Source organism: Gopherus evgoodei, chromosome 7 (genome assembly GCF_007399415.2).
Source record: "Gopherus evgoodei ecotype Sinaloan lineage chromosome 7, rGopEvg1_v1.p, whole genome shotgun sequence".
NCBI classification, from domain to species: Eukaryota; Metazoa; Chordata; order Testudines; family Testudinidae; genus Gopherus; species Gopherus evgoodei.
Genome location: NC_044328.1, coordinates 80,225,962 through 80,367,225, shown reverse-complemented (window position 1 = coordinate 80,367,225; position 141,264 = coordinate 80,225,962). Strand labels below are relative to the sequence as shown.

Genomic DNA, 141,264 nt, shown 5'->3' with positions numbered 1-141,264 from the left:
CGTCCGCAGCCACGCCTGCGGCAGCTCCACCAAAACCGCCTGTTGCCCTCCCAGCAACCGGCAGAGCGCCCCCTGTGGCGTGCCGCCCCAAGCATGCGCTTGGCGCGCTGTGGCCTAGAGCCAGCCCTGGTAATTACCTCTTACCCAAGGCTGGCTCCAGGGTTTTTTCCGCCTCAAGCAGAAGAAAAAAAAAAGCCACAATCACGATCTGCAGCTCTACTGCCGCCGCTTCAGTCTTTGGTGGCAATTTGGCAGCTGGTCCTTCGCTCCGAGAGGGAGTGAGGGACACGCCGCTGAATTGCCACCGAAGACCCAGACATGCCGCCCCTCACCGTTGGCTGCCCCAAGCAGCTGCTTGCTGGGCTGGTGCCTGGAGCCGGCCCTGCTCTCACCACAAACAGTGGCAATTTAACAGCCTGTCCATTGAGCTCCACCTTAACGTCAGTAGTGCCCAACATGGGCACAGCTTCTCCCGTATGTCTTCAGCACTGTTTTGTTTCTTTAAGCGGAAGATGCTGTAGCTTTTCTTTTTACACAGTCTTTGAGACCAGTGAAATGGCTGCACCAGTGTCCAGTTCCATGCTTATAGGTTTGCAGTCCAACAACAGGGTTACCCAGGATTCATGTGAGCCCACTGCCAAAGACAAAACGTGAGTGGCTCTTCTCCTTGTGATGAGGTATCTCCTTGGTCATCCTGGGTCTGCTCTAGGGTATGCAGATTTCCCTTTTTGGTCAGCCAGACCATAGACCTCTTTTTCTTTTGTTTACAGGCACACTCAATGTGTCCCTTTTTGCCACAGTGTTGACATACCAGGTCCTTACACCAGCATTCTGATGCATAGTGACCTGGCTTACCACAGCGATAACATTCCTGACTCCCCACAGTTTTGTGAGTAAGTTCTTGTGACACCTTATGAACCTAGGGCATGCACCGATGGATTGCGTCTCGTTTGTAGCCAGTTCCATGGAGATTGCAAAATCAATGGCCTTCTGTAAGGTAAGCTGAGCCTCTGTCAACAGGCGCTTCCATATAGCTTCACTGTGCAGGCCACACACTAACCTGTCACATAGGGCATCATTTAATATCTCCTTAAATTCACATTGTTCTGCAAGCTTTCTCAAAGTTGCTACAAATTGTACAAATGTTTCATCTTCTTTCTGGTCTCTTTTGTGGAACCGATATCTTTCAGCAATTACCAGTGGTTTTGGAGAAGAATGGGACCCCAGGATTTCCACAGTGTCACTGTAAGATTTAGTCTCTGGCTTAACAGGGTGTAATAAGCTGCATAGCAGGGAGTGGGTCTTAGGCCAGGCCTACACAACTCGTAAAGCAGCGAGGGCCATATTACTCCAAAGAAAAGAGCTGAGGGCCGAAACCCCCGTCCCCACCAACCCCCTGCTCAGCCCTCCCCCAACACGTCCCCCGCCCCAGCGCCGCCTGGCCCTGTGGAACCCCCACCCCCCAAAGTATAAAGCCTCGCCGCCACTGCCTGCCCGCCCGCTCGGCTCATCATCCCCACCATGAAATAAGGGGAGGGGAAAAGGGGGACAGTTGGAAGGGATTTTCTGGGGCTGTGAACTAAGGGGAGGGGAAAGGAGAGGGTGTGAAGGGATTGGATGTGGCTATCCAACACAACACAGGGGTTGCAGGGAGCCCGGGGGACGGGTGGGGGCTGTGTGATAGGGGCCAGGGAGGGGGAAGGTCCCTGGACCTGGGAAGGGGGCAGCAGTCGGGGCAGGGCAGGTGCAACACACATACAGAGACACACATGTCTCCCCCGGGGATTTCCTGGCTGCCCACAGACAGTTCAGGCCCCCCACCCCTTTCCATCACTATGGAGGCCGCCGTAGGATCAACCGTGAGAGAACCAGAATGTCATTCCCACATGGAATTTCCAAAAGGAGTTTGTTCCAGATCTTTCAGCCTGTAGCCTGGGGAGCTGAGTGGGCCAGCCGTCCACCAATGCAGGAAGCCAGCCAAAACTGGCTACAGATCTTCCACAGGAGTTAGGAACCTGACAGGCTACCCTGGAGCTGGTTTTCTGATGGAAAAGCCATTCTGGGAATTTTAAATGGAGTCTTCTAAAAAAATGGAGAGCCCTGTGAGTGACTTTTGTTTTGTGTCATGAAAGACGTTAACACTGAATTCTTCTGCAGAGGCTACACTGGGAGAGTTTCATCCCAGGATCATGGGCTGTTTTTTTGCTCTGCAGAGCTGTTTGTTCGATAGGGCTGACGGTATTACTAGCTCGCGAGTCTAGTGGTTTGGGGTGGAGTTTTGTACATGTCTTATGGAAATATGATGAAAGGCATGCTGCCAACTCATGAATTTTCTCTAATTCAGAACGGCCACCTTCTCCCATTCCTGGGTGTAAGCGTGCAGACTCACTCCTGCGGTGCCTCCTGCTGGTTTCTCAGGGAATTAGCTCAATTTCCAGCCTGGAGTTCCCTCTGCAGGCCGGTGATCCACTACTGCCTGCCACTTGGCCCCCGTGTCCCTCCCTGGACTCCGATGCCCTGTTTACCTGGGGTGCTGCCCCCTGGCAGTAACCTCTTTCTCTCAGGGTCTCCCCTCCCCAGGAAACCCTCACCCACTATCCCCACCTCGCTTCATTATAAGGCTACTGCCAGTCATCATCTAGCCCCCACGCCCTGGGGCAGACTGCAGTATCAGCCTACTCATCACTGGCAAGGTTGGGTTTGGACCTGCTGCCTTTACCTACCCTGGGCTGCCTTCTGCAACCCTCAGTACCCATTGGCCTTGTGCTAGGCCGCAGCCTGGGGCTTTCCAGACTGGAGCTCCCCACTCCTCTGCTTTTCCCCAACCCTGCTCCACTCAGGTACCCTGCCTCTCACTCCCTGCAGCCAGACCCTTCTCCCTCTACAGGCAGAGGGAGACTGTTGAGCTCCTGGCTCCCAGCCTTTTTATACAGGCCAGCAGTGGCCTGATTGGAGTGTGGCCCAGCTGTGGCTGCTTCCTCAGTCAGCCCAGCTTTTAGAGCTGCAGCCCTCTCCAGGGTTGCTTTCCAGCCCTCCCAGGCAGGAGTGGGTGTCCACCCTGCTACACTGGCAGCAGGGCTAAAAGGGCCATCTACGCGACCAGGGAGAGGAGGTTGGCCGATGGAGACTCCGGTGACTGTGGGGCTTGTTTCCGATCCATGGTCCGTTCACGCATTCGGGCGGAGTTCCTCTGGGCGGCGTCCACTGGCTCCCTTGACGCCTTCGAGGAGCAGTGGGCGCTGTCCGGGGTTCTCTGCTCGGTGTCCCTGTCAGGTTCCCTTCTTATGACCCTTTGACCTCACTCCTGTCCCTGTTCTTTTATTAGTTGTCCCCTGAACTCAGTGGGTTCTGTGCCCCTGTGGTTCCTCTCCTTAGGCTGGGGGAGGATCCTTTAGTAGTGGGTGGGTTTGGCCCGCCCACTTCCCAGACACCCAATAGATACACTGGCAGCAGGGCTGGCTTTAGGCCAGTTCCACCAGTTCCCCTGAATTGGGCCCCGTGCACAGTGAGAATCTCTTCCCTGGCAAGAGGCACCTTTTTAATTTTTACTCACCTGGCAGCACTCCAGGTCCTTGGCGGCACTTCGATGGTGGGTCCTTCAGTGCCGCCGAAGACCTGGAGCGAGTGAAGGACCCGCCGAAGTGCCACCAAAGACTCGGAGCACCGCCCGGTGAGTACAAGCCCCATGTGTTTTTTTACGTGTGGGTTTTGTTGTTTTTTTTTGGTCATCCCTGCCGGAGGCCCATCGAAACTGTTCAAATTGGGCCCTGCCCTTCCTAAAGCTGACCCTGACTGACAGTGGGGCTGCCAGTTCCCTATAGGCTCAGAAAGCTGCCGTGAATAAAGCTGGCTGCTCCTTCCCACTTTTTTCAGTGAGATGGCTCAGGGGGGTGGATGGGCCAAAGGACTGTGAGGAGCAGCAGGGACGCTGTGAAAGGAGGATGGGGAGTGTGATGGAGAGCAAGCATGGGAGGGGCAGGAGGCAGATTTAGGGAGGCATGGGGGCAGGAGGCAGGCTGGGGGGGTGCAGAGGGCAGTGAGGTGGAAGATGGAGAGGATAGCCTGGCAGCTCCCCCAAACCGGGGGGTGAGGGGAGTCCCTTCCCAGCAGCCAAGGGAAGGCAATATCAATGTTGCCAACACTTATGAACTGATCGGGAGTCACAGGGTTTGACATCTACAGGGAGTCCGTGGCAGCAGGAGGCAGTAGAGGGGGTAATCGGGGAAGAGCTGCTGCTGGACCCACCAGCAATGCTTCCCGCTGCCTCATCACTTCTCTTTGCCTCGGGATCCAGGTAGGAGAGAAGCCTTGGGGGGCAGCAAGGCCCGGAAGGGGGAGTCAAGACAGTAATTGGCAGGGGATGGCAGCTCCCCATCTCAGCGGTGCGGAGAGGGTAAGTGGGGGCTCCCTCTGAGCAGCCAGGGGAGTGGTGTATTTCAGTGTGTTCTGGCGGTTGCCTTGTCAACCTGAAAGGATCACACATGCAGAGCCACAGGAGTAGAGGGGAGTTAGAAAGGCAAAAGACAGGCTGGGAGCCATGGCCTGGGGATGTTTCTGAAGTCTCATGCTCTGGGGAGCCAACCGCATAGTATGTGGGGGTTCAACTCATCAGTTTGGCTCTCCTGAGGTTGGCCATACTGGATAAGGAGGTAGGATGAATAATAATAGTCAGAGAATTCTACAAAAATCTGCCCACTTTCAGAACAGCTGCGGTCTCCCACTGTTCTCCGGGGGACACAGGCTGCCCATGTCTCCATTCACCTAGTCCTCACAGTACTTTTCTCTTCCTCAGCATAGGAGGTCCACCCTTTCCCTGAAGGCAGCTTGGTTTCCCTCATGGTAAGAGGGATAGGCGATGGTGGCTGTTTTGAATAAAGGCAGCTAAGCTGAGGGAACCCTGTGGCCTCAGTCCTCTTTGAAGCCCTGGGAGAAAGTGGCCAATTCTCCATGGTGTTTTCTGAAGATTTTATGTGCTGAGTTCTGCTGATAGATGAACCATCAGTTACGAAAAATGATGGCCAAACATGAGCATATTTAATCTAAAAAAAAAACTTATTGCACCATGAGGGAAAACAAACTTGAGGCTCACATGTTGCATTGCTTTTGTAGGCCGCACTTGGCATGTTACCCAACTTTTTATGTGAAAATGGCTTGTCGGGTTTTCGTGGAGGCGCGGGAAACCCTATCCAATGAGAGAGACTTTCACTGCTAGCAACTTTACAGGCTACTTCAGGGTGATTCAGTGGCCTGGGACCCAGGAGGCCTGGGACCAATGTTTGGCTCTGCCACTGCTTTGCTGGTTGATCTTGGGCCAATTATGTCCCTCCCTGTGCCTCAGTTTCCCCTTTAATAAAATGGGGATAATGGTACGGACCTCGTTTGTAAAGCACTTTGAGATCTATTGATGAAAAGCACTAGGCAAGAGCGAAATATCGATATTGTTTGGTTGGCTAAGCCACTCTTTCTCTTTTCTGTGCTCTCTCCATTTCAAATACACATGCCTAATGCAGGGAGAGATGAAGCAGTGCCAGTGCAAAGGGCAGGCTGGGCAGAGGAGCCAGCATACGGGCTAGTGTCACAGGACTCCAGTGTGGTTTGAGTGGTGATTAGGCACTCATGTGGCACAGAGGTGAATTCAACCCAAACCCAGGACAACAAATAACAAGGGGACCAATGAGTTGGCCTCAGGCCCTAGAAAGAGAAAACTAAATGGCCTCCATTAAACAGGACTGTGGAAGAGAGGAAACCCTGTTGGGACTAGAGCAGCTTTCGTGAAGCCTTTCCAGGAGCTTTGTGCACCCCAGCTGAGCCCGGAGAATTAGGCGGCAAATGCTAATATGACCAAAGTCTCAGCTCTGCTCAAGGTCTAGGCAAGGAGGCTGAGCTTTTTTGACTTTATCTCTCAAAGCATGTTACAAAGAAGGTCAGCATTATCTCCTTTTACAGATGGGGAAACTGAGGCAGGGAGGTCACCCAGCAGCAGAACCAGGAATAGAGCCTGCCTCTTCTGAGCCCTGCTACAGCGCTCAATCCAGTACACCACCCTGCTCCTAACAGAGCTCAAGCCTCGTCTCTAGCCATTTCAGTACATCTTTGTTTTCTTGGTGTCAAGCAATCAGTAGCAGTGGTGGGTTGGTGCTAGTGAGAGGCCTAAGAACAAGGGGGGCAGGGGTGGGCAGGGACAGGACACCCATCTCTTTGGCCTCCTCTGTGCTCCTCCATCGCTCCCCAGCCAGTGAGTGGCTGGGATGGATGCTGCTTAAGCTAGTGGGGTGAGGAGCTCTTCCTGATGAGCGCCAAGCCCTTGGGAGTGTGGGTGAGGAAGGGGGGCTCAAGGCTCCACTCTGATTCCTCCTGGCCACATGCTCCCACTGGCCTGGTGAGGCGCTGGCATCCAGCTGGCTCAGGAGTCTGATCGGGATTGGGGCCAGCCGTGGGGAAGTGACTGAATGAGCCATGCTTGACTAACTCCCACTGCTAGTTTCCCACCCGACTCCCACCCCCTTTCATTATGTTACTGCTCTGGGGATCTCTAGAGCCATTGCATCCCCTCATTCAGACCAACCGGCCCCATTGAGAGGGATGGGTCTTGTTCTCTGTGATCGCTCTTCCCCACTCGGCTCCTCCAACCAGTCCTCCTGGCCCAAAGCAGCCAGTAGCACTCCAAGGATCGTCTCAATGCTTCTGCTCCTCATGCCTCCATTGAAAGGTTGTCAGGGCTGCTCAGAGGATGTGCCCTTTCCCTTGTCACCCTCCCCAGGACCTGCCCCCATCTACCACTGTCCCTTTTGTGGCATGGCTCCCACAACAGAAGAGAACTGCAGGCTCTTCCTGTGGCTGAGTAACCTGGATGTGATCTCAGCCTGGATGTAGAAGAGGTACCTCCTGTAGATGTGTCCCACCTGCTATGGATAGGTGGCACAGAGATGATTTTTACACTTCTGCTCCATGTGCTACCGGAGACATGCCCAGCTGTTTCCTCCCCCTGGTGAGCTCCAGGCCATGATCAAAGAGAACTGAACTACTTACCCTCTGGCCCATTCCTCATTGCTGCTGCCACCCCACCCAGACATTCCTGGATAGGTTTCCCCCCTCACCACTGCTCTGATGCGATGCCCACTGTGTCATGGTGCTTCCGTCTGCCCACGCTGGGGAGCAGCAAGACGACCGAGCGAGAGCAGCGGGACATGGAGGGCTGACAGTCTCCTTTGTATGCAGGTCCCTGCCAGCCTCTGAGGAATGGCTGCTGACATTCACAAGAAGAAAGGCTGGGAAGTCCCCAACGGGTCCTTGGTGCCAGCAGATGGGCAACCCACGGAGAGGTCGGAGAGCCCCACCCCAGGGCTGGCTCAGGGCATGGAACCAGGTAGGGGCAGGGGATTATTGCATTCATAAGAGGGGCTATACTCACTCCAGCTGTGTGATTGTTCTGCTGGCCCTGTGAGGGAGGCCGAAAACAACTTCCCCTTCCACTTCCCGGGCTAGCTTGGGAAGGAGAGTGGGAGAAGCAGGCCACCCTAGCTGAGGTACCGCGACTGGGACGATGGACAGGCGCATAGGCCAACCAGCAGGAATGATGTGAGTGAGGGCCCATCTCTGGGCTGATCACATTGTTATCCCCATGGATTAAGCTGTCCCATGCCTAGGTGCGGAAACTAGGGGTGTGGGGGGATGCCTGGTGCCCTGGGCCAGGGCCCCAGCTGCCGGCCCTGCATGTGGGCTCTGGCGGCTAGCCCTGCTCCCAGGGCTCTGCTCCCTCTGGCCCTGTATGTGAGCTCCCAGCCCTGCACCCGGGGCTCCACTGCCAGCCCCGCCCCTGCCTCTAGCTGTGTCACCAGGCTTGGCCACTTTCCCCTCTCCAGGTGTAATCCCTCCCCCTCCCTCCTGGAGACACGGCCCCCTGCTTCTGGCCCCAGCTCTGGCAGGGGGGACACTGGTCCCATGGTGGCAGAACTAGCACTGGGAATGACCCTGGAGCCAGCAAGGGGAAGAGTCTCCATCCTTGCTCTGAAGCTGCTATGGAATTAGTACAGATGTCATAACTGAGATGCTTTCTCCACCCGGGAGCAGATCAGGAGAAGGGGCCTGACTCCATAACTGGGAAGATCTCTCATTTTGACTGGTGCCCCAAGGTCATGCCTACAACAAAAATGGCCATCTGACCTTCTGACCCTGTCCAGTCCCACATAGTGAATTCCTTCATGAGATAAACGGGTTGAAATAACGGGTTGGCTGGTGTAATGATGCAGCCTTTAGGGGGCATAACTGAGAGTATCAATTCAGGACAAATTGCTTAGAGCAGGGCAGTTACAGCCCAAAGCTGGAATTCCTTTTCTATTAAGGCACGCCAAACCAGCCAAACACAGGGGACTTTGGTTTTACCCCACTGGCTAACCATAAGTCATATAAGCAATTCCCTTAGATACTCCAGTTCCCTTGTATCACCATCAGTGCCACTTGTTATTGGGATGAATGGTTATGAAAACCAATACCCCAGTAAAAGAAAAAAAGTTCTCCTGATCCCAAAGGACCAAGCCCCAGACCAATATACAAATCAGATCTTACCCACAAATCACGCTGTTGCCAATCCTTTACAATCTAAAATCTAAAGGTTTATTCATAAAAAGAAAGAAATATAGACGAGAGCTAAAATTGGGTTAAATGGAATCAATTACATACAGTAATGGCAAAGTTCTTGGTTCAGGCTTGTAGCAGTGATGGAACAAACTTCAGGTTCAAAATCAAGTCTCTGGAGTACATCCACAGCTTGGATGGGTCATTCAGTCCTTTGTTCAGAGCTTCAGTTTGTAGCAAAGTTCCTCTGGAGGTAAGAAGCAGGATTGAAGGCAAAATTGAGAGGTTTCCAGGGCCTTTTATATTTTCTCTCTTGTGGGCGGAAACCCCTTTGTTCTCCTGTGCAAAATCACAGCCACAAGATGGAATTTGTAGCCACCTGGGCACATCACATGTCCATGACTGAGCAGCAAAGAGTCGATCCAGACTAACTACCGCTCTGATACTATGTCCATGAATGATTTCTCAGCTTTTTTGCAAGCCAATGCCATTGTTTACATGTTAGTTTGAACATTCCTAGGAAAGCTCAGATGTGGATTGGCATCTCTCAAAGTTCATTGACAGTTAAGTGTTTCTTGATTGAGAGTAGTCCTTTCTCAAGAAGCTGACCAAATGCTTCACTGAGGCTACTTAGAATCAAACACATTGAGATACAAATACATATCCAGTATTCATAACTTCAGATACAAAAATGATACACACATACAGACAGCGTAATCGTAACCAGCAAACTACAACCTTTCCATAGGCACCTCATTTGACAACCTTTGTACAATATTTACTGCAAATATGTAACAGTGGTTGCAACAATGATCTATATGGTTACAATTTGAGTCAATAACGTCACAGCTGGGTGATGGAATGGGGACAGGTGTCAGAAGTCAAGGCTGCCATGTTTGCTGTGGGATGGTGAGGGGGGAAGCCATCCACCCCAGGGATTTATAGGCGAGACAGCATCTCACAAGCCCTCTATAGTTAATGAGAAACAACTGTGCCATTATTATGCAGATCAGATGCCCCAGCCAATCAAGCAGGGAATTGCGGACGAGGACAATGAGCGTAGGGTGATAGGAATGTGGCCATGAGAACATGGTGCTAACAGGCCTGTGAAGGGCATGGGACCTGCAATGACCCCAGTGGCCAGGATTCTGGGTTGGTGTCTCACCACCATGGGCACACTGGGATGGAGCCAGAGATGGCAGCTTTCCTCATGGAGTGACCTGCTGGAGGGGGTGGGGCTGGGGCAATTATAGAATCATAGAAGATTAATGTTGGAAGAGACCTCAGGAGGTCATCTATTCTAACTCCCTGCGCAAAGCAGGACCAACCCCAACTAATCATCCCAGCCAGGGCTTTGTCAAGGCAGGCCTTAAAAACCTCTAAGGAAGGAGATTCCACCACCTCCCTAAGTAACCCTTCCAGTGCTTCACCACCCTCCTAGTGAAATAGTGTTTTCCTTGTATCCAACCTAGACCTCCCCGCTACAACTTGAGACCATTGCTCCTTGTTCTGTCATCTGCCAACACTGAGAACAGCTGAGCTCTATCCTCTCTGTAACCCCCTGTAGTGTGGCTCGGCCGTGGTTTGTCCCTCAGTGGGGCTGTGGGGTATCCCACCGCCTCTCTCTAGTTCGCCGGCCGGTGGCTCTGCTGTTGTGGGGAACAACTCACCCTCAGTTAGGGGGGCTCAGGCCTAGGTCAGGGTGGGGCAACAACACCGAGTCAGATGCTCAGGCCCTCAGGCAGGCTGAGCAGTACTCATAGGCTTCAGCCTCCTCAGGCCAGGGGAAGGGGGAGTCTGCCACCCTGGAGTAGGGTGGCAGGGGGGACGCAGGGCCTCCCACACCACTGCGTCCCAGCCCAGGGCCCTAGCAGTGGCAGAGACTTGCTGCTGTCAGTGGGGATCCTGGCCACAACACACTGACATTGACTCTGGCAGTGTTGCAGCCAGACTGGGGTCAGCTGCCCCCGAGCTACTTCCACACTCCCCCTCATAGAGTACCTGAGTCGTCGTAGCATCACTGGTGGTCTCAAACACCATCGGTTCCTCTGGGTAAGTAGCCGATGATAGGCTCAGCAGCTCCTCGGGGTAGCTGGCGCAGGGCGGTCCCGGCCAGTCCTCGGGTAGCTGGCGCGGGCGGTCCCGGCCAGTCCTCCTCGGGGTAGCTGGCGCGGGGGCGGTCCCGGCCAGTCCTCCTCGGGGTAGCTGGCGCGGGGCAGGCTTGGCTGGCCAGGTGTGAGCTCCGGCTGGCAGCAGCCGCAGACGTCTGGCCCTTGCGGTGGCTGGGTGTAAACGGGCAGACTCACCCCTGCGACACCCCCTGCTGGTGTCTTTGGGGAATTAGCTCGGTTTCCAGCCCAGAGCTCCCTCTGCAGGCCAGTGATTCGCCTGTCCTCTGGCCCCGTGTCCCTCCCTGGACCCGGTGCCATTTTGCATGGAGTGCTGCCCCCAAGCAGTCACCCCTTTCTCTGAGGGTTTCCTCTTCCCAGGGGACTCCCAACTTCTATCCCACTTTGCCTCAGTAGATGGCTACTGCCCAGTCTCCATCTAGCCCCTGTTCACTGGAGCAGACTGCAGTATCAGCCACTCATCATAGGCAATGGGGTTTGGACTGGCTGCCTTTACCCACCCTCCGGCTGCCCCTCTGCAAGCCCAGTACCTAGGAGGCCTAGAACTAGGCCCTACAGCCTGGGGAGTTACTGGCCTAGGGCTTTCCTGCTCCTAAGGCCTTTCCCCAGCCCTACCTTCCTCTAGGTCCCCTGGGTGAGTTCCCAAGCAGCCAGGCCTATCTCCCTCTCCAGTTGGAGAGAGACTGTTTTCTTCTGGCTTCCCTGGCTCTCCTATAAGGCCCTGTTGCTCTGTTTGGGGCATGGCCCCAGCTGCAGCCACTTCCCCAATCAAAGCAGCCTAAAGGCTGCTTTCCCCAGCTACAACCCCCTTTCAGGACTGTTTTTAACCCCTTCTGGGCAGGAGCAGGGGTCCACCCTGCTACACTAGGCCTTGACTGAGCTTTGCAGGCGAGCTTTTATACTTCCGGATCTGCGCAGTGACCTCTGAGGGGCGGGCGCAGGACCCAGCAGCTCCGCCCACGGTGTTGGTAGGGGAGGTTCATCCCGCAGCGGGGCTGTGGGGTATCCCACCGCCTTGCTACACTCCCCTTCAGGTATTTGAAGGCCACTGTCAAGTCCCCCCTCACTCTTCTCTTCTGCAGACTAAACCAGCCCAGTTCCTTCAGCCTCTCCTCGTAAGTCATGTGCCCCAGCCCCCTCATCATTTTCATTGCCCTCCACTAGGCTTCCTCCAATTTGTCCACATCCTTTCTGAAGTGGGGGGCCCAAAACTGGATGCAGTACTCCAGATGTGCCCTCACCAGTGCCGAATAGAGGGGAATAATCACTTCCCGTGATCTGCTGATAGTGCTTCTACCAATGCAGCCCAATATGCCATTAGCCTTCTCGGCAACAAGGGCAACACTATTGACCCATATCCAGCTTCTCGTCTACTGTAGTCCCCAGGTCCTTTTCTGCAGAACTGCCGCTTAGCCAGTTGGTCCCCAGCCTCTAACAGTGCATGGATTCTTCCGTCCTAAGTGCAGGACTCTGCATTTGTCCTTGTTGAACCTCATCAGATTTCTTTTGGCTAATCCTCCAATTTGTCTAGGTCACCTCTGGAACCTATCCCTACCCTCCAGTTTATCTACCTCTCCCCCCATCTTAGTATTATCTGGGAACTTGCTGAGGGTGCAGCTGATCCCATCATCCAGATCATTAATGAAGATGTTGAACAAAACTGGCCCCAGAACCGACCACTGGGCACTCTGCTTGATACTGGCTGCCAACTAGACATCGAGCTATTGATCACTACCCATTGAGCCCGACGATCTAGCCAGCGTTTTGTCCACCTTATAGTCCATTCATCCAATCCATACTTCTTTAACTTGCTGGCAAGAATACTATGGGAGACCGTATAAAAATCTTTGCTAAAGTTAAGCTTTTCCCTTATCCGCATAGCCAATTATCTCATCGTAGAAGGCAATCAGGTTGGTCAGGCATAACTTGCCCTTGGTGAATCCATGTTGACTGTTCCTGATGCCCCGAGGTTCCACTGGGGGAGCAGGCCCCCGGGGGAGCTCTATGCCGGCTGGGGATGTCTGACCCTTCATCTGGGATCTTGGAAGTGCAGTTCCAGTGGCAACGCATTGCCAGCCCTTCTAACGCACCCACCCCACTGCTAGCCCAGGAAAAATCCTGACAGAGGGGCCTTGGGCAAAGGGTAACGTAGGCTCAGGCTGCAGGGAGTTGGCTGGACTGGTTGCCAAGTGTGGGGTGAGGAACAATCTGTGCCCCCTCCACCCACCTGGGGATTTAGATAGCAGGGTTTGCAGAGGGCACTCCCTGGTGAGGACTGGTGCCATGGAGTCTGGGCGTGATCTACGGGAAAAACCCAAGTTACTGACCTGGTGCAGCACTGGCCCTTTAAATGTGTGAGTCACAGTGACACGAGAGCTGTCGTGCACTCCCTGCATCAGAGTCATGTGCCCTGGGAGGGGACCCCACTAGGAGCATGCCATCTGGGCCCTTGGTGGCTGGTTTACTCTTCTCAGTCACCCCCTGCCCCTCGCTCCCTGCAGGGGTGGGGCAAGGCTCCCTCCACCAACCCCCAGCACTGGGGCTGGCTCAGCGGGCAAAGGCTGCAGGGATAGCGGCCGGGGGTTCCCTTGCCCTGTGCCCAGTCCCCTGTATTATGCTTTGGGCAGCATCTCTAAACCACAGGTCTGCATGGCCTTGGCAGGGTGCCTGCCTCCCCAGCCTAGACTAAAGTCCCCTCACAGCTCTGGAGCAGAGATGAGAGAGGCCATAAAACAAGGCGCCTGCCCCAGCCTTGTGCTGGGATGGGAGGGAAAGGAGGTGGAGGTCATGCTGTCTGGAGAGGCTCAGGACCCTGAGTGGTAACCTGAAGACAGACAGTCACAAATAGGGCAGAGACCCCAAGCTGGTAGTCTGGTCTATAATCAGATTTCACCAAGCCAGTAACAAATATGAACTCCTGGATCGCTGTCACAGTCTCACCATGGAGTCACAGTCAGGTCCCCAATTTATCCTGCCACCCAGACAAATTGGATTAGTGATAAATGGTCATTTTTGACATCAAAAATTGCACTGCACATTCAGGTTGCTTCCAGTCCCATGAGACCACTCACTTACCCAGATTGTTAGAGTTAGAAGGGACCTCAACAGATCATCTAGTCTAATCCCTGCTCAAAGCAGGACCAATCCCCAAATGGCTCCTCTCAAGGATTGAGCTCACAACCCTGGTTAGCAGGCCAATGCTCAAACCACTGAGCTAGCTCTCCCCCTTGATCAGTTGGCCCTCTAGATCTTACTCCAAAGACCACGTCTGTTGGCCAGTCTGTAATAAGCTATCTAAAGGGTTATTAACTAGGAAAAAGGTATAAGGTAGTTATTTACAGGCTAAAGCAAGTGAACATATCCACCCCAATGAGTTACCCTCTAATCCTAAGAGTGAACGAGTTGTAGTGATCTGTCAATTCAAAGCCTCCTTCAGGGCAGACTCAGGAGGCACCCCCTGAGGATCTCTGGCTTCAGGTTAGGCCATGTCTACACTAGCGAGCTTACAGCAGCACGGCTGTCCCAATGCAGCTGCACCTTTGTACGAGTGTTCATGTAGCTGCTTTATGCTGGTGGGAGAGAGCTCTCCCGTCGACATCATAAAACCACCTCCACAAGTAGTGATAGCTGTGTCAGCAGGAGAAGCTCTCCCACTAGCACAGTGCTGACCACAATGGCACTTCTGTAACATCATTCAGGGTGTGTTTTGTTCACACCCTTGAGTGCCATAAGTTATACCTACAAAAGTGGTCACGTAGATATGGCCTTAGAGTCTCTGGCCCTGCAGAGTTCAAACAGCCAAAAAGATGGAAAACTTTCCTTTGACTTGGTTTTATTTTCTTCGTTCAGTTTCCAAGTCCACAGGACGAGCTTCCTTGCAGATAGTATTTCCAAGGTGCGAATAGGACCATTAATTAATCCTTTGTATTGCAATGTTTCTGGATGACCCATCTGATTTTTTAATTCTTCTGGAAGGGTGGGGGGACAATTCCTATGCCTGGGTTCACAAATTCAGAGCAAACATTTTCAAAGTTATAAAACAAAGTTACCTCTCTTCTTATAGCCTGGGATACAGACATTGCAATTGAGATTTAATGCAGGCAGCAATTTACAAGCATTTCATAGAGTCTAAACACCCAATGTCTTATAAGAATGTAACACCTCTTTTGAGGAAAACTACCATACACGTGAAGTGTCTGGTCTCCAGCTATGAGTTTGTCAGTTCTTAGCTAATGCCTGCAGCCCAGGAAAAAGCTGGTATCTCGCCTGCGAGCATCACCAGGGGTGCAGGGGTTTTCTGTGTGCAGCTGAGATGGCACAACTCCAGTAGGGCACAGATAGGTCTGGCAATGCCATTCTGTGACACCATTCAGAGGGCAGCTAGGCTGTACGGTCAGCCATATTGGTTTCTCTTTGCAGGTGTCTGGACAGCCTGCCGGCCATGAGAGACTGAGCCAGCCGGGACCCTGGGTACATGCATCGGAGGTGCTGGCTTTGCTTTAGGAGTGGACCTGCTCTGCTACAGAGATGAGGCTCTAACACAGGGTGGGGTTCGGAGTCTTGGGGTATTGGCCTCTCTCTAGCGGTGAGAATGGGGACACATGAGCCCGACTTTGTTATTGGTCCTGCAGGGGTCAAGTGGGGTTCCCCTTCATCTGTGGTGTCTCCCAGGGTCTGGCTCATTTCTCCCCACCATCCAGTCAGCTGTCCTAGCTTGTCTTGGAGCAATCATCTTGGCACTGGAGAGGAGAGGCTAAAGCTCTCCGGTGTCTTGGTTTCCAGGGGCAGGCCAGGAGGGGGCGATGTTTGTTCACACCCGGTCCTACGAGGACCTGATGAGCCCTGAGGATGGAGATGTTGTGTCCAGGAGCCCTGAGGAAGGGCGAGGGGACCAGGGAGACCAGACCAGCATGGAACAGATCAGCAAGGACTTCAGTGAGCTCAGCACACAGCTGACGGGCATGGCGTTAGACCTGGAGGAGGAGATGAGACCGAGTCAGGAGGACAAGATGGATCTCTCGCTGCAGACTGCCCGGAGAGACTCAGCTCGGTCGGAGAAAGAGGACGAGGACGTGACCATGGAGGCCTGGCGCATGCATCAGAAGCATGTGTTCGTGCTGAGCGAGGCGGGCAAGCCAGTGTATTCCCGCTACGGCTCAGAGGAGGCACTGTCTAGCACCATGGGAGTGATGATGGCCCTGGTGTCCTTCCTGGAGGCAGAGAAGAATGCCATCAGGTCTATCCATGCAGGTACCATCGCAGGCAGGGGCCAGTTGGGGACATGCTGCCTCGGGGGGTATTAGCTGGACCTTAGATGTGATGCTCCGCTGTTGACCGCTGTGCAGAGCGGCCGGAGCAACCGGCTTGGACAGGAGCTCACTGCTGTCCTAGGAGCAAGGGCAGGTTCTGGGCCCGGCCTCCAGCTGCACACACAGCTGCCTGATTTGCAAAGTGCAGTTACCACAGCCGCATGGCGAATCCGGCCATCTGCTGCTGGTGAGTGCTTTGAATGTGCAGGCAAATTGGGGGCACTGTGAGATGTTACAGAGGGAGGCAGAGGAGGAGACCAGGGGCCTGTGTGTTGGTGTCTCCCTGGAAAGGGCATACGAAAGCCTGTGGCTCTGACACAGTGCAAGGGACGCACTGAGTTTCCTTCCCTTGCTAGGTCCCTGGCTAGGAGCACTGGGTTGCTGGAGGAGCTTACCCTCAGCGTCCACCTCACTGCAAGGAGAGCCATCCTTGCTTCTCAGGCCTGACTTGACACAGAAAATGTAGGTTGATTAGCAGCATAGGGACGGTAGCTAGGTCTTCCACTGGCCTAGGTGTGTCGACACCAGGGTTTAGGTCGTCATAGCTATGGCACTTCCCGTAACTACAACGACCTAAACGCTGGTGTAGTGCAGCTAGGCCAACAGAGATCTACACACCATCACTCAGGGAGGTGGTCTTCCTACACTGATCAGTTCATGTAGGCTGTGTCTGTGGTACAGGGTTGCGCTGGCATAGTAGTGCCTATAGCATAGACGTGGCCTCATTCGCTGACCCTCTGGAGCCACGAGAGCTACCTGGTATTTCCCAGCAGTGTGCTGCCCTGGGCTAACATGTCCCTTTCTCTCCCTCCCGTGCTGGGCAGATGGCTACAAAGTGGTCTTTGTGCGCCGGAGCCCCCTGGTGCTTGTGGCCATGGCTCGGACGCGGCAGTCGGAGCAGGAGATCACTCATGAGCTCCTCTACATCTACTACCAGATCCTCAGTCTGCTCACCTGGACCCAACTCAACCACATCTTCCAACAGAAGCAGAACTATGACCTACGCAGGCTGCTAGCGGGCTCCGAGCGCATCACCGACAACTTGCTGGACCTGATGGCTCGGGACCCCAGCTTCCTGATGGGTGCCGCGCGCTGCCTGCCAATGACAGCGGGGCTCAGGGACACCGTGAGCACCTGCCTCCAGCAGGCCAAGGCCAAAAGCCTAGTGTTCTCCATCCTGCTGTCCAGGAACCAGCTGGTGTCTCTGGTGAGGAAAAAGGACCAGTTCCTGCATCCCATTGACCTGCATTTACTCTTCAACCTCATTAGCTCCTCCTCCTCCTTCCGTGAGGGTGAGGCCTGGACTCCTATCTGCCTGCCCAAGTTCAACTCCAGCGGCTTCTTCCATGCCCACATCTCATACCTGGAGCAGGACATGGACCTGTGCCTGCTCCTGGTCTCCACCAACCGTGAGGACTTCTTCACTGTCTCCGACTGCAAGCGCCGGTTCCAGGAGCGCCTGCGGAAGCGTGGCGTGTCCCATGCACTGCAGGAGGCCCTGCGCACCCCCTTCTACAGCGTCTCCCAAGTGGGGATCCCGGACCTCAGACACTTCATCTACAAATCCAAGAGCTCAGGTCTCTTCACCAGGTGAGAGTTGAGGTGGGTTTGGTATCCATCACTCGACGCGGAGTCAATGGGAGCGTGCATGGCTGGGATGAGTCCCTGGAGCTGCTCTATGCCATCAGAGCCCATGGGTAGCTCCCAGCTGTGGCCATGACAGTCAGTGCCAGCCAGAGCTGCTTCCCTGCCTGCCAGATCCTGGGCTGCCACAAGGCTGGTGCCAGGGACTGATGGTGCCTGGGTCAGCCTGTGAGTCTCACGGTGCCCCAGAGCCACCACTTGTGCTTACAGCTGGCATTGCATTAGAGCCACACATGGCACCTTGTGCACCACAGTGCAGGTCAGAGACACACGAAGCCCTGGGGTATGTTACTGGGGGTCAGGGTGGGTCTCTCCCAGGTGTGCCCTGAGCAGCTGGCTGTGGGCGGCTCTCAGTGCAGAGGGGATCTTTGCAGGCCCGGCACAGGGCTGCAGGGTGGCAGCTCTAAGGGGGTGCCCTGCAGCCAGAGTCAGGGAGCTCACGAAGCAGCTTCCCCACCCTGACAGTGATTGGTGCTCGGGAGAAGACACCCGCCGCACTGGCCTGAATGCCTCATGTTCCCAGTGCTGCTCCTGACAGTGCAGCTTCCCGCTGCTGGCCAAGATAGGCCAGGCTCCAGGCAGCTGGTGCCAGATGGGTCTAGACCTTGTCTGCACACTAGTGCTCCCAACACTGCTCTGGCTCGGGGAGTTGTATCACTGGTGGCATGATGGGAGGGGGAACATCCAGCCAGGTTGCGGTGTGTGCCTCCAACTGCAGCCGGCTTCCTAATGAATTGCTCTGGAGGGCTCACTTACCCCCATCCCCCATATGCCCAGAGTGCTCTTTGGACAGCAGCCTGGACTGTCCCCCACTGCGGGTGGCACTGATTTGCAGGGACCCCTGTGGTTGGTCTAGGAACAGCTGCCAGGATTCCAGGGCAATGCCATCCAGAAGGTCCTCTTGTGCATGGCTTGAAGACTGGTGTGGGCTGGGGGACGTAGAGAGGCCTCCATGGCAAATCCTGGCAAAAAGCAAATGCCGGGGTCTCCACTGGTCTAGCAAGGCCTGTGTGTTCATTTGCATATTACATTACCCAGACCTCTTTGCACCAGAGACAGAGAGCAGTGAAGGACCTGCTCCTCCTCACCTTGCAGGCTACCTGCTCTTCACAGCGCCCAGTGCTGGGTCCTTCATTGGGTCCAAGAGTTTCCTTGAGAGGAGTTGGCAGTGACAGGCAGGTGCCAGCAAGTGTGCAATTTCCATCAGAGTCACCTGCAATGAGTTGGCAGACATGGGTGAGTGCTCCATCACCCTGCAAGGTGTGCAGGTTAGCTGCACATGTTGCCCACTGGGTTCAGTAGCTTTGTGTGACCCACTGCAGCTGTTCTGGGACAAGGAGTTCTGTTGCTGTGTTGCTTACCCTGGTCAGGTTAATGTTCTGGGGGGTTAATCAAAGGGCAATTTGTTTTTTTCCAGCCCTGAGATTGAGGCTCCTATGTCCAGTGAGGAGGAGAAGCAGAGACTGTTGGAACTATACCAGTACCTACACAGCCGTGCCCACAACTCCTCCCGCCCCCTGAAAAACATCTACTTCACAGGACCCAGTGAAAATCTTCTGGCTTGGGTAAGAACCACTCATCCTTCCATCAGCTACTCCACATTTAGAAAGTGTGGACCAGCCAAGACTCTGTCATTTGAGCTAAAGGATTAGTGCTGGCAGCAGTAGTAGACTTTTCTCCTCTTATTATGACCAGCCACCAGAGGGGGCAAAGACCCACATGCCATATTGGGGGTAACAAGCTGAGATAGGAGAGCTAGAGTACACTGAAGTGGTCTGGCTAGCGTGTATGTTCCACTGGTCTCTGCATGAAATTTCCTCTGCATGGAACCTGGATACCAACCCAGAGTCAGATGAGTGCCTGGGAAATACATGGGAGAGAGAGAAAATAAGAACTGCTCAGTGTGTGTCATAAACCCTATACTATTGCTGCTCAGGGGAATCTCCTTTAGTTCAAGTGGCAGAGTCCTGGGCTTTTGGCGTAGGCAGGCCAATCTGAGTTCCAGCCCTGCCTCCACCATGGTGTTCCAAATGGCCATGGTTTTGCAGCACAGTGACAACCATTATGTGTAACCAGGGGTTTCATAGATGATTCCATCTAGTCTGCCTCCCTCTGTAGAGACTGCCCCCACAATTATTGCTGTTTGAACTAGGGCAGATATTATAGAAAAACATCCCATCTGGATTTAAAAATGGTCAGTGATGGAGAGCCCACCACAACCCTGGGTAAGTTGTTCCCATGGTTAATGCCCCTCACCGTTAAAAATGTACACCTTATTTCCAGTCTAGTTTTGCCTACCTTCAGCTTCCACCCATTGGGCTGTGTTAGACTTTCTGGCCTGAAGAGCCCATTGTTAAATATGACCTTAAAGTCTATGAGTCTATAAAATATCTGTTCCCCTTGTAGATACTTACAGACTGTGATTCTAGTCACCTCTTCACCTTCTTGTTGTTACGCTAAATTGATTGAGCTCCTTGCATGCCTCATTATAAGGCAGGTTCTCCAATCCTTTAATCAGCCTCGTGGCTCTTCTCTAAACCTGCTCCAATTTGTCAACATCCTTCTTTGCTGCCATACTCTTGCTGCTCCTCTGAGAGGCCATCTCTAGTGTGCATCCTCACACAACAGATGTGAGATCTTTAGGTTGTAGCACAATGATGCTGGACCCCGTTGTGATACAATGTGAAGACACAGCTAGCGTTGTTCTAGTGTTGTTCTGCCAGCTGGGGGTTGCCCCATGCTCTGGCTTTTATGGGAGAGTCCTAGCTTTATTGGAGTTCTTGATGTGCCAGCATGTACCCATTGCAGCATGCAATGCTCCATGTTGAGCTGAGATAGTTTCCAGTATGCAGTGCAGCAAGGCCTTTCCCCAGGCCTCATCTCCATGTTAGAGATGAGGGCTGCTGCATTCTAGGAAAAGTAGCTGCTAGTCTAGGACATGAGTGGGCATAATTTGGGCATCTCCCTGGAATGGAAAGGTTAAATCCATTGTTTTGTACAAATCCAGGGAGCTCCCGGGAGGAGGGGATGGCCCTTACAGGTTTCAAACTTTCATAAGCAGAATGGACAATGTTAATTACTGAAATGTGCCAACCACCTTTGCTCCCCAGTTAGGAGGTGGAAAACCCTGTCCGCTTGCAGTCTCTAATGTATGTGTCTTCATAACCCCCCCATGCAGCAGTGCTGCCCTCCCCATTGCTCAGATGGGGAAATTGAGGCCAGAGAGACTACATGATCTGGGCCAAGATCTGTAACAGGGCAAGGAATTGAACCCCCACCTCCTAGGTTAGTGACTTCATTATTGGGCCATCCTCCTAGACCCCTCCTGGCATCTGGAGGCAGGCTCTGTGTCCAGGCACTGACTGGGATTGGCTCCCATCTCTCCCCCAGGTGACCAGTGCCTTTGAGCTCTACGTGTGCTACAGCCCCCTGGGGACCAAGGCAGCCGCTGTCAGCGCTGTCAACAAGCTGATGAAGTGGATCCGCAGGGAAGAGGACCGACTTTTCATCCTGACACCGCAGACCTACTGATGGGTGCTGTGCCATGCCAGCCATGCCCAGAAGATTCCCGGCTCTGATCAGAACACCCCCTGGGGCAGGTCCCTCCCTCCCAGTGTGCGTGGGTGATGGTGGGAAAGGGGCACCCTTTGGAAGCAGAGTCCTCTGCCCCCCAACGCAGGGAAAGCACATTAATAGGGCTGTTAAATAGCAGATTTTAGAGACCCTAAAGCTTCCCAAGTTGCCTGGCACTGTGACCAGGACTCAGTGGAGACCCCTGCTACTGAGGGGCCGCCCCACCTAGACACGCATTCCCCACTACAGCCTCCAGCCAGTGCTTCTACCTCACCTGCCACTTCTCAGCCTCCCCACACCATCCTGCTTCCCTACCCTGTTGGGACACTCTTCATTCCTGGGGTATATCTCTCAGTCTAGGGGAGTAGGGGAATCCCCCTGTTGCTAGCTGCCTCCATGGTGGGGCAGGGGAGGGGTAGGTGCTCAGTCTGCACTGGGCTCCTAGGACCCCTGGTTCCTCCTGTAGCACCGCCCCTCTTTTCTCCATCACTAGACTATTCCCAGAGCGCTGAGGTGGCATCTCCACCACCCCAGACCCACTCCGCTATCCCTGGCCTCCAGGTCTCTGAGCCAGGGGTCACTGCCTGTGCACCGCAGAACCTGCTGGCTCCACCTCTGCCCCAGTTATCTGCCAGGCTCAGGCATTCTGCCTGGGTCCCCAAGGGACAGGTTCTCAGGAGTGTTGGTGGGCAGGACACACAGGGCAACCTGCCATGAGCAGGAAGGGCTGTACTGCCCAGCGGCTTGGCCACTTGGTGTCATCCCTCTCCCTGCTGTCTTCCAGCTTTCCCCTGCTCCTGGCATCTTGATGCCAGCATCTCCCAGCCAGGCCCTTCACAGACCTGTTGGAGGCCTGGGGGGCAGGGAGCACCCAGACAGGAAGAACAGGCCCTTTGGGCTCCAAAGTGAGGAGGCCCTCACGTCGCCTTGTGTTGGCCTAGTCATTCTGGGGAAGGCAGGGTGGCTGGGTCCCCAACCCCAGAAGGATTCGCCCTCAGGTCTCCATTAGTCAGTGCCGACCTCTCCCACCCCCAGGTATTCCCTGGATCTCGCCCAAGCCCGGATCACAGGCAGTTTGCCTGTCCCTGCGGCTGGGTTTTCAGAGTCAGCTCGGCAGCTGATCTGTGTTCATGGCCATGGCACCGGATCCTGGGATGGGGCTGGAGGAGGAAATCAACACCACTGAATAAAGGCTGCAGAGAAATGATGGTGGTTTTATTGCGGGGGATGGCCACGTGGTGGCAGCAGAGGATGAGAGTGGGAAAGGGCTGGGTCCAGGGTCTGAGGTTAAAGCCAGTTTCCATTGTGAACCGCACCGGGACCCCTGTTAACTGTCTCTGAAAAGCCAAACGATCTTCGTTGTAGCCCAAACTGTTTCTGTTGCAGCCTGAACATGCTTGGCACAACTGGATGTCCTACTGTCCTTGCAGTGCTTTACAATGATTATCAGTTGTTCCTATTTTCAGGAATTTGCAATACTACAGCCCAGAACAAATGTCCCATGCGGGGTTAATAAAGTAGGTGCTATGGCCCGGCAGGGGCAAGGGCCGCCAGCAGCCCTGCAATGTGCCACTGACTCAAGCAGACTTTGGAATTGGACTGGGATGGTGCCAGTGGTAGGCCCAGGTCGAGCCAGCACCACGTGCTTGTCCGTGGCCACACCTGCTCCTGGGCCCTGCCCCAGCACAGATAAGGGAAATAATCTATAGCGGTATGAGGCACCTTGATCCTATCCCCTCAGTGTAGCTGCAGTGGTAAGATCTCACTCCCCTGAACTGCCAGTCAGCCTGGGCCCAGAGGAGAGGATACAGCAGCCCTGGCTGTCCTGTCGGCCTGCTGGGAGGGAGATGTGTCCCTGGGAAACAGGGAGTGTGACTAGCAGGTGGCAGTCACTGACCTGTCCCAAGAGACCACAGAAAATCGGGCCCCCAGCTCCAAGGGTGGAGAAGGATTTGTCTGGGACTTGGAGGATTTTTTCTTCCCTTGCTCACTGCGGGCTCATGAGTGTGAAAGGCACCTAGGGCACACAGGGAGCTCTCCATAAACAGGGCTGGGGAGTGGGAAGATGGTTGGAGCAGCCAGTGCCTGCTGCCCAGTGGGAAATCTGGACTCCCAGGATCTGCACAGTGCAGCTATAAACCACATCCTCCCTGGCAGATTTCACAACCTTGCCAGTTATTGCCTCATCTGCCCTGAACCTTGGCCTACAGAGCTCAGCAGCCAGGGATCCCATTCCATGCAAACCTAGGTGCCCTTCGCCACTACCAGTGTGGTGAGTCTCCAGGGCGTTGAGTTTTGGGGTGTCAGTGACCTAGTTTGAGAAGGGCAGCCTTCCCTCTGCCTTTCAAGGCTCTGTTGCTATCTTGGGTACCTGGCCCCCATGCCCAGCATATCTGAACCCCTCAATCCAGAAGAGACTGATCCTCACGTCCCGCCCTCCCATGCACAAGAGCTGTACTAGGGTAGGTTCACCCATAGAGAACTTCCTGGGCTGTCACAGGCTTCCAGTGTGACCCTGGGCAAGTCACTTAGCCTTGGTGCAGTGGGGATGCTAGTCCTGCACTGCCTCACGGCGGTGCAAGGGAAATGCACAATTAAGCCATGTGTTGAGAGCCACTGATGCCCTCTATAAGGTGTAATTATTGTTCTACAGATGGGAACAGAGGCACAGCGACAGACCAAAGCTCACACAGGGAGCGAACCAAAGCTGGGAACTGAATCCTGGTCATCTGGCTCTCAGGATAGGGGCAGCCTTCCACTCCATGCTCAGCCTCCACAGTCCAATTCCTGAACCTCCAGTACCTTCCCCTTCCTTCCACTGTACATGATGCACTACCAGGCCCAGTCCGGCATGGTGACACTCATTCGGGAAGCAGTCTCACTGGAGCGTAGGGCGAGGGCTGCTCCCATGTGTGTGGGTCTGCAGGGCTGTGCCCTTTGGGGAGAAGGGTAGCGGCTCTCAAATGCCGACAGTGTTATTGCTCCAGTGCGTCAATGCACACAGCGTTTTGCAGGCAAATCCCAAGAGCGGTGGTGTCTGCTGAGAGGGGATGAAGCCAACAGGGGATGAAGGAGGCCAGCAGGAGTGGACCACTGGCAGCGAGAAGGGCAGTGTGAGGATGAGGCTACGGATGGGATTCATTGTCCTGAGTCAGAGAGGCTGGTCTTGCAGGATGAACCCTGGGGAAGAAGACTCAGTGACGCAACCCAGAGCAGACGAAGGGCTCGGAAAGTTGGATCGAGCTAGTGCAACGTGCGTGCTGGGGGTTATGCCAGGGCAGCACCAGGCAGAGCCTTCAGGAAGAGGATGAGGCAGGTGGGCTCGCCGTGGGCAGAGGCTGGAGGCCGGTGGGTGGATCTGAGCAGGGAGCAGACAGGACCCCCATGGCGGGCCAAGGGAGGAGAGTTTGGCTGCAGTGGGCAGAATGGGCTGGACAGGAAAGGGGAGGAAGAGAAGGCTGTAGCCCTCAGGTGAGGCACAAGGCACCCAGGGCAGGAGAGAGCTGATCCCAAGGAGATGGGGAAGAACAATGGGGTTTTGCAGCAGCTGGCACAGGCTTGGAGAACGGAGGGTGAGGGGCCCCAGTTTTGCAGCATTTAACCTAGGGAAGCTGTGAGACCTCCCTGAGGAAATAACAGGGGTGCGGGGAGGGGAGCCCTGGCAGATGCAGATCTGAGTCTTGGGCACCAAGGAGGCAGCAGTACACTGGGGGCAGGCACACTTGTCTGGGGTGGGGACAGGTTTAGAATGGGAGCAAGTGTCAGCAGCTCCTGGGGAAGGAGGGGTCCACTGGAGAGGGTCCAAGAGATACAGGGAGGATGGGAAGTAGGAGAGGGCAGAAGCCTGGGAGGAGGGGGCAGGAGAAGGGAATCTTGAGTGGGGAGGGATAATCCCAAAGCCCAGGACAGAAGAAGGATGAAGGGCAAGCAGGTGGCAAGGAGACCCCTCGCTCAGCGAGGAGGGCTAGTTACTCTGGGGAGGGCTGGCTCTGCAGGTGGGCCCCAGCGGTGGTAGAGACTTGTGGGGGTAGCTAGCACATGCCAACACTTGGGGATGGCAGTGGGGTGGCAGCTGGCTCTTCTCCAGAGCGGAGGGAGAGAAGGCAGGATCAGCAACTCAGTTTCCTGGCAGGTGCCAGCCTGCATGCAGGGCACTTGGCAGACCCCATGGGTGAGCTAGCGCCACTGACACCAGCCAGGCCTGGCTGCCTGCACGCTCACCAGCCTATCCTGGTATGGGCCGCAGGTACTTCCAGCTCCCCTGCTGGGCCTGGCACAGTGGAAGGCAGGACCCCCTCCGCGGGTGTCAGAAAGCCCTGCTTGGAGCAAAGGGGCCAGAGCAGCTGGTTGCAAGGGCTGCCACCCAGAGGCAGGGCTGCCCAGAGGATTCAGGGAGCTTGGGGCAAAGCAATTTCGGGGGCTGCTTCCATAAAAAAAATTGCAATACTATATTCTCATGGGGGCGCCTGCGGGGCCCGGCGCAAATTGCCCCACTTGCTTCCCTCCCTCCCCCCCGCCCCCAGAGGTGGCCCTGGGAAAAATAATCCTTCCGCATCTCGGCACAAACCCAGTTTTAAGAAAACATCTTTACAAGGTATCACTGGTTCTCAGCATCAGCTAGTGCTAAAAGGCACTAAAGCTCATTAAAAGGGTTGGACAAATATTTTCCGTCAAAACTTTTTTTGGATCGAAAACTAGGAGTTTTTAAAAAGCAGAAAAAAATCACGGACAATGTCTGCTTTCCTTCAAAATTTGTTGTGGTTTTTTAATTGAAAAACTGAAATTAGTCTGCCAAAACCTGAATATGGTTTGGGGTTTCAGAAGTGTGTGGCCAAATATTTGCTGCTTGCTGTGTTTGATTGTTTAAAGAAACAATAAAAAAATTCTGCTTAAAAAAAATCCAAAACTTTTGAACCACCTTAGCTTGTGACCAAACGCCTGAGCCCATCCAGTCAGAGATTTTTCCAGGTTTCTGATACTCTGCTGGCTTCTTTGACTCATATCTGTCTCCATAGCTTTGGGTTCATTTAGGTTAGAACATAAGAACAGCCATACTGGGTCAGACCAAAGGTCCATCCAGCCCAGTATCCTGTCTACGTACAATGGTCAATGACAAGTGCCCCAGAGGGAGTGAACCTAATAGGTAATGATCAAGTGATCTCTCTCCTGTCATCCATCTCCACTCTCTGAATAACAGAGGCTAGGGACACCATTCCTTACTCATCCTGGCTAATAGCCATTAATGGACTTAACCTCCATCTGTTTCCTAGAGACTGGCTCCATGGGGTCCCTCACAAACTGGAGACGGTTATGGTGCGTTTGTCTTTAGTATAGCTTATGTACGTACTCCACTAACTGAGCATTTGAGCTTGTTCCAGAATCTGGGATGAGCCTGTGTTGTGAAAACTCAAATGCTCAAAATAGCACATGCATGTGAATGGACACAGGGTGCTAAAATTAAATTAACCCAGTGGTTCTCAAACTGGGGGTCGGGACCCCTCAGGGGGTCACAAAGTTATTACTGGGGATCGCAAGCTGTCAGCCTCCACCTCAAATCCCGCTTTGCCTCCAGCATTTATAATAGTGTTAAATATATAAAAAAGTGTTTTCAATTTGTAAGGAGGGGAGGGTTTGCACTCAGAGGTTTGCTATGTGGAAGGGGTCACCAGTATAAAAGTATGAGAACCACTGAATTAACCCCTCTGGAGCCTCAGGGAATGCAGGGGAGGGGGAGTCTCCCTTGGTAGGGTTGGGAAGAATATTGCTCTTCTCATGTGATCCCTCCCCCCAGTGGCTAATTTTAAATGAAGCTGCCCTCTCCTGACATGAATCTCCCTATAGCACTGAAATTGAATGTAGACTATAATTTGGCATTTGATAAATGAAAGGGATGGTAACCCTAATGGAAAAGCTAACAGCTTGGCTCTTCTGCAAGCCTCAAACTGCTGAATGAGCTTTAGGGTAGGGAAGGCTGTGCCTCCCAAACAGCCTGGCCCTGCCAGCCTATCCGACCCCTGCCCACTTCCTGCCCCCCAACTACCTGCCCCCCTCAGAATCCCAACCCATCCTGCTCCTTGTCCCCTCACCATCCCCCAGAGACTCCCATCTCCACCCCTCACCACCACCCCGGGACCCCACTCCTGCTCCCTGTCCCCTGACTGCCCCGACCCCTATCCACCCCCACCTCCTCGCTGAGTCCTGACAGACCCCGGAACGCCTACAATCCAACCTCCCATTCCCTGTCCCGTGACTGCCCCCCCACATCTACCCCCTAAATGTCCCTGGGACTCCCTGCCCCTTAGCCAACCCCCCAGGTCTCGGCCCCTTACCCCTGGCTCCCCCCTCACCTGGAGCCTCAGCGCACCCAGGAGCTTCACTTGACAGCTGCAGCGTGGTTCCAGCGGGGCCTGAGCTCCGCCCTGCTCAGAGCCGTGTGGTAAGGGGGCAGGGCTGCGAGCTCCAGGCCGTTCTGGGATGCTCCTGGATGCGCTGAGGCTCCAGGTGAGGGACAGAGGCTGGGTCGGGGCGGGAGCCTCATTCGTTCTCTTGGGGGCCCCACTTGCCCCCCCCCTCTGGGCGGCTGCCCAGAGGCAGGAATTCCAGTGACCAGCTGTCACCAGCTCGAGGTGTGGTCCGGGGTGGGTCACTGCTGCCCTTGCCAGGACCTCTTAGTTTGCCCCAGCAGGGCAATTGTTTGACTCTGACTGAGTCCAGAAGTACGCCTCAGTCTCTGAGCTGTGCCCAGGGAGGCAGCCTGGAGCAGGGGTGCTGTCCCTCCGCTGTTCCAGGCCTTTCTCCCTCTCTCTCCACTGCTCTCTCCCATTTGTTAGCAGGCCTTGGTTCCTTCACTGGGTGCAGCTGGATGCCCTAGGGCAACTTTCTAGTTGCACAAAACCAAATACAGTAGCCCTACCCCTTCCCAAGGCCCTGCCCCTATCCTGCACTTTCCCTGAGGCCCCACCCCTACTCACTACATTCCCCCTCCCTCAATGGCTCGCTCTCCCCCACCCTCACTCACTTTCACTGGGCTGGGGTAGAGGGTTGGGGTGCAGGAGGGGGTGAGGGCTCTAACTGGGGTGTGGGCTCCAGGGTGGGGCCAGAAATGTAGGGTTGTCAAGGCTGATTCCCCACTCTGGCATTTTGAGTGTAGAAGTGGGGGCCCGCATGGATTCTTACAATTAATACTGGCCACTCCACGCTTGTATTAAACTCCCAAGGTTACAGCTTTTCTCTGACCTTGGATGGGTAGATGCTGCCACCACCCAAGTGCAAAAACTCCTTTGAGAATCCAGGAAGGTGCACTTGGTCCTTCCTGGGCGGTACCCTCAAGCCCTTTCACCCCCCCCACTCTGGGGAAGAGCTGAGAAAGAAAAACAAAGGAAATCAGTTGTTGCCACCATCTAATTAAACAATGTGCACAAACCTCTTAGGACACAAAAATCCAATCCTGTTCTTAAAAAAGGCAAATTTTATTAAAAACAAAAAGAAAGAAAATACATCTGGAAACTCAGGCTACTGCTAAATTTAAAAAGAGCAAATACAAGGATTAGGTATCAACAATAGTTTCTTGAGGTTACATGCAGAACAAAAGCATTTGGAGTTAGCACAGAGAAGTCCACAAGCCATAAAGAAATAAAAAAGAGATAAATCTAATTGCATCTTCCTACCATTCCCTGATCTACTTACATATCTGGGGTTTAAAATGAGTAGTTTCTAGGTATGACCTGATGATTATTCATACCTGGCCCAAAGCTTTTTACAGCATTGCTGTTCTGTTCCCTCTCTCCAAAGAACAACAAAAGGGGAGTCTCATTTCCATTTTAAAAAGTTCTAGCTTTGCCATTGGCTCTTTTGGCCAGGTGCTCACTCACTACCTTTTATCTATGCATCACAATGACTTTTAACCTTTACACGTGTAAGCAGAGTCAGGATGAGCCCTACCCTGACATCTGGTGGTGAATTATGGGGAGTGTGGAAAGGAGTTTTAAGTATTTGCATTGGCACACCCACCCCATCTAGCATAGCGCATGGCAGCCTGGGATGGTTATTTTAACAGCTCTGGGATCCCCAATTTCTTTGTTACTGGGGCAAGAGGAATTAAGTGTTGTCACCCAATTATGTGAATGAGGAACTACGAGACTGCTTTATGACAGAGATGTCTCAATATAAATTAAGTGACAAGGGACATGGGTTCCAAAACCCAGTAATTGAGAGAGGTTGGGGACTGGTGTGTGTACCTGATGGTATGGACCCCTTTTGAGAGCCTGAAACACCAATTGTATAGCCTCCTCTCTCCACTGTTAAAGAGTAGAGCTAATTTTGATTCTATTAGGAGTCCATCTAAAGGCTGCTGAGCTGAATTCATGTTAGGCCAATACTGCACCAGCACTGGGGCTCCCCTACTATGAGCTGAAATCCCTAAGAGTTGAAATCACTAAAGAGCTGGAATTACTGAGCTCAGAGCATGGAGTGCTGTGCTAACTAGTGGGGGAGCCTGAAGACCTATTGCTAAGTGGCTGGCAGAGCGGAGCAGTTTGCAGCATGTTGGAGCAGCTCATGGAACAGTGAGTGGAGTGGAGTGGTTTGTGGGGATGGCTGGAGGAGAGGCACGGCTGGTGAAGTGGAGCTGGTCATGGTGAAGGCTGCAGCAGAATCCACGGAGAGGTGGAGCAGTTGGCCTTGGCCCATGTAAGGTGCCCTTACCACTCTGTGTGGGCCCTCCCCCCATTTCCACCCGGGCTGAGGGGGGTAAAACTCTGCAGATAAACTTTTGAACTCTGGGGTAGCACTGACCAGAGACTTTTGGGTTGTTGGACTTTGGGGTGATTGGACTTAAGACCCTAACTGGGAAGGATATTGCCAAACGTACTTGGAGGTGGGTTTTTTGCTTATGGTTTGTGTTATAATCCTGTTTGTGGTGTTTCTCCAATGCGATGCCGCATTGTTTCCCTCCTTTATTAAAAGGATTTTGCTACAGTCAGACTCCGTGCTTGCGAGAGGGGAAGTATTGCCTCCTAGAGGCGCCCGGGGTGGTGGTATGTAAGTGTCCCAGGTCACTGGGTCAGGGCTCGAGCCGGTTATGCATTGTGTTATTGAAACGGAACCCCTGGATACTGAACCCGGCCATTGTTGCTGCCAACTCAGAGGGGCAGAAGGGTTACACAGATAAATCAAGTAGAGAATAGCTACTAAGAGGGATTTTATAGCTAATTGGCTGTCGGGTCCATAAAAGGGAGCTACCTTGCTGGCTGCTTCTGGGGTGCAGCACGGTGCCAGCCAGGACAGGGAGGAACTAGTCTGTCTTAGCGCTGCAGCACCACCAACTTGACTTTTAATGGCCTGGTCAGTGGTGCTGACCGGAGCCATCAGGGTCCCTTTTTGACCGGGTGTTCCAGAATACCTGGTCACCCTCAGGTGCCTGCCAGCTGAGTGTGGGTGGGATGCTTATTGGCAGACAGGAGGGACTCCCTTCCCTCCTGCCCAAGATCAGTATGTGTCTGTAGACTCCATTACATCTCCTCCCCTGCTAGAGACCAGGACCCAGCCTTGATTGTTATAGGCTACTTCTGTAGATGGAAAATCTGTGTTATGATGCAAACCTCCTGCCTGGTGTTGTATCCAGAAGGCATATGGGTATAGCAACACGTACCATCTCATGATCCTTGGTTTGACTCATCCATCACATTTAGTCAGCACAGAGGCGGGCGTGTGATCGGTAACTAGCATGAGCTTGTTTCCTAGGAGATAGTATCACAGGCTCTCTCTTGCCCATTTGGCAGCCAAGCACTCCTGCTTTATCACTGAGTATGCTTTCTCACAGGGAAGAGTTTCTGGTTGATATAGACTATCGGGTGTTCCTCTTCATCTGAAATGATGGCCCCAGCCCTGATTCTGCTGCTTCTGTTTGTACTATGAATTCCTTTTTTGAAGTCCAGGCAATACAGCACTCATAGAATATCAGGGTTGGAAGGGACCTGAGGAAGTCACCAAGTCCAACTCCTGCTTAAAGCAGGACCAATCCCCAGACGATTTTTACCCCAGTTCCCTAAATGGTCCCCTCAAGGACTGAAACTCACACCCTGGGTTTAGCAGACCAATGCTCAAACCACTGAGCTATCCCTCCCCTCCTGCTGGTCAAGAGCATCTCGTAGGCCTGTGAGGCATGAACCTTGTTGACTAAGGATCGAACATGTCCTCCACTGACTCTATGTCCCCTGGTAACGGGCCTCTTCCTTCCTATTGCCATTTTGTGGAATTAAGACGTTACCCTGACTTTTATTAGTGATCGGAGGATAGCGGCAACTTTAACTTTAACTGATAAACTCAACATTAACAAGTCACCTGGACCCGATGGCATTCACCCAAGAGTTCTGAAAGAACTCAAATGTGAAGTTGCGAAACTATTAACTAAGGTTTGTAACCTGTCCTTTAAATCAGCTTCGGTACCCAATGACTGGAAGTTAACTAACGTAACGCCAATATTTAAAAAGGGCTCTAGAGGTGATCCCAGCAATTACAGACCAGTAAGTCTAATGTCGGTACCGGGCAAATTAGTCGAAACAATAGTTAAGAATAAAATTGTCAGACACATAGAAAAACATAAACTGTTGAGCAATAGTCAACATGGTTTCTGTAAAGGGAAATCGTGTCTTACTAATCTATTAGAGTTCTTTGAAGGGGTCAACAAATGTGGACAAGGGGGATCCAGTGGATATAGTGTACTTAGATTTCCAGAAAGCCTCTGACAAGGTCCCTCACCAAAGGCTCTTACATAAATTAAGCAGTCATGGGATAAAAGGGAAGGTCCTTTTATGGATTAAGAATTGGTTAGAAGACAGGGAACAAAGGGTAGGAATTAATGGTAAATTCTCATAATGGAGACGGGTAACTAGTGGTGTTCCCCAAGGGTCAGTCCTAGGACCAATCCTATTCAATTTATTCATAAATGATCTGGAGAAAGGGGTAAACAGTGAGGTGGCAAAGTTTGCAGATGATACTAAACTACTCAAGATAGTTAAGACCAAAGCAGATTGTGAAGAACTTCAAAAAGATTTCACAAAACCAAGTGATTGGGCAACAAAATGGCAAATGAAATTTAATGTGGCTAAATGTAAAGTAATGCACATTGGAAAAAATAACCCCAACTATACATACAATATGATGGGGGCTAATTTAGCTACAACAAGTCAGGAAAAAGATCTTGGAGTCATTGTGGACAGTTCTCTGAAGATGTCCACGCAGTGTGCAGAGGCGGTCAAAAAAGCAAACAGGATGTTAGTAATCATTAAAAAGGGGATAGAGAATATGACTGAGAATATATTATTGCCCTTATATAAATCCATGGTACACCCACATCTTGAATACTGTGTACAGATGTGGTCTCCTCACCTCAAAAAAGATTTTCTAGCACTAGAAACAGTTCAGAAAAAAGCAACTAAAATCATTAGGGGTTTGGAGAGGGTCCCATATGAGGAAAGATTAAAGAGGCTAGGCCTCTTCAGCTTGGAAAAGAGGAGACTAAGGGGGGATATGACAGAGGTATATAAAATCATGAGCGATGTTGAGAAAGTGGATAAGGAAAAGTTATTTACTTATTCCCATAATACAAGAACTAGGGGTCACCAAATGAAATTAATGGGCAGCAGGTTTAAAACAAATGAAAGGAAGTTCTTCTTCATGCAGCGGACAGTCAACCTGTGGAACTCCTTACCTGAGGAGGTTGTGAAAGCTAGAACTAAGGCAGTGTTTAAAAGAGAACTGGATAAATTCATGGTGGTTAAGTCCGTAAATGGCTATTAGCCAGGATGGGTAAAGAATGGTGTCCATAGCCTCTGTTCATCAGAGGATGGAGATGGATGGCAGGAGAGAGATCACTTGATCATTGCCTGTTAGGTTCACTCCCTCTGGGGCACCTGGCATTGACCACTGTCGGTAGACAGATACTGAGCTAGATGGACCTTTGGTCTGACCCGGTACGGCCATTCTTATGTTCTTATGTTCTTAACTAGATGGGAGTCCCAATCCTTACTACAGATCACTACGCTGTCTAAGTATGTCACCGCATATTGACTGTGCTGTTGGAGTATTTGGTCCATCAAATGCTGAAATGTGGCTGCTGTCTTGTGTAACCCAAAAGGCATGGTCCTAAAATGGAACAGGCCGAGTGGCGTAGAGATCTTTGGACATCCAGCGTTAAGGGAATCTGCCTATACTCTTTAGTTAAATCCAAAGTGGTGATGTATTTGGCTTCTCCCAGTCACTCTAAGAGTTCATCCACTCATGGCATGAGGTAGGCATCGAATTTGGAAATCACATTTGCTTTCCTGAAGTCTATGCAGAAATGTAGTGAGCCATCTGGCTTTGAGACCAGCATGATGGGGCTCCTCCACTCACTCTGGGCCTCTTCTATCAACATGGTCCTGATCTCTCTCTTGGCAGCCCCCCTCAACTTGTTGGGGATTGGTAGGAGCCCTTCCCATTTTACTTTATCAGATTCTGTACTAATGTGATGTTGTGCTAGGAACATCTTCCCAGGTAGATATGAGAATATCCATGGGAAAGTTGCCACTAGCTGGAACCCCTGCTCCTTTTGCTCCTGGCTGGCTCAAGTTCTGTCTGAAGGTACGAAGCCTTTATTTAGGCAGTCATCACCTTGGAGTCCTAGTTCCAGTTTCTCCAGAAACAGTGTGACAAAAAGGTTTTCCCTGGCCTTTCCAGGGCTTTGGTAAGTTTACATGATATACCTGCTGTTCCTTTCTCTTCCCTGGCTGTCTAATCACGTAGTCTACAGTCCGCATTTTCTTTGATACCTCGTAAGGGTCCTGCCATTTGGCCATTAACTTTGCCTCAGAGCTTGGAAGAAGCAACAGGACTCATTTGAAGGACGTGCATGGCCTCCAGCCTTTCAAGTAACTTTAAACCACACTGTGCTATGTTCTCAGCTCTTGGTTATTGGCCTTCCCAGATGCCCTGTACCAGGTTGAGTATGCCCCTTGACTGTCATCCAAATAGCAACATGAATGGCAAAAACCTTGTTGAAGCTTGGTGCACCTCTCTACTGGGAGTAGTTGGTCCCAGTGTCAGGGATCCTGGGCAATGAACTTCTTGAGCATCCCCTTGAGTGTCTGATTGACCCTTTCCCCAAGGCCATCTGTCGGGGTGGTCGTAGGTGGATGTGCATCAGGGTTTGATTTATAATAGTTCCCATACCTCTCCCATCAGGTGGGATGTGAAATTTGTCCCCTGGTCCACCAGTACTTCTTTGGGAAACCCAACCTCGCAAGGACTTTCAGTAGCTCCTTGGCTATCATCTTAGCATTCATAGACTATAGTGGTATAGCTTCTGGGTGTCTGGTGACATAATCCTCAATGACAAGTATATGCTGATGTCCCGTGGTGTTCTTCTCTAGGGGACCTATAAAGTCAATCCCTATCCTTTCCATGGGGGCATCCACCAAGGGGAGAGGCAATAGTGGGGCTTGTGGGCTTTCCTTAGGGGCCGTCAATTGACATTTGGAACATGAAGTGCAGAAATCCTTAACCTCCTTAAAGATTCCTGGCCAAAAGTATTGGGCCAGGATTCTCAGTTATGTCTTGTCTTTCCCCAGTTGTACTGCACATGGTGTTGTGTGGGCCAAATGCACTAACCCACAGCGGTATATGTGTCGAACTAGCAGTTGCGTCCTTATCTCTTGTATCTGTTTGTCTTGGTCAACATGATATAACCAGTCTGCCCTCAGGGCAAAATGTGGGTACTGCTGGGCCTTTAGGGGATCCACATCTTCATCATCTATCATGACTACTTGTTCGAAGGCTCAACTCAAGGTCTCATCATTTCTTTGTTGCATGTGGAAATCAGAGAACCTGGTTAGATTCTCCAGGTCAAGTTGCAGAGGGAGTGGTGTATCGGGGCTCATGGATGTTTCTTCTCCGGGCTCATCTGCCTCACAGGCATCAGTTCCAGCATTTGTGGCCTCCATTATGCCTATGGAAGGGACTGCCTCTGTCACTTCCCTTTGCTCTCTCCTCACTATCCATTTCTGAGATTTTCTTTCCTTGAGTCAGGAGGTCAGGATCCTTAAAAGGGAACAAAACACACACACCCCAGCATCTCCTCTGGGGTGTCTTCTTTGGGTCCTGGTGCTAGCGGAAGCTTCTGTAAGAGCTCGGAGAACTACAGGCAGTCCCAGCCTAATATCTCAGGGTAGCAGAGGTCTGTTGACACACATTCTCTCCTCTGTCCTTGGTGCCCATCAATGGTTAGTCTTATTGTCGTGATGAAGTATATCTCCATGGATACATCTGATTGGGATTTTCCCCTTCTTGAGTTTCCTTGCCACCTTGTCTATTTGTCTGATCACACATCGAGTCTATGAGGGCCTGTGTCTTTTCACCCTCCACTTAAACTGGGATTGTGAGTTTCCTCGGGCTTTTTCTTCATGCCCTATTCTCTCTGATCCAGACCAGTCCAAAGTTGTACTCCATGTAGATGCAGTTGCAGAATCTGTGCTCCTATTGTCTGCAGGAGTAACAGATCATTATGCCTGTCCCTTGTCTTCTGGTAGCTGTGTTGCCTTCTTGCTGAGTTGCAGCGAGCCCCTGTTCCTGTGTAGATATGGGATGAGGAGTTGGTAGGGGAGTTAAGGGCATGGGCCTACTGTTGTGGGGAAATCTGACCCATGGACCTTGAAGTATTTTCCTGCCCCTTAAGCTGCCAGTCAGTTGGATAGCAGTCTGAGTCTTCCTGGAGTTCACCCAAGAAGGACCACCACTTTTGGGTCCCTGGCTCATTTCCTTCCCTAGTATATTGGGAGCCATAGAATCATAGAATATCAGGGTTGGAAGGACCTCAGGAGGCCGTCTAGGTCCAATCCCCAACTAAATCATCCCAGTTAGGGCTTCATCAAGCCTGACCTTAAAAACCTCTAAGGAAGGAGATTCCACCACCTCCCAAGGTAACCCATTCCAGTGCTTCACCACCATCCTAGTGAAAAAGTTTTTCCTAATATCCAACCTAAGATATCCCTCCAAGAGGGAGGATGCCTCAGCTAGGATTAGCTGCAGGTGTCTGCAAACCCAGTCATGACCAGCGGAAGAATCTGTATGAACTGTTCTAGGACTATGAGCTTGGCAACTTGGGGCCCCATTCGAGATTCTGGTTTTAACCATCGCCAGTAGCCATATCCATATCCATATGGCTGCCTTCACTTGCTCGTAGTCTTGGGCTTGCCGTGTCATCCTGACCTCGATACGCTGCCTGGGCTTCCTCCATGAGGAGTGGGGTGAGTCAGACTGCTCACTGTGCTCTGGGCTAGGTTGGAGTCATGGCTACCCTTTCAAAAGTTATCAGGAATGCTCTGGGATCATCATCCGCTGTTATCGTGGGGAGCGCCGGGACTGGAGTGATCCCCTGTATTGGGGGGTATGTGTTTCCCACAGAAGTGGGATGCTGGGGGGTAGCAGCTGCTACTAGCGGCCACCCATTGTAACAGCTGTTGCTGGTGAGCTGCCATCTGTTCCGTCAGCTGTTGTTGGGTTGTGGAGTCTGCCAGCCATTGAAGGAGATGAGTCACCTCCATAGTTCTCATGTGTAGGTAGAAGGGGGGAAAAAGAAGAGGAAGTTCTGTTTTGTTTTGGCTTCCCATCTCTGCAGGGAGGGGGCCTCTGCACACAGACCCCACTTCTGTCACCGACTCCAAGTAGCAGCTGCCTTCACCAGGACCCTCATTAGTTTGCCCCTGGTCAGGGCAGTTCTTTGACTCTTCACTTTCCTGAGTCCAGAAGTGTGCTTCAGTCTCTGAGTTTTGCTCAGGAAGGCAGCCTGGAGCAGGGGTGCTGCCCTTCCGCTGTTCCATGTCTTTCTGCCTCCCCTCCCCTCTCCGCACTCTCCGCTTTGTAGCAGGCTTTGTTTCCTTCAATGCACACAGCTGGGTGCCTGCCTCCATGACTGGCAGCTCTGGCAGCTGTGCATGGGTGTGGCTGGGCTGCTTGCCCGCAGAAAGGAGAGACTCCCCTCCCCCTTCAGCCGAAGCTCAGTATGTGTTCTGTAGACCCCATTATATGGCCACTGAAAGTCATTTCGCGAATGGCAGGGGGCAAAAAACCTCCACCTGCCCCTAGCCACAGACATTCAGATCCAACCATCAGATCAGGTCCTTGCTGCTTCCCCAGCCTGGCTGGACTGGTGCTGGACACTGGGCCCAGTTCTGGGGGCCTCATTTGAAAACAGATGTTGAAAAATTGCAGACATGGGAGTCATGACAATGACTTAAAGGCTGGAGAACGTGCCTGAGAGACTTTGAGAACTCGACTCAACCACAGCACGTAAGTGTCTCCCCAGGGAGCATATCCCAGGTACTGAACTCACTGAGAAAGGCAGAACCAGAACCACTGGCTGGAGTCACAGCCAGACACATTCACATTAGAAATACGGGAGGGACACGCTTTCAACAAAAAGTGCTGCACAAACTCTCCCAGGAAGTGCTGGACTCTCTGTTCATTGGGGTCTGCAGATCCAGCCAGGCTGCCTTGCTGAGGGATGCATTAGCCAAACACAAGTCACTGGGCTTAATGCAGGGGTAGCTGCGTGGCATTCTCTGGCTTGTACTATCCAGCAGCTTGGGCTAGATAGGCTAGTGGTTACCTCTGGCCTTATGTTGTATGAACATGGCTGCCCAGGACTTCACAGCCCTCTGTCACTGGCGTGGAAAGAGATTCTCCAGCAGTTGCAATGATACTAAGTGTCATGGTATATTTCCCCAATCTGAACCTTAGAGTCCAAAAGTTGGGGTACCAGCATGAATTCCTCTAAGCTTAATTACCAGCTTAGATCTGATAAGCTGCCACCAATCAGGAATTCCAGTGCCTGATACACTCTGGTCCCCCTAAAACCTTCCCTGGGGACCCCCAAGACCCAGACCCCCTGGATCTGAACACAAGGAAAGTAAACCCCTTTCCTCACCGTTGCCTTTCCCAGCCTTCCCCTCCCTGGGTTACCCTGAAAGATTACTGTGATTCAAACTCCTTGAATCACATCCCAGAGAAATTAGGTCTCCTGGAGAGATAGACAGATTCACGCTCCGTGAATCTAAAACAAAGGGATTCCACCCTTCCCCTCCCTTCTCCTTCCCTGTTAAATACAGACTCAATTCCCTTGAGCTTCAACAAGGGGGGAAAATCAGACAGATCTTAAAAGCAAAACTTTTAATAAAAAGAAAGAAAAAAGTAAAAGGTGTCTCTGTACTTTAGATGGTAAAAGTACAGGGTCTGTAAGCTTATAGAAACTGGAGAAAAAGCCTCCTCCAACAGAAATACAATTTAAAATACTTTCAGCCAAATACACATTAAAACTCTACCAGCCAGATACACATTTAATTTTTACCAGCCAGATACACATTTGCAAATAAAGAAAAAACAATCAAAAAGACTAAACAGCCTTTCTACCTTTGTACTTACTAAATTTGAACAGGAGATTAGAGAGCCTGTAGGTACGTGTGGTTACTCTCAGAACCCAGAGAGAACAAAGCCAAAGCCAAAAGCACAAACAAAGGCTTCCCTCCACCGAGATTTGAAAGTATCTTGTCTCCTGATTGGTCCCCTGGTCAGGTGTTTGGTTCCTTGTTTGTTAACCCTTTACAGGTAAAAGAGATATTAACCCTTAACTATCTGTTTATGACACTAGGGCTCGGGGGAAATGTGAAAGGCACAAATGGGAAGTCTGCACAGGGCTTAAAAAAGGTCTGTAAAAAGAACTGGGGTCAGGAGAGGCTTCCTGCTGCTCACAGGGGGCAGAGCAGGCCCAGTGCACCAGTGGCTAGCTAAGTACCACCTAGGAGGGGTCACAGGGGGCATGTGGGTCCATAAGTCAGAGAAGTAGGGAGGTGTAATAACCTAGTCCCAGATTTGGACCTTAGCGTCCAAAATATGGGGGTTAGCATGAAAACCTCCAAGCTTAGCTACCAGCTTGGACCTGGTACTTGCTGCCACCACCAAAAAAATTAGAGTGTTTTGGGGCACTCTGGTCCCCCTGAAAAACCTTCCCTGGGGACCCCAAGACCCAAATCCCTTGAGTCTCACAACAAAGGGAAATAATCCTTTTTCCCTTCCCCCCTCCAGGTGCTCCTGGAGAGATACACAGACACAAGCTCTGTGAATCCAAACAGAGTGACTCCCCCTCTCTGTTCCCAGTCCTGGAACAAAAAGTACTTTCCTCTTCACCCAGAGGGAATGCAAAATCAGGCTAGCCAATTCAACACACACAGATCTCCCCTGATTTCTTCCTCCCACCAATTCCCTGGTGAGTACAGACTCAATTTCCCTGAAGTAAAGAAAAACTCCAACAGGTCTTAAAAGAAAGCTTTATATAAAAAGAAAGAAAAAATACATACAAATGTTCTCTCTGTATTAAGGTGACACAACACAGGGTCGATTGCTTAAAAGAATATTGAATAAACAGCCTTATTCAAAAAGAATACAAATCAAAGCACTCCAGCACTTATATTCATGCAAATACCAAAGAAAAGAAACCATATAACTTACTATCTGATCTCTTTGTCCTTACACTTAGAAACAGAAGACTAGAAAGTAGAAACTACTTCTCCAAAGCTCAGAGAAAGCAGGCAGCCAGAAAACAAAGACCTCAGACACAAACTTCCCTCCACCCAAAGTTGAAAAAATCCGGTTTCCTGATTGGTCCTCTGGTCAGGTGCTTCAGGTGAAAGAGACATTAACCCTTAGCTATCTGTTTATGACAGGAGGAAAACAGGAAGTGTCAGTGGGGGGCCTTGAGGAAGGTGCCCAGGATGCCCAGGGCTGGGGAAGGCAGGTGAACGTAAGTGCAGGAAGGGAGCCTGTCTCTAGGGAAAGCACTGGGAGTTACCACTTGGTAACGGGGGGCTGTATTGGGCTTTTATTGACTGATGAGCCTGCTGCCAGGAAGGGGAGCCCTGGAAGCTCCAGCTGTGAACATTCTATTGCTGGGACCCTTTTTGAGTATGCATGCCTTAAGGCCTGGGTAGGTGCCCAACTCCCATTGGCTCCTTCTGGGACTTAGGGGCCTAGCTCAACTTTGTGCCTCTGCAAACCTCGCCCTGTATCCTGTGTGGGCTGCAGTTGCTGGAGAACAGCATGCTTCAGCAGTGCTCGCATTGCCTCCAGCTGGGCCAGCAGCTTGCAGCAGGCATGCCCCCATGTACCATCCTGCGCTACTAAAGCCTGTGCAAGGAGAAACTCCATCTGCTGGGTGTGCCATGCACTGAGGCCTTCCTGCTGCTGTGCATAGACTGTCCCCAAGTAACAGTATTACAAGTCAATGCAGCGGATCCTCTTAATTAACAGGAAGTCACGGTGGCTGCTATGATTGCACCATAGGGTTAAATGACCTGCTGTTGTTGGAGGTGGGGCAGAGTCCGGTATGTTACTGGAAAAAGCTGATGGCTTTGAGAGCCGGTGCTCCTTGTGAGGCCTGTATTCAATATATTTGAGGCTTCACTTCCTCTTGGCAAACCATCTGCAAACAGAGCCCCAGCTCTGGGGATGTCTTCCTTCTCATCATGCTCTCTTCAGAATTGATCAGGCTTGGTGACCAGTCATGTACATCAAGGATTGGGGAAAAATGGGAATGGGGGAGTGGAAGGAAAAAATAGGTTTGGGGAGATTTCCTTCCCCTCTCCCTTGTTTGTTTAATTCCTTTGCTCTGAAATATTTCTGTGAGCTCAACACTGGTGTGAAAGACAGAAATTTCAGTCGGTGGAGGAAAACTTCAAACTCTTCTAAAATGTTAAGAGACGTAATGGGAATACCTAGGGTTTTGTGCTATGTGTCACCGTGAAAATTAGAACCCAGTCAACTCCGTCCATTTGAATTCAGGCTGTCATCTCCATGCCTGTATGTGTGTGCACTCTGATTCAGGATTAAGAAGGTTCTGTTTCTACTGACATTAAACTGATTAAAAACTGGCTCCCATTATATTGAAAGAGGACATTTTAATCTGAAGGACGGCCCCCTCATAAACAGGCATTGAAATAATGAAAAGCAGGAATTCACACTGGAGGAGTTCTTTGGATTTATTCCAGTTTGCAAGTAGCCGAGCCCAAAGTTACGGAACTGGCCTGGCACCACGAGCAGAGAGGAAGTGGGTAGGAGCTCTGATGATTAGAAAAGAGTGTGAACATTGGGTAGAGTGTCCCCAGTCAGATCCTTCTGGAAGCCTGGTCTGGCCTCAGCACTCCTGGAAGAGAGCAATAACTGCATTTTAACCCACGTGTCTTATCTCTGTATGTAAAGCAGTGTCACTAACTTTTGTGATTTCATCACAAGGCTCATGATATTTGGTGTTTTGGAAAGCACCAGCTACTGGAGTCCGGTGATTGTGGAAGAATCGCAGTTTGCGTTTAAAAATATCCTGCAAGTTTCTGGCCTTTGTGGGTGTGAAGAAAAGCTGGAAAATGTAAGCCAAGGTTCAAAACCCAGAAGGCAATACACAGAGCCCCAATTAATTGATGGTTTATAAAATCTCATTAATTTTAAGCCAGTCTCAGGGCTGAGAACAGCTGGATGTCTGATTTGTGAGTACTCAGGGTCGGCAGTGCTATTAAAGCAATGCCGCCAACTGGATTTTTTTTTTTTTGCTAAACTTTTAAATTTTTTACAATTCAGCATCTCCTAGACCACTCCTGGAAGAGCATGTGTGTGAGTCCCTGGGGTCCCTGCGGCTGTTTTGGGCAGTTCGGGAAAAAAACCACACCCATCCTCTTCAGATGTGCCCTTCCTTCCATTCACTGTGCAACTCTCTGTCTGCTGCTTTCGGTTCTGCTCTAGCTGGTAACACACTTTGGGTGGGCTGGGGGAGCAGGGTTTGTGTCATCATCAGCAGCACAATGTAACTGACAAAGTGCCCTCAAATGCACAAAGGAAAGTCTCTAACTCTCTACCTCTCAGCTCTAGCAATCCTAGGGGGGACTTGTTACAATCATTGGTACAAAAATTTTCAGATAGAAATGCAATTTCAAAGACAAATCACGTAAAATGTTTAACTCATCCATGCTAGGTGTTGGCAAACTCACTAGTTTTGCTAACTATTCCTCACAGACAAGGATGTATAATACCACACTGTTATGGCTGCCAGTTACTGCCTCCCCTCACCCCTCCACCCTACAGCATACCCACAATTGCTCAAGCTACAACACTAAGGGCTTGGCTACACTTGCAAATTACAGTGCATTAAAGGAGCCCCGGGCACACTAGCTCACTACCCGTCCACACTGGCAAGGCACGTATTGCGCTCTGACTCCATGGCTAGAGCGCTCCTGGTACTCCACCTTGGCAAGTAGAATAATGTTTGATGCGCCCCAGCTGGAGCGCCCCAGCAGCAGCGTGAATGAGGTGTAGCATTACTGCTCTCTGATCAGCCTCTGGAAACATCCCATAATCCCCTTAAGTCAAGGGGCCATTCTTGTCATTGTTTTGGATATGCCCTTTGAAAGCTCCATTTGACAGCTGGCTGCTTATCTGCTCTGAGACAAAGCAACTATTACTGTGGAATGGTGTGTGTGAGAGAGGCAGGGGAGCGGGAGGTCTGGTGCTCTCTGAACTTACAAGACAGCATGCTGACATGCTCTCAGCCTGCCAAAACCCACTCTCTCTCCCCCCACATACACACAACACACTCCCTGTCACACTCTACCCCCCCCATTTGAAAAGCACGTTGCAGCCACTTGTATGCTGGGATAGCTACCACAGGGCACTGCTCTCTGTGGCCATTGCAAGAGTTGCTAATGTGGCCACGCCAGTGCACTGGCAGCTGTCACTGTGGACAGACTACAGCACTTTCCCTACCAGTGGTTTCCCCAGGAATTGAAATTAGGGGAGGTATTTGAATTTACGGGGGGGGGGGGTGTCAGGGCCAATGAGGGGTGAGACTGTGAGGGTGTAGGTGGGCTGAATGGCACAATAGTAAAAACTGAAAAATGTTTCATGACCGTTTTATTAGATTTAACTCATTTTTTAAAATCAGATAAATTAAAGTTGGCTACTTAAGCCTTCTATGAAGACTGCGTCTACATCCTTCATGGTTTCTTGTTATAATTTTGCAGAACTCTGTTAATGAATTTCTTGAATGCAGTGCGTTCATCTTCGGTGGATTCTCGTGTGTCTGGTGCTTCCATTCCTTCAAATGATATGCTCATTAGTTCATTCACATGATCAGGCAGAAGGCTATTTCTTTCAGAACACAAAATTCCATTCAGTGATGAAAAAGAACACTCAGCTGTAGCTGTTGTGACTGGGAGTAGCAAGAAATGAATTCCTACTTCTTTCAGCCCAGGAAACAGAACACAAAGATCGGGTCGAACCACTAGTGATGATAAAAAAGAAGTTGAAGTCAAATCTTCATTCATTCGTCGTATGATATTCCACTCTGTGTTCAAATTCTCTATTCTGTCCTGATCACATGGCAGCCCCATTGCTGGTAGTGCCTCACTCCACTCATCTGTTGGTGTTTTATAGGACAGGCATCTGTAAAAGCTACGTAGAGGTTGAGTAGAATCTAGAAGTCACTGTTGTAGATTTTTAAGAATCAAGTCTGTGTACTTTTTCAGTTGTCTTAACAAAGACTTCTTGTCTTCTTCACTTAAAGATTCAATATAAATGCCTTCATTAGTCAACTTCTGGACTGAAGTCTTTGCTTCTTCCAGTACTTTTTCAATGGATAGGTCTCTGATTGATCCAAATGTAGCTTCTATTGCTGACAAAGATCTACTACTGTTGTAGCAGATGTCTGGATGGCATTGTTTAGTGACCCAAGTGGTTTCAACAATAGACTTACAAGAGAGAGAATGGCAATAGTCTTCTCTGAACATAGTAGCAAAAGTAATCCACCAGCCTCACTACTTAGATCCATCCCATCTTGGTAAATACTTTCCAAAGCCAGTAATAATGGCTGAAGTAATTTTAAGACAACAGCCAAGGATTGCTCATGAGAAAGCCAACGGGTTTTCCCAGGTTGGACTAATTTGAACTTCAGTCCCGGTGTATCTTCTATATTTTCCGAGATATTCAGTCTTTTTGGACTCTTTGTGAAAAAAGAATATGATGAAGACATTAAATTTATAGCTTTTTTTAATGTCTTTTGAAGATTCTGCAATTTGTACTAGTGCTAGTTGAAGTAGATGGCCTCTGCAGTGTGTATAGGAGAGATTAGGGTTACACTTTTCTCTAAGCAAAGCTTGTACTCCACCATGTCTTCCAGAGAAGTTTACAGCTCCATCAAGAGCACAAGCAGCCATCTGTTTGGGGTCCAACTGACAAGCATTTAACTCTTCTAAGATGTGGGTTGTCACAGATGCAGCCGATGCGTCTTCTATAATTTAAACATCTAGAAATGCATTTACTGGCCTACCCCTGACATCAAGATAACTCACACAGTAACTTAATACTTGATGTCCATTTGCATCGGTGCATTCATCAGCCATGTATGCAAATTTTTTGAATGTGGTGAGAGAGTTCTTCACTTTTTCAACTGTTGAGTCTTTCACTGTTGCACCGCATGCTTCTAGCCAGTCAGTTGAGTTTCTTGCAGAAAGATAGTGAGCATTTTCTGATCTTGTTTGGAACCAGTGTTCCACTTCAGGATGAACAAGTGACGATACACTTAACATTGGCCTCCAGTTTGTAGTGTGTGGTATCTCTTGCTTAAATAGAAAGTAGGATGTCACAGCCATGTTTGTTTGCATGAACTATGTTGTGTCTCCAGCATTCCTAACAGCCTCATTAAGTACTTCTAAAATTGGCTTTGAAAGTGGGCTTATAAGGCTTTCTGCATGTTGATGCATGCCAGAGGCCTGGTGTTTTGCAGACTTTTCACGTAGTTTGTCAGCATTGTCTTTGCTGATCGGTTTGACAAACCAAGATCCTCCACTTTTACCAATTATAGCATTGGGAAGCTTTCCTTCTTTGTAAGCTTTTTTGCAAGAGGTGCACCAGTAGCCATCTTTTGTAACTTCAATAAATGGGAACACTTTGACCAACAAACATCAGGAACTGCCTTTAGGTTTTGGAGACATTGTTTCTTCAGTAGGTAGCTGTATTTGTGTTTCGGGCTGGTCAGATGTAGATATACCACTTGAACCTTCAGATATGTTGATATATTCTTGGTTCTTGATGTATTCTTCACCCTTGGTTAGTTTTTGAGGCTTTTGAGTGGAAAAATTGTTGCATTGTTTTTTGTCTTTTCATTTTCACGTTGACCTGCAACATATAAAAGAGATATGAATAAAGTAAATGTTTTGTTAGGATAATGCAAATTTAACATAAGGAAAATGCAAGTTACACCAAAACACATAACAGATCTAGATTTCTAAAAAAAAATAATTAAATAAAAGCATGCTTAGTTTAAATTGACTTTTGAAAAGTAAGCCATCATGGGATAGGAGGGCAGTCCTCTCATGGATCAGTAACTTGTTAAAAGATGGGAAACAAAGGGTAGGAATAAATTATCAGTTTTCAGAATGGAGAGAGATAAATAGTGGTATCCTTGAGGGGTAACTACTGGGACCAGTATTGTTCAACATATTCATCTGGAAAAAAGGGTAAACAGTGAGGTGGCAAAATTTGCAGATGATACAAAACTATTCAAGATAGTTAAGTCCCAGGCAGACTGCGAAGAGTTACAAAGGGATCTCACAAAACTGGATGACTGGGCAACAAAATGGCAAATGAAATTCAATGTTGATAAGTGCAAAGTAATGCACATTGGGAAACAATCTCAACTTCCAGACAAAATTGTGGCATCTGAATTAGCTGTTACCACTCAAGAGAGAGATCTTGGAGTCATTGTGGATAGTTCTCTGAAAACATCCACTCAATGTGCAGCAGCAATCACAAAAGCAAACAGAATGTTGGGAATCATTAAGAAAGGGATAGATAATAAGACAGAAAATATCATATTGCCTCTATATAAATCTATGGTAAGTGCACACCTTGAATAGTGTGTGCAGATCTGATCACTCATACTAAAAAATTTATATTGGAATTGGAAAAGGTACACAGATGGGCAACTAAAATGATCAGGGGTATGAAACAGGAGAGATTAAAATGACTGGGAATTTTCAGCTTAGAAAAGAGATGACTAAGGGGGATACGATAGAGGTCTATAAAATCTTGACTGGTGTGAAGAAAGTGAATAAGGAAATGTTATTTAATCCTTCACATAACACAAGAACTAGGAGTCACCCAATGAAATTAATAGGCAGCAGGTTTAAAAAAACAAAAAGAAGTACTTCTTCACACAATATAAAGTCAAGCCAGGGAACTCTTTGCCAGGGGATAGTGTGAAGACCAAAACTATAACAGGATTAAAAAAAGAACTAGATAAATTCCTGGAGAATAGGTCCCTCAGTAGCTATTAGCCAGGATGGGGAGGGATGCAATACCATGCTCTGAGTGTCCCTAGCCTGTTTGCCAGAAGCTGGGAATGGGCAACAGGGGATGGTCACTTGATGATTACTTGTTCTGTTCATTCCCTCTGAAGCACCTGGCCTTGACCACTGTTGTAAGACAGGGTACTGGGCTATATGGACCATTGATCTGACCCAGTATGACCGTTCTTACGTAAAAATTAATTATAATAATAAAAATGTTTAGTACAGAAACTCTTCAACATAATGACCTCTCAAGATAGCAACAATATGAGATAACAACCTCGGCAAATAATGCATTTTAAAAACCTTGGCCTACTAGGAAACATATTTAAATAAGTTTCCTTTACTAGTCACAAATCTAGCATTCTGGAGCAAAGTGACTAAAATATAGTCCAACAAACAAATGTTTATTTAACATGCCCCTCACTTTTCCCTCCACCGCACTCCACTCACCAGTGTTGTCCTTGGTCAGTGGAAAGTAGACTCAGAGTTCAGAGGCGCTTTCACATGAGTACACCTTCCAGGTGGGGGACAAGAAGGCACCTTGCTTGTTCCTCCAGCTGCTCACTGTTCGATCTGGCCATGGCTGTTCGTTGTGCCACCGTTCACTCCACCACTCTGTTGCCAATGGCCCTGCACAGTCACCTTCTGCTGCCACCTGCCACTGTGATCTCTGCGAGTTGGTCTCTTGAGGTTCCACCAGCTCTCAGTGATTTCAGCTGAGCTCTCAGTGGGGGAACCTCGCTGCTAGTGCAGTCTGGGCTGTCTCTTAGGGTACGTCTACACTACAGAGTAATTTCGAATTAACATAAACCAGTTTTATAAAACAGATATTATAAAGTCGACTGCGTGCGGTCACACTAGGTACATTAATTCGGCGGTGTGTGTCCATGGTCCAAGGCTAGCATCGATTTCCGGAGTGTTGCACTGTGGGTAGCTGTTCCATAGCTATCACATTGTTCCCGCAGTCTCCTCTGCCCCTTGGAATTCTGGGTTGAGATCCCAGTGCCTGATGGGGCAAAAATCATTGTCGCGGGTGGTTCTGGGTACAGCCTCACCCCTCCCTTCCTGAAAGCAGCAGACAACCATTTCGCGCCTTTTTTCCTGGGTGAACTGAAAGCAAACGCCATAGCACAGCAAGCATGGACCCTGCTCAGCTCAATAGCGCAATCCTGGACGTTGTAAACACCTCACGCATTCTCGTGCAGTCTATGGTGAACCATGAACTGCAAAGGCAGGCGAGGAGGAGGCAGCTACAGCAGCTCGGCGACGAGAGTGATGAGGACATGGACACTGATTTCTCTCTAACCGCGGGCCCCTGCGCTTTGGAGCTCCTGTTGGTAATGGGGGAGGTTCTACCCATTGAACGCTGATTTTGGGCCCGGGAAACAAGCATAGACTGGTGAGACCGCATAGTTTTGCAGGTGTGGGACAATTTGCAGTGGCTGTGAAATTTTCGCATGCGTAAGAGCACTTTCTTTGAACTTTGTGACTTGCTTTCCCCTGCCCTGAAACGCCATAATACCAAGATGAGAGCAGCCCTCACAGTGGAGAAGCGAGTGGCAATAGCCCTCTGGAAGTTTGCAACGCCAGACAGCTACCGGTCAGTCAGGAATCAATTTGGAGTGGGAAAATCTACTGTGGGGGCTGCTGTGTTGCAAGTAGCCAAAGCAATCATTAAGCTGCTGCTATGAAAGGTTGTGACTCTGGGAAACGTGCAGGTCATAGTGGATGGCTTTGCTGCAATGGGATTCCCTAACTGTGGGGGGGCGATAGATGGAACCCATATCCCTATCTTGGCACCGGAGCACCAGGGCACCCAGTACATAAACCGCAAGGGGTACTTTTCAATGGTGCTGCAAGCATTGGTGGATCAGAAGGGATGTTTCACCAATATCCACGTGGGATGGCCAGGAAGGGTTCATGACGCTCGCGTCTTTAGAAGCACTGTTCTGTTTAAACGGCTGCAGCAAGGGACTTACTTCCCAGACCAGAAAATAACAGTTGGGGATGTTGAAATGCCTGTCGTTATCCTGGGTGACCCAGCCTACCCCTTGATGCCATGGCTCATGAAGCCATACACAGGCAGCCTGGACAGTGGTCAGGAGCTGTTCAACTACAGGCTGAGCAAGTGCAGGATGGTGGGAGAATGTGCATTTGGCCGTTTAAAAGCCCGCTGGCGCACATTACTCACTCGCTCAGACCTCAGCCAAACCAATGTCCCCTTTGTTATTGCTGCTTGCTGTGTGCTCCACAATCTCTGTGAAAGTAAGGGGAGACCTTTATGGTGGGGTGAGAGGCTGAGGCAAATCACCTGGCCGTTGATTACGCGCAGTCAGACACCAGGGCGATTAGAAGAGCTCACCAGGAAGCGGTGCGCATCAGAGAAGCCTTGAAAATGAGTTTCATCACGGGCCAGTGTACAGTGTGACTGCTGTGTTTGTTTCTCCTTCATGAACCTCCTCATCTTTATTGACTCCTCCTGTAAGCAACCCACCCTCCTCCTTCGATTACAGCTTGCTTAAGGAAATAAAGTCACTATCGTTTAAAAAGCACGTATTCTTTATTAAAAGTCATTCCCTGTAAGCAACCCACCCTCCCCCTTCGTTTAAAAAGCATGTAATTATAAAAAGAGGAAGCTAATTAACAAGGTATCCCAGGAGTGGTTTGGGAGGAGGATAGGAGGGAAGGAAAAGGCCGTTAAGCACATTTCAGTGTAATGACAGCCTTTTGGTTGGACTGTCCACGGGGGTGGAGTGGGCTGGTGCACAAAGCCTTCCCCCACGTGTTCTTACACGTCTGGGTGAGGAAGACATGGAACATGGTGAGTACTGAGGGTGGTTAAACATGGGCTGGAGCGGCACTCTGTGACCCCGCTGCTCCTCCTGAAGATCCACCAGACGTCGGAGGATGTCAGTTTGATCATGCAGCAGCTCCAGCGTTGCATCCCGCCACTGCTGATCTTCCTGCCTACACCTCTCATCTCGAGCGTCTCTCCTATCCTCACGTTGGTCCCTCCTGTCCTCACGTTGGTCCCTCCTGTCCTCACGTTCACTGGCATCTTTCCTGTACTTTGCTACCACATCCTTCCACTCCCTCAGATGAGCTCTTTCATTGCGGGTTACTTCCATGATTTCTGAGAACATTTCATCTCGCGTCCTCTTCTTCCTCCACCTTATCTGAGCTAGCCTTCGGGATGGAGTACGGAGGCTTGAAAAATGTGCAGCTGCATGAGTGGGGGAAAATAGGGAGAGAAGGATTTAAAAAGATACATTTTACAGAACAATGATTGTACTCTTTCACAGTGAACAACACTATTCACCTTACATAGCACATGTGATTTCACTACAAGGTCGCATTTGGAAACCTTTAATATTGAGTGCCTGCGGCTCTGGTGTTACAGATCAACACAGATGCAGGTCCGGACATCACAATTCAGCTTGCATGCGGTCATGGTAAGGCAACAGCTTCTCCCTTTGCAGCTTCTTTCCTGTTAACAAGGAGCAGCAGACGCCAACCCCTCCCTCCCCAATTCAATTCTCTAGAATTGCTTTACCCCTCCCCCCACTGCATGGCTGGTATCATGGAAGATCACTGCTAATCACCCACCTTTCTCCCCACTCCCCACCGTGTGGCTGGTAGCTGGGAAGATTACTGCTGGCCAAATGCTAAAAAGCTCAGCGCTATCCTTCCTCCCCTCCCCCATCTCTCTGTCCCCTTACTTAAATTCCTTAATTTCAACCAGGTTACCATGAACGACATCACTCTGCTGAGGATAACAGAGCGAGATAAAGAACGGATGTTTCTTGAATGCCAGCAATCACCAGGACCATACGCAGCTATGCTTTGTCATGCAATGATATCCGATTACTTGCTACATGCATGGCGTGGTAAAGTGTCCTACCATGGTGGACGGAACAAGGCTGCCTTGCCCAGAAACCTTCTGCAAAGGCTTTTGGAGTACCTCCAGGAACGCTTCATGGAGATGTCCCTGGAGGATTTCCGCTCCATCCCCAGACATGTTAACAAACTTTTCCACTAACTTTACTGGCAGCGAATGCATCCAAGCCCTCATGGCAAATCAATCATTAAAAAACGCTTGCTTTTAAACCATGTTTTATATTTACAAACGTACACTCACCAGAGGTCGCTTCCATGGCTTCACTGTCTGGGCTAGTGGCTTGGGAGGGCTGGGAGGGTAATTCCGTCTGGGTCACAAAAAGCTCCTGGCTGCTGGGGAGAATGGAGTGCTGTGTGCTCTCTGCAAGCTCATCTTCCTCTTCTTCTCCTTATCTTCCCCCTCCGCTGAATCCTCATCCATGGTTGAGATTATAACTCCCACCTCGGAATCCACGGACAAGGGGGGGGTAGCGGTAGCGCAGTCCCCTAAAATTGCATGCAGCTCAGCGTAGAAGCGGCATGTTTTTGGCCCTGACCCTGATCTTCCCTTTGCTGCTTTGGTTTTCTGGTAGGCTTGTCTGAGCTCCTTAACTTTCACTCTGCACTGCACTGAGTCCCTGGTGTGGCCTTTTCCCATCATGGCCTTGGAAATTTTTTCAAATATTTTTTCATTTCGTCTTTTGGAATGGAGTTCTGTTAGCACTGAATCCTCTCCCCATATAGCGATCAGATCCAGTACTTCCTGTGCGGTCCATGCTGGAGCTCTTTTTCTGTTCTCAGGAGACTGCATTGTTATCTGTGCTGATGAGCTCTGCCTGGTCACCTGTGCTGATGAGAGCTCTACGCTGGCCAAACAGGAAATGCAATTCAAAAGTTCGCGGGGCTTTTCCTGTATACCTGGCCAGTGCATTAGAGTTCAGATTCCTGTCCAGAGCGGCCAGCGGTGCACTGTGGGATACCGCCCGGAAGCCAATAACTTCGATTTGCGGCCACACTAACCCTAAATCAATATGTTAATATCGATTTTAGCGTAACTCCTCTCGTCGGGGAGGAGTACAGAAATCGATTTTAAAAGCCCTTTAAATCGATATAAAGTGCATTTTAGTGTGGACGGGTACAGCTTTAAATCGATTTAACGCTGTTAAAATTGGTTTAACTGCATAGTGTGGACCAGGCCTTACACAAAAACATTGTACCCACAGGAACACTGTCCCCACAAAGCAAAAAAACAAAAAAAACAGGACTAAACACTTAGACCTGATTGTCAGTGATTTCAGCTGCAGTGGTCACTTAACAGAACAAAAGACTATCTATGGAGCCTAATCAGCTCTGTCTTTAAACAGTGGAGAGGGACAGGTCCCCACTCTCTCTCTTGATGCCTTCAAATCATCACAGGCTAAGTACAGTTCTACTGCCCTTTACTCATACAATAAGAACAACAGTTCATCCCACTTTCCCCCCACATTCAAGTGGTTTGTAACCCAACCCCAGCCAAAATCTATCACTTGGACAACACAGCTCTGTTTGCTGGATACCTAGGTAGATTAGGTGTGAATGTAAATACAGTCTGGCCCTGAAGCCTTTCCCCGCAGCCCCAGCTCATCACTAGCTGTCAGGGAGAGCTCATTTAGCCTTTGCTTACAAATCATCATTTGAAATTATTAGGTTGGCCAACATCACCAAAATGAATGCACTGACATCATAAAAAACAACAGCTGTATAAGGATGCAAGGAAGCTAGTCTATGTTCATACTTTTCAAATCTATTATTCTTTTTCAGATACACTTATTATATCATACACTGTATAAACTTTTAAAGTGTGTATTAATGTTTCAGTTTTAATTCAGATTTCCAAACAGTCTCTAAATTGGTATGTAACTAGCTCACAAAACTTGGGGGGGTGTTGGGGAAATTCAGTGGGGGTGTAGGGAAATCACTGTTCCCTACTGCACTCTACAAAGAGCTCTACATTTGCAAGTTTAGTCATGCCCTTAGGCTACACTTAGTTGAAGCACATTAAAACAGCCCCAGGCACCCTAACTCCCAACCCGTCCACACTGGAAAGGCACTTAAAATGCCTGGACTCTACTGCTGGAGCACTCCTTGTAATCTGCCTCCACGAGAAGCATAATGCTTGTTGCGTCTTGGCTGAAACACCTGGGCATCGGTATGGCCTAGGTGTTGCATTACTGCAGTTTGATCAGCCTCCGGAAACGTCCCACAATCCCCTTAAGTCAAGTAGCCAATCTAGTCATTGTTTTGGAATCGGCTGTAGGAATGTGGATACCCCCTTTCAAAGCTCCCTTTTGGACAGCTGGCATGCTTATCTGCTCTGGGACAAAGCAAGCCATTAGTGTGGAATGTTGCTTGTTGTGAGTGTGTGTGGGAGGGGAGGGAGGGTCTGAACTTACAGGACAGCATGCTGACACACTCTCAGCACCCCAAAACCCCACTTTCTCTCCCCCCACATACACACAACACACTCCCTGTCACACTCCACCCCATCCCCTGTATTTGAAAAGCATGTTGCAGCCACTTGAATGCTGGGATAGCTACCACAATGCATTGTTCTTTCTGGCATCTCAAGAGCTGCTAATGTGAGCTTCCAGCTGAGAGTGTAAACACTCGGCAGCGTTTCCCCTGCTGCAGTCTCTGAAGGCTGGTTTAACTGCCAGCATTCTACATCTGCAAATATGGCCAGACCCTTAGTATCAGCTTTTAAAAGACCTCGGCACATTGTGGGGATGATCTCTTTGGAAAAGTAACCTTGTAAGGCAGGGGTCCCCAATGTGGTGCCCGTGGGCACCATGGCACCCGCCAGGGTGTCTACGTGTGCCCGCATACTGGCTGGCGGACGAGCATCTGCCGAAATGCTGACAACAAGCTGCCTCATCCAGAGGCGTCGCCACTGAAATGCCACCGATTTTCGATGGTATATCGGCAGCGACGCCTCTGGATGCTGCTGCTTGTTGGCGGCATTTTGGTGGTGACACCCATTGACATTGCTGCTTGTTGGTGGAATTTCGGTGGATGCTCATCCACCGCCGCAGTCCTCTGGGACTCATCATCTGGCACCTGCCAGATGAAAAAGTTTGGGGTCTACTGTCATAAGGAATGCTGTTTGCCACAGATCTGTAGCAGGCTTGTGGAGAAACAAAACCAACCAGTGCTGCCAAGTCCCAAGATTTTATCATGGCTCTTGCAATATTAAATTCATTTTTTAAAGCTCCAGCTCCTGGACTCATTATTTCATGAGAATCTCAGCTTCTGTTTTAACAAATGTAAGTTTCTAGCCCTTGCGGGTTCAAAGAGAAGCTGAAAAAGGAACGGCTCAAAACCCAGAAGGTGAATGTAAAGAATTCAACTCTGATTATTTTTAAGCGCTCACCATTTTAAAGCCAATCTCACTATTTTGGGGGCCTGACTTATGCTTATTGAAGGCTCAGAGTTGGTCCTAATGTGGCCCCCTGCTGGTCACCATCAGAAATGTTTTGCCAAGAAAGTTCAATCTTGTTCCTGTGATGCATCTGCCTGCATATGTGCGGTTGCCTCCCTGATCAAGGTTTGCAGAGGGGGTGCCTGTGAGCATTAGGGATCTATCTATTAGTTTACTGTCCTAAGAACATCCAAGGGAAGACCACATCTTCCTCTGGGTTTGTATATTGCCTAGAACAATGGAGACCCAAATCTGAGTGGGGCCATTGGACACTATCCCAATATAAATAATAGCAGTGCTTCTTGACAGGGCTTCCTTTGGGGGCATCCAGAGTGGAAAACTTTCCACTGCCAACAGCTGATCAGAAATTTATGAGCTCCAAAGTCACACACTCAGAGGCTGATGGCACAACCTAATGCAGCCCCAGTCCAATCTCACAGCACTGTCTGCTTGCAGAATGTCCAGATGAAGCAGAGCCAGAGGACAAGGAGAGAGGAAATTGGTTCTAACTTCTCCTGCACACCTCTGGACCATGGAAGAGAAGTGGACAAGCAAGAGTGGTGTAGGGGATGTTGCTATAGTAGTCATTTTGTAAGGTTCCAATATACCATGGTGCTGTGTCCTGTAGAAAAACTGTGTCATCCCCTAGGTTGAAGTAGGTATACAGCACTTTTCATCAGCAAACCTCAAGGCCCTCTACAAAAGGGGGTCATCATTGTTATCCCCATCTCACAGATAGGGAAACTGAAGCACAGAGAGGGAAAGTGACTCAAGGTCCCCCAGCAGGCCCTCCCCATTCTTCTGAGTCCCAGTTCTGCGCTCTAGCCGCTAGATCATGCTGCCTCCCTAAATAGCAATCCAGTTTTAAACCCCCCAGCCCTGGAGGTGAATGGGAGAGCAGGGGGTGCGGGTTGGGGGGTAGCTGAAGGGAATGATGTGAAGTCTGGTTGGAGCAGCTGGGAGCCACTGAGTATCCTAATGTGACCCTCACCCCCAGACTAACGAGGGCACAGACAAACTTCTCCATTGTTCTCCGGTGTCAGAGTTTTCTTTGGTGGTTTTACCATGCCTTTCTAGCTGTTATGGCTTCAAAGCTGCCTTTCAAAGCCTGGAGAGAGTGAAGCTGATATACTGAGTTGTGCCGGAGTCCACAGAGACCCTGAGAGAATAGCTAAGGAGGAACGGTTCCATTAATTTCAATATGTGCTAACTCCAAGGATACTTTACATGTCAGCCTTGCTAACTACATCCATCCTCGCCAAAGCAGGGTGGAGAGGAAGGATCAGATGTGCAGCACAGTGGGCCCTGCTGCTCCATGACTGAGGCCATTGTGCTATATTAGATGCAATAAATAGGCCTAGAGAGCTAAAGGTGTTAACCTGACCCCATCCCTGTCCAGTGCTGAACAGCTAACCAAGGCTCAGTTAAGCTTCCCATCTGACAGTTGATTGGATGGTGTCATAGGCTGCAGTAAGTGTCCTTTCTTGGGGAAAGAGAAGCAGTGAGTTGAGATAGGTTGGAGCTGTTGTGAACCCAATCCCATTTTCTGCCAGACAAAACAAGCTAAACACACACAAACTGGGCAGAGAAAAAAGGAAAATACAGTTTCTGTCTGGCACTGCTGGAGAGACACATGCCTGGCACATACTCCGAGCAGCCCCTGCGAGATCCGGCAAACCTGTAGCAGCACTGGGAGGTTTAGTGCATTGCTTTTAGCTGCCTCCTGGGTCTCAGGTCTCAGGTGTGTTACAAAACACAGTCTTGGCCAGTTCAGCCAGGTCTTAGTAGACAGAAGGGAAAAGGAGAGCAACAGGAAGGAGAAGTCAGAAGGTAGGGAAGGAAAAGGAATATAAGAACATAAGAATGACCCTACTGGGTCAGACCAAAGGTCCATCTAGCCCAGTATCCTGTCTGCCGATAGTGGCCAGTGCCAGGTGCCCCAGAGGGAATGAACAGAACAGGTAATCATCAAATGATCCATTCCCGGTTGCTCATTCCCAGCTTCTGGCAAACAGAGGGTAGGGACACCATTCCTGCCCATCCTGGCTAATAGCCATTGAGGGACCTATCCTCCATGAATTTATCTAGTTCTTTTTTGAACCATATTATGGTCTTGGCCTTCACAATGTCCTCTGACAAGGAATTCCACAGGTTGACTGTGCGTTGTGTGAAGAAATACTTTCTTTTATTTGTTTTAAACATACGGCCTATTAATTTCAATTGGTGACCCCTAGTTCTTGTGTTGTGAGAAGTAGTAAACAACACTTCCTTATCTACTTTCTCTACACCAGTCATGATTTTATATACCTCAATTATATCTCCCCTAAGCTGTCTCTTTTCCAAATTGAAAAGTCCCAGTCTTATTAATCTCTCCACATATGGCAGCCGTTCTATACCCCTAATCATTTTTGTTGCCCTGTTCTGAACATTTTCCAATTCCAATTTATCTTTTTTGAGATGGAGTGACCACATCTGCACACAGTATTCATGATGTGGGAGTACCATGGATTTATATATAGGCAATATGATATGTTTTGTCCTATTATCTGTCCCTTTCTTAATTATTCCCAGCATTCTGTTTGCTTTTTTGACTGCCACTGCACATTGAGTGGATGTTTTCAGAGAACTATCCACAATGACTCCAAGATCTCTTTCTTGAGTGGTAACAGCTAATTTAGACCCCATCATTTTATATGTATAATTGGGATTATGCTTTCCAATGTGCATTACTTTGCATTTATCAACATTAAATTTCATCTGCCATTTTGTCACCCAGTTTTGAGAGATCCTTTTGTGGCTTTTTGCAGTCTGCCTGGGTCTTAACTATCTTTAATAATTTTTTATCATCTGCAAATTGTGCCACCTCACTGTTTACCTCTTTTTCCAGATTATTTATGAATATGTTGAATAGGACCAGGCCCAGAACAGACCCCTGGGGGACACCACTATTTACCCCTCTCCATTCTGAAAACTGACCATTTATACCTACCTATTGTTTCCTATCTTTTAACCAGTTACCAGTCCATGAGAGCATCTTCCCTCTTATCCCATGGCAGGATGCACAAGGGGGGCTGTATGACAAAGTCTCACATCCCAGGTGCTGCTCATGAGTCAGCCAGAGCTGGTGGTGTCCTCTTGCTCTGGCCTGGCCTTCTCAGGACATTTCTCAGGCTGATGGAAGTCCAGCTGTGTTCCCGCGGATCCTGGGTACTCCAAAGATGGTGGGGGAGGGAGCCAGGCTGGAGTCGCTTGCTCTCTTTGCTTTACCTATCTCCCAGCCAGTTGCTGTTCATTTTCCCCAAAAGTCTTTTTTTTTTCTGTTAAGAACCCCAAAAAACAGGGGGATGAGGTAGCCCAGCCCGCCATCATTTTGATCACCAGTTAGGCCTCATTTCCTGCGCCCCAATTGTGGGCTGCTAATTTTCGGGCCCCCCACATCTCTGGTTTACCAAACCTGATTTGAACAGAGTCCCTGACTAATCAACAGCCTCTTTGTTTGGACTAATTGAGTCTGCCTCCTGTTCGCATCTTTCCACATCCCCATTCCGTGGTACACCTGCTTGGAGCACTTTCCCACACTGACAGGACAAGGAAAGCAGGCTGTGCCGGCCTCTGTTATTAGCACAGGCCTCATGGCGCTACAGGCGGATCTGGATGTTTATTTACTGTATTTCGAAAAGATTGCCAAGGCACCTAATTAGTATATATGTATGTTTGTGTGTAGTTGCATGCAGCTATGTATGTGCACATGAGTGTGTTTGTGCACATGCATTTATCTGCAAATATGTCACAGGTATGTGCATGCACACAATTATGTGTATCTCTGTGTGTATAGGGGTGTGTATCTCTGTGTGTATGCACATGTGAGTGCATGGAGTGCATGTGCCTATATCTGTGTTTGCACATGAGCATACATGGTTGTGTGTGTCCATGTTTGAGTGAGTATATGTATATCTGTGTGTATCTATGTGTGAGTGTAAAGGGGTTTGTGTATTTATGTGTGTATAGGGTGTATGTCTGAGTGTACATGTGTGTCTGTATGGGATGTGTGTGTGACTATATGGTGTCTGTGTACATGCATGTGTCTGTATTGGGGTGTGAATGTATGTGTGTCTGTATTGCATATGAGTGTGTCACTACAGGATGTGTGTGTCTTCAAAGTATATGTGTGTGTTTATACAGGGTGTATGTATGGGAGTGTGTGTACTTGTACAGGGTGTGGGTACAATGTGTTTTTGTGTCCAGGGTGTATCCCTGTCTGTCTGGTGTGTATGTCTGTCCGGTGTGTGTGTGCGTCCGGGGTGTATGTCTGTCTGGTGTGTGTGTCCGGGATATATGTTTGGCTGTCTGGGCTGTGTGTATGTGTGTGTGTCTGGTGTGCGTGTCAGTTCAGTGTGTGTGTGTCTGTTTGTCTGTCTGGGGTGTGTGCGAATGTGTGTGTCTGTCCAGTGTGTGTGTATCCGGGGTATGTGTCTGTCCAGGGTGTATGTGTCTGTCTGGGGTGTGTGTGAATGTATGTGTGTGTCTGTCCAGGTTGTGTGTGTGTATCTGTCTGTGTCTCCAGGGTATGTGTGAGTATGTCTGTCGGGGGGGGAGGGGGTAACTTGTGCGTCAGTCCGGGCTGTGTGTGTGTGTGTCTGGGGTGTGTGTGTGTGTGTGTCCGGGGATGACAACCCGGTTAGCTGGGCACTCGGAACTCCCGGGCTCTCGCTCACACCCCGCGCTGCCGCAGGACTCCGGCCAAACTGCGGGTGGACCCGCTGGCAAGAGCCCGCCCGCCGTGCCGGCCCCAGGGCGGGAGCGGGCAGGTCCCTCCTCCAGCTCAACTCGCCCCGCCCCGGAGCTACCCGACCAGGTGAGCGGAGCGACCCGGCCAAGCTGGCCCGGCCCGGCGTCGCGTGGAACGGCCGGTGGCTGCGGTGGGTTCTGGCGGGGGTCTCCCGGGCGGCGGGGGAGGAGGACGTGCTATCTCTAGGGTGGGCGGCGGGGGTTGTCTGGGCCAGGGGGTGTCTTGGCCAGCAGGAGCCAGGCAGAGGGTGTGTCTAGGGCAGCAGGGCCTGGCAGGGGGTGACTCTGGAATAGGGGGTGAATACCCATTTTATATCCACTGGTGCCAGGTTTCCGTGTTCCCAGGGCAGATCTCGGGGGGGGGGGGCGTGCAGAGAGGGGCCCAGGCTGGCGTTGGGGTCCCTGCCCGGGGGAAAGAGCAGGGGCAGGCAGACGCTCTGAGGCCATTGGATTGCCTCTCAGCGGGTGCACATATGCTGGTCCCAGGGACAGATCTCTGCCTGTGCCTGGCACGGTTTTCTAGGGTCAGTTTCTAACCGTTGGGAGCGTGTTAATGAGATTCAATGGGGGTACTCAGGACAGAGTGCCACCTGGCATGGGGGAACTGGGCATCTGATCTGATGGGGAGTGGGGCGCAGGGCCCATTGCCTGCAGAATGAGGCGTGGGGCACAGGACCTGCCACTACCAGGTCACTGCTTCAAATCTGCCCTGGTCAGTCATAACCATTCCTGTCTCATGGTTTTTGTGGCATAGGAAGGGCATCTCCACTTACCATGCTTCCTGCCTCAATAGAAATCCTACTGTTCTCCTGGCTTCTCGGTGTCTTTCCCCACTTTCATACCCCTGCCCCCGGTGAGCATGCCCAACAGGTGGGCAGGTGTGGGGTAAAGGGAGCGGCTGGCTCTCCTTATCCATATTCCCCCTGTCTCTGCCTTCCTCTGGCATGTTGTGACTGGAGCAGAGGAAGTGTGAGGCAGTGCAGGCGAGTTTCTGGAATCACTGCAGTAATCTAGGTGTGTGGATGGAGCTAGCAGCCCAGCCCCAGATGAAGGAGAGGAGGAAGTTCCCCACTCCAAAGCTGCCTTGTTTAAAAAGCAATTTTTCCTTATCTGGAAACTGAAGTGTGTAATTAAACTAATCTGGAGGTGCTGCCATGCCCCCTGGGGATACTCACAAGGAGAAGGGTGGCTTGTTTGGTTTAGCGTATGTTGCTTGGGAAAAGGTGTAAACTAACTCAGAAAAATGGTCTTTTATAGCGGAATAAGGTTTGTCCATGGCGGAGGGTGGATGGGTGGTGGTGGTGGTGGTGGGGCTATACTGGTGTAATTATAGTGGTATAATTGGTAAAACTTTCCCATGTAGACAAGGCCTAAGTAAGTGCCTATGCAACAGTGACAATTTAGCTACATAACCAGCCAGTTGCGGATGCACATGGAATCATAGAATATCAGGGTTGGAAGGGACCTCAGGAGGTCATCTAGTCCAACCCTCTGCTGGAAGCAGGTCTGACACCAACTAAATCATCCCAGCCAGGGCTTTGTCAAGCATGACCTTAAAAACCTCTAAGGAAGGAGATTCCACCACCTCCCTAGGTAACCCATTCCAGTGCTTCACCACCCTCCTAGTGAAAAAGTTTTTCCTAATATCCAACCTAAACCTCCCCCATTGCAACTTGAGACCGTTACTCCTTGTTCTGTCATCAGGTACCACTGTGCACTTATGAAGGTTAGGAAAATGTGCCCCTGAGGCTGTATCCTTGTATAATAATAAACCAAACAGAAGCCAAATTCTGTCAATTTCCCTTAATCCAGGGACCCAGCACATGAAATAACAGTGAAACTCACCTCCAGGGGGGAGGGATAGCTCAGTGGTTTGAGCATTGGCCTGCTAAACCAAGGGTTGTGAGTTCAGCCCTTGAAGGGGCCACTTAGGGATCTGGGGTAAAAATCAGTACTTGGTCCAGCTAGTGAAGGCAGGGGGCTGGACTCAATGATTTTTTAAGGTCCCTTCCAGTTCTAGGAGATGGGTATATCTCCAATTATAAAATTTTTTGCCAGCAGATCGAGGGATGTGATCATTCCCCTCTATTCGACATTGGTGAGGCCTCATCTGGAGTACTGTGTCCAGTTTTGGGCCCCACACTACAGGAAGAATATGGAAAAATTGGAAAGAGTCCAGCGGAGGGCAACAAAAATGATTAGGGGACTGGAGCACATGATTTATGAGGTGAGGCTGAGGGAATTGGGATTATTTAGTCTGCGGAAGAGAAGGATGAGGGGGGATATGATAGCTGCGTTCAACTAGCTGAAAGGGGGTTCCAAAGAGGATGTATCTAGACTGTTCTCAGTGGTACCCAATGACAGAACAAGGAGTAATGGTCTCAAGTTGCAGCTGGGGGAAGTTTAGGTTGGATATTAGGAAAAACTATTTCATTAGGAGGGTGGTGAAGCACTGGAATAGGTTACCTAGGGAGGTGGTGGGATCTCCTTCCTTAGAGGTTTTTAAGATCAGGCTCGACAAAGCCCTGGCTGGGATGATTTAGTTGGGAATTGGTCCTGCTTTGAGCAGGGGGTTGGGCTAGATGAATTCCTGAGGTCCCTTCCAACCCTGATATTCTATGATTCTATCGAGGCAGGTGTTCTATAAAGCTGGAACAAACTTGGGCTCACTATGCATGGAGATGATTTGGGGCCAGGAGTTTTGCCTCTTGATTGGTTTTTGCTCTTTAGGGAAGTGAGCGCAGTCCTGAGGCCTCCCTTGTTAGCAGACAGCCTGACTGGGGCCCTATTCTGCACTTCGGTGCTCTTTTCAACCTTCCTGACAAAGGCTCCTGCCCAGATGGTTTTGGAAATAGTGGGAGGCGGACCATCAATAAGGCCCCTCATTCCCATCCTAGCTAGATGCAGGCTGAGATGGTAGCCAGGCTCACCTTTGATGCTCAGTCCCTGGATCTGCAGCAGGTGCCTGAGTGAGCAAGAGGAATCTTTGCTCTCTCCCCTCCCCCAGCCCTTCCTGTCTCCATCTCATGGCAACGCAGAGACCAGATGGAGGAGGGGCTGCCTGGTGCTACCTCTTCCAAATAGCTCGGGCTGCCCATGAAAGATGAGGGGAGTCTGGGAGAAAGAAGTATCGTCTACTTGCAGATCCCAACTGGAGTGGGCCCTAGAGCTATGCAGCCACCAGTCTAGGGATCCAAACGTTATAGGTGGTTAAAACCTAGTCAGGCTTCTTTGTTCTGTTCAACAACCAATGTGCCTCAGCCCCAGTGTGTATCCAGGGCAGTGCACGCAGGGTGTATTGGCTTGCCTGGTTTGGGTGAACCCTCACTGAGGTTACCAGATACTTGACTGCAAGTATCTGGCTGACACGGCAGTGCAGTGTCAGGGCAGCATGCTTCATGACCCATCAATACAAATCCACTTCTTTCCTCCAGTGAATAAGATGGACCAGTGCTTTTCTGGGTCTGTCCAGCTGGGAGGTGCTGTGGACATGCTGGAGAGATCCAGCCAGCATGGGGGGCCTGATCCTCTCTGCACTCTGGGGGGAGACCCGGTGCCTGCTCTGGGGAATGGGGAGAAGGTGTGCTTCCAGTGGGTACTCAAGTGGGGCATGACACCTCTTCAATGCTGTGACTAACATACTCTCTCCTGCTGGTATTTTAGCTGTAGTGGGCTGGTAGCTCACACTTGATGGATCCCAGACCCGCTCAGAGCTGAGGCGCTCAGGTGACCTTTGAAGTCAAGGATCTTGGAGCAGCGTTTCCTCCCCTAGCATGGGGCTTTCATTCCTGGTTTGCCTCTCCCTGGGGTTCATGCTCACTGGAGTTTCTTTCAGCACTTGGCAGTGCCCGCGGATTCCCTATAGTGCTACCAGGGACTTCACTATCAAGTATGATCTGCCCAGCTTCACAGCGGATGGCCCCATCCAGAACATTGTCACCTACAAGGATCCAAGCGGAGCAGCTGCCCTCTTTGTGGCAGTGCGGAACAAGATCTATGTGGTGAGCCCGGCACTGGCAAACTCATCAGTCATCGTGACTGGCCCCGTGGGCAGTGCTCAATGCGAGATCTGTGCCCAGTGCCAGGAGCCAGGAGACAGCCGGAAGCCTGAAGACACAGATAACGTGGTTCTGGTGATGGATCCATCTGAGCCATGGCTATACAGCTGTGGCACTTCCCAGCACGGCCGGTGCTTCCAACACGAATTGGAAATCCAAGACAGCCTGGTGGTGGTTAGTGCCACCTACTGTTTGTATGCAGCTCAGAACAGTCCTGATGAGTGCTCAGACTGCGTGGCCAGCCCCCTGGGGACGAGGGTCCTGGTGACTGAAACCAGCCGTGTTTCTTACTTCTACATTGCCTCTACCATCAATAGCAGCATAGCTGCAAGGTACAGCCCGAAATCGGTGTCTATCCGGAGACCGAAGGCCACTTTGGATGGGTTCTGTATTTCTGATTCCCTCAGTGTGCTTCCGGAGTTCCAGGACTCCTACCCTATTGACTATGTGTATTCCTTCAGTGCCCAGGACTTTGTGTACTTCCTGACTGTCCAAAAGGAGAGCCCCAAATCTGGATCATACCACACGCGTCTGGTGCGGCTGAAAGCCAAGGAGCACAACATGGGTTGGTACCGCGAGCTGGTCCTGGATTGCCGCTTCGAGTCCAAGCGCAGACGGAGGCGGAGCTCGGATGGGGAGCACAAGCACGATGTGGCTTTCAACGTGCTGCAGGCAGCCCATGTGGCCCGGCCGGGCCCAAAGCTGGCCCAGGAAATCAGCGTCAACAACACTGACCTGGTCTTGTTTGGTGCGTTTGCTGAGAGTGAGGCGGAGAGCTCCGTGCCTCGCTCGTACTCGGCGGTGTGCGCCTTCCCCGTGCACCAGATCAACCAGGCCATTGAGGATGGAATGTCCAAGTGCTGTGGCGTTGCCCAGCGCGAGCTGCTGCGAGGGCTCAGCTTCTTCCAGGCCGTTGAGTACTGCCCCCACAACGTGAGTCCCCTGCGAATGCTACCTTCCCCCTTCCCAGGGGAGCGGGGGCATGCAGCGCTTTCTGCTCAGATCGGTTCTCTGGGGTGGGCCAGTTGGCTGAGATCAGGGCCAGCTCTAGCAATTTCGCCGCCCCAAGCGCCAGTCCCGCAGCTCAGGTGGACCTCCCGCAGGCATGCCTGCGGATGCTCCACCAGAGCCGTGGGACCAGCGGACCCTCCGCAGGCACGCCTGCAGGAGGTCCACCGGAGCTGCCTGCCGCCCTCCCGGCAACCGGCAGAGCGCTCCCCGCGGCATGCCGCCCCAAGCACGCGCTTGATGCGCTGTGGCCTGGAGCCGGCCCTGGTTGGGATAAAAGGAAAGGCGGCCCAGTTGCCCCCAGTCCTCTTATTCCACATTGAACCTCAGCTATTGAGGCTTTAAGTTTGGTTAGCGTCTTCCTGTTCCTCACCCTTACCTGTGCTAGCCAGGCCTTTGTGCTTCCTGGTCGGAGGGTGTTGAGATGACCTTTAGCAGTTGCAGTAGCTGAGATCCGTCCGAGGGGAGCCCTGTCCTTGCGGAGTGCCATGTGGGGTAAGAAGCTGCGCTTGTCAGCGTGGTTAGGGCCAGGGGGTCGCTGCCCCAGCTGCAGCTCCAGGCTCTTTGCAGTTCGCGTATTGCTGACCTTGCTCCGAGCAGAGCCGGGTTGTGTCTCATGTCACCCTGAGGGTGGGACTAGCGGGGCTAGTTCACGATCAGTTATAGTGGCCTTGTTTTCTGTTCCCCAAACCCTAAAAGCTTCTCTTCCAGCTGCCCCTCCCCGCAGCCAGTGAGGTTTGGTTTAATTGCTTTTCTACCTCATGAATTATATATAAGCCCCGATGACACACATTTAAGAGCAGCCTCATTACTGCTTGGCAGCACGTGAGTTGATCCAAGTGCCCTGCTCTGTCTTCTGTTTCCGTTCCTTCAAGAGGGTGTGGCCCATTGGGTTAGCAAATAGCACTTCCCCTGCTCAAAGTGCTGTACAAGTATGAATGGAGCATCACAAAGTCCTGAGGAAACATTTGCTTCCCCTGTGTTTGCCAGATGGGGAAAGTGAGGCAGAGGGAGGGGACAGGGCAGGTCCAAAGTCCTGCAGAAAAACTGTGCCAGACCCAGCGTGAGAACTTGGGCCTTCCTGACTCCCAGCCCTGTGATCTGCACTTGAGCCTGTGTTTTCTGAGTGATGGGATACAGACAGACACGGTCATTGGCAGCAAGGGAGGGAGAGAGAGGAAAAAAGGGCTATGCCAACTTGTTGCTACTCACTGGCACTTTGAACTTCGGCTAGACTCCAAACCTGTGATCTCAGGATTGTAGAAAATGACCATCCACAAAAATTCCCCTGGGCAGCAAGCACTGCTGTGGGGAAAGCTAATCCTGTGCCACACAGCTGTGTTAGTGGGTGTTACCATGCTCCTGGCCACACACTGATATAGCTATGGGGCGTCTTACAGTGCCTGGCACTGTGGGGTTGCCCTTTGGCCGTGCCGCAACAGGCATGAATAATAACAGTGATAACGTGGCTAGCAATCTCTGCATAAAGTGGAAGTCTGGTCTGATTTGGCCTTTTCCTATTCTTACTAATCGGCTGCTGTTTGCCATCCTGCCCACTCCTGGCATTGTCTGGCTGTTTACTTTTTCTCTTTTCTCTCAGCTTTGTGTTCTTCCTGGAGCAGAACAAGTTGGTGCCCCCTTCCCTGGGGCCCCCAGCTCTAGGAATTTGGGAACATGCTGCTTGTTTTGTTTGCAGAGTGCTGCAGGGAGGTGTTTACAACCTGACTTCTGTGGCATCCCATGGCTCAGAGCCTTGGCAGTGCTCATCCAAGGTGGCCAGACCCTCTGTGTGGATACGTTCCTGGGCAGCGTCACGCGAGATGAGGAGCAGGCTCACCTAGGGGAGGTGGGGGGCCAGGGTCCCAGTTCCTGGGCAATTTGCAGTTTAACATTGGGCTGTGTCATGCTGGCAAATGGCAGGAGAGCCTGGCACCTTGCAGCGAGGGGGTTTGGAAGCATGGGAAGTTTCTGGTGTGAAATGGGCCCATAGGCTAGTTAGGAACTGATAGTGCGGGCTGTGCAGACTGGCCGACTTAGTTTGCACAAGCAAAACAAACAGCGCTTTGGCAGCTGAAGGAGTGTTGCTGCCTCTGGAATCCGAAGGCTGCCTGCTCCGCTGGATTGTGCAATAATCCTGACTCATTTCCCCTCTCTGTCGCTACATGATTTCTGGCTGCGGGCGGATTTCTACAACGGCTGGAAGGGGTGCTGGCTGAGCTATCCACCTAGGAAAGCCCCTCACTCCGGCACACAGGAAGCCCATGCATGCTTGGCGGTTAGGAAGAGTAAAGGGCGAGGGCTCGGTAGCAGCTCTGTTTCTGGATCCCAGTCTTGTCCTTCCATCCTGTGGGAGCTCGGTTGTGTCCTGAGCCTGTGTCAAGCCCTCGAGGCAGGTCTAGGGAAGTAGCGTCTGTCACTTCTGAACATGGACTTAGCTACCATTTGAAGCCAGGCGCTGTGCTGAGGAGCAGTGGCTGCGGGGGAGGGGGCAGGGCACCGCAAAGGCCGGGTTTATCTCTCACATTCAAACCCAACCCGATCCACTCCCAAATAATGGGATGGGACATGCTGGGAGAGACTCGGGCCTGGGCTTGGGGAGCGGGCACAGCATGGCCTGGCTCTAGGCTTGCTCTGTCAGGCTGGGCGGGATGAGTTCTCCACCTGCAGTGGGGAGCCAGCCAAAGGGTGTTACAGGCGTTCCTTGGGAACATGCCACCCCAAGGCATGCAGATGGCCAGTTCTGTCCTTGACCTGTGATGGGACCCTCCTTCCAGTTCCAGCAACTTTGCCTGCTCCCCTCCCCCTCCCCCTCGGCCTTGGATCTAGATGGCGCTGCCTCAGTGGACATCACCTGCTGTAAAGAGGAGGTTGGTGCCTGTCAGCACTGTGTTATTTGAACGAGGAGTCAGTCTGGGCACCTGGGCTCTGGCCAGATAGGCTCAACTGTGTGTCCTTTGCACTGGCAGCTTGGCCAGAGAGCTGCATGTCCAGGGGTCTGGGGGAACAGCCCCATCCTGTGGCTATGGAGGACCGGGGTGGGACGTGTTGTCTCTCCTCTATGCTCAAACCCAGCAGAGCCCTGGTGGGAGTGCTATTCCCTGGGGCGCGAGGTAAGGGCTTGTTCGTAGCACAGCGCTGTGGGGGGGTGCCTATGGCGCTGTCCCCCATGTTACCCACCAAATATCCAGGGCACCTCACCTATATCCTATGGAGGGCTCAAGGTGTGACCCAATCAATTTAGGCGCCCCCACCCTTTCCCTTCTGAGGGCTCAGGGTGTAAGGCATTTATCCTTACCCGTGGGGCTCAGGAAGAAACCTCATCAATTTAAGTACCCGCCCTTTCTCTCGAGGCTCAGGGCCTTGTGGGTCTGCGGGACTTTTTCCCAGTGAGAGAGCCTTACACAGCTGTGCTCAAACATCTATTTATTAGCAACACACAGAGAATACGTATACCAAGCAAATCTCTTATGCTCAACACTCCCAATATACAGACAAAATTCACCCGATGGCCAGTCAGGATCATCTCATCTGGGAGTTCTGGTGATGTGTCTGCATGTCACAGTTGTGCAGAGGAGTCAGAGTTCCAGCGGCTTGATGTTAAATTCCTGTCTGGAGATGATTCCCAAAGAGCATTATTTTTTGTTACATTATATAGGTAAAACAAGCTACCTCCTTTAAGTCAGTACCTCTAGGTAACAAAATTTAACCAACCGTGCACTGGCACCTCTGTTTTTTCCTCCCTGTTCAACTCTTTATATTTTATCTCTCATGCCCAAATTGTAACTTATGATCTTCTGTGTTTGTGCAGATGGTTAGCATAAATTCACTGGTCAGAGCTTATCGTAGCTATTTTACCAATTCTTGGTGTCTGTTTCCTCCCTAAACTTCCCAGTGCCTGGGTGTCTCTACTTTACAACCCTTGGTGTTATAACTCGTTCGGGGCATTCCTGAGGTGGGGTCACCTTAGCAGCAGTGGAGTACTTTTCCCCCTTAATTTTAGTGGTGACATCCCTGAGTTTCACCGAAGGCTGAGTTCAATCTCAGGCCTACACCCAGCTCTCCTACCCACTTTCTCCTGAGAGTGCCACCCCAGATGGAATAGTGACTCCAGCCCTTGGGCTGATCTTTGGACCCCCAGCACTCTCTGAGATCCAACCATGCTTCAATGGGCTGCCTGGGTCTCAAACCCAACCCAAGCTCTGTCCCAGGTCGTGGAGTGGGCAGGGCACCATCAGCGTCACTGTGTCTCTGACCTTGGTTGGAGTAGCAGGGGGTCTGCAGGTCAGGACTGAGCAGCACTGAGCATAGGAGGCAGGAGGAGCACCGAGCGCATGTCATCAGCTCATCAGCATCTTAATCCCTAAATCTCCCTCTCTCTGTTCGGAAACAAGCAGATGACTGAAGAGAGGCAGCGAATTGGTGGGGGGGGGCCCAAGTGCCTGTCAAAGAGCTGGGCTGTGTGGAGGGGCTGATGACCAAGGCAAGCCCAGAGCAAGGGGAAAAGCAAGCACCCCAGAGTAGGACACTCAGTTCTCCCCAGTGGCTCCAGCAGGGTCAGTTCCCAGCTGGCCCCTTGCTGCGTTTCTGGCTTGGCCTGGATTTTCACATTCCCCAGCTGGGTTCTTCAGTTCAGCTTCTGCTAAGGCCTGAGGGGAAAAATGATTCCCTAGTGGGGGTGCAAGGAGGGGTCCAGGCCTGTGACTCAGAGAGAGAAGCTGTCTCCTGTCCAGTGCAGGATGAACAGGAATTGCTAGGGCTCTGCCAGTCATGCCCATGGAGCAGGGCTGGTGCAAGGATGTTTCACGCCCTAGGCGAATCTTCCACCTTGCGCCCTCCCCCGTCCCTGAGCCTCCACCCTGAGGCGTCCCCCTCGTGGCAGCTTCCCTGGTGTCCTCCGCCCTGAGGTACCCCCCCCAGCCCCAGCTCACCCCTGCTCTGTCTCCACCCCGAGCACTGCTTCACTTCTCCCATCTCCCAGGCTTGTGGCGCCAATCAGCTTAGGTGCTGCAAGCCTGGGAGACAGGAGAAGTGAAGCAGCCACGGCGTGCTCGGGGAGGAGGCAGGGCAGGGGTGAGCTGGGGCAGGGAGTTCCCCAGCTCCCTCCGCCTAAATGCCGGCGGTGACCGGGGCGGCCAAAGATCTGGCCGCCGCGGTTGCTGCCGAAAAAAATGCCACCTCCCCAAATCCTAGTGTCCTAGGCGACCGCCTAGGTCGCACCGGCCACGCCAAGACTCCCTGGCTGCTGGCCGTGGGGGAAGGTAACGTGCTGGTGTGCGGCCAGGTTTCAGCAGATGGCACACATGTATAGGACGGGGAGGGAGCAGTGCGCGTGGCCGCTCCCTACCCATGCAATCCCTCTCTGGCCTGGCTGCACTTGCACTTCTTGTCGGTACCGCCTGGCATTGAAATGCTCTGTTGCTGCAGCACTGGGGGCATCGGCACGGTCCTTGCAGACTGGTGGCAGTATCCTAAGCTGCTCAGACAGCGAGCTGGGGGGTACGAAAACCCAGAATTGAGCCAGTAACCGAGCTCCAGAGAGCAGCGACAGAGCAGGCATGGAGGGAGGCTGGATGCCTGTGACTCACCTGCTGCAGATGCAGACAGGGTGTGTAACCTGCTGCATGTTTTCTGTCTCCGATTAGCTCTCACCTCTGCACCTGGGAACTGCCCCATCTGGATGTTCTTATGGTGGGCCTCTCAGCAGGTGCACCGGGCACATTTGGCACAGTTTGTCGCGGGGGATTTGTAACCTCATGTTTGGTGCATTGGCCTTGTTAAGTCAGGGGCAACAGTTCTAGGTCTGGGGCTCTCCTAGCTGTAGGCTGAGTGCACACGGGTACGAGAGGTTCTTCTGATTTAGGGTTTCACTTGCGGCTGCTAATTGCCCTGTATTCTGACCCTTCTCTGGATCCTCAGAGAGCTCGTTTTTCAACAGAACTTGGTGTCCTGGAGATGGGGTTCAAATACCCTGGTGTCCTGGCCACTGCAAGGCCAAACCTCTGCTGGGTGCAGCATAACCACATTCTGCAATCAGGGTCTCAGAGACCTTCTTGTGCCTGGGGTCTTGGGCAGCAGGGGAATTGGGGCTGCAGAGAGGTCTGGGGAGGGGAGCAGCCGCAGGTGGCCCTGGAGACTGTGTTTGTAGGTACAGAAATATGAGGGGAATTAGTGCCAGCTTTTCTAGGGAGATACAGCCAGGGAGGGCGAGCCCTGAGTTTCACCCTGCCATGCCCCAGCCCTGTGGGTGTGTCTCAGCTAGTCTGCACCTGTGCTCTCCTGGAGCTATGCTGAAGTATCTGGCCTGTGCTAGCATTCATCTAACTGGCTGCAGCTCCAGTTGGGTGGGCGTGTCCCATGCTCCTTTCCCTGCCCAGCTGCTCCTAAGCAATGGAAGGAACAACTGCCCAGGGGCTGGTTAATGTTAATATTTAATAGGAGAGCTGAGAAACCTGCCCAGTGCTGGTCCCCTATGGATGCAACCCCAGAGCCTCATTGGGGTGAGGCCTGGGATGGGAAGTCTCTGGAACCCTAGGATATTCTCCAGAGGGCAGTATGTTTTCTGCTGAGCGCACCAGGCAGCAAGTGCCTTGCACAAGTCCAGGGCCCAATTCAATGGGGTTTCAGCCCATCTGACTTTTTTGGCAGTCTGATAGAAACAAAGTGTGCCATCCGCTGAAACCTGATTAACTCTCACACTGAGGATGTCTCTACGCTGGCACTGGAGGTGGGATTTCCAGCCCCAGGAGACAGACTCTGCTGGCTCTGATTGAGCTAGTGGGCTAAAAACAGCAGTGTAGTTGCTGCAGCATGGGCAGTGGGACAGGCCACCCTCTCGAGTGTGTATCTAGGGTCTCGGATGAGATCATACTGGAGTGTCCAGCCCAATGCTCTCACTGCTGTGACAATGCTGCTGTTTTTAGCATGCTTTGCTCGACCAGATGCCAGGGCTGGTGGTGAGCAGCTGGCACTATGCTTCCCAGTTGCAGAGCCAGTGCATGGCTTGTTTCTGACCCACCAGGAGGGGAAAGCAAGGAGTCAGGTTCCAGGGAGTGAGTGTCGTCCCCCCACCCCCCCCACTCCCCCCAGAGGAGGCTGCCCCAGCATTGCCTCTGACCATGTCCAGTATGGTGGTTCTCCTGGAGTGACACCTGCTTGCTGACAGGGAGACAACATAGGCCAGTTCTGATCTCATGGGTGCACACAGAGCAGGCACTCTGCTCTGGCAGGATCCAGGCCAGCTCCCCCGTTCCTGTTCCCTGGTGCTAAGCGCTTCTTGGCACCCTTTCTCTCCCCTACAGACTTCCTAACTCTCTCCAGATTCCTCCCTAGGCACGGTGCTGCTCTGCTCCCCGACCTCGAGCTGATACCCATGTCTGGCATGGTGCCAGGGTGGCTCGGGGAGATCAGTCTATCCAGCAGCGATCCGGCTTGCTAAGTGACAGGAGACCCTTTTGGAGTCACGGGGCTATCACCGTGTGAATGGCTTTGTTCTCATTGGAGCCCCAGGAGGAAACGTTCAGTGGTGTCAGGTGACCGGTCAGTCTCTGGGCTTGGGAAGGCAAGTAGGGGTGTTGGGGCGGGAGGTGATGTGTGCAAGCTAGTCTGCTGGATTCTAGGCCAAGCCCCATCACCGATTTGCTTCCAGGGCCCAAGGCAATGGAGAGGCTTCCATGTGGGCGTGGGACACTGCCAGGGGGTTTGTGCACATTCCCCAGGCCTGCCAGAGAAGAAAGGTGAGGCCTGAGTCACCCCGCAGCTGACTGTGCCAGATTCACAGGCACAGGATCCTGCTCTCAGCTGTGGAGCTGCTGGGTCAGGAGCTATGTGGTGCTGTCGGTCTCACACTCCGAGCAGCCTGATACAGGTCACCTTGGCTGGTCTTTAGCTCAGGGCTGGGCGGTGTCTCTGTGGAAGCTGGTATGGTGCCAGCCCCAGGGGTTGTGTGTCATGGCTGGTCTGAGGGGTTGCTGTGGTTTCCATGTGCGTTCCTGGGACTGATCCTTGTCATGCTTGGGAGCTTGTATTGGGGCAGGCAGCACAGGACGGACATGGCTCTGCAACCGGTGCTCAGAGCCAGGGCTGGCAGAAGGGGAGGGATGTGGTTCTGCGACCCCAGTGCTCAGAGCCGGGGGCTGGCAATGGCAGCAGGGGAGAGATGTGGCTTTGCGACCGCATTGTTCAGAGCCGGGGCTGGCAATCTGGCCTATTGGGAAGGCTGCTCAGCATTTCCTCTTATAAGACTCCATTGTCAGTTACTTATAACTGCCAAATTCAAACCATTTGGGCTTAAATTTTCTGTGCCCCTTGTCTTCCGCAGCCTGAATTTTGTTGAGAATTTCCAGCCAAAATGGTCAAGCTGTTTCCAAGAATGAGGCTGGGGAAATATATGCTGTGTTGTCCAGGCGCAGTGGCGTGGCATTTAAAGAGGGTCAGGACCTGCCCCCCTTCCCCCACCCAGGAGAAACTGGACTATCCAGGGCCTCCCCTTCCACTGGAGGGACCAGGCCTCTTCCCTCACTGTCTATGGCCATTGCGCCCTGGGCCTTCTCCCCATAGGGCTTGTCTGCACTCTGCCATGGAGCAGTTTGTGGGGGTTGTGAATTGTCTATTAACACATCAGGGTCTCCACGGGACAGTTAGTACTCTGCAGCTCACCTCCCTCCCTCGGTAGATGGATCCGTGGTGTGTCTCCCAGAAATCTGCAGCTGGCTAGTTTGCCTGTAAGTGGAGTAGTCCCTGTTTCCATGTGGTTGGGTCGAGGTTTTGAATGTGATCTTTTGCATGGCCAGCTCTAGCGGCCCCATGCTTTGGAGCAGGGACGTGATACGGGGTCACCCCAGTGTCAGGTGGGTGCCTTGTGTTGTCCCTAGGAAAATCCTCCCACGCTTGGCTAAGTTCAAAGAGTTTTAACATTACAGTTCACACTGTGAAGACTTCCACAATGGTGGCCGGAGATTGTCCCTCACTGAGCATGCTCCATTGCCCCAGAGCTCCCAGTGCTGACCAGTCTGCGCAGCCACCTTCCTACTGAACACCTGATGCTCCAGCCTAGGATAGAGGGGGTGGGCAGAGCAGAGCTCATAGACTCATAGACTTTAAGGTCAGAAGGGACCAATGTGATCCTCTAGTCTGACCTCCTGCACAAAGCAGGCCACAGAACCCTACCCCTCCACTTCTATAACAAACCCCTAACCTATGTCCGAGTTATTGAAGTCTCCAAATTGTGGTTTGAAGACCTCAAGCTGCAGAGAATCCACCAGCAAGTGACCCGTGCCCCATACTGCAGAGGAAGGCAAAAAACCTCCAGGGCCTCTGCCAATTTGCCCCGGAGGAAAATTCCTTCCTGACCCCAAATATGGTGATCAGCTAAACCCTGAGCATGTGGGCAAGACTCACCAGCTAGCACTCAGGAAAGAATTCTCTGCAGTAACTCAGATCCCATCCCATCACAGAACACTGGGCATACTTATCTGCTGATATCAAAGATCAATTGCCAAAATTAAGCTATCCCATCATACTATCCCTTCCATAAACATATCAAGCTTAGTCTTAAAGCCAGATATGTCTTTTGCCCCCACTACTCCCCTTGGAAGGCTGTTCCAGAACTTCACTCCTCTAATGGTTAGAAACCTTTGGCTAATTTCAAGTCTAAACTTCCTAGTATCTAGTTTATACCCATTTGTTCTTGTGTCTACATTGGTACTAAGCTTAAATAATTCCTCTCCCTCCCTAATATTAATCCCTCTGATATATTTATAAAGAACAAGCATATCCCCCCTCAGCCTTCTTTTGGCTAGACTAAACAAGCCAAGCTCTTTGAGTCTCCTTTCACATGACAGGTTTTCCATTCCTCGGATCATCCTAGTAGCCCGTCTCTGAACCTGTTCCAGTTTGAATTCATCCTTCTTAAACATGGGAGACCAGAACTGCACACAGTATTCCAGATGAGGTCTCACCAGTGCCTTATATAACGGTACTAACACCTCCTTATCTTTGCTGGAAATACCTCACCTGATGCATCCTAAAACTGCATTAGCTTTTTTAACGGCCATATCACATTGGCGGCTCATAGTCATCCTGTGATCTACCAATACTCCAAAGTCCTCCTCCTCCTCTGTTGCTTCCAACTGATACGTCCCCAATGTATATCTAAAATTCTTATTATTAATCCCTAAGTGCATGACCTTGCACTTGTCACTATTAAATTTCATCCTATTACTATTACTCCAGTTTATAAGGTCATCCAGATCTTCTTGTATGATATCCCAGTCTTTCTCCGTGTTAGCAATACCTCCCAGCTTTGTGTCATCCGCAAACTTTATTAGCACATTCCCGCTTTTGGTGCCAAGGTCAGTAATAAAAAGGTTAAATAAGATTGGTCCCAAAACCGATCCTTGAGGAACTCCACTAGTAACCTCCTTCCAGCCTGACAGTTCACCCTTCAGTACGACCCATTGTAGTCTCCCCTTTAACAAGTTCCTTATCCACCTTTCAATTTTCATATTGATCTCCATCTTTTCCAATTTAGCTAATAATTCCCCATGTGGAACCGTGTCAAATGCCTTACTGAAATTGAGGTAAATTAGGTCTACTGCATTTCCTTTGTCTAAATAATCTGTCACCTTCTCAAAGAAGGAGATCAGGTTGGTTTGGCATGATCTACCCTTAGTAAAACCATGTTGTAATTTGTCCCAATTACCATTGACCTCAATGTCCTTAACTACTTTCTCCTTCAAAATTTTTTCCAAGACCTTACATACTACAGATGTCAAACTAACAGGCCTACAGTTACTCGGATCACTTTCTTAAAGATAGGAACTACGTTAGCAATTCTCTAGTCGTACGGTACAACCCCTGAGTTTACCGATTCATTAAAAATTCTCGCTAATGGGCTTGCAATTTCATGCGCCAGTTCCTTTAATATTCTCGGATGAAGATTGTCTGGGCCCTCCGATTTTGTCCCATTAAGCTGTTCAAGGTTGGCTTCTACCTCAGATGTGGTAATATCCACCTCCATATCCTCATTCCCTTTTGTCATCCTTCCATTATCCCTAAACTCCTCATTAACCTTATTAAAGACTGAGGCAAAGTACTTATTTAGATATTGGGCCATGCCTAGGTTATCCTTAACCTCCTTTCCATCCTCAGTGTTTAGCGGTCCCACTTCTTTCTTTGTTTTCTTCTTATTTATATGGCTATAGAACCTTTTACTATTGGTTTTAATTCCCTTTGCAAGGTCCAACTCTGCTTGGCTTTTAGCCTTTCTCACTTTATCCCTACATGTTCTGACCTCACTAAGGTAGCTTTCCTTGCTAATCCCACCCTTCTTCCACTCCTTGTAGGCTTTCTGCTTTTTCTTAATCACCTCTCTGAGATGCTTGCTCATCCAGCTTGGTCTACAACTCCTGCCTATGGTTTTTTCCCCCTTTCTTGGGATGCAGGCTTCTGATCGTTTCTGCAGCTGCGACTTAAAGTAATTCCAGGGCTCCTCCGCATTTTGATCCACAAGTTCTTCAGTCCAGTCCACTTCCCTAACTAATTTCCTTAATTCTTTAAAGTTAGCCCTTTTGAAGTAAAAAACCCTAGTCCCAGATCTATTTTTGTTTATCCTTCCATCTAGTTTGAACTGAATTAGCTCATGATCACTCGAACCAAGGTTGTCCCCTACAACCATTTCTTCTATGAGGTCCTCACTACTCACCAAAACCAAATCTAAAATGGCATCCCCTCTTGTTGGTTCTTCAACTACTTGGTGAAGAAATCCATCTGCTATCACATCCAGAAAAATCTGAGCCCTATTATTCTTGCTAGCACTTATCCTCCAGTCTATATCTGGGAAGTTAAAGTCTCCCATGATCACACATTTCCCATTAGTGTTTACTTCCTTAAAAACATTAAAGAGGTCTCTATCCATATCCAGATCAGATCCCGGCAGTCTGTAGCACACCCCAAGCACTATCTCAGGGGAGGCTCTGTTAGCTTTCTTTCCCAGTGTGATTTTTGCCCAGACAGACTCTGTCTTGTCCATTCCATCACTTATTTCTTTACAGTTAACCTCCTCATTGATGTACAATGCTACTCCACCTCTTTGCCTTTATTTCTGTCTTTCCTAAACAGCACATAGCCTTCAATACCTGTACTCAGTCATGACTACTATTCCACCATGTTTCTGTTATCCCTATAATATCCGGTTTCACTTCCTGCACCAGTAGCTATAGTTCCTCCATTTTGTTCCCTAGACTCCTCGCATTAGTGTACAGACATCTTAATTTCCTGGCTCCAGCTGGGCATGGGGACTGAGGGCAGGAGTCGGGCTCTTGTGTGCTCTCTGAGCCCCGCTGCTGGCAGCCAGGCCTTGGGGAGCAGGAACAGGGGTGCCCAGAGAATTCAGGGGGTCTGGGGTCTTCGGCAGTGGGGGTCCCCCACTGTCGAATTGCCACCGGAGACCCGGCACTTCGACGGCAGGTCCCGAGGCGGAAGGACCCCCCGCCGCCGAAATGCCACTGAAGACCCAGAGCGGAAGAAGCTCCGGGGGCCTGGGCCCTGCAAGAGTTTTCCAGGGCCCCCAGAGCGAGTGAAGGACCCTGATCCAGGGCCCTCAAAAAACTCTCGTGGGGGCCCCTGCGGGGCCCGGGGCAAATTGCCGCGCTTGCCTCCCACCTTTGGGTGGTCCTGAGCAGGAAGCTGAGTTGAATGCAGAGGGGAAAGAGCCAGTCCTGGGAGGCAGGGGAAGGAGTAAACTGGGACCAGGATTCTGAGATGGGGTTTGGGAGACCGGGCCTGGAAAGTGCGTGGGGGAGGCTGAGACTGCTTCGGCAAGGAAATGGGGACTGAGAGCCACTGAGGGAGGCATTCAGGTCGGACGAGGGGCTGGGGGATTGGGGCTGGTTGGACAAGGAGAATGTGGGGGGATGGAGACAGATCTGATGAGGAGCTAGGTACAGGAGGAGAACTGTGACTAGGTAGGCCAAGAGACTAGGCAATGGGGCTGGCAGGGGGATTCAGTCGAGACAGGCTAGCTGAGGAGCATGGGAAGGGAGTCTAGGGCACCAGCCCTGGGGGTAGGAGAGAGAGAGAGACAGATTGGACGAGTAGCTGGAGGAGGGACTGGGACAGGCTAGGCAAGGAGATAGGGACTGGTATGAGAAGCCTGAGGACTGGAGAAGGCCTCAATAGGCAAGGAGCCCGGGTGGGGAAGAGACAGGACTGGGACAGGTTGGAGGGGATGGGACAACTTGGGAAAAATGGCAGAAGAGTCTGGGCTCCTCTCCAGGCCCCGGAATGGAAGCAGAGATCCCTGCATCTCACTGTTCCTGTACCACCAGCAGCTAACTGGGAGCCCCCAGCAAAGCGTGCGCCTCATCCCCCTGGCCCAGGAGAGGATGACAACCTACTACTGATGTGGATTGCTTCAGGGGCAGAGGTCTGTGCAGTGCATCTAACAGTCCCAACCGTGCTGGTGACCCGACTGGGGCTCAGTATGATGCCACAAGATGGCATTTCTGGGTTTGCAGTTTGCTTTTTGAAAGCCTTTGGCCCCTTGTGTGTGTGTGTGTGTGTGTTAGGGTACAACCATGACATGCTCACCCATGGGGAAGTCAGACAGCGGTCCTGTAATTAAAACTGCACTGTAATGCAGTCACCCCAGGGGCAGAATTCAAACTGCACGTGTGCCCTTTAATCTTCTGTTTCCTAATGTCTGAGGGGGGCTGTGTCACCTCCCTGGTGTTCCTGTGCCATGGTTTGTCGTGAGCCACACTGTGAAGATGGGAAGTACTGGCAACTGGAGCCCCGTTGGGAGCCCCTCCTACAGCCTCACTCTTAGTGCTCCCCCTCAGTGGGACTCTGTGTCTGCCAGTAGCAGAGCACAGCTGGATTTTGTCTAAGCAGAGGCAGCTGTGCAGGGGGAAGCGCCCTGTCACCTGATCCCCGTGCTGGAAGAACCAGAGGCTAACTTCAGCCCTGGGAGACTGTGAAATGCTGTGGGTGGCAGGGGCGTGGAGGGGGGCAGTGAGACGAGTCAGAGGCTGTCTGGGATGGGGCACAGCAGGGCAACCCTTTGCCCTGTGACTGGCTTTGCTTGTGCATAGCCTGTAGCTCCATTCTGGGTAGAGGAGAGGGGTGGGCCAGAGGGTGTCTGTGGCCGCACAGCTACAACACTGCAGCTGTGCCCCGGTAGAGCTGCAGCCTAGACACTTCCTGTGCCAGCTAAGGGGTTTTCCCATGGCTGGAGTGAATCCAGCTCTCTGAGAGGCAGTAGCTAGGTAAAGGGAGAATTCTGTCAGCCTAGCTGTCTGCATTAGGGGTTAGGCCAGCATAACTACAGTGCTTGGGGTGACGTTTTCCCAGCCAAGTGATGTCGGATTTTTAAGTGTAGCCCAGCCTGAGGCTGTGTACCGAGCCCTGATCTCAGCTGGATCCCTTGCCCCTCCCTGGTTTCATCTCCTGGGAGTTCTGCCCTGGAGGAATGGGAACCCACCACTTTCCTGGGAGTGTGATGGAAAACCCTCTCTCCACGGAGGCTGCTGTGGCTTTTTGATCCAGCTTCGTCTCCATCCTTCCACTACTGTGTGTCACGGGGTCAGGCCAAGCCCCTTGCCTTTGGGAGTGGGAGGGACCTGAGTCTTTACTCTTGGGAAACGGATAAGGAGCCTGGCATGAACTCATGCTCTATTGACAGTTGGCCGCCCTCTTCTTCTGCAGCAGCTGCCTGGAGCTGTGCGAGTCCCAAAGGCAGGGAAATTGGGCTGCCTGCTCCAGCTGGGTCCAGGGCCGGTGCAAGAATGTTTCATGCCCTAAGCAAGACTTGCACCTTGCGCCCTCCCCCCTATGCCCCTGCCCAGAGTTGTCCCCCCGCAGCAGCTCTCCCTCTCCACCCTGAGGCGCCTCCCTTGTGGCAACTCCCCACCCTCCACCCTGAGGCACCCCCCCCACCCCAGCTCACCCCTGCTCTGTGCGCGAGCACCCTGAGCACACCGTCGCTGCTTCACTTCTCCTGCCTCCCAGGCTTGCGGCGCCTAAGCTGATTGGGAGGCGAGAGAAGTGAAGCAGCCACAGCATGCTCGGGGAGGAGCAGGGCCGTCCTTAGGATTTATGGTGCCCTAGGTGGGATTATTAAACTGGTGCCCCGTGCCTGTCTTGATTTTAGCAACACAAACATAAGCTTACACTATTGGAAAACTTGCCACATGCATGTTATTAAAACCAGTTTAACTTAATTAAGCATATTGTAATGCTGATGGACTAGCACTAAAGAGGTAGCACTACAGAAAAAATTCTGATTTGACAGACTGATGCAAATAATATAATTTTTTTAATTTGTCAACATTTTATTGGAAATTTATATGAAGAAGTATTGAAACAAGGATTTGTTTTTAATTAAAAGCAATCTTTCTGGCTTTTTTGGCTGCAAAATCAGTAATAATGTCATCTATGACAAAGACAAAGTGATGTCTTGTTTGACTGCAAGAATAGCAAGACCAGTCAAGTGTTCCTGACTTCTTGTAGAGCGGAGATAGTTTTTAACGAGCTTTAGTTTTGAGAAACTCCGTTCTCCTGATGCTACTGTTACAGGAATTGTCAGTAGAATACAAGTGGCAATATACACATTAGGATATATGTCAACAAGTTTGCTGGTATGAGTAAACTGTACAATGTCCATCATCGATTTTCCATGTGGCAACATTGATGACAGTGTACTCAATTCTTCATACAGTTCAAGTCCATTTAAATCAAAACGATCGCCATGCTTCAGGAGGCTCTCTAGGTCAGGGGTCCCCAACGCGGTGCCCAAGGGTGCCATGGCGCCCACAGGGGCCTCTCAGTGCACCTGCGTACTGGCCAGCGGACGAGCCTCTGTCAAAATGCCACTGAAATTCAGCAGCATTTCGGCAGCGATGCCTCTGGATGACACTGCTTACCACCAATAAGCATCATCATCCAGAGGTGTCGCTGCTGAAATGCTACCGAATTTCGGCAGATGCTCATTCATGGCCAAGGTCCTTCGTCTGGTGACTGCCAGACGAAAAAGGTTGGGGACCACTGCTCTAGGTTCTTGCATTTTGTCATTAGTTGCTCTTGTTTTCCTATTTCGTTGAATTTAGTCCTGCTCAGCCCACCTACCAGCTGAGTGAATGGAACCCCAGGCCGACAGTGGGTTGAGTAGCTCAGCCAGGGTATCAGCTGCTGGCCTGCTCAGCCTGCTGCCAGCCTGGGGTTCCTGGGGGTCCCCAGGCCAGCAGTGGGTGCTGAGTGGGGCCGGTGGCCTGGACCCCGGCTGCCAATGGGGCAGCGGCGGGCTGAGCGGCTGAGCCCACGGCCACATGCCATCAAAAATCAGCTCGCGTGCCACCTTTGGCACATGTGCTGTAGGTTGCCGACCCCTGCTCTATACACTAGTAGGGAGATGAGCATATTACAGTTGTTGGAGGGCTCTATTTAGCAGTAACAGGGCTATAGGAAAGTCAATCAACATTTTTTGTTTCTCTGATGAAACTGGCCCACTCCCTTCCCCATACCAAACTTGTCACAAATAATTGTCAACAACTTAATTTTCTGTTTTTGGCTAAGATACTGATTTTTAAAAAAAAAAATATTGAAATTGGATTCAGGATTGTTAGCAAGCATTTTTGGCAAACAAATTTGTTAAATGACAGTTTAAATGGCAACACAGTACTGCTTTCATGCTTGGCTCACCCCCCAGCCTGCTGGTCCAACAGCTGCAGTACAGGAGGAGATAGGTGGAAAACTGCAGGACCCCAAAGTCTACCTCTTGGGGTGCAGAGTGTCAACAGCAGCAGAAAACCCTCAGGTCTGATCACATGGCAATGGGCACCACTGCCAGCCCAACAGACTATGGTGAAGTTAACACAGCATCTGATCTCAGGGACGGGGCACCCATGGAGTCACAGCAGCTCATCCTGCCCTATGCAGCTCCCCCTGGATGAGATGGATCGCTGCCAGCCCAGGGGAGAGATGCGCTCCCCAGCTAGGGTGACTGGATCCAGATGTCCTGATTTTATAGGGCCAGTACCAATATTTGGGGCTTTGTCTTATATAGGTACCAATTACCCCTACCTAGGGTGACCAGACAGCAAATGTGAAAAATCGGGACGGGGGTGGGAGGGGAATAGGAGCCTATATAAGAAAAAGACCCAAAAATCAGGACTGTCCCTATAAAATCGGGACCTCTGGTCACCCTACAGGTGAGTTCCTTCCCCCACCCCTTCCCAGAGACCCCAGCAACCAATCCCCTCCCTCAGACTGTGCTGCATTTGGCTCTCTCTAGGACCCAGCAGCCCTGCTCTTACATGCTCTACTGCTTCCTGTCTGTCTGGGCTCCCAGCAGAGTGGTGCCCCCAGACCTAGTGGCGCCCTAGGCGGCTGCCTATTCTGCCTATGGGTAAGGACAGCCCTGGGGAGGAGGTGGGGCAGGGGTGAACTGGGGTGGGGAGTTCCCCTGCATGCCGCTGCCCCCCTCTTTACTTGCTGCAGGCGGCCCTCCCCACGCTCCCCTGCCCCAGTGCCCGCCGCCTAAATGCCGTGCAACTAGGGCGGCTGAAGATCCAGCCGCCGCAGTCGCTGCCAAAGAAAATGGTGCCCCCCAAATGCCAGCGCCCTAGGCGACCGCCTAATTCGCCTAAATGGTTGCACCGGCCCTGGCTGGGTCGGGTGCTGGTGCACATGGAGGAAGGGGTGGGTGTTATGACTCCAGGCGAGACAGCTAAGCCGTGCATGTGAGAGGCAAACAGATCTTAAGTTAGAAGCTGCCTGTGGATTCAACAGTGGGATAGCAAATGGTACGCAGCCAACGCGAGGCAGGACAGAAACACTGCGTCTTCATCTCCGGGACCTCTGACTGTACCCAGAGGGAGCTTTGCTTCCTGTGACCCCGGTTCTGAAATCCCATCACAGGCTTAATGTGCCACCCTGCTCCGGTTGTAATCTGCACCAGTGTGTTCTGACCTACCTGCTGAGGTAGTGCTGGTGCCAGCGGTCCCTCATGCCCCTGGGGTGACTAGCTAGCAAGGCCCTAGCGGTAGCAACCTCATCTCCAGGGATGGCGTGCATCAGATCCCGTGGAGCCTCCCTGTGCCAGGCCTATGGATGTGGTTCTGGGCCAGGCAATGGAGATGGATTTCTGAGGGCACTCCTGTGTGGCCTGGAACACTGAGGACATTTGTCCTTCTCCTCCATGTCCATCCTACGCCCTGATCATCAGCTTCCTTTAGGAGCCCTTGGCTCTGGCAGACCACCCAAGGCAGCTCAGGTTCAGTTCACTGGCTGCTGGTCCCAGGGCAGGAGGTCTCCATCCGGCAGTGTGCTTGTCACAAGAGCGACTTGCACATCATGCCTCCAGAGTGCTGAATGGCTTTGGTCTTCTGGGTCCCTGGTGGAGGGAGAGTTGCACCTCAGTGCACCCCCGCATACAGCGCAGCGCATGTGACTGGACAGTGACTCACCTCTGTGCCACCTGCTGCACCGGGTAAGGTGGCTGGCCTCTCCTTCCGTGCCTTGGCACAGGCATCATCCCTTCTCCATTGTCTTCCCCGCCCACTTCTGGCACTGTTCCACCTTCCATCCATGCCTGTCCTGCCCTGGCTGGGAAGTCACCTGCTCTGTGGATGGCCTTGGGTGGTCAGCCCAGGCATTATCCCTCTGAGCAGCCATACAGAGCATGGGCCGCTGAGTTGTGTGTCTGGCCAGCTGGATCAGGGCCATGTGCTGCAGGGGAAGATGTTTGCAGGAAGCTGCCCTGCAGCTGTGCCACCTCCACTCCTTTGCCTCTCTCACATCTGTTCTGCCTGTCCCTCCCGGGGCAGTCCAACCTCCTCCCCTGCCCCAGGGCTGAGAAACTCTGGGATCAAGGCAGGGAGTTTGCCCATTATCCCAAGAGAGACTTCCCTGCAAGGGAAACAGCTCTAAAATTTCCTGGCAGCTGCCCAGCATTCATCCACATGCCCAGGAGCTGCTGCTTCCCCTGCAGCTGCCGGCAGTATCTGTTCCCTGCAGCATCTCTTGTCTGTGGCTTAACAGCCAGGCCTGTGGCCAGGCCTCTCTCGCTGCTGGCAGGGGCGGCTCTAGGCACCAGCAAAGCAAGCAGCTGCTTGGGGCAGCCCATTTGCAGGGGCAGCAACTGGCAGGGATCCAGCCTGGGAGCTGAGAACCAACAGGGGGCTCTGGAAGCTGTAGTTCCTTGGTTAGCTCCCTGCTTATAGAGCCAGCCCTGGAGCAGAGTAAGAACTACATTTCCCAGCATTCCTTTGGCTGCTATCAACAGGAGCGGGAGGGAGTATGGTAGCTGAAACCTCATGCTGCAGGTTACTGTGAATGGAGAGCTGACTGCTGGAGTGGGGTGGCACTGTGACTGGGGAACAAGTGTGCCCAAGGAGTAGAAGGCTTTGCCCCAGATATCCCCTTCAGAAGACTTCCCCAGACTGGATTAGGGATACTGGTGTGAACTCACCTTACAGCCCCCTAAGAAGGAATTGGGTGGGCTAAATGGACAGTGCCCCTCTCTATCTGAAGCCTAGCAAGGAGGGTATGTGGATCCCACTAGAATTTAAAGTGAAAAGTAAGGGAGGGGAGGCTTGCTCTGGACCAGGGCAGGTTTAGATACAGTACCAGGCACTTAGGAGGATTTCCACTCCCGAGCCATGGAAGCAGAAATTGACTTTTCCTTTCCAGATTTAGCTAATATTCAGAAAGGGAATCTAGCACCTGCCTTCCAGATTTGAACACCTCAAAATTCAAGTGCTCAAGCTCAATTTGGGCAGCTGTTACTTCATTTCTCTCAAATCAAATATACTGATCCACTGTAATTTGCTGTAGAAAAAGTAGGATAAAATTGAGCAAGAAATGCTTCCCAGTGGTTATTAGGATTGGAATTGCTATTTTCAAAATCCATTGCTTTTTTTTTTAGTTTTATTTGTTTAAAAGGATATCGCATTGGCAAATTCCCCGTAGAAAGAAAGAGTGGAACAAAAGAATAATAAAGGCACCTCAACTTTTCCTCATTTATGGAGGACAGCCTTATAATATGCACCCAGATATCCTCCAATCACACAAGCTGAAAATTGTTCCACTTTACTGCAATTCTGTAACCATATGGGAACCAATCCTATCTGTGTTCTGTGCACATCCAAAATTCCTGCTGAATGACCCACCCTGGGAGCTAGTTACCAGTGACCCAGGGCTGGGGCAGAAGGAGGGTGCAGGTAGGGTGACCAGATGTCCCGGTTTTATAGGGACAGTCCCGATTTTTGGGTCTTTTTCTTATATAGGCACCTATTACCCCCCACCTCCTGTCCCAATTTTTCACATTTGCTTTATGGTTACCCTAGTTGCAGGAATGTGTGTGTGGAGGGAGCCCAGGGCTGGGGTGGCACGGGGTGTGTGTGTGGAGGGAGGCCAGGGCTGGGGTGGCACGGGGTGTGTGTGTGGGGGAGAGCCCAGGGCTGGGGTGGCAGGGGGGTATGAGTCGGGGGGGGGAGAGAGCCCAGGGCTGGGGCAGAAGGGGGTGTGGGTCGGGGGAGGCCCAGAGCTGCGGCGGCAGGGGGTGCAGGTGGGCAGGGAGAGCCCGGGGCTGGTGCAGTGGGGGACAGCCCTGGGCTGGGGTGGGAGCAGCCAAATTGTTTTTTTGCTTGAGGCGGGAAAAAACCTAGAGCTGGCCCTGGCTTCTGGTGATTCCTAGCTGGCCCGGGTTTCTGCAGTAAGGGGAGCTGGAGATCAGTGGAGTCCCCTTATCCTTGCCTGGCCAGCGCCAAGCCCAAAGGCTACCCACACCTGCAGGTGCCAAGTTCTGTGTAGCACCATGGGGGATGTTCTGGGCCAATCAGTTACTGAGTTCATTTTGTATTTGTTGATTGCATCAACTTCAGCTTCTGGGCAATGCATCCCGTAATGCAAGGTGGGATGTATGGGGGTGGGGAGGGAGGTTAGGGGGTGTATGAGTGGGTGCTATGGAGTTGGGGGATGTGTAGATGGATGCTGGAAGGCTGGATGATACTGGGGTGCAGTGGGTGAATGAGGGCTGGGTGGTACTGGGGAGTTGGGGGCAGGGCCACCCATGGGGGGGGCAAGTGAGGCAATTTACCCCGGCTCCTGCATGGGCCCCCACGAGAATATAGTATTCTATAATATTGCAACTTTTTTTTATGGAAGGGGCCCCCAAATTTGCTTTGTTCCAGGACCCCTGAATCCTCTGGGCAGCCCTGGTTGGGGGTATATGGGTGGTACTGGGATGCTGGGGGGTTGAGAGCGTATGGGTGGATGCTGGGGGATTGGGTGGTACTGGGGTTCAGGGGGTGTATGGGTGGGTGCTGGGGGGTTGGAGTGTATGAGGTTGGGTGTCACTAGGGAGTTGGGGGTGTATGGGTGGTACTGGGATGCTGGGGGGTTGGAGTATATGGAGGGTTGGGAGACTGGGTGGTATTGAGGAGTTGGCAGTATATGGGTGATACTTCCCAACCCCCCAGCATCCCAGTATGGGTGAGTGCTGGGGGGCTGGGTGATACTGAGAGGGTGGGGTGTATAGGTGGGAATGTGGAGCTGACTGCTGGTGGTGGCTGGAGGAAGCCGGGCAGGGGGTAGCTGGAAGTGGCTGGGGCCAGCAGTGGATTCCCTGTCCCCTTTCCCCCCAGCTGCTCCCTCCCCACGGGTGGCCAGCACAGGGAGCAGTGAGTAGCAGGGCGGGGGCAGCGCCCCCAGATGCAGTGGGAGCACAGGCAGGTCCATGTGTGACACCGGGCAGCCAGGGGCAGGAGGGGGAGGAAGACAGGGGGGCGGTGGAGGTGCCACAGGGAGCTAACGCTGTGCGATGTCCCAGGTGAACCTCTCATCTCCGGTGGTGGATACCAGCTGCTGGAACAAGCCCACCCTGGTCACCACAGCCCCCTACAAGGTGGATCTGTTCAATGGGAACATGGCCGGAGTCCTGCTCACCTCCATCTTTGTGATGGCCCAGGGCAATGTGACGGTCGCCCACCTGGGCACGGCAGAGGGGCGCATTATGCAGGTAGGCTCTGTGGTGCCAGGCTACATGGCTGTGTCACATATCCACTCCAGAGGGGCTTCAATGCCATCCCCTCCAGCAGGGGGCGACACGCCCTGGGATTCTCCAATGGTTTCCAAAGCTCGCGTGGGGCGTCCATCCCATGGAACTGACACGGGCTGGATAAAATGGGGCAAATCATGCCTGGACTTGGGGCTCTGTGACTAGCTGCCAATCACTATGACCTGTGAGGCTGACTGGATTGTGCCCAGTCCAAAGCACCTCCATCCCTTTCCCTGGCGCTGTTGCTGTGTTGCCACTATCGTAGGCTCACCCCCTCTCCCTGTGGCTGGCTGGGCTTGGAGGAGTCAGCTGCCTCCATCCAGGCATGTGGTCAGGCCACTGGCTGGGCCTGAGCAGCATAGGGGGGTCATGCAAACACTGTAGACCCCTCCTTCCCTGGGATTGCAGGGAGCCGAGGCACAGTGCCCCGCACAAGGCAGTGCTACTCTCCTCCCGTGGGGGTCAGCGGGCCCATGTCCCCCAGCTTTCCTTGGGGTCGCTCGCTCTCTGAACATGGGCAACTACTCCCCCCCATAGGTGGTGCTTCAGCGATCCAGCTCCTACACCGTCACCTTGGCCAATTTCTCCCTGGGAAAGGAGCTGCCGGTGCTGCGGGAGGTTGGCCTGCTGCAAGACTCTCTGCTTTTCGCCACTGGAAACAAGGTGAGACAGGCGAGTGTTTGCCCCCAACCTCGCTGGGCTGAGGGCTCCCACTTCGCCCGGGTCAGGAAGCCACTCTGTGCCCTGGCCCCAAATGGAATTGGAGCCCTGGACTGCCTCTGAGTGCTGTGGGGTATAGGCAGGTGGTCTGCATGTTGGGCTGCTGACCCGGCTGTCCTGCCAGCTGGTCAGTCCTGGGGAGATGTGCTGGCTGAGCTGTGGGATTCATCGCAGCCCCTCACTTGTGGCTGGGAGGCAGCAGTGGCTGTACCATGGGGCATTCCAGCTGCAGGAAGGCCATGTCCTGCCCTCCTGGCGCTGAGGGGTGTGTGGAGGTCCCTGTTCAGTGGGTGCTTTGTGGCTGCCCTGAGATCTCCGCGAGCCTTGGCCCCACACGCTGACATTCTCCCTTTCCCCTGAAGGTGTCTCAAGTCGCCATCATCGGCCCAGGCTGCCGCCACTTCCTGACTTGCCAGCGCTGCCTGCGGGCGGAGCGCTTCATGCGGTGTGGCTGGTGCGGAGGCATGTGCACTCGGCAGGTGGACTGCGCAGCACTATGGACCGAGAAGAGCTGCCCTCCCATCCTCACTGACGTAGGCACCTGAACAGTCCCCTGCGCTGTCCCTCCTGTTCCTCCTTGTATGCTGTGCTGGCTCTTGTCCTGCCACAGGGCCCACGCTTTGCACTCCGCTTTCTCTGGTGCACCTCGATACGTCCTCCTGCTACATGCAGCCCCTAGGGCCCTGGACCCAAAACACACCCGCTGCCGATCCTACCCTGAAGGGAGTGGTGCTGTCTGGCTGCTGCCCTGACCCAGACTTTCTTTCATGCTCACCCCCAATCCCCTTTCCTAGCTCTGCAGTAACCTGGGCATTTCCCTCCCCCAAGGGGGCTGGCAGGGGACATGCTGCTCTTGGCTGGGACTGGCTTTGTGCCAGACTGGGGGGAGAGGGCAGGTTTGTCACCTATCAGAGGAACATGGACATTGCCAGACTAGGTCAGAGCAGAGATCCATCTGGCCCAGCCTCCCAGGGACCAGAGGTGTCAGCCTTCTGTACACAGGTCCCCTCCTGGTCTCTAATAGGTTGACTTAAGCCCTGAGGCAGGAGGTTCAATATCCCTGCCAGATTTGTTATTAATTATGACAGCTCTGGCTATTCTCATTGTCCATGCCCATGTCCAATCCCTTTTTGCATTGTGTCTGCAGTTTCTGGTGGCCTCTGCAGTTTCTGGTGGCAGAGAGTTCCACAGTCTGCCTGCCTGTTGTGTGCAGAAGTATTGCCTTTTATTGGTTTGAATCTCCCATCTTGTAATGTCCTCTGCCCCATCTTCCCTTCCCTAGATCAGGCAATATTTTATTGCCGTTTCTCATGTGCCCTCTCATTCGGGTCTAAGGTAACTGCCCTGTGTCACAGACTCCCAGTACTCGTGCTCTTTCTTCCCTCCTCACAGTCCCTGGGAGGAACCGCCTCCAGTGCGACAGCCCATCTCTGGAGTCTACTCTGTCTCGAGGGTTAAGCCATTGCCCCCTGGAACCGCACCTCTCTGAGCCTTCAGCACGTCTGTCTCTTGCCTTGGGCCCCCTCAGGGAGTCCACTCACTCTGGACCCCCAGCGCCTCCATCCCCACAGGGAATGATGCAACTCTGATCTCTAGACTGGAGTGACTCTCAGACAGCTTATAACAGGAGGGTTTATTGAGCATCTGAACCCAGCACAGGAAACTCTCCGGGCCCTCAGGCTTGGCCTCCCTCCGCACCGTACATCTAGGTCTCTCCTGCATCCAGGTGGTCTCTGGCTGCTCTCTCTCCCTAGTCCAGAAGCCCCCTCCTTCCAGACAGTCATCCTATCATCTCCTGCAACAGCTCCTCCCCATCCTTTATCTTCGGTCCCAGCTAAACAGGTCACCTGGGTTCCTCTCTTCCATCCTTTGTTCCCCTCTGGCTGGAACTGGTTGGTCAGATCACCAGGGTCCTTTCTCCTCAGCCCTTTGTCCTCCCACTGGCCAGAACCAGCTGACTGCCAAGCTGGGCTGGGCCTCCTGGTCACCAGGTCACCAGTTGCTAGGGTCCCTATCTCCAAGCAGTTTTATGGGGTCCTCACTGCTAGGCGAGGTTACGCGTGGTCCTCTGCAAAAACAAGCTCCCTCTCCCACCATCTCCCTCCTGCAGAGACTCAAACAGGGCAGAGAGGTTGGTTAGCAGGTGCTCCTGAGCGTGCTTGTTAGTTCAGCTTCCCCTCCAACCTTGCCAAAGGCCAGCTCCCTGGCAAGGACTGGTTACACTGAGGGCTCCGCATTGCTGCAGCATGTGAGGATAAGGGCTCTGCTGTGTTGGGTCCTGTACACACCCAGGGTAACAGATAGCTGTCCTGATCAGCTGACAGAGCGGACAGACACAGGGCAGGGGAAGGCCTCGAACTCACCAGCAAAGTGACCCATGGGATGGCAGCAAGCAGTTTAAAAACATCTCTGTTAACATGGGTGTTACGTTCTCCTCTGGTGTTATCTGGACCAGTGATCTCCTAGGTCACTCCAATCCTTGATTTTGGCAGCCACCCTTACCTCGCTCTGCTGTGAGAACCCCCACTCCTGGGCTGTTCATCCACAGCCTCTGGCATGTAAGCTGCTCCCAGCTACTTGCAAATGAATGACACTAGCCAATATCTCTGGTCCCAGAAACAACCCTAGGAACCTCTGTTTTGCAGTGTCCAGTTATGCCCGCTGGACGCTGCAAGCTTATATAAGTTCATCAGTTTAACAAAGAAATTGATATGCACCAGGCTTGTTATCCCAAGGGGAGCCTCTGACACGCTGCAAACCAAATACACTGCTTCAGGTAGAATAGACAAACAGATTTATTAACTATAAAGGTAGATTAAGTGATTATAAATCAAAGCATAACAAGTCAGATTTGGTCAAATGAAATAAAAGCAAAACGCATTCTAAGCCGCTCCTAACACTTTCAATGTCCTTAAAAACATAGATGCTTCTCACCAGAGGCTGGCTGGTTACTTTTCTGTCAGGCATTTCAGTTGCTTGGTGGTGTCTGTAGATGAAGGTGGACAAGAGAGGAAGCATGGCAAAATGTCTCTCCCTTTTATCATGTCCTTCCTTTCCTCTTGGCTCCTCCCCATCCCCCTCAAAGTCAGATGAACATTACTTCATCGCAGTCCCAAACTGACCAAAGGAAGGGGGTAACTTCCTCGAGGGTCTAACATTCTTTTGTTCCTGCCTAGGCCAGTGTTCTTTGTTCTTGTGAGGCTGGGCTGGGTTTGTCCCATCCATGCCCTGACGAGATGTGAACCACCTCTCTGCTCTTGGAGGGTTTTTGCATGGGCTTGTTCTAAGCCATGAGGATACATTTTCAGCCTCATAACTATATACATGAAATTATAACCTATAACATTACTGTAACAATTACTATAACATCACTATAACAGCCATGTTCAGTGCATCATGAGCCTTCCGAAGACACCCAACATGACAAACTTTGCATTGGATACCACACAATCATTTATAAAGATGAACGTGGGGGTGTAGGGTGTGCTTCTGAGGTACCGAGCATCACAATGGGGAAATGCCTCCTTTCCCCCTCTTCTGAGCCCCTGCATGGCTGGTCAGATGCTTCCCCGGGGGCACCTTGGCATCACTTGTAGCACTTGCGGGCATCTCCTCATGTCCAGCTGCTAAGTTGCATTAGAAGAAGTTATAAGCTCTAGTACTGGAAGAGGTTATTTCCCAGCATTGCCCTTCCACAGGACTGCTCCCTGCTGGGAAGCTGTCACGGTCCCCCTCAGGGGGTTCTGCCAGGCAGAGAGCTGCGATGGGCCCCCTCAGGGTGTCCTGCTGGGTGGGGAGCTGACACAGGCCTGCTTGGTGTCCTGTGGGGTGGGGAGCTGTCATGGGCCCCCTTGGGTGTGCTGCCAAGTGGGGAGCTTTTACAGGCTCCCTTGGGCATCCTGCTGGGTGGAGAGCTGTCATGGGCTGCCTTGGGCATCCTGCCAGGCGGGGAACTGTCTGTCATGGGCCCCTTGGGAGCGTCCTGCTGGGCTGGGAGCTGTCACAGGCCTCCTCGGAGTGTCCTGCTGGGCGGGGAGCTGTCATGGGCCCCCTCAGGCGTCCTGCCGGGCAGGGAGCTGTCACGGGCCCCCTAGGGACAGCCTACTGTGTGGGGGCCATCACAAGCCCCCTCGGCGCTGGGGAGCTCTTCAACTTGTGCTGTCATAGCTCCTGCCCTGGACTCTGGAGGCTGCTGGTTTAGTCCTTGGGGTGTGAGCCACACTGGGTCCATCACATCATTGCAGGCTGTGGTGGCTGCGGGGACAACAGATGGGTTTGGACAAGGGGGAGGGTGGGCATGGCCCCCAACGCCATCTGCTGCTGCCCCCCTACCCCCTGTGAGGGAGTCGTGCCCTGTCAGTGCGCTGGGGTCCCCTCAGCCTGCCATTGGACATGTCTCCCGCCATGGCCCAGGACTCACCAAGCGGTTTTGCCACAGGGCCAGCCTCTGGCCTGCACCCTCCCTTCCTCACCAGGGCTGCCCACCTGCTGCCCATGAGCTGGGTGGGTGAGCCCTGTGCTGCTGTTGGGAGTTTGAGAGTGGAGAGCCGGGATGTCTGGGGGCTGGGGGGGCCGGGGATGTGACGCTGCCTTGTTTCCCCTCAGTTCCACCCCCGAAGCGCCCCCTTGCATGGCCGCACCCGGGTGACGCTCTGTGGGATGGGCTTCCAGTCACGCCGGCACTTCACCGCCGCCGTCGGGTCCCCTGTGGCTGGCAGCACCTACCGGGTGATGGTGGGGCAGAGGGACTGCACCATGCTGCCTGAAGAGAGCCTGGACAGGAGGTAGGGGGTGGTGGTGGGGCTCCGGGGTTGCTGTCAGGGCTGCCACTGATCTGGGGATAGAGGTTTCTCTGGCTGACTCATCTGGGGGTGGGGCTTTCCTTCCTGGCCAGGGCAGCTCAGAACATGGGTGGGGAGGGGGAAGAGGCGACTTCCCCATTCAGCTTGCGGGGTGCTTGGAGCACTCCCCACCCCCGACCTCTCCCAGTTTAGGTAGTAGAGAGAAGGCGGAGTAGTGTGGTTCTTGAATCAGCTCCCTCTCTCCCCCCACACCCTGGTGGGCCCCTGTCTCTGCAGTATGACCCCGGCCCGTGCTCCATCAGCATTTGTGCTGCAGCATCTCCCCAGGTGGGGCCCCTTCACGTACGGGTGCCAGGAGCTGCCAGCTTTCCCTAGTGGAAACAGGATGGCAGTGTGTGATGGAATCAGCTCCTGCAGGCACGCAGCCACTGGCCTTTCCCCACGACACAAGTCACCAGTGTTGGCACCCCAGGGAGTTCTGCCCCATGTCATGCAGCCACTGCCCCAAGCAACCAGGCCTTTTAGGAGGGGGCTGGAGTAGTATGGACAAGAGGGGCTGCGGGTCAGGACTGAGGGGCACCAGCAAGTTTGCCGTCAGACCCAGAGCATGGGCAGCTGGTGGCACCCACTCGGGTTTGTACCAGAGGCATTCAGCGATTGCCAGGGTGGTTTTGGCGACAGAGTCCAGTGACTTTCCTTCTCAGAGCCACTCCCCAGCTGGTGCCCCTGCTCTGCGGATGGTGACTGGAGACGGCAGGGGTGTGGGCCCCACTGTTGTCCTCTCTGGCAGGGGTAGGGGGTTGGGCCTGCCCCTGTGTCTCAGTGCTCCCTGCCGTGTCCCACAGGCCCCCCATGCTGCCCCACACCAAAGCCGCTGTGGACGTGCTGGTGTGCGAGCTGGAGCTGAGCAGCGACCAGGTGATGGCGGGGCCTGTCATGGTTCAGCTCACCATCGAGGAGCAGATGAGGGACCCACCCTTCCACGTCAGTGGCTCCTCATCCCTCGGTGGCTTCATCTTTGTGGTACGTCTTTTCCCCTGCCTGCCTCCCAGCTGCAAGGACATCCCCCCAGGAGGGCAGCCCCCCTAGGCTGGAGCCAGGGGTCGGCAATGGGACTTGCCTGGGAGTGCGGCCACTCAGTGCCAGCTGGGATCCCAGGGATGGCAGCTCCCAGAGCAGGGTTAGCAGACTTCCCACACTTGCTCTCCAGCCAGTGGCTCGTCCCTATTGTGTGTCAGGCCCAGCCCCTCTGTAAGCAGGGCCTGGTGCCCAGCTGGGACACCCCCCGCCCCTAGCGCACCCCTTCCTTGCCCTGCTCCATCCCATCACCACCTCTTTGTTTCTGGCATGGAGGCGGCTGGCCTGGCTCCCTGCTGGAGAGGTTCCCCTCTGGGGATGACCTGCCCCCTACTTCCCTTGGTAAAGGCCCATGCTGTCTGTGGCTCCACAGGTGCCAAACGTCACTGCTGTCCACCCTGCGTACGGCCCGCTGGCCGGCGGGACCCAGCTCTCCATCCGGGGCCGAAACCTGACTGTGGGCAGCAGCTGGAGGGTGACGCTCGGAGGGGCAGAGTGCCCCGTGGCAGGGCAGCAGAGGTACAGCAAGCTTGAAGCTCTCATTGCTGTGTTGGCTTGGGGGGCTGGGCTTGGGCTGTCAGCTCTAGGTCAGAGTAGCTAAAACCTTCATATTCGACAGCCGTGTGGTGAGCGCCCCAGCTGAGAAAGGGTAGGTCAGAGCGGCCTGGGAGCTACCTTCCCTGAATTAGCCTCTCAGCTGGAGTTGCTCAGTTCAGGGCCAGATTAACTTTTTGTGGGCCTGGCGCCAAACATATTTGTGGCTGCCTCCCCCCACCCCGGGGAATGATTGTAAAAGGGGCTGGGGTAAAAGCACAGTGGGGCAGGAGCTCGGGTTGGTCTCTGGAGCAAGGGAGGGGTCAGGGGTAAACTGCAAGCGCAACAGGGCTGGGGAGGGGGGTAAACAGGATCCGCCCCTGTCCACATAGAACGGGTACCTATCTGGTTCTACCCCATTCTCTTTGTCTCCCTCTGCACCGAGGTGCCCCTCCTCCCACAGCAGGAGGACAGGTTCTCTTCCAGCTCTCTGGGGTGGGTGTTGGGAGTGGGACAAGCAGAGGCTAATGTGATTCCTCCTATAACCAGACATTTGGTTTCCAGTCAGCACTGCTAACTGGACACTCAGGTCCCATTTTCTACTGGAGTTTCCAGTCTAAAACTGGATACCTGGCAACAGGGCTGCCAGAAAAGCCTGAGGGGAGGAGAGGGGCAAGCAATCATTTTTAAAAGTAAGAGGGCTAAGCCTTAAGGGTGGGGGAAGTGGTGGGTGGACTAGGGAGTGGAGAGGAGCTAGTGGGCAGGGCCGTGTCTGCTGTACTGCCTAGGTTGGTTGGAGACTGTGGGGATCAGCTGACACAGGATCCATGGCCAGTGCAAGGGTATTTTGCACCCTCAGCGAAACTTCCACCTTGCATCCCCCGCCCCGGAGCATCACTTATTATAAATTTTCAAAAATTAACAGAGTGGAGTCATATCTTACGCGAGGGTTAGGTTCTAAGGTCAGCGTGTAAGAGGAAAATCGCGTATAGTCAAAACTACCATAAACTACAGTACACACAGTATACACTGTATACACTAGAACAATGGTCCTCAACCTCACCCAAAGGTGACATGTGAGCTGATTTTTTTTTTTTTTTTTTTAATGGCAGGCTGCGGCTCCCAGCCACCGCTGAGCCTGCAGCCAGCCTGGGTTTCTGTTCACTCAGCTGCTAGCTGGGATCCCAGCCGGTGACTCCACTCAGCCTCCTGCCATTCACTCAGGCCAGCAGGAGGTTGAGTGGGGCCAGTGGCTGAGACCCTGGCTGGCAAGGGGCCGGCAGCCGGAACCCCGGGCCGGTGGCAGGCTGAGCGGCATTGGTGGCTGGGACCTCAGCCTGCTGCCAGCTGGGGTCCTAGCTGCCAGCTCGGCTCAGCCTCCTGCTGGCCTGGGTGAACGGAACCCCAGGCCAGCGGATGGAACCTTGGGTGAACAGAACCCCAGGCCGTTCACCCAGGCCGGCAGGAGGCTGAGCAGAGCTGGCTGGGACCTCAGCGGGCTGAGCAGGGCTGGTGGCTGGGACCCTGGCTGGCAGGAGCTGGCCCACTGCCGGCCCTGCTCAGCCCGCTGCCAGCTGAGTGAACAGAACCCCAGGCTGGTAACAGGCTCAGCGGTGGCTGGGACCCGCAGCCTGCCAGTAAAAAAAATAATCGGCTTGTGTGCCACCTTTAGCATGCGTGCCGTAGGTTGGGGACCCCTGTTCTAGTATATACTGTACTTTATGGTAATTTTCACTATATGTGATTTTCCTCTTACACAGAGACTTTAGAACCTAACCCCCGTGTAAGATGTGACTCCATTGTAGTGTAAAAAAAAAATGTTGGGTACCGCTTTTTGGCACCCCCAAATCTTGGCGCCCTAGGTGGTCGCCTATTGGTTACACCAGTCCTGACAGTATCCCCAGCCCAGGTGATGTGACAGCCAGTGATGGATTTAGGGTTAGTGGGGGCCCCCAGCCCTGTGCGCAGCTTCATTTTTGGGGCTTCTCTTTGGGACCCAGCCAGAAAAAAGAACATTCTCTCTTATCTCCCCCTGCCCCCATTTTTCACTCTTTTTTAATTCATCCTCCTCCTATAAGTAATAGCAAGTAAATGAAAATAAAGTGAGGTACCTTGATTGTTCTTGTATTTTTCCACAGACCACTTGAAAATCACGGAGTGTCTTGATGGATCACTTAATGATCTTCCCAAATATTGTAAAAAAATGTCTGGCCAGGAGCTAGGGCTAGGGAGGGGGCTCAGGGTTGGGGCAGGAGGTTGGGGTGTGGAGCTCTTACCTGGGGCAGCTCCTGTTTGGTTCTCAGGATGGGGGTGGGGATGCTGGGGGTGCAGGAGTCAGGGCAGGGGGCTAGGGGTGTGTGAAGGGGGTACAGGTTTCAGGGCAGGGGCTGGGCGGACGTTAGGGAGGATGCAAGAGTCAGGGATTGGGCGGTGTAGTGGGTGCAGGGGTCAGGACGCAGGCTGGATGTGTGTGAGAGGGCGCAGGGGGCTGACTGTGGAGGGGTGCAGGAGTCGGGGAAGGGGGCTAGGGGTGTGTGAGGGGGTGCAGTGGTTAGGATGGGCTGGAGGTGTGGGCTGGTGTTGTGGGGGTGCTCACTCAGGGAGCTGGAGGGGGTATGTCCCAATTCCAGCCCCTTCTCCAAGGCCTCACCCCCGCCTCTTCTCCTCCTCCTCCTCCTCCCCAGAGCGCATGCTGCTGCTTGCTCCTCCTCCCGCCTCTTGCCGGCAAGCAGCTGATCCAGCTGATTGGTGGTGTGGGGAGGCAGGGGGGAGGGAACATAGGATGCTGGGGAAAGAGGCGGGGCAGGAGCCAGGCTGCCAGCAGAGGCTGCCACGGAGCCCCAGCAGCCCGCAGCGTAAAGCTTCTCTGACCCCACAGGAGAGAGCGGGGGTGGAGAAGAGCGGGCCGGGGCCCCTTTGGACTGTGGGCCTGACGCCAGTGGCGCCATTGTAAATCCGGTATTGGCTCTGGTCATTGCAGGTGTGGCTATAATGATGCTTCCTCTGGTGGGACACAACTGAGAGCATCAATTTAGGACAAATGCTTAGAGCAGGGCAGTTATGGTCCTAGGCTGGTGGTTCGCCACTTCTAAGGTGCACCAAACCAGCCAAAGAGAAAGGACTTTGGTTTTACCACACTGACTAACCATAGGTCATAATTCCCTTAGACACTCCAGTTCCCTTGTATCACCACCAGCATTGCTTCTTATGGGGATGAATGGTTATGAAAACCAATACCCCAGTAAAAGAAAAAAGGTTCTCCCTGTCCCAAAGGACCAAGCCCCAGACCCAGGTCAATATACAGGTCGGATCTTACCCACAAATCATGCTGTTGCCAATCCTTTAGAATCTAAAATCTAAAGGTTTATTTAGAAAAAGAAAGAAATTATAATGAGAGCTAAAATTGGTTAAATTGAATCAATTACATACACTAATGGCAAAGTGTTGGAATAAACTGCAGGTTCAAATCAAGTCTCTGGAGTTTATCCACAGCTGGGATGGGTCATTCAATTCTTTGTTCAGAGTTTCAGTTTGTAGCAAAGTTTCTCCAGAGGTAAGAAGCAGGATTGAAGACAAAATGGAGGGGTTTCCACGGCCTTTTATATTCTCTTCCCTGTGGAAGGACACTCCTTTGTTTTTACTGTGGAAAATCACAGAAGCAAGAGGGAGCTTGGAGTCACATGGGCAAGTCACATATCCATGCATGACTGAGTTTGAAGGCAGATGCCATTGTTTACACATTAGTTTGAACATTCCCAGAAAAGCTCATATAGACAACATAATCATAACCAGCAAATCATAACCTTGTTATAGACACCACACTCAACATTTGTACAATATTTACTGCAAATTTGTAATATTTGTTGCAATACTGATCTGTATGGTCACAGTTTATGTCAATAATGTCACACCCCCAATGCAAAATTGATGCAGGAAGGGATGACACAAACATCGCTGACTGCATCCCAAGAGCTCCCCATCCTTGGTCCTGTCTTATTACAGCTAATTATTAGCTGTATTAGTGTATAACAGAAATGGTTTCTCAAAGTCATGTTCAATAACATGATTGAATCTCTTTACACACTTAAGGTAAAACTTGGTTAGAACAATAGTGGATTGGACCCTTACTCTTCCTGTATGTCTCATGTGATCTTTCCAAGAGCTAAAGAACATAGACTCATAGACTTTAAGGTCAGAAGGGACCATTATGATCATCTAGTCTGATCTGCACAATGTAGGCCACAGCATCTCACCCACCCACTCCTGTAACAAACTCCTAACCTATGTCTGGGTTATTGAAGTCCTCAAATCATGGTTTAAAGACCTCAAGGTGCAGAGAATCTTCCAGCAAGTGACCCGTGCCCCACGCTGCAGAGGAAGGTGAAAATCCTCCAGGGCCTCTGCCAATCTGCCCTGGAGGAAAATTCCTTCCCGACCCCAAATATGGTGATCAGTTAAACCCTGAGCATGTGGGCAAGACTCAGCAAGCCGCACCCAGGAAAGAATTCTCTGTAGTAACTCAGATCTCACCCCATCTAACATCCCATCACAGACCGTTGGGCATATTTACCTGCTAATAATCAAAGATGAATTAATTGACAAAATTAGGCTAGCCCATCATACCATCCCCTCCATAAACTTCAAGCTTAGTCTTGAAGCCAGACAAGTCTTTTGCCCCCACTACTCCCCTTGGAAGGCTGTTCCAGAACTTCACTCCTGTAATGGTTAGAAACCTTCATCTAATTTCAAATCTAAACTTCCTAGTGTCCGGTTTATATCCATTTGTTCTTGTGTCCACATTGGTACTAAGCTTAAATAATTCCTCTCCCTCCGATATTTATCCCTCTGATATATTTATAAAGAGCAATCATATCTCCCCTCAGCATTCTTTTGGTTAGGCTAAACAAGCCAAGCTCTTCGAGTCTCCTTTCATAAGTCAGGTTTTCCATTCCTCGGATCATCCTAGTAGCCCTTCTTTGTACCTGTTCCAGTTTGAATTCATCCTTCTTAAACATGGGAGACCAGAACTGCACACAGTATTCCAGATGAGGCCTCACCAGTGCCTTATATAACGGTACTAACACCTCCTCATCTTTGCTGGAATTACCTCGCCTGATGCATCCTAAAACTGCATTAGCTTTTTTAACGGCCATATCACATTGGCGGTTCATATTCATCCTCTGATCAAGGTCCTTCTTCTCCTCTGTTACTTCCAACTGATGTGTCCCCAATTTATAACCAAAATTCTTGTTGTTAATCCTTAAATGCATGACCTTGCACTTTTCACTATTAAATTTCATCCTATTACTATTACTCCTATTTACAAGGTCATCCAGATCTTCCTGTATGACATCCCACTCTTTCTCTGTGTTAACAATACCTCCCAGCTTTGTGTCCCCCGCAAACTTTATTAGCCCATTCCCATTTTTTGTGCCAAGGTCAGTAATAAAAAGATTAAATAAGATTGGTCCCAAAACCTATCCCTGAGGAATTCCACTTGTAACCTCCTTCCAGCCTGACAGTTCACCTTTCATTATGACCCGTTGTAGTCTCCCCTTTAACCAGTTCCTTATTCACCTTTCAATTTTCATATTGATCCCCATCTTTTCCAATTTAACTAATAATTCCCCATGTGGAACCGTATCAAATGCCTTACAGAAATCGAGGTAAATTAAATCCACTGCATTTCCTTTGTCTAAAAAATGTTACCTTCTCAAAGAAGGAGATCAGGTTGGTTTGGCACGATCTACCTTTTGCAAAACCATGTTGTATTTTGTCCCAATTACCATTGACATTCAATGTCCTACTTTATCCATAGCTACTTTATCCATACAAACTCTGGCAAATGTTTGGAACCCAATTAATATCAAGACAATGTAGATATTAATGTTGTCCATAGCATAGGAATCTTGGCATTTAGCTGTGAAAATAATATGGTAGTGTGCCTTAGTTTCCTTTTTCATACAGCACATCAGGTGTGGAATGTCTTTTCCCCTGTGAAAAGTTCCAATACTGTTTACAGGCATTAACGATGAAACATCAGTATAACAAGGCCTTTTAAAATAAAGTGTGTTCTCATGTATTCCTTTTAACATGTTCTGGGTTTTTTTTCAAAAGATTAGGCACAATTTTTACAGTTCTTGGTAATAGCAACACATTAGTTACAAAAATTACCATTAGCAGTAATAACAAATCCATTGCCAGTGCCCATCTACAATCATTTTTGTCATGCCACACCTTTGGCTCAATACCATTGGGGTTCTGGCATTTTAGGGTTAACCTGTGGCTTCCCTTTGCAAAATTAAGGCCTTGGCTACACTGGTGCTTTACAGCGCTGCAACTTTCTCACTCGGGTGTGAAAAAACACCCCCCTGAGCGCAGCAAGTTACAGCCCTGTAAAGCGCCAGTGTAAACAGCTGTAAACTAATCCCCATGGGGAGGTGGAGTACCTGCAGCGCTGGGAGAGCTCTCTCCCAGCCCTGGCGCTGCGTCCATACACACTTCAAAGTGCTGTACAGCTGCAAGTGTAGCCATACCCTTAGTCAGAGGTGAAAGTATGCCAGTGCACCCCGGTGCACTCTACTGGGGCAGATCGGCTCCCTCCAGCAGCCATTTAAAGGGCTTAGGGCCCCTTTAAATCGTTCAAAAACCACTGACTGGGCAGGATTTTTACAGTTCCTTCTCAACTGCATGAAACTAGTCCCTAGATTGCTGGCGGGGGGGAGGACCCAAACGCCTATGAAACATTTAAAAATTTTCACTCAAAAACTATCCCTATAGCTATTGAGAGCAAACACCTTCCACTCTAGAGTTCTGAAATTTCCTATATTTCAAATTGCTCTGTGCTGCCCTGCCAACCGGTCCCCTTACCCCGTACCTCCAACAGCGCCCCGCCAGCTGGTCCCCCTGCCCCGTGCCTCCAGCGGCATCCCGCCAGCCAGTCCCCTCTGCCCCGCACCTCCAGCAGCACCGCGCTAGCCGGTCCCCTCTGCCCCGCGCCTCCAGCAGTGCCCTGCCAGACGGTCCCCCTGCCCCGTGCCTCCAGCGGTGCCCTGCCAGCGGACCCCCCTTCACGGACAAAGAACTGGAGACACATTCGGGGGGAGGGATAGCTCAGTGGTTTGAGCATTGGCCTGCTAAACCCAGGATTGTGAGTTCAATCTTTGAGGGGGCCACTTAGGCATCTCGGGCAAAAATTGGTCCTGCTAGTGAAGGCAGGGGGCTGGACTCAATGACCTTTCAAGGTCCCTTCCAGTTCTAGGAGATTGGTATATCTGCAATTATTACCTTTACCAGACACACAGCTCAGGATCTCATTTCCCTTGTCCCAGCACGTAGGGCTGTTCACAGACAACTGTTTGGAGACCGGGGTAGCTCCCTCCATAGGCAAGTCAATACCCCTAACGGAAACAGGTACATTCCCTTTACTGTTACAATTCTCCACACAGGTAACAGATAAGGTATACGGACACTCATTTTCCACTATCTTTGCCACCCCAAACTGCTGATTAGACAAAGCCATTAGCTCACAAGGCTGCCTAGGCTCATTCAAACTTTCCTTGCCTTCCTCAGTTAGGGCTTAATTTGCTCCTGAGAAACATTTTCCGACCAATGAGTTCTTTCTGTGCTTGATCTAATTCCAGATTCACTTCTGAGCCATTAGACAGACATTCAGAAACTTCATTCACAGACAAACAGCTCTTTTACTCAGACAAACATTTGGAGAAACCCTTCCCAGGCAAATCATTGCCCATAATAGACACAGGTTTAAGATCATTCCTTTCTTGTGACTGGTTGCCTGGACTGAACAAAGCTTTAATATTTCCCCCAATCAAAAGATCCTTAGGCAATGGCTTCCTTACACCAGCTATAACTTCATACTTAGCACTATTCCATTCAAGGTGGATTCTGGCTAAAGACATGCTTACAGTAAGCTCATAGAGGACTGCAATATTTACACTCTGATTTGGTAAGTAATCTTCCTCTTTGACAAGATCTGCTTTAACAGGAATGATGTTAGAAGCTATAATTTGTCCTAAACAGCTTTTACCATTGACTTTTACACGCTCTATGAATTTTCCATTACCACTCCCATGCATAGCATTAGCACAATTTATGGGGTCACCTTCTACTGAACTCACAGTAACAGTATTTACATAAAAGTTGGCAGCGTTGGGGTACATTCGGTTACACCTAGACAACTGCTCAGAGTTATATAACATACCAACATTCTTATAAACTGTACTTTCAAGATGATACAGTTTCTGCTGTTCTTCCATTGCTTGTTTGACTTGGAGCTTAAGTCTGGCAGTTTCTTGTTGCATCTGCCGAACCCTCTCCTCAGCAGCTTCTTTTCCAATTCAGTCATTCTTTCTTTTAGCTTCTTTTTCTAATTCAGCATTCTTTTGCTTTTCCAGCCATCGAATGTCTGCGTTTCTTTTCATGATGAAGTTGCAGCTTATCTGCTGCTTTTTGCATTCTTCTGCAGCTTCTGTAGCATCAGGTAAGGACTGTGCTCCTGCCTTCTGCTCACTGGCCATTAACAGATCTTTCAGTTCTTGATTTGCAGCTTTCTTTTCAAAGCTTATCCTCTTTTCTGAACACAAATCTTCCAGGGCTTTTTTGTCAAGGCCCTCATATGTTCACCCATTGCAACTGCTCTTTAACTAACCATACTCTCAATCCTAAAATTCAAATTTGGATAGCTTGGGGTTCTGATCCAAAGCTTAATTGACCTGGGTTCTGTGGATCCTAGCATGACTATGCCATTGTAACGATGCTGCCTCTGGGGGACACAACTGAGAGCATCAATTCAGGACAAATTGCTTAGACAAATTGCTCCCAAAGTGACTGGGTTGGTGCAGCTGGCCGGGTGCGGCTGGGCTGGTGTGACTGGATAGGTGTGACCGGGTGTGGCTGGGTCAGTGCGGCTGAATTGGCATGGTCGGGTGCAGCTGGTTTGGCATGGCCAGGTGCGGCTGGGTTGGTGTGGCCGGGTTGGTGTGGCTGGGTCAGCGTAGCTGGGGGCAGTTCGGTTGGTATGTCTGGTTCAGTGTAGCCAGGTGCAGCTGGGTCACTGCAGCTGGGTCAGCGTGTCCAGGTGTGGCTGGTTCCCCATGGCCAGGTGTGGCTGGATCAGTGTGGCGGGTCAGCATGGCCAGGTGTGACTGAGTTGGTGCTTCCAGGTGTGGCTGTTTGCTGTGGCTAGGTGTGGCTGGATCGGTGTGGCTGGATCAGCATGGCCAGGTGTGGCTGGGTCAGAATGGCTGGGTTGGCGTGGCCAGGTGTGGTGTGACATGGCCGGGTCGGTGCGGCTTAGCAGCTGGATCGGCGTGGCTGGGTGCAGCCAGCTCCATATGTGTGTACATGCTCCACTGAGGTCATGTTTACACATAAACACCCATGTGGGATCCTTTGGTTGGCATCTGGTGCCACAGATGCTCTGCAGTGTGTTAGAGCGCACGTCTGTGGGGCAGAGCCCTCTAGGGGAGCTCCTGCCCCAGGACTGCCAGGGCCTGTTGGGGCACGGATGTGGCCAGGCACGCTCCCAGCTATGGGATGGCTAGCGTGGGGGTGTTGGCTATGCTGGTCTGGGTGGGTCACCGGGGGGTATGTGGGCCAGGGCGGGTTGAGGGGCAGCCTGCAGCCCAGCTGGGGGTCTGTTTGTCTCCATGTTGTGCTGTCCTCTGTTCCCAGCCCAACCGAGATTCGCTGCACCAGCCCTGCAGCCAGCAACCTGCGTGCCGTCCCCGTGGCCCTGTGGATCGATGGGGAGCAGTTCCCTGCCCCGGAGCCGTTCCAGTACCGCCCAGACCCCGTCCTCCATGACATCTCCCCCAACTGCACCTACGAGTGAGTGCCCAGAGGGCATAGAGTTGCCAAGCGTCCCCCCAGCCCCTGAAGCCCCCCCAGTCACAGCCCCCCACTCCATCCCCCCGATCACAGCCACTCAACCCCGCAGGTCACATCACCCCACTCCAATCCCTCTGGATCACAGTCCCTCTGGTCACAGCCCTCCCACTCCAACCCCACAGGTCACAGTCCCCCTGTAATGATGCGGCCTCTGGCGGGACACAACTGAGAGTATCAATTCAGGACAAATTGCTTAGGGCTTGGCTACACTTGTGATTTAGAGCACATTAAAGCAGACCCGGGTGCCCTAGCTCACCACCCGTCCACACTGGCAAGGCATGTAGAGCACTCTGACTCCACGGCTAGACCACTCCTGGTATTCCACCATGGCGAGAAGATTAACACTTGTTGTGCATTGGCTGAATTGCCCAGGCATCAGTGTGAACGAGGTGTTGCATTACTGCGCTCTGATCAGCCTCTGGAAACGTCCCATAATCCCCTTAAGTGGCCACTGTTGTCATTGTTTTGGAATCACTGCAGGCACGCCAATATGCCCTTTGAAAGCTCCGTTTGACAGCCAGAGACAAAGCAACCATTATTGTGGAATGTTGTGTGTGTGGGGGGGGGGTCTGTTGCTGTCTGAACTTACAAGACAGCATGCTGACATGCTCTCAGCCCCCCCAAAACCCACCTTCTCTCCCCCCACATACACACAACACACTCCCTGTCACACTCCACTCCATCCCCCCATTTGAAAAGCATGTTGCAGCCACTTGTATCTTGGGATAGCTACCACAATGCACTGCTCTCCGTGGCCATTGCAAGAGCTGCTAATGTGGCCACGCCAGTGTGCTTGCAACTGTCAGTGTGGACAGACTGCAGCGCTTCCCCTACTGCTCTCTACAAAGGCTGGTTTAACTCAAAGCTCTCTACAGCTGCAAGTGTAGCCATGCCCTTAGAGCAGGACAGTCACAGCCCAAAGCTGTAGTTCCTTTACTATTAAGGCATGCCAAACAAGGCAAACAGAGAGGACTTCAGTTTTACCCCACTGGCTAGCCAGAAGTCATACAATCAATTCCCTCAGATACTCCAGTTCTCTTCTTTCACCATCAGCATTGCTCCTTTTGGGGATGAATGGTTATGAAAACCAGTACCCCAGTAAAAGAAAAAATGGTTCTCCTGATCCCAAAGGACCAAGCCCCAGACCCAGGTCAATCTACAAGTCAGATCTTACCCACGAATCACACTGTTGCCAGTCCTTTAGAATCTAAAATCTAAAGGTTTATTCATAAAAAGAAAGAAATTATAGATGAGAGCTAAAATTGGTTAAATAGAATCAATTACATACAGTAATAGCAAAGTTCTTGGTTCAGGCTTGTAGCTGTGGTGGAATAAACTGCAGTTTTAAATTAAGTCTCTGGAGTAAATCCACAGCTTGGGAGGGTCATTCAGGCCTTTGTTCAGAGCTTCAGCTTGTAGCAAAGTACCTCCAGAGGTAAGAAGCAGGATTGAAGACAGGATTGGAGACGCAGCTGCCTTTTATAGTCTCTTGCCATGTGGCCTGTGCTTCCTTTGTTCCAAAAACAAGCTACCCGAGCACAAGGCGTGGAAAAACCTGAGAATTCTGTCCATAGGCATGTCCCCGCATACCTTGATGAGTCACAAGGTGTATCTGCCTTCTCTCAATGGGTCATTTGTATAGCTGATGGTCCTTAATGGTCATCAAGCAGGCTAGGCATTGCTGACGCCAAATTGTCTGGGATATCACTCAGAAGCATAGCACAAGTTTGAAATACAGACAGTATAGAGCCAATACTTTAAATACAAAAATGATACATGCATACAGATCGCATAATCATAACCAGCAAATCTAACCTTTTCATAGACACCTCACTTGACAACCTTTGTACAATATTGACTGCAAATATATAACAGTGATTGCAACAATGATCTAAATGGTCACAGTTCATGTCAATAATGTCACCCCCCCCTCACCACTCCAACCCTACTCTCCAACCTCCCCGGATCACAGTCTCCCTCCCCAACCCCCAGCTTGCATGGCCTCCTCCCTGCAGGGGATGGTGAAGAACCTAGCACTCTGTGCCCAGCAGCCTGGCCCATTTCACCAGGCTGAGGGCCCCCTCCTGAGAACTAAGGTGTCCCCCCTCCAGGCTGGGGATGGGACAGCCCCCTGATTCCATGGGCAGCCCCATCCTCCTCCTGCAAGCCCATGACACATGGGAGTTCACAGCATGGGGGGTTAGGAACAGGGGGCACAGCACCCCTTGTGGGCACTGGATGCCCCGGGCAGCATATCTAGCCAGCATACCCCAGCTGGGGTTCCCCTGGGTCCCCAGCGCATCCCGTACGGGGTTCCCCCGGCCTGTAGGTCCCCAGTGCATCCCATAAGGGGTTCCCCCAGCCCCATGCTCCCCAGCACATCCAAGACTGGAGGCTGGTCCGGCCCGTGGGTCCCCAGTGCATCCCATCCAGGGTTCTGCCAGCCTCAGGTCCCCAGCATGCTCTAGCCAGGGGCTGTCCCCAGCTTGTAGGCCCCCAGTGTGCTCTGGCCAGGTCTCCCCTCACCCTGGGGTGCCAGGCTCAGGGCTATGCTTCACAATCCGTATGGCAGTGATTTGTGACCTTCTACAGGGGTTCGACCCTCACCATCCAAGGCACCAGCCTGGACTCCGTGTATTACCCCAGAATCCAGTTTGTGGACACCAGTGTGGTGACGGAGGCCAAGGTGAGTATGAGGGGTGGGGCAGGGCTGGTATCGTGGGTCAGGGCCGGCTGAGGCCGGGGGATCACCATCAGGAAGCTGGGCACAATGTGCTGAAGGGGGAGAGAAAAATAGGCTTGAAACGCTGGTCGGGCCTGGTGCAGGCAGGCGCTGTAGGAGATTCCACTCAGTCTGCCAGTGCCCCCCAATCCTGCACCTCAGCCCCTGCTAGCCCAGCCCTGGGCCACCCTGAACTCTGCGATTTCCCCCAAAATACCACCCCATAAGCCCTGCTAGCCCAGCCCTGGGCTCCTCCCTAGCTCCGGCATTTCCCCTCAATCCCACCCCGCAGCCCCTGCCAGCCCTGCCCTGTGTCCGCCCAGCTCTGCCAGTGTCTTCCAATCCCAACATGCGAGCCATGCTAACCCAGCCCTGGGTTCTGCTCAGTGCTGGCCCATAGGCCCTGCTGTCCCAGTCTGAGATCTTGGGCCCAGGCCATGCCAGTCACATTTGCCAGGAGGCGACTGAGAGCTCACACACTCATGTCACTGGTGGCTCTGGTCTCCAGTTATCCAAGGCGGGCACGTTAACTTGGTGCTGCAGCCTCGAGCTCCCTGCAGACGGAGTGTGCCTGTGGTGGTGGTGGTGGGGGGGGAGGTGGCAAGAGGCCCAGGCCGGGTCCATAGCATGCAGCCAGCAGAGCAAAGGGTGGCGTGGGCCTGGGCCTGATGGGGTGCCTGGGAACTGGTTCCAGGCCATGTCCAGGGAGCACTGGGTCTCCTCCCCACTGTGAGCTCTGTTCTCGGGTACCCTCCTTCAAATGCACCGTGTCCCCTCAGGTGTGCACGGGGCTGCGCTCTCCCAAGCAGCTGGTGTGCCAGAGCCCAGCCTACCCCTTCGCTAACAGGGTGGAGAGCGCCCATGGCAACCTGACCGTGCTGCTGGATGGCTCCCCCGGGCACAGGGCTTTCCACCTGCACTACTACCCCAAGCCTCAGATCCTGTCCTTCGAGCACGACGACCACAAGTACCACCTCAAGTCTGGTGATGACGAGATCGAGATCCATGTATGGAGGGGGCTGTGGGATGCAGGGGGCCTGGGAAGGAGTGGGACTGAGGGGGCCAGGCCAGGCCTGCATTGGTGGGCTGGGGGCCAGAAGAGTTCCAGAGAGAACTGGGGGGGCAGAGAGATGAGAGCCACGGGCATGGGATGGTGGCTGGTGGGGATGGGATAGGGGAGGGCCCAGGGCATGGAGGGATAACCAGTGGGAGAGGGTGGTGGAGGGCCCGGGTCTGAGCCAATGGCTGGTGGGGGAGGGCCTGGGGCCATGGCCAGTGGTCTGAGGGCCTGCAGGGGGATGAATGACTGGTCCTGAAGGATGGGGCACTGGTTAGAGTGAAGGGATGGGAGCCAAGGCGAGAGGCTGGAGCTGAGGCTGAGATCGTGCAGCACCCTGGGGAGGGGTGGGCCTGAGGGTTCCCAGGGGAGCTGGGAGGGCTCAGGTGGGACGGCCTGGGAGAGGCCAGGGGGTTTCCTGGGGAGGTGAGGTAGTTCCTGGGGGAGGCAGAGCAGCTCAGGCCGGGGAGGGGGGGTAACCTTGAAGAGGCAGGGTGGCTCAGGTGGGGGCAGGGTTCCAGGGAGAGGCCGGAGCATTCCCGGGGAAGGTGGGGCAGCTCAGATCAGGGAGATCCTGGGGGAGGCGGAGAGGTGGGGCGGCTCACTTTGGGGAGTTCTCTAGTTAGGGCTGGGGGATCCCTGTGACGGTGGCTGTGTGTGCAGCAAATCGGGTTGGACGCACTGGTGGGCTGCATGAGCATCACCATGACTGTGGCGGGCCAGGACTGCCACCCCAGCGTGCTGAAGAACGAGGTGACCTGCCGGATCCCCAGGAACCTTAGCCTCCCCCTGGATGGAGTCCCTGTGCAGGTAGAGCCAAGCTGGAGGGAGGACAGCGCTCACGCTGGGCTCCCAGGGTTTTGCCCCCCTTTCTCCTGGCTGGCACAGAGCCCAGGGAGACCCAGGCTGGCTTGTAGCTGTGCAGCACTGTCTAGACTGGCCCTCTGCCCTGGGGTATCGCCTGCAGCCTGCCACCCCCTCTCCCTGCCCTTCCTTTTTGGACAGCACTCGGGGCTGAACATGTGGACTGAACATTTCCTGAGTGCAGCTGCCTGGGGAAGGCTTTCCGGGCCTCTGGAGGGCACCAGACCTGTGGGGAACAGCTTCCCCACTGCCAGTCAGCTGCTGAGTTTCACTCCTAGTTCTGCTGCCTGGCACGCAGTAAGGAGGGCAGGGGAAGCAGCATCCAGCCCAGCATGCAGCCACAGGCTGTGCCAGCTGCTTGTTGTATGCCCTGGGTGTAAAGGGGTGGCCAGGGGGTCCCCGCTGGCTGGCCCCTCGTGGTGACCCTGTCAGTCTCCTTCCTCTGGTGTCTCTGCAACATGGCACATACTGAGGTGGCACCTTTGATGCCCATGTCCTGCCCAACGTGCCTCGTCCAGTGCTCGCTGCTGAGATGAGTAGGTGCCAGGCTTTGCAGGGGTGCTGCCAGGCAGGGCTGGGATGGGGCAGAGCATGGGGGCTAGGGTACCTGGCATGCATGCTCCAAGCATCCCTGTAACAGAGGGGTGTAGCCCCATGGGCACAATGATGGGAAATGTCCTCTGGTCCATTAGGTGATGATGCCCATCCTGCCAGGGGAATGTGGTTCAGGGCTGGCCGTGTGCCACATGTGCTGCCTGCTTCTGGGCCCTCTGTCGTCCCACCAGCCCTGAGCACTGAATCCCTCGGTACCCAGGAGACCTGTGTGGAGTGGAGCTCCCTTCATGCCAGCCCCACCCCCTCTGAAGAACCTGGACAGGAGTGCCAGCTGCAGGAGTACAATGTGTTAATGCTTCAGAGAGGCAGAGTGGCGTGGCACATAGAGCACTGGACTGGGATTCAGGAGACCTGGGCAAGTGTGGCCATGCCCCGTGCCTTGGTTTCCCCATCTGCAAAACAGGGCTAATGGTGCTGACCTTGACAGAGCACACTGAGATTGCTGGGTGAAAGTTCTAGATAAGAGCTGGGGTGGTTCAGCGCTGGGGGTGGGCAAGTCCCCTAGTCCTGCAGCTGGCTTAGGGACCCATTCTCCACCTGTTGGCTGCCCAGGCACTGACTGCCTGCCCTGTCCTTCCCCAGATCTGTGTGAATGGTGCATGCCAGTACCTGGGCGTGGTGGTGGCCACCATCTCCCCAGACTCCCTGACGGGCATCCTCCTGGGCATCATCACCACCTTCCTGTTCGGTTGCCTCCTGGTGTTCCTGGTGGTAAAATACAGACGCAGGAAGGAGATGGGTAATTCCCTTCCCCCACACGGGGTGTCACACCCCTGAGCCTGCCCTGGCCCCATTCCCACAGGCACTGAACATTGTGTCACGCGCTGTCTGCTCTGTCAGCGTCCGCTCCTGTTCTGGACCCCAAGCTGGGTGTCATATGCCTTACCTGGGTGAATGGGACTGTGCCTCACGACCATGGGGAGGTGTCTTCTGGCATTACAGGCAATGTGCCTGTCATCCTGCTATCTAGGCACCAAGAAATTGCCCCCCCTCTCGCCCCATTGTTACTGATGCTGCACCAGTCCTTAGAGTGCCGGTGCTGAATGGGGCTGGGCCTCCCGTCCTCTCAGTGTGGCACTAAGCAAAGCCTGTGGCCAGTGGCATATGTGGTACCCGGCAGAAGTGGACTAGGCCACTAGGCCAGCATTGGCTCTTGAGGCTCTGAATGGCTTCTTGTTCCATGTCCTCAGGGACCGAGAATTTGGAGATGATGGTGAATCCCAATGGGAATGCCCTCAGCTTTGCCCCGCTCCCCTCCTTCATGGACTACCGGGATGTGCAGGGTAAGGAACAGTCATGCCAGGGGGCACTGCTCACTGTGCCTGCAGCCTATGGGGGCAGGGCCAAGTCACCGTCCTAGCAGCAGACACCCGGCCCCCCTCCCTCCCCCGTCAGCTTGGGGCAGCCCTGGCCATGTTAGAGCTGTACCAGCATGTCAGTCTGCTCCCTTCTATTCTGACCCAGTGAGCGGGTCTTGGCCGTGGCTGTGTGCAGCTCCTGCCGACTGGTCCTCGCCGGCCATGGGACCCCTGCCCACAAGTTCCCAGCACTGCAATGCCAGGGGGCCCTCGCGAGGCTGGTGGGCATTGATCGGGAGACCCTGGGGATGTTCCGAGGGGCAGTTACTCCCTCTGTCCCAGCAGGGGGCAGGTAGCAGGGCACGCAGGCTGATCCAGTGAAGGGGAAGGGTTTTGCCAGGGTCTCACTGTGACTTTCCTCTCTCTGCCCGGTTCATGGTGGTGCTGCCCCCAGCAGCCACTCCTAGTGGTGGCTTTGGCAGCAGGCACTTCCGAGATGCCTCCTACACGAGCAGTAGCGATGGCTCTACTGTGCCACTCGTGAGGATGCCGTCCTGCTGCGTCGAAAACCTCCGTCCTGAGCTGCTGCAGGAGGTGAAGGACGTCCTGATCCCAGAGGAGCGGCTGCTAACACACCGGGATCGGGTTATCGGCAAAGGTGAGCGCTGGGCCCACCTGGCACCAACAGTGTGGCCCAGTGAACACTGAACTGAGGCTGGGTCGAGCCTGCGTGGCATCTGCAGCCTGGGAAGGAGTACTGAGCCATAGTTGGGTTGGGCCTGCATGGCACCCACAGCCTGGCACTGTGAGTGCCAAGCTGTAGTTGGGTTAGGCTGGACCTGTGTGGCACATACAGACTGGCACAAGGAGCGCTGAGCTTGGCTGGGCCCACCTGGCACATGCAGACTGGCACAATGAGTGCTGAGGCGTAACTGGGTCGGGCTGGGCCCACCTGACATTCCCTCTGTGTCAAGGTCGCACCCCAGAGAAGCTCAGTACCAACGAGAGCCCCCAACTGGTGCTGATCCAACACGGCATTCATCTGTGGCATGGCATGCGGGGTTGGGCACGGGGGGGGGAGGTCCACACCTGCCACAGCCTCGCTGTGTGGCCCCGGCTGCTCCCCTTGTCAGAGGGGCTGGTCCCTGCCCACAGCTTGAGGGCTTGGGCTGAGCAGCACGGCACAGTTTGGCTGCACCAAGATCAGCCCGTTCCCTGGAGTGCCAGGTGCATGCCTGCAGCTGGTGGCTGTTGCCCAGGTAGGTTGTCTCTCTGAACCCAATGAGGAGCAGTACCCGGCCCAGCGCAGAATAGCCCTGTGGGGGAGCCTGTTAGGCTGGCCTGGAGGCCCCACAGCAGAGCAAGGCCATATCTGGCGCCTGTCTGGGCCCTGCAATGTCAACATGGCCCCATCCCCTCAGCCATATCTGGTTCTCATCCAGGCCCAATGGCGCGGACATGGTCCCGGCCCCTGTATCTGGTGCCCATCTGAGCCCTGTGCTACCGATATGGCCGTGTCCCCTTGGCCGTATCTGATGCTGGTCTGGGCCTTGTGGCACCGACATGGCCCTGTCCCCTTAACTATATCTGGTGCCTGTCTAGACCCTGAGGCTCTGACATGACCCCGTCCCCTTGGCTGTATCTGGTGCCCATCGGGGCCCTGCAGCACTAACATGGCCATGTTCCCTTGGCTGTATCCAGTACATGTGGGTGCCTCTCCACAGTAATACAGCCTCTGCTGTATCTGGTGCCCATCTGGGCCCTGCAGCATTGATACCTTCCCAGCCCCTCTGCCATCTTCCAGCCCATCCCCTTGGAGTCTAGGTGTTTACCCTGCCTGTGGCAGGCTGGCTGGAGCAAAAGGCAGCTCGGGGCATTCCTTGCTGCATGGTGGCTCTCTCCAGGGTGCCTGTGTTTTCCCGGCCAGGGCATTTTGGGAGCGTGTACCATGGCACATACAGAGATCTGTCAGAGAGGGAGATCCACTGCGCTGTCAAATCCCTAAACCGTGAGTGCCCTTCCCTCTGGCTCCTGGCCTGCTCTCCCGCAGGGGCTGCCTTTGCCGCGCTCTAGGGGGTCCCAAATCCCCATCCTCCCTGGGGTCCCTCTGAGCCCCGCCTGCTTCATGCACTGGTCCTTCACTCGTGCCAGGCTATGGGCCAAGGAACACTAGGTGATTAGAGTGGGAACTCCACCTATCTGGCTATGCCTTACTCCTGGGCATTTTCAGGCCTTCTACCTGTGCAGCTGCCAATGATGGGGGCTAGGAAGTGTGTGTGTGCCCGGCCCCTGCTGTGCCTGGCTGGTGGCTGGGTGTGGTGTCCCATGGCATGGGCGTAACCCCTCTGTGATGTAGCCACTGCTCTCCCGTGCCCTCTGCTGCTCCTTGCTGGGCTCCGACAGCCCAGGTTGCCTCATCCCCTTGGGCCCGTCCCTGCACTTCAGCTCCCAGGCTGGTTGGTGCCCCAGCCTCATGGCTGTGCTCGGTCCCAGGAATCACCGATGTGGAGGAGGTGGAGGAGTTCCTGAAGGAGGGGATTCTCATGAAGAGCTTCCATCACCCCCATGTCCTGTCGCTGGTGGGTGTCTGCCTGCCATGCCAGGGATTGCCCCTGGTCGTGCTGCCCTACATGAAGCATGGAGACCTCCGACACTTCATCCGCTCCAAGGAACGGGTAAGCACAGGCCAGCCACCCTCCCTGCTCAAGGGCCAGGCAAAGGCAGGGACACCCTGGCTGGGGGCTCCCTGCCTGTAGCCTAGAGGAGAATGGGTAACCTCCCGTAACAATGCTCTGCTTGGTGGGGCACTTCTGAGAGTACCAATTCAGGACAAATTGCTTAGAGCAGGGCAGTTACAGACCAAGGCTGGGGTTTTTCCAGAGGTGAAAGTAAGCCAGTACAGTCCGGACTGAACTGGCTTCTCCATGGGTGATTTAAAGGGCCCAGGGCTCCAGCCACTGCGGAGAGCCCTGGGCCCATTAAATCACTGGAACTCCAGCAGCCAGGCTTGGGCAGGGATTTAAAGGTCATGGAGCTCCGGCCCCTGCGGGGAGACCCAGGCCCTTTAAAGCGTCGCCTGAGCCCTGCTGCCGGATCTCCGGCAGCACTTTAAAGGGCCTGAGGCTCCCCACAGTGGCAGGAGCCCCAGGCCCTTTAAATCCCCACCTGAGCCCAGATGCCAGAGCCCTGGGGCCTTTAAATCACCCACAGAGAAGCTGGTCCAGTCCAGGGCTCCCTGCAGTGGCTGGAGCCCCAGGCCCTTTAAATCACTGCCGGAACCCTGCCACCGCTACCCCAACCCTAACCTGAGCCCTGCCACCGGAGGTAGCGGTGGCAGGGCTCCCGCAGTGATTTAAAGGGCCAGGAGCTCTGCGGCGGCTGGAGCCCTAGGCCCTTTAATTCACCCCTGAGCCCTGGGCCTCCCAGCCACCTCTGCAGCTGGTAGCTCCGGGGTGATTTAAAGGCCCTGGGGCTCACAGCCACAGCCAGAGCCCCAGGGCCTTTAAATCTTGAAAGGCCCTGCCTCTTCCGGCTGAGGCCATGCCCCGCTCAGGACTCTGGCGCATACCAATAAATCTTTTAAGTTACTTTCACCCCTGGGTTTTTCACCTTTAAGGCACACCAAACCAGACAGACAGAGAGGACTTTGGTTTTACCTGACTGGCTAACTATAAGTCATACAAGCTCTAGACACTCCAGTTTCCCAGTATCACTGCCAGTGCCCCTTGTTAAGGGGACAAATGGCTAGCCAGAAGTCGTACAAGCAATTCCCTCAGATACTCCAGTTCCCTTGTATCACCACCAGTACCGCATCTTATGGGGATGAATGGTTATGAAAACCAATACCCCAGTAAAAGAAAAAAGGTTCTCCCGGTCCCAAAGGACCAAGCCCCAGACCTAGGTGAATATACAAATCAGATCTTACCCAATTGTGCTGTTGCCAATTCTTTAGAATCGCAAATCTAAAGGTTTTTTCATAAAAGGAAAAAGATATAGATGAGAGCTAAAATTGGTTAAATGGAATTAATTACATACAGTAATGACAAAGTTCTTGGTTCAGGCTTGCAGCAGTGGTGGAATAAACTGCAGGTTCAAATCAAGTCTCTGGTGTACATCAACAACTGGATGGGTCATTCAGTCCTTTGTTCAGAGCTTCAGTTTGCAGCAAGGTTCCTCCATAGGCAAGAAGCAGGACTGGATCAGATGGAGGAGTTTTCAGGGCCTTTTATATTCTCTGCCCATAGAAGGACACCCCTTTGTTTTTACCAGCCCATGCTTTCTGCACCGGCCCAGGTGCCCTGCCCTGGACACGGGGGCTAGCAGATGCCACCAGGCAGCACCATGGCCATTGGATTTCCAAGAGCTGCCAGACCTGTCAGCTAGGCTGAAGCTGCTGCAGGGGATAGGGGGTGTTCTGGATCCCAGGGTCCCAGTGGGGCAGGGGTGCCTGGGTCTGGGATGGGGGGTTCTGCTGCCTGCTGAAAGGGCAGGAATGTGAGATGAGGGCTGATGGACACCCAGCAGAGCCCATCTGCCCCTCTCACTAGCCAGCCACCCAGTCTCCCTGGCTCCCAGGAGGCCAGGAACTGGGGCATGGGTCCTGAGGGTGCTAAGGTCAAGGCCCGCCTCTGTCCTCACGTTGTTCTCTCCAGGCTAGCTGGCCGGCAGGGCTGCTTCGCACTGGGAAGGCGAGGGGCTCACCTGGCTAGCAGAGGATGCCCTGCATTCTCCCACAGCTCTGCCACTGCCTCTTTGCGCTGTCCTCCAGCCCTCCTGCTCTGCCACTGCCCTTCCATGCTGCCCTCCAGCCTCCCAGCTATTCCCCTGCAGCCCCCAGCTCTACTGCTGTCCATCCACAGCATACTCCAGTCTCCCCACCCTCAGCTATTCCCCTCTCCCCCACTCTACCACTGCCCCACCGCGCTGCCCTACAACCCTCCAGCTCTGCCACTGCTCCTCCGTGCTGCCCTCCAGCCCCAGGGCTCTGCCATGGCCTCTCCATGCTGCCTTGCAGCCCCCAGCTATTCCCTTCCTGGGCCCCCTACTCAACTCTGCCCGGGCAGCTCACTGCTGCATGCCAGCCCTGAGCTGTGGCCAGGGTTAGGCTCAGCAGAGGGCCATGCTTCTGTGCCCCACGCCTGTGTCCTGTAGGGGTTTCCCTCGAGACCCTCCAAGCAGTGTTCTAGCCAGGTCTCCCGACAGCCAGCCGTGGGCATTGCCCCACCCGGCGCTCTGCCCCAGTCTCCTGGCTCCAGATGCAGGGTGGCTGGGGGAGCTGGTGATCACAGGGCTCCAGCCATGGCAGTGACAGGTAGGGGCTGGGCTGTCCCCATGAGGGATGGGGATGCATGTCTCCCTGCTCCTGTCTCCCCAGAACCCGACGGTGAAGGACCTGATAGGCTTCGGACTGCAGGTGGCGCAGGGCATGGACTATCTGGCCCACATGAAATTTGTGCATAGGGACCTGGCTGCCAGGAACTGCATGTGAGTGTGGCAGGCGTGTGTCTGGGGCCTGCGTGCCTGGATGCAGGATGCTGGGGATGCCTCGCTAGCCTGGAGCACTCACTGGCACACGCCTCAGCATCCTCTTCACTGCAAGTTGCTTCCCAGTGGGACGCTTTGGCCAGGCACGCTGGCCTCGGGAGTCCAGGCAATGGTATTCGTTCCTCTGAGTGCCGCTGGCGAACCCAGGGCTGGCTGATGGGGATGGAGGCTTATGGGGCCTGGCATGCCACCTCTGTGACAGCTGAGCCTGGGCCTGGTGGGTAACGGGGCATGGCACTGCCCCCCTGTGTCAGCTGAGCCTGGGAATGGTGGGTACTGGGGCCTGGCACTGTCCCCTCTGTGTTAGCTGAGCCTGGGACTGGTTGATACAAGACTCTGGCACTGCCCCCTCTGTGCCAGCTCAGACCAGGGCCTGGTGGGTACCAGGGCCTGGCACACCCCCTCTGTGCCAACTGAGCCTGTGGCTGATGGGTAACTGGGTTTGGAACGTACCCTCTATGCCAGCTGAACCAGAGGCTGGTGAGTATCAGGGCCTGGCACTGCCCACTCTGTTCTCGCTTAGCCTTGGTCTGGTGGATACCAGGGCCTGGCACTGCCCCTTCTGTGCCTGCTGAGCCCAGGGCTGATGGGTACTGGAGCCTGTCACTGCCCCCTCTGTTCTGGCTGAGCCTGGGAATGGTGGGTACCTGGGAATGGTGGCAGGCCTTGTCTGTGCCAGCTGAGCCCAGAGCTGGTGAGTACTGGGGCCTGGCACTGCCCCTTCTGTGCCAGTGGCGCCTGGGGCTGGTGGGTACCAGGGCCTGGCATGTCCCTTCAGTGCCAGCTGAGCCGGGGGCTGGTGGGTACCCCGGGACCTGGCATGCTCGCTTGCTGCTGGCTGAGCCTGGGCAACAGCAGAGCGAGTGTTAGTCAAACCACCTCAGAAGGAACCCTGCTATTACGAGGATGGGGTTCATGGCCCAGGAGCAGTTACTCTGCCAGCTGGGAGGGTGCACACGTGGCCCTGGGGACTGCACTGAGACCTGCCAGCCTGTGTGCCAGTGGCCACTGAATGCCTGCCCATGGCTTTGGGCCAGATGTCTGGGGGCTGGAGATAAGCGGCTCCGAATGCCAGGCTCCTGGAGCGGTGCCACCAGCTCAGCTGGCATTCCCCGGGGCGGTGGGGACCAGCCTGGTCCTCCTCCCCTCTGCCCCCAGGCCTGTCTGTGCCTTGCAGGTTGGACCAGACGTTCACAGTGAAGGTGGCGGATTTTGGGCTGGCCCGGGATGTCTTTGATAGGGAGTATTACAGTATCCGGCAGCACCGCCAGGCCAAGCTGCCCGTCAAGTGGATGGCGCTCGAGAGCCTGCAGATCCAGAAATTCACCACCAAGTCGGACGTGGTGAGTGCGGGGTGGGCTGTGTGTGGTGCTAGTGCATTGCCTATGCCCATGCCACGCCCACTGGGGGGCGCCCAGGAGCTGAGTGGTTATGGCAAGTGACTGCAGAATGGCCCTATGTGGCTCCCAGCTGCTCCAAGTCCAGGAAAGTGCTTTGCTCTTCTCTTCATGCCAGCTCCCACACCGGCTGGACCCTGCCCCCCACCGGGCACCCTGGGCACATGGCTGACGGAGCCAGGGTTAGTGGCTGGTCTGCACACGGGGTTACATGCCCCCCTTGGCACATGGGGCTTTGGAAGTTTAGACCCATTACATGTGGCTTGCCCTTTCCCAGCAGCCTGCCACCTGCGCTGGCTGTGCTGTGTCAGGTGGCAGTGGGCAGAGCCCTGCCAGCCAGCGTGACTGGCACAGAGCAGCACTCGTTGAGCAGTTGGCCTCCAGTTGAACTTCCTTGGCTGCACAACGGGGGTCTGGGCATCTCCTACCACTTGGCATTCCCATCGCTGTGCAAGGGAGGGGAGAGCGCAGCCCAGGCAGAGCCCATCCCCAGGGGTCAGAGACCAGCATGGGGAGAGCATGGCCTGGGGGTCAGTGTGGCCCAGGGAGAGTACGGGCCAGGGGTCAGAACCCGGCCCAGGGGTCAGAGCTCAGTGCCAGCAGATACCACTCCTGACGTCGCTGACCCAGGCAGGTCCATGTCTTTGCTGGCCCATGTTGGGCCTACGTGGGGCCTCAAAATATGACTCTCCGGCAGGTGGGCAGGTCAGGTAGCCAGAGGTAAAGAGTTGAGGGAGGAGCGGGGATTAAGCTATCCCCTCCCTGGTGGAGACCAGAGACCTGATGGGGCAGATTCTCCCATGCCTGCTGCTGCGGGCACTGCCCAGGCCAGGCCCCCAGGCTGGGTCCCCTCAGGCAGTGCCCACATGTGCAGTGGGAGACTCCAGGGGGCCGCACACATGGTGCTGCTGGAATAATCCCCATTCTCTCCGGCACAGTGGTCCTTCGGAGTCCTCCTGTGGGAGCTGTTGACACGTGGGGCCCCACCGTACCCCGAGGTGCATCCCTACGACATAACGCACTACCTGCTGAGTGGCCGGCGCCTGCCGCAGCCTGAGTACTGCCCGGACTCCCTGTGAGTGCTGTGCCTTCTTCATCGCGGGGGGTGGCTCAGGGCCCCTTGGGGACCTTCTGCCCCCACAACCCTGCTCCCTCCTGTGTCCCCCACATCAACCCCACATATCCCAGCTCCTAAACTTCTGCTTACCAGCCCTCCAGTGAGCAGTGCCCGGTCGGCTCCCCCGAGATCCTCATCCCCTCACGCAGGACCCCCCCTTTGGGCTCCCCTTTCCTGGTGCATGGGGTTGTGGGGTGCCCAGCAGGGGAATTTGGGATGTTTGATGTGCAGGGATCAGGTGGGGGAGCAGGAAGTGGTCTGGTGCTGGTGTCCGGCTGAGCTCCCTGCTCCTGGGCCTGTCCTGACTCTAACGGGCCCTCTCTTCGGGGCAGGTACGCAGTGATGCTAAGCTGCTGGGCTCTGAGCCCCGAAGAGCGCCCCACCTTCTCCGCCCTGATCGGGGAGTTGGAGTGCATCATGGCCTCCCTGAAGGGCGAGCACTACATCAATCTGAACATCACCTACGTCAACCTGGAGCCTGGCCTGTCCAGCCCGTCAGTGCCTGGCTCCGAGGACGAGCTGGCCTCTAGTGGGGAGGAGGGTGAAGCAGCTGCCGCGTGCTAGGGGGTGCTGTCCACTCGTGTGGCACCAGGAAAGTAGTCAGAGCTGGCCAGGGAGACCTGGGCTGGGCAGCACGTCGGGGGCTGTGGTGACATGATGGGAGGTGGTACCAGCACCCAGCTGGGCTCCCATTGGCATTGCCTGCTTGGCGTGTTGGGACGGGGATGCTGACCACTACCTGATATTCTACTTGATATTTATTGTGTAGTGAAGAGACACAGCAACTATTTTAATACAAAGGAAACGTCAAAACCAACAAGTTCTGGGGCTTGAATCACAAAGTTTTGGTTTGGGGGAAGCTTTGGAATTCGGACTCTGATTTCATGGGGGCTTGTCCAAAGTGGTGGATGGAAATTTGGCTCCCACCCGGCACAGGGACAGCTGGGCCTGGCTGTCATGCTATGTCCTCAGCAGGGCGCAGGACTGCTGGCAACCCTCCCTCCCAGTGCCACCTGGGGTCTGCATGGAGCCAGGGCCTCGGAGCATCCTGTGACAGTCTGGGGATATGGGAATTTGTACTGTCCAGTGCCCCACACGGCTGCTGGTGCTCTCTGGGTCGAGTGGCTAGGGGTGCAGCCCTAGGGGTTGGCACCAGTGGGGCACGCCCTGGTGCTGGAAAGCTCTCTGCCCACACTATGGGCTAGGAGCCAGGACTGTGTGGGGTAGGCCCTGAGGCACAGGGCATGACCTCTCACACACAACCCTGACAGGAGTTACCTGCCTGCATAGCCGGGTTCATGGCCCTGCATGCTCAGGGACCGGGCATCCCTTCCGCTGTACCACCCCCATCCCAGCCGAGCCCTGGGGTGGTGGTACTCTCTGGGGCAGAGAGGAATTCAGTATCCATGGCCAGTTCTTCCAGCCTGGCCCGGCCCCAGGGCTTGCCCTGAGATTGTGGCAATGGCCCCAAGGTGGCAGCATGAGGGCAGGAGCTGTGGCAACACAGCGCTGAACAAAGGAGGGTGTCGGTGCTGTTGGACCACACGCACCCTCCACTTTCTAGGGCAGGTCCCTCAAATGCCAGTGGTATCCCAGTGGTGCCCAGAGAGGGGCCACAGCAGGGGAGCCAAGTCCCAGAGCTCGAGGTTCCCCTTCTGACCTGGCCCTGCAGCCAGGGGCAAGCCGGCAGGGGTAATATCCCTAGGGAATGCCAGCCTGGGACGACCCCTTGCTCAACACCTCTCCAGCCACTACATGGGACCCACCTTCCCATAACACTGGGTTGGGGCTGCCTTCACAGGGGCAGGGATCAGGCCCTAGAGAGAAAACTGGCCAGCCCAGCCCCTCTACCCACACACCCAGCAGCAGCCTGATGTCATGGCAATGATGTATCACCCTCCTGCTGCTGGCACTCAGCCTCCTGGGCAGCCCCAGCCTGCTCTGGGTTTGCACTGGCCTGTAGGGCAAGTGGGAGGGGCCCCATCTCCAGAAGTGTGGGGCCACGCTGGTTGAGGGGTGTTTCTATTCCCACAGGCACAGGGAGGTGGACAGTGAGGACTCTTGCTCTGCCCTGCAGCCCGTGCCCCAGCAGGGTCGCTCTTCAGCACCCAGCCTTCTTCCCGGCACAGTGCAGGGAGCGCTGGCCCCCTGCCCTGTCCCAGAGCACCCCCCACCCCCACTGACCTGCTATGAGTGTGAGGAAGAGAGAACTGTCCTGCACTCAGCAGCACCACTGGAGGGCAGCGGCACTGAAGGATTGAAGGGACTGCTAGCTGTTCAGTGCAGGAGATAGGCCAACCGAACAGGGCCCAAGGATGCTACCAGTCACTCCCCTGGGCTCCTACCCAGCGCTATGCCAGGGACTGGAACCCCCCAGGGCCAACCCAACGCTGTGCCAGGAGCCGGATCCCCATGTTCTGGAGCCCTCAGCTGGTGCCACTGTCTCCCCACCCTGAGTGCCAGATCCACCTGCAGCCCACTGCAGCACAGGCAGTGCCCCACCCTTCAAGTCAGGCCATGCTGGGGGGCAGAGCCTGTGGCGAAGTGGTATGTGCCACACGGTCCGTTGATTCTCAGACTCTCCTGCAGCCTCGACTCTCGGAGCTGGCATGATGGGGCTGCCCCCAGCCAACACCCCAGTACTGGGCCCTGCAGCTAGCAGCCCCTGGTGCTGGGAACGCCGGGCAGCACCTAGGGTGACAGATCTGCCCGGCTGGGCCAAATCTGAGCAGCGCAGGGGCAGCCCGTGGCCATGCTGTCTAGGGCAGCAGCTTTATCCTGAGCTACCTCTGCCTGTTGCGCCGTCTGTGGCCCCTCTCATCCCCATGGCCAGGGCTCAGGTCTACAAGGGTTGGGGCAGATGGGAAGAGTGGACAGCAGGGCCCCCACCTGCAGGAGTCTGTGCTCAGGGCAGAGCAGGATAGACAATCGGAGACAGGTTTGTGCCCAAACTCGCCCCCCTGCCCTCTCCTGGGAGGCCCCAGCTACCCTGTCAATCGTTGGTGCTGTTGGCTTTTGGCTCAGGCAGTGTGCCAGCTGTTGGCAGCATGGGGGTGCCCCTTGGGGTCAGCGTTGTGCCACCCATTGCCATTGTGGGAGGCTCAGTTTGGTGGTGGAGGAGGGGCCTGGCCAGAGTAGGAGGCCAGTGGGTCTGGCTAGGGTGCTAGCTGGCTGGCACAGGAGTAACAGCATATCTGGAGGGGACTGGCAAGAGTTGGGGGAGGGTGTGGGACCTGGCTAGAGTGGAGAGACCAAGGGCCTGGCTGGGGGGTCTAGCTGGAGTGGGGAGGCCAGGGGCCTGACCTGTGGGGGATCTGGCCTGAGTGGGGAGGCCAGGGGCCCATGGGGGAAAGGTGGGGGAGTCTGGCTGGAGTTCCTGGCCTACAATGTGCAGATGGGTGGTGTTACAAGGGGGTACATTGTGTGGCTGAAGGCTGGAGCAGGTGCCCAGAGCACTGCGTGGGCTGGGGCATGATCAGCACGGGTGGGGTAAGCTGGAGTGGACGGGCCCTATGTGACAGTGTGGTGGGGTGGCGGCTGGCAGGGCTCCCCAATACTGGATTGAGCCATTGGAAGAGGGGCAGGTGAGTGAGTCTGCAGGGGCAAGGGAAAGCAGCCCTTGACAGTGCAGGGAGCAGACAGACAGACTGCCTGGGTATGAGGAGAGCACAGATTGCAGCAGAGCAGCCAATGCCAACGGTCAGCCCTGCTGGGCAGGGCACACTGGGAGCTAGAGTCTGTGTGCTGCACTTTATCATATTGGCCTTGCGTATTGGATGGCACCACCTAGTGGCCAGACCTACACAGACGCTCAGATCCCTTCCACTGCTACCAGCAGAAGGAGTTCTGTAGCTCAGGTCCCTGGGCTGCTGCTTGTCTCGCCTGCATTGGCTGCTCCCTGCTGCACCTATTTCCTAAGGGCTCACTGAGCCACCTGGGTCCATCCGCAGTAGGCAGCTCCCTGCAGAGGTCCTGAATATTGCTGGGAAGTGCTAAGCAGGGGGAAGCAAACTGAGGGCGAGACAGGGCTGGAGGGTGAGAATCTGGTGCCTAGACACAGGAATAGGTGGGCTTTTGAATGCATTATTAGGCTAAGGCTGTAAAGCTTGTTCATGCTACAGGAGCCCTGCGGATGCTGCTCCCAGCAAGCTGAGGCTACTGGAATAATCTTGTAAACAAAGGGAGGCACTGATCATTTGCTTGGAGGATGGCCACGAAGTGTGAGCATGCAGGGGCCCGGAGCCTGTTTTGTCCTGGGCACTGGTGTTGCAACAGGAAATAAAGACAAACAATGTGGCATGCCCAGGAGTCAAATAGGCCCAGTGTGAAAAGGGAGGCCTGCAATGCTGCGCTGCTCCCAGGCCTGGTGCAACCATTTAGGCGACCTAGGTGGTCGCCAAGGGCGCTGGGATTTGGGGGGCACCATTTTCTTCGGCCACGACCACGGTGGCCGGATCTTCGGCCTCCCCGGTCGCCGCCGGCATTTAGGCAGAGGGAGCTGGGGCAGGGGGAGCATGGGGAGGGCCGCCTGCAGCAAGTAAAGGGGGAGGGGGGAAAGCACGCAGAGGAACTCCCCTCCTCAGCTCACCCCTGCCCTGCCTCCTCCCCGAGCACACCGTGGCTGCTTCACTTCTCCCGCCTCCTAGGCTTGCGGTGCCTAAGCTGATTGGTGCCGCAAGCCTGGCAGACAGGAGAAGTGAAGCAGCAACAGTGGGTTCAGGGTGCTCGTGCATGGAGCAGGGGTGAGCTGGGGCAGCGGGGTGCCTCAGGGTGGAGGGGGGAGCTGCTGCAGGGGAGGGGCGCCTCAGGGCAGGGGCACAGGGGAGGGGGCGCAAAGTGGAAGTTTCGCCTAGGGCACGAAACATCCTTGCACCGGCCCTGGCTGCTCCTCACCAGCGCTAAGTGGGGGTCTGTGAAATGAGCTGTGCTTAGTGGAGCTGGCTGCACTCAAGAGCTCACTCCCGTGAGGGGCACCAAGGTCACTGCTGGCCTGGGGAGAGGGATTAGAACCACACAGCTAGGCTTGGAGCTTTGGGGGCAGGGCAGGGCATGGGCAGCAGCCTGGCACCTACCTCCTGAAAATCCAGGCCAGTCCCCCACCCTGGGTCTGCATCCAGAATCCATTCCTGGCACTCAGGAATCCAGGTCTGGGTCCTCTCCCAGTGCTGCTGAGCGGCAGGACTCTCACTAGCTGCCCCATCAGCCAGGCAGGAAGCTCAGGCTGCAGGATTGGTTTGCTGGGAACCTGCCCACCTCCATGGTTAGAGCAGGGTGTGGCTGAAGACACCTACTCCCCTATTTGGCTGTTTCACCCCTCATCCCTGTTTGCCGTTGCCGCACAATGCTGCCTCTAGCAGGACACAACTGAAAGTATCAGTTCAGGACAAACTGCTTAGAGCAGGGCAGTTACAGCCAGTGGGGTAGCCAGGTGGAGGGAACAGAGAGAATGATACCCAAAAAAGGCACCACCTGCTGTGGCTCATTTACTCTCCCAGCAGTGCTTTTACTAACAGGGCGGCACTCTGAGTCTTCAGCAGCACCTCGGTGGTGGGACCTTCATTTGCTCCACGGGTCTTTGGCAGCATTTTGGGGGCGGGTCCTTCAGTGTCACCGAAGACACCTGGAGCTAGTGAAGGGCCTGCCACTGAAGTGGTGCCAAAGACCCGGAGTGCCACTGGGTGAGTAAAAATTAAAAAAGGCGCCAAGAAATTGAAAAGGCGCCACTTGTGCTCAATGAGAGAGCAGCCACTGCCCTGCTCCCCCCTCTAGCTAAGCTACTGGTTACAGCCCAAGCCTGGGTTTTCTTTACCATTAAGGCACGCTGAACCAGCCAAATAGAGAGGACCTCAGTCTCACCCCACTGGCTACCCTAAATCATACAAGCAAGTCCCTTAGACACTCCAGTTTCCCAGTATCACCACCAATGCACCTCATTGTGGGGATGAATGGTTATGAAAACGAATATCCCAGTAAAAGAAAAAAAGGTTCTCTTGATCCCAAAGGACCAAGTCCCAGACCGAGGTCAATCTACAAGTCAGATCTTACCCACAAATCACACTGCTGCCAATCCTTTAGAATCTAAGATATAAAGGCTTATTCATAAAAGAAAGAAATATAGATGGGAGTTAAAATTGGTTAAATGGAATCAATTACATACAACAATGGCAAAGTTCTTGGTTCAGGTTTGTAGCAGCAATGGAATAAACTGCAGGTTTAAATCAAGTCTCTGGAGTACATCCACAGCTGAGATGGGTCATTCAGTCCTTTGTTCAGAGCTCCAGTCTGCAGAAAGTTTCCTCCAGAAGTAAGAAGCAAGATTGAAGACAAAATGGAGATGATGATGATGCCTTTTATAGTCCTTTTGCCATGTGGCTTGTGCTTTCTTTCTTCCAACCACAAGCCACCCAGCACACGGAGTAGAAAAACCTTAGAGTTCTGTCCATAGGCATGTACCTGCATGCCTTGCTGAGTCACAAGGTGTATCTGCTTTCTATCAATGGGTTAGTTGTACAGCTGATGGTCCTTAATGAGCTATCAAGCAGGCTAGGGAGAACTGACACCAAATTGTCTGGGGTGTCACCCAGAAGCATAACACAAGTTTGAAATACAGACAGTATAGAGCCAATACTTACAACTTTAAATACGAAAATGATACATGCCTACAGATAGCATAATCATAACCAGCAAATCATAACCTTTTAATGGACACCTCACACGTCAACCTTTGTACAATATTTGCTGCAAATATATAACTGGTTGCAACAATGATCTATACGATCACAGGTTATGTCAATAACATCACAGCAGGGTGTGGCTGAAAACACCAACTCCCGTGCTTGGCTGCTTCACCCCTCATCTCTGTTTGCCATTGCTGCAGGGGCCTACGGGTTGGGAGAGGAGGGAGGTGCAGGGCGAGCTCCGCAGTCAGATGGTAGGTGGGAAGACCTGACCAGCCAGCTGTGTGTTGCTGGGATTTAATGATCTTTGGGCTGCTAAAACCCTCCAGCCACTTAACACCCTGCAAAAAACATGCTATCTGCTAGGGCAGGGTTGTAAGGAGCTGGAGTGTCACCCTTTGGAAAGTGCTGCTCCAAGCACATGCTTGGAGCGCTGGTGCCTAGAGCCAGCTCTGGTTCCAGGGGGCAGCTACTGGGTCTTTGTTCTCTTGGTAAACTAGGCTGAGCAACCTAATGCTCCTTAGCCCTGCAGGGCTTGGAGCAGCCAACAGTCTGGTCTGTAGTCTGTCTGCACTTGGGGGTGGGACATCACCCTGTTGTGGGGGGTGTTCCCTTGAGTTCCTTGATAGGGGGACAGAGGAGGAGGTTCCCAGGGGCTAGCATGGGCCTGAGTGGTTAGAGGATAGGTGGCTTTGAGTGCCTGGGTTGTCACTTAGCCTCTCTTCCCCATCTGGCTGATGGGGCTGGTAACTCTGCACCATGGGTTGATAATATGCTCCTGCCTCTGTAGATCCTGAACCCCGCGGGGCAGGGTCTGTCTCACTGGCTACATATAACATCTAGTGCTGCTGGGCCTAATCTCCACTGCAGGATCTAGTAACTCCAGCAGGGCCTAGTAGTAATGTGTCTGCCACATGAGAGCTGGGATCTCTTCCCTCTGCCATGGGCCTGCACTCTTGTGACATGGGGGTGTTATTTAACCCCCTGGCTCCTAGACTCCCACCCCTGGGGGAGAATCTCAGCTGACTTTTTAGAAACCCCCACATTTGTAGCCCTGAGCTTGCAGAGGAAAGCTGGCCTTGAGAGGCTCCAAAGGCGAATACTCAAAACCCAGCGTGGGAGCTAGGGAAGCAGCCAGTAAGAACAGAGCCAGGCCCAGCTCTCTCCTTCAAATTACTGCCACGTCTCTTCCCCCATGCCTCTCATCCCTGGGCGAGGGGGAGCTGGCCTGGCTCCCTCTTTGGTTTGAGTGGCTGACTCAGCCACAGCTGCTGGAGCCTTTGTGTGCATGCTTCCCCATTTGCAGAGTGGGGACAGTGAGTCTGAGAAACAAAGCCACCTATTTCCAAGGTGGGAGGCTGCTTGCTGGTTAGTGTGGATGAATCCCTGTGGTGTACAGGCTTGCTGGGCCTTAGGGCAGTGTCAGCACTGGGATAATTCTGTCAGTTAGAGGTGTCATTGCTAGTAGCTAATAGCCCAGTGTCTGGAGACAGGACACTTGATGGGGAGGGCAGGGCTCTGAGTTACTGCAGAGAATTCTTTCTCTGGTGTCTGCCTGGTCGGTCTTACCCACATGCTCAGGGTCTAACTGATTGCCATATTTGGGAACAGGAAGGAATTTGCCTCAGTCAGATTGGCAGAGACCCCGTGGGATTTTCACCTTCCTCTGCAGCATGGGACATGGGTCACTTGCAGGTTTCAACTAGTGTAAATGGTGGATACTCTGCAACTTGAAGTCTTTAACTCATGATTTGAGTTCATCTCAGCCAGAGGTTAGGGATATATTAGAGGGGTAGGTGGGTGACGTTCTGTGGCCCGCAATGTGCAGGAGGTCAGACTAGATCAGGGGTCAGCAACCTATGGCACGTGTGCCAAAGATGGCACGTGAGCTGTTTTTTAATGGCATGCAACTGCCTGCTGGGACTCCGTGTGCCATTAAAAATCCTGCCAACGCGGCAAGCCGCGGGGTCCGCGTTCCCCAGCTGGAGCGTCCAGCCGACTGCAGCAAACCGCTGGCCCCTCCTCCACCTTACCCTGGAGCCCTGCCGCCGCGCGTGCAGGGCTCTGGGGGCCGGGGCTGCACGCTCCCGTGGGGCAGCGTTTTGCTCCGTGGGGAGGGAGACACTCCCCGCTTATCCGGAGCCCTGCTGCCACGCACACAGCACTCTGAGGGGTGGGGCTGGGCTGTGCGCACGTGTGGAAGCAGGGCTCCGGATGAGCGGGGAGTCTCATGGTAAGGGGTCCGGGTCCGGTGGTTGGGTAAGGGGTAGGGGCAGTCAAGGGACAGGCAGCAGGGTGGGTGGGATCCCGGGGGGGTGGTTGGGGGCGGGAGTCTCTGGAGGGGGCACTCAGGGAGCAGGGGGGTTGGATGGGGCATGGGAGTCCCGGAGTCTGTTAGGGGGGTGGATAGGAGTCAGGGCAGTCGGGGACAGGGAGCAAGGAGGGTTGGGGGGCAGTTAGGGTGGGGGGGTCTCTGGAGGAGATGGTCAGGAGACAAGGAGCTGGGGGGGTTGGGGGTTCTGGGGGGGCAGTCACCCAGCCTTCTGCCCTGAGCCCTGATTGCCCCCCGCACACCCAGTCCTATGCCCTGAGCCCTGCACCTCCCCACACACCCCAGGCCCCTGCCCTGAGCCCTGTACCACTCAGCCCTCTGTTGACTCCTTTACCCCCCACCCATGGCCCCAGCCCTGACTCTGGCACCCCCACACATACCCAGCCCCCCTACCCTGACACCTGCACCCCCCAGATCCCCAGCCCCCCACATCCCATGCACCCCGCACATCCCCACCCCCACCCTGAGCACCAAACAGGAGCTCCTGCACCCCTATTCACATTCCCACCTGCACCCCTCACACCAAACGGGAGCTGCCCAGGAAAGTGCCCCCACACCCAAACCTCCAGCCCCAACCCTGAGCCCCCTCCCTCATTTTAGCTCCTGGCCAGACCCTTCACCCCCAGCCCTGTGCTCGGTCCACTCCCACCCTCAGCTCAGTGCAGAGAGAGGAAGAGAATAGGCCAGAACCAGGGAGAAGATAAGTACCCACTGTATGTGGGGAGGGCCGGGACCCCAGACTGGCAGCGGGCTGAGTAGGTCTGGCAGTCCGGATCCAGGCTGGCAGAAGCCAGCGGATGGAACCCCTGAGTGGCAGTAGGCTGAGCCGTTCAGCCCACTGCCGGTCTGGGGTCCCAGCTGTTGGCCCCGCACAGCCCGCTGCCGGTCTGGGGTTCTGGCTGCCAGACCCTTCCCAGCTGGGCTCCCGGCCGCAGGCCTCACTCAGCCCACTGTCGGCCTAGGCGAACAGAACCCCAGACCAGCAGCGGGCTGAGTGGGCCAGTGGCGTAAGATCAACATTTTAATTGAATTTTAAATGAAGCTTCTTAAACATTTTGAAAACCTTGTTTATTTTACAATACAACACTAGTTTAGTTATATAATATATAGACTTGTAGAGAGAGACCTTCTAAAAAACATTAAAATGTATGACCGGCACGCAAAACCTTAAATTAGAGTGAATAAATGAAGACTCGGCACACCGCTTCTGAAAGGTTGCCGACCCCTGGACTAGATGATCATGATTAATGCTGTGAGTCTGGCATGGAGATCATGAAAGTAATGACTTCCATGACTTTCTGGGACCTTCATGACTTCTGCAGCTGCACTCGCCACTGCTGGAATAGTTTTGGGCCGCAGCTCCCTGCCCCACCGAGCAGCAGCAGCAGGGGTCTTGGGCTACCACGACCACAACCCCCCCAGCAGCAGCGGGGGCCTTGGGCTGCCACGCTGCACCCAGCAGCAGCAGGGATCTCAGGCTGCCATGCCTCACACACCCCTCCAGCAGCAGCAGCAGCAGCAGGGGTCTCAGGCTGCCACGCCCCCACGCAGTGGGTTCTTGGGCCGCCACGCCCCCACACAGCAGCAGCAGTGGGGGGTCTTGTGCCACCATGCCCCACACGCCCCCTCTAGTAGCAGCAGCGGGGGTTTCAGTCTGCCATGCTCCACGCCTCTCCAGGAATAGCAGGGGGGGTCTCGGGCCACCATGCCTCTCCAGTAGCAGCAAAGCTCTTGGACTGCTGTGCCCTCTCACCTCCCCTGCATCGGCAGCAGTGGAGGTCCCGGGCCACTGCTGTCATTCCCCATCCCAGCACTGGTGGGCGTCCTGGGCTGCACATTGCTGCCCACCCCCTTCATCCCAGCACCGGCGGGCGTCCCAGGCCTCATGTTACTCCCATCCAGCACCTGCTGTGTCCCCTGCCAGCCTTCCCCCGGCACCCAGGATTTAGTCAGGAGTATATAGTACAACTCATGGACAGGTCATGGGCAGTGAATTTTTGTTTACTGCTTGTGATCTGTCCATAACTTTTACTACAAATACCTGTGACTAAAATGTAGCCTTAATCATGATGGTTCATTCTGGGCTGAAAATCCATTCGTCTGTACATCATTTCTCAGTGATATATTGGTCAAGTCCCTTTGGGTGCATTGACACCAATATAACTGTACCCCCACTCAGGGGTTCAATGGCTTTAATTATGCCAATGTAATTAAAGCAGTTGAACTTTTGCGTGACCTGCTTTGATTGGGGAAAGCTATGTGATGCAGGAAAAGTGGGCCATTGCCAGAATTTTTGTGTGCTGCTGGGGGAGAGCATGGGTCCATGTTTCTCTTTCATTTCTTTATTTCCCACTCTACAAATCCTTTTCTGTTGTTCTAGATGCCCTGAGTCAGGGTGGCCTCTGTGCAAGGCTGGGTGAGGTTTGGAAAACCCTGCAGTTAGGGGAAGTTAGGACTAGTCAGAGCGGGAAGGAAAGCCAGAGGCTAGAGAGTAGTGTTCCCTCTAATTTTGCCCACCCATGTGTGGAATGAATTTTGTTACATGCACCAATGTGGAGGTGATGTGTGGACCAAGAGGACCAAGCCCCAGACCCAGGTTAATATGCCAGTTAGATTTTACCCACAAATTACACTGTTGCCAATCCTTTAGAATTTAAAATCTAAAGGTTTAGTCATAAAAAGAAAGAAATATAGATGAGAGTTAACATTGGTTAAATGGAATTAAATACATTAAACAATTGCAAAGCTCTTAGTTCAGGCTTGTTTCAGGCTTGATGGAATTACTGTTGATTTAAATCAATAAAGTCTCTGGAGTACAAACATCCCAGTTTGAATGGGTCATTCAGTCGTTTGTTCAATGCTTCAGTTTTAAGCACAGTTCCTCCAGAGGTAAGAAGCAGGATTGAAGACCAAAATGGAGGGATTTCCAGGGCCTTTTATATCCTCTGCCATGTGGAAGGAAACCCCTTTGTTCTTACTGTGGAAAATCACAGCAGCAAGATGGAGTTTGGAGTCACGTGGGCAAGTCACATGCCCATTCATGACTCAGTTTGCAGGCAGCAGCTATTGCTCATATACTACCTTGAACATTCCCAGGAAGGCTCCTTAGATGTGGATTGGCATCTCCCAAAGTCCATTGTCAGTTAAGTGTTTCTTGATTGGGCGCTTACTCAGAACAGTCCTTTCTCAAGAAGCTGACCAAATGCTTCACTGATGCTGCTTAGAATCAAGCACATTGAGCTACAAGTACATAGCCAATATTCATGACTTCAAATACAAAAATTATACACACATACAAACAGCATAATCATAACCAGCAAATTACAACCATTTCATAGACACCTTACTTGACCTCCTTTGCACAAGATTTGGTGCAACTATAGGACCTTGGTTGCAGCAATGATCTATATGGTCACAGTTCATGTCAGTAACGTCACACCTCCATATTCGTGCTCATATCAAAATTCATGTGGCAGGGTGGGGATGAGGGGTTCGGAGGGGGCTCAGGGCTGGAGCAGAGGGTTGGGGTGTGGGGGGGGTGAGGGCTCTGGCTGCGGGTGCAGGCTCTAGGGTGAGGCAAGAGATGAGAGGCTCAGGACTGGGGCAGAGGGTTGGGGTGTTGGGGGATGAGGGGTTTAATGTGAAGGCTGGACGCTCCCAGCTCTCTCTCCCTGCAGCAGCACCTGTGCTGGGCCTGCAGAATAGGCGCCTCTCCCCCGGCTGTGGCAGGTCCGGGCTGGGGCCAGCGGGGAGAGGCAGCAGGTCCGGGACTTGGGGAGAGGCTTCTGCTTTGCGAACAGGAGCTGCGACTTTGCGAACAGGAGCTGCTAACAGGGAGTTTCGCAAAGGAGTTCTCCAGGTGAAGGAGGAGCAAATACAACATCTGTGGGGTAAGTGTGTGTTTATTTGTGTTTGGGGGTTACTTGCTGTGTGCTGAGCTTGTGTTTATCAGTCTGTTTGGTTGTTTGTTTGAAGGTCCGTGTGCTGTGGCTGGCAGTTGGAGGCTGTGAGCTTCAAAGGAAGGTTTGAAAGCTTGAAGCCTCTGGTAATTGGCTGAGCCTTAATCAGTGGGCAGGGCATTCACACAGGCCAGGGCTTTATAAAGCCATGCACAAGCAACCAGGGAGTTTCGCAAGGGAGTTTGGAAGGAGAGTGGGAAGGGAGTGGGGGTGCCTTGTCGGTTCTATCTGTGCCCCTTTAGTCCCCTTAAAACCTGTAAACCAAACTACATTCAAAACTTCTTGCTTTAAACAACCCTTCCATTAACTAGGAGACAACGCAGGCAGAAGCCCAGCTGCAGAGTAGGGCCTATCCAGTTTATTGCACTGAGTATAGCATGTATGATTACCTGCCTGTGGGGGGGTGGTATATGTGTACAGTCAGTGCAAGGAGCTCCAGGCCCTTAGAGACCACGTACGGACTTTGGAGGCCAGGATGGCAGAACTGGAGAAGCTAAGGGAGGCAGAGAGGTATGTTGATGAGGCTTTCCGGGACACTAGAATTGTCCCACCTCCGGGCAGACAGCCCCTGCGCTGTTGAGGAGGATGAAAGGCCCAGGGAAGCAGAGCAGTCAATGGGAGCAGAGGGAAACCTTCCCATAGTTGGGACCCTCCTTCCAGATGTTGCTGGGGTTTCCTCTCGCACTGAGGTTACCTCTCCAGCGGAGGGAACTCCAGTTGCTAGGAAAAGGAAGGTATTAGTAATGGGAGATTTGATTATTAGAAACGTAGACAGCTGGGTTTGTGATGTCTGGGAAAACTGTATGGTGACTTACCTGCCTGGTGCGAAGGTTGCGGATCTCTTTCGGCATCTAGATAGACTTATGTGTAGTGCTGGGGAGGAGCTGGTGGTCGTAGTACATGTAGGTACCAATGACATAGGGAAGGGTAGGAGAGATGTCCTGGAAGCCAAATTTGGGCTGCTAGGGAAGAGACTGAAATCCAGGACCTCTATGGTGGCATTCTCCAAAATGCTCCCAGTTCCAGGCGCAGGGCCAGGTAGGCAGGCAGAGCTTCAGAGTCTCAATGCATGGATGAGACAATGTGTAGAGAGGAGGGGTTTACGTTCATTAGGAACGGGGGAAATTTTTGGGATGCAGGGAGTCTATACAGGAGAGATGGGCTCCACTTAAACCAAAATGGAACCAGACTGCTGGCACTAAACATTAAAAAGGTTGTAGAGCAGTTTTTAAACTAGGAGATGGGGGAAAGCCGACTGCTGAAGAGGAGCATGTGGATCGGACACAGACTTCTTTTAGGGGAGAGTCTAATGATAGAGTATCTCCAAGTTATAGTCAGGAGCAGAGGATGGAAGAGAATAATGTAAGGGCCAGATCAGATGATAAACAGTCACATAAAAAAGAATCTGGCACATCAGAAAAGGGCAGACAAATAAACAGGGACAAGTTTTTAAAGTGCTTGTACACAAATGCTAGAAGTCTAAATAATAAGATGGATGAAATAGAGTGCCTTGTGATAAAGGAGGATATTGATATAATAGGCATCACAGAAACCTGGTGGACTGAGAGCAGTCAATGGACACAATCATTCCGGGGTACAAATATATCAGAAGGATAGAACAGGTTGTGCGGGGGGAGAAGTGGCACTATATGTGAAAGAAAATGTAGATTCAAATGAAGTAAAAATCTTAAGCGAATCCACATGTTCCATAGAGATTCTATAGATAGAAATGTCATGCTCTAATAAAAATATAATATTAATGATCCATTATCGACACCTGACCAGGACAGTAATAGTGATAATGAAATGCTAAGAGAAATTAGAAAGGCTATCAAAATTAAGAACCCAATAATAGTGGGGGATTTCAATTATCCCCATATTGACTGGGAACATTTCACTTCAGGACGAAATGCAGAGATAAAATTTCTCGATACTTTAAATGACTGCTTCCTGGAGCAGCTGGTACAGGAACCCACAAGGGGAGAGGCGACTCTAGATTTAATCTTGAGTGGAGTGCAGAAGCTGTTCCAAGAGGTAACTATAGCAGAACTGCTTGGAAATAGTGACCATAATACAATAGCATTCAACATCCCTGTGGTGGGAAGAACATCTCAACAGCTCAACGCTGTGGCATTTAATTGCAAAAGGGGGAATTATGCAAAAATGAGGGGGTTAGTTAAACAGAAGTTAAAAGATACAGTGACTAAAGTGAAATCCCTGCAAGCTGCATGGGCACTTTTTAAAAACACCATAATAGAGGCCCAACTTCAATGTATACCCCAAATTAAGAAACACAGTAAAAGAACTAAAAAAGAGCCACCATGGCTTAACAACCATGTAAAAGAAGCAGTGAGAGATAAAAAGACTTCCTTTAAAAAGTGGAAGTCAAATCCTAGTGAGGCAAATAGGAAGGAGCATAAACACTGCCAGCTTAAGTGCAAGAGTGTAATAAGAAAAGCCAAAGAGGAGTTTGAAGAACGGCTAGCCAAAAACTCCAAAGGTAATAACAAACTATTTTTCAAGTACATCAGAAGCAGGAAGCCTGCTAAACAACCAGTGGGGCCCCTTGATGACTGACACACAAAAGGAGAGCTTAAAGATGATAAAGTCATTGTGGAGAAACTAAATGGATTCTTTGCTTCAGTCTTCATGGCTGAAGATGTTAGGGAGATTCCCAAACCTGAGCCGGCTTTTGTAGGTGACAAATCTGAGAAACTGTCACAGATTAAAGTGTCACTACAGGAGGTTTTGGAATTAATTGATAAACTCAACATTAACAAGTCACCAGGACCTGATGGCATTCACCCAAGAGTTCTGAAAGAACTCAAATGTGAAGTTGCAGAACTATTAACTAAAATTTGTAACCTATCCTTTAAATCGGCTTCGGTACCCAGTGACTGGAAGTTAGCTAATGTAACGCCAATATTTAAAAAGGGCTCTAGAGGTGATTCCGGCAATTACAAACCGGTAAGTCTAACGTCAGTATCGGGCAAATTAGTTGAAACAATAGTTAAGAATAAAATTGTCAGACACGTAGAAAAACATAAACTGTTGAGCAATAGTCAACATGGTTTCTGTAAAGGGAAATTGTGTCTTACTAATCTATTAGAGTTCTTTGAAGGGGACAACAAATGTGGACAAGGGGGATCCAGTGGACATAGTGTACTTAGATTTCCAGAAAGCCTTTGATAAGGTCCCTCACCAAAGGCTGTTACGTAAATTAAGCTGTCATGGGATAAAAGGGAAGGTCCTTTTATGGATTGAGAACTGGTTAAAAGACAGGGAACAAAGGGTAGGAATTAATGGTAAATTCTCAGAATGGAGATGGGTAACTAGTGGTGTTCCCCAAGGGTCAGTCCTAGGACCAATCCTATTCAATTTATTCATAAATGATCTGGAGAAAGGGGTAAAAAGTGAGGTGGCAAAGTTTGCAGATGATACTAAACTACTCAAGATAGTTAAGACCGAAGCAAACTGTGAAGAACTTCAAAAAGATTTCACAAAACTAAGTGATTGGGCAACAAAATGGCAAATGAAATTTAATGTGGATAAATGTAAAGTAATGCACATTGGAAAAAATAACCCCAACTATACATACAATATGGTGGGGGCTAATTTAACTACAACTGGTCAGGAAAAAGAACTTGGAGTCATCGTGGACAGTTCTCTGAAGATGTCCACGCAGTGTGCAGAGGCGGTCAAAAAAGCAAACAGGATGTTAGGAATCATTAAAAAGGGGATAGAGAATAAGACTGAGAATATATTATTGCCCTTATGTAAATCCATGGTATGCCTACATCTCGAATACTGTGTACAGATGTGGTCTCCTCACCTCAGAAAAGATATACTGGCAGTAGAAAAGGTTCAGAAAAGGGCTACTAAAATGATTAGGGGTTTGGAGAGGATCCCATACGAGGAAAGATTAAGGAGGCTAGGACTCTTCAGCTTGGAAAAGAGGAGACTAAGGGGGGATATGATACAGGTATATAAAATCATGAGTGATGCTGAGAAAATGGATAAGGAAAAGTTATTTACTTATTCCCATAATACAAGAACTAGGGGTCACCAAATGAAATTAATAGGCAGCAGGTTTAAAACAAATAAAGGGAAGTTCTTCTTCACGCAGCGCACAGTCAACTTGTCTGTTGTCCTTGCCTGAGGAGGTTGTGAAGGCTGGGACTATAACAGCGTTTAAAAGAGAACTGGGTAAATTCATGGTGGTTAAGTCCATAAATGGCTGTTAGCCAGGATGGGTAAGAAACGGTGTCCCTAGCTTCTGTTCATCAGAGGATGGAGATGGATGGCAGGAGAGAGATCACTTGATCATTGCCTGTTAGGTTCACTCCCTCTGGGGCACCTAGCATTGGCCACTGTCAGTAGACAGGATATTGGGCTAGATGGACCTTTGGTCTGACCCAGTGCGGCCGTTCTTATGTTCTTATGTTCCCACAGTGACCACCAGCCCTGTCCAGTGAGATCAGATCACCTGCCTTGAGTCAGTCCTGGGCCGTCTGCTGGCTCCATGGAGCTGAGGATGTAGTGGGGGGTCACTGCTCAGAAACAGGACCCCCAAACAAAGCACCGACAGGGAGTTACAACCAGGCAATTGCTGGTGCATGTCAGTGCAGGGGGAGGAAGATGGCAGAGTTTTTAGTCTATACAGAAATTGACTTGTTGCCACAATGGTAGGGTCTGCCCACTGTGATGGGATCTCTGGGGTACAATCTGGAACTGGGGTACTGCTGTGCTCCCTTAACTCACCAGCCTTGGCTGTCTCTCACAAGGTTTTGCTGGCGACAAGCAACCAACCCCTCCAGGTGCTGTTATCACTCAGTCACCAGCATGAAGAGGCAAACCCAGCTAAGCTGCATGAATACACAGGGAAACACCAGCAAATCTCCCAAGTGCCCAGCCTTGTACCCCAGGAATATACCATCTTGCACTGCTCAAGCCCTTCTTTTCAGCAGTGCAAGTTTATTAACTAGTTCACCACTTCATCAAAGCATAATTGACATGCACCAGCCTTTGTAACCTGAGCAGATTCCCCCAAGCACTTCAGACAAACTCACTGATTAAGATAAAGCATTAAAATAAGTTTATTAAGAACAGAAAGATAGATTTTAAATTATTATAAGTGATAGGCATAACAGAAAGTTACAGTAAATAAATAAATAACTAAAAGGTAAGTGCCCAGTCTAAATCTTAAACCTTATTAGACCAAGAATTATTTGGATCAAGCAGTTTTTCTCACCCTAGTGGACGTTGCAGGTAGGTTACAGTCTCTAATACACAGACTTTCCATGTAAACCTGGGACCAGTCTCTTTGTCTTCCCAGCATTCTTGTTGCCTTCAGCATAGGTGGGGAAGGAGAAAGGTAAAAGCATGATGCACTATCTCTTATTTTATACCCTCTGTCCATGTGCCTGGGAAATACTAACCCAGACGTGTCCTGGTGGGCCTTGCTGATTCACAGAGTTGAGCAATCCCCTTTGTGTGGTGCTTGGGCAACTCTCTTACAGAACTGTAACTCCTTTGTTTATAACTCCCCTGCTGCTCAGTGGTCCTTTAATGCCTGCCCAGGTGTGGATCACCTCGTTTGTTGTTACTAACAATGGGAGGCTCCTAAACTCACAACATATTTCAATAACAACCACACAGCAAAATCTAATAATGCCATACACACTAACAATATATATATTTTGACATAACAGTGGGTTTCAGCAGATCACGAGCTTTCATTTGATACCTTACATGGCATGCTTTGTATGAAATATCACAACCATATATGAATATGTGGGTTACAGAGGGCTACTTTGAGGTACAGTGTATCACATACCTCAGAACAGAGAAGCAGAAAGCTCCCAGTCTTCACTCTAGAAATAAACGGCTTTACAGCTGATCCAGCAATAGCTCCCACAGTGATTTTAGCAGGATCCTTGTGATAGCTGGTGAGTTTTCAGCTCCTGGAGTCGCGTGATTACCTGAGAGCCTCACCTTTCCTTTCACAAAAAAGTACCTTTCTACCATTTTGGCTGCAGAAGAAAGCTGGAAAACAGGCTCAAGAGTCAGGCAGCAAATAGCAGAACCCAACACTTAATAAACCGTTGCATGATTTTTCAAGAGATCAGGTGGGTGTGGTAATATCTCTTATTGTCTCGACATCTGTTGGTGAGAGAGACAAGCTTACACAGTTCACAGAAAGGCTCTCCCAGCGTCCCAGCAAAATGCAAGGCAGAACAGATTGTTTAGCATACGTTGTTAGTTACTTTTAAACAGCTCTTACAGTTTTCAGGCCTGAGCTGTGATTTCTGAATGGATGGGATCAGCAACTCTGTTGTAGGGCTGGTTGGTCAGGCACGCTCCTTCACCCCTCTCCTCACCTCCTCCCCGATGCCACCTGGGTTGGATTCCTGCTCTGGGCAGCCCAGATGTTGCTCCTCATTTTCTTCTTGCCCTGCCACTGAAATGATGGTCCTTGGACAGCTCAGGAGCTGGTGGTTTGTGCAGTGTTGTTAATGCTGCTAGCAAGCCCTCAGCTTTATTGTTTCAATTCTGAGCAGTGCAGTCCAGGGGGATCTATGCCACCTTTGTGACCCAACATTGTAGGCTGGTCAAGAGCTGGGCATGGCCCAGGCATGGCTCTAACTCACAGCACATTAGGCAGCCTGGGAATTGGAGTGCAGGGGGCTCTGGGCACACCCTTCCCTGTGTGCTACAGGTCTGCAGTGGGGAAGTACTATGCCAGCAGGGGGCACTCCTGCACTGGGGGAGCCATGATATGTTGCCTTTGGCTCCCAGTCTGCAAACCGTCCTGGGGCATCAGTAATGGGGCTGATGCTGCCAACTTGCAGACACGCTGGCTGTTGAACACGGAGAGCCTGCCAGGGATTGTGCGTTGGCATGCCACAGCTAGCAAGAACCGTCTCCGGCTACCCAGCCCATGGGGCTCACTGCTTTTTGTTCCTCTGTGCTTCCAAAATTCCATGTTGACATTCAAGCTGCAGCAGCAACTGTCATGTGCGGGAAACATCGTCAGGGATGGGGCCTGAGTCAGCCGCTTGAACTCCTACAGAAATAGCATGGTCACCGACTGACAGGGTCTGTGCTATGCCCCAGCCTGTAACCAGACCTTTGGGAGAGCCCATCAGTGCACCAGATCCCCAAGGATCCGCCTCTTCATTCAGGGCAGGCCATGTGGCCTCATCTCCTCTGAGACTGAGCCTCTGGGTTCCAGCCCTCCTCCCCTGGGAGCTTTGTCCTGCGTGTTTCACTTGCCTCTGCAGCCAGATGTGAATTGTCAGTCAATGGGGTTTCCAGTGTTTCTTACGGATCCTCCATTCAGATTTGGAGGCTCTGTTGGGCTTATTACTGGTTCTAGTCTCTAGTCAGACAGACTGGAGCCAAGCACCTCGTTCCTTCCCTTTACACTCAGTGCATCGCAGTATAAAGCATAGAGGGAAACTGAGGCATGCATCTATAGTGAAAAAAAATCCCCCAGATTTCCACATTCGTCACACCGGGTAAAGAAGTGGCTTGAATTGAACATTGCCATTTCAACTCCAAAGTTGTGCGTGTTTTTACAATGCCTCCTTCCCCATTAACCCCTGTCCTCTTAGTCCCTCCCTCCCACCCCCAGCTGGGTTACAAACAGCCAGCCTTATGTTGCAGAGCTGCAGGCCCCTGTGCCACTGCTCTGCCTCAGTTTCCCCATCTGTAAAACCGGGATAATGATGCTGACCTCCTTGGTAAAGCACTTTGCGACCAGTGTGGGATAAGAGCTAGGGGTCAGTACTAGTACTTAATTCGAAGTGACTCATCACAGGTGTGACTAGGCTGACCAGATGTCCTGATTTTATAGGGACAGTCCTGATTTTTGGGTCTTTTTTCTTATATAGGCTCCTATTACCCCCCACTCCAGTCCCAATTTTTCACATTTGCTGTCTGGTCACCCTAGGCGTTACCCCTTGGAAACACTGGCTAGCCATTGCTGTGGGGTAGGGGCTGCTGAGTGTCATGTGGCCGAGGGCATCTAGATGCCAGCACAATACACAGAGTTCCTAAGAATCAGAGCGAGGCAAAATCATTCGAGTGACAAATGTTCCTGGCTGAAAACGTGTTGGGTGAAAATTGTTGGTGTCTTGGTGGGATGGTTCTGCTGTAATGTTTCAATTCAAATGGCCGGATCCCCGTGGAACGTCATGCTGAATGGCCGTGGGGTGGTTGCCATGGAAAAGTCATTTCTGAAGGTCCAACCATTTTGTTTTATTATTTGTTCATTTCATTACTAATGAGTGTCCTGGCACCGTGGAGCCCCTCTCCCGGCCTGGGCCCCCATTGTGCCAGGTGCTGTACAAACAGAACCATACTACTTCCAGTCTAAGGGTTCAGACCCATCTGAGCCCTCTACTTTGACATTTCCAAACAGACATTTTTTTTTTGAATTCTTCATTCAACTTGTTTTTGTCCTGGGACCAGGGGGATACATTGTCATGTCCCATGGGATGAACAGCTCTGGTAACAATGAGCTAAACCAGTGGGTTTCAACCTTTTTTCATGGGCGGGCCCCTAAACAATTTTGAAAGGAGGTGCAGAGCCCTTTGGAGATCTGAGCTGTAGTCTGCAGCCCCCCAAGGCCCCACGGAGCACAAGTTGAAAACCATTGATCTAAAGGGCTTCCCAGGATGGGCAGAGAATCCCCACAGGACCTCAACTGAGTCAGCAGAGAAGTGTGTGTTAGTGCTGTGATTGCTGGCCACGCCCCTCTGTCAGTGCTGAGCCCAGTTGGGCACCTCGGAAGTGCTGGACTTGGAGCTGGGCTGTTAGCTGGCCCCAGAGCGGCAGTGGCATGACCGACACTTGCCTGTGTCTCACAGAGGGGTGTGAGTGGCTCTGTGCCAGCAAGCAGGGCCGGCTATAGGCCGATTCAGCCGATTCCCCTTTTAAACTTTTTTTACTTACCCCAGCTGCGGTCTGCTCTGGAGTCTTCCATGGCCCCGCTCCCCTGACCAAAGCGCCGGCGGGAGCGCGGCTGCCCCACAGCCTGGCTCTCCCAGCTGGAGCCCGAGCCAGAGCGCAGCAAGCCCCGCAGCCCCGCGGTCCCTGCTGGAGCCTCGGCCGGAGCGCGGCAAGCCGCCCCACGGTCCCTGCTGGAGCCCCGGCCGGAGCGCGGCAAGCCACCCCGCAGTCCCTGCTGGAGCCCCAACCGGAGCGCGGCAAGCCGCGCTGCAACCCCACTCTCCCGGCCGGAGCCCCGGCCGGAGCACAGCAAGCCGCACTGCAACCCCGCTCTCCCGGCCGTAGCGGGGCAAGCCCCGCCACCCTGGCTGGAGCCCCGACCAGAGAGGGGCAAGCTGCCCCGAGGCCCCGGCCGGAGCGCAAGACCTACCCTGCAGCCCTGCTCTCCCGGCTGGAGCACTGGGCCCTTTAAATAGCCCCCAAAGCCCTGGGATAGCGGGGGCTCCGGGGGCTATTTAAAGGGCTGGGGCTCCAGCTGCCTCTGCCACCCCGTCCTTTAAATAGCCACCGGAGCCCCTCCACCCCCGTGTGTTCTCCAGGGCTCCCGCAGCTATTTAAAAGGTCTGGGGAAGTAGAAGCAGGAGAGCCCCAGGCCCTTTGAATAACCCCCAGAGCCCTGGGATAGTGGGAGCTCTGGGTGCTATTTAAAGGGTGGGGGCTCCAGCTGCCTCTGCTGCACCCCCTGCCCTGCCCACACTAGCCCTGCCCCCCCGCTGCCTGCAGCCAGCTCTGCACCCCGGGCCCACAGCCAGCCCCTGCCAAACACTCTTGCCCCATCCCTGCCTTTTCCTCTTCTCCAAGGTCTTCCCCCCTGCTCACTCCATCCCAACCCCCTCTATCACTCGCTCTCCCCCACCTTCACTCACTTTCCCTTGGCTGATCTGATGTTCCCCTCTGGTGATCTGTTAGGTCACCCCAATCCTTGACTCTGGGAACCAGCCTTCTCCTCCTCTGCTGTGAGAACCCCCACTCCTGGGCTGTTCATGCACCACCTCTGGCATGTAAGCTGCTCCTAGGACTGTGCAACTGAATGACACTAGTCCCAGACACAACCCTAGGAACCTCTGTCTTGCAGTGTCCAGTTATACCTGCTGAATGCTGCAAGCTTAACAAGTCAGATTTGGTCAAATGAAATAAAAGCAAAATACATTCTAAGCTGATCTTAACACTTTCAATGCCCTTACAAACATAGATGCTTCTCACCACAGGCTGGCTGGTTGCTCTTGAGCCAGGCTCTCCCCTTGATCAGCACTTCATCACTTTGTGTGGTGTCTGTAGATGTAAGTGGAAGGGAGAGAGATCATGGCAAATGTCTCTCCCTTTTATCTTGTCCTGTCTTCCCTCTTGGCTTTGCCCCCCACTTTCAGAGTCAGATGAGCGTTACCTCATTGCAGTTCCAAACTGACCAAGGAAGGGGGTGACTCCCTTGAGATTCTAACAGATTCTTTTGTTGCTGCTTAGGCCAGCGTCTTTTGTTTTTGTGAGTCTGGGCTGGATTTGTCCCATGCCTGCTCTGATGAACTGCCTCTCTGTTCTTGGAGAATTTTTGTCTGGGCTTGCTTTAAGCCATGAGGATACATTTTCAGCCTCATAACTATATACATGAAATAATAACCTATAACATTACTGTAACAATTACTATAACATCACTATAACAGCCATGTTCAGTGCATCATGAGCCTTCCGAAGACACCCAACATGACAAACTTTTCATTGGATACCACACAATCATTT

General features: G+C 52.6%; 2 protein-coding genes across 16 annotated transcripts in view; both read left to right on the top strand.

Annotated features, from left to right (window-relative positions):
* Window positions 1-25,656, top strand: part of MON1A (MON1 homolog A, secretory trafficking associated) — a 34,897-nt gene extending 9,241 nt beyond the window's left edge. Inside the window, exons 2-7 of one of the 10 annotated variants that reach the window (XM_030569479.1) lie at window positions 771-997; window positions 7,219-7,366; window positions 15,486-15,953; window positions 16,837-17,602; window positions 19,074-19,221; window positions 21,047-21,187. In XM_030569479.1, coding sequence (XP_030425339.1) covers window positions 7,240-7,366; window positions 15,486-15,953; window positions 16,837-17,602; window positions 19,074-19,221; window positions 21,047-21,187 — 1,650 coding nt within the window. In that variant the 5' untranslated portion in view covers window positions 771-997; window positions 7,219-7,239. Of the gene's footprint in view, window positions 1-770; window positions 998-7,218; window positions 7,367-15,122; window positions 15,954-16,836; window positions 17,615-19,073; window positions 19,222-20,834; window positions 20,994-21,046 lie in introns of those variants that run through there. The other 9 variants (XM_030569487.1, XM_030569486.1, XM_030569485.1 and 6 more) reach the window with 9 other exon arrangements.
* A 33,194-nt stretch (window positions 25,657-58,850) lies between these two features.
* MST1R (macrophage stimulating 1 receptor) lies at window positions 58,851-120,794 on the top strand. 6 transcript variants are annotated; one of them, XM_030570447.1, is made up of 21 exons: window positions 58,851-58,899; window positions 62,432-63,759; window positions 85,661-85,849; window positions 86,426-86,551; window positions 86,971-87,141; window positions 91,214-91,392; window positions 92,256-92,433; window positions 92,861-93,006; window positions 102,718-102,873; window positions 105,526-105,619; window positions 106,435-106,662; window positions 107,376-107,522; window positions 108,774-108,930; window positions 109,382-109,474; window positions 109,947-110,147; window positions 111,417-111,497; window positions 111,983-112,164; window positions 114,864-114,973; window positions 116,211-116,376; window positions 117,369-117,505; window positions 117,880-120,794. In XM_030570447.1, exons 2-21 carry the CDS (start codon window positions 62,542-62,544, stop codon window positions 118,109-118,111), a joined length of 4,191 nt encoding a protein of 1,396 aa, XP_030426307.1. In that variant the 5' UTR covers window positions 58,851-58,899; window positions 62,432-62,541; the 3' UTR covers window positions 118,112-120,794. The 6 variants fall into 6 exon arrangements, with proteins under 6 accessions (XP_030426307.1, XP_030426305.1, XP_030426308.1 ...); XM_030570445.1 differs by having other exon boundaries at window positions 109,944-110,147; XM_030570446.1 differs by lacking the exon at window positions 58,851-58,899 and adding an exon at window positions 60,982-60,995 and having other exon boundaries at window positions 109,944-110,147.
* The last annotated feature ends 20,470 nt before the right edge of the window (window positions 120,795-141,264 follow it).

Excerpts from the sequence above, each read along its gene's own strand:
- MST1R (XM_030570445.1), top strand. The coding sequence starts at position 62,542 with ATGGGGCTTTCATTCCTGGTTTGCCTCTCCCTGGGGTTCATGCTCACT. Across the intron at positions 91,393-92,255 it reads GAAGAGAGCCTGGACAGGAG|GCCCCCCATGCTGCCCCACA; the intron begins GTAGGGGGTGGT and ends CGTGTCCCACAG. Across the intron at positions 117,506-117,879 it reads GAGTACTGCCCGGACTCCCT|GTACGCAGTGATGCTAAGCT; the intron begins GTGAGTGCTGTG and ends TCTTCGGGGCAG.